The sequence below is a fragment of the Rhyacophila brunnea genome, unplaced genomic scaffold (assembly GCF_057557595.1).
Source record: "Rhyacophila brunnea isolate RB1 unplaced genomic scaffold, BYU_Rbru_1.0 scaffold_24, whole genome shotgun sequence".
In the NCBI taxonomy this organism is placed as follows: Eukaryota; Metazoa; Arthropoda; class Insecta; order Trichoptera; family Rhyacophilidae; genus Rhyacophila; species Rhyacophila brunnea.
This window is the reverse complement of record NW_028232904.1, coordinates 8,708,957-8,849,066: the sequence shown is the minus strand read 5'-3', so window position 1 is coordinate 8,849,066 and position 140,110 is coordinate 8,708,957. Positions and strand designations below refer to the sequence as shown.

The following is a 140,110-nucleotide window of genomic DNA, read 5'->3' as shown; positions in this document are numbered from 1 at the left end:
TAAATATATGTATATTATATGAAAATATCAATATTATTTAGGCGTGTTAAGCTTGCCCACGCACCGATACATCCAATAATAATTATTATCATAACCGCGATGAAAGTGATGCATCGCATGATTTCATGCAGTACCATTTTTCGATAGAATATGCTCGAATGGGTTACGGGGGGCGCGGGAAGTGGGGCTCGCCGCTCAGAGCTTAGTCTGATACTGGCGCTTACACAGTAATTCTAATACGAAAATACTATTTTCGTGTTGCGAATGTTGTCGGGACAAAGACTCTGAGCTAGTAGCAACGCGCGGCGCGAGTCGCGACAGATGTCGAGAGCAACTAAAAAGTGATTGACCTTCTTTCAAGGAAAAAAGACAAAAGAATCAATTTTATAATCAAATAAAAACACTAATATTTAATTTTAATAATTTTGATATTAATAGTAAAATAATTTAATCACCCCCAGATATAATATCCACGAGCCGCCACTGATTCTATGTTCAAAGTTTCACCATTATATCTCTAAAAACAAAAAAGTTCAATGAAAAAATGTTACTTTTTTTGTCACACAAAATCTTTGCGCGCCTGTTTCTCAGCATTATGATTTTGTGGACTGACTCCCTTGACATCTACGGCGACGATTTACCTTTTAAAATAAATAATATCCTGAGCACAATATGCGGCTCAGCACTCATTAAATGTCAGATTTGTATTGTACTTGAATCAATTTAAAAAAAGGTTTTCATAATTTCAACGAAAACACAATTTACGAGGTGATATTTGCAGTTTTAATTTTACATAAATGTCGAAAAATGCATATTTTGCAGTTCTATAATTTTGCAATGGAAACGACGATATGTAAGTATATTTAAGTGTTTATACACAAAAACACACCACTTATAACGATGGATTCAGCTAAGCCCTCATGAGAGAACAATACCTCGTATACCACAAAATATGAGATGATAAAAACTCAGTCACTTAACACAACCGCTGACACATGTTAGCTCAGGGGTAGTCAACCTTTTTATACCTATCACTGCCCACTTTTGTATCTCTGTTAGTAGTAAAATTTTCTAACCGCCCACCGGTTCCACAGTAATGGTGATTTATAAAGTAGGTAAGTAACTTTACTTTATAAAATTTATAAAGCATATCGTCGTTGCGCCTTCAAAACCGGCTACGTGTATAAATTTCACAAAATTGATATATTCCGCCAAAAATTTTCAAATAATTCACCGCACCGTTCCCCAAAACCGGCTATGTGTACGTCAACTTCATTTATTAATAGAAGCATTTGAATATAAATGGCTATGTGGTGTAAATAATTTTTGCGCCTCAAAATCGGCTGTGTATTTTTCAAAACTTTACAGGTGAGGCTGAAAACAATGCAAATTACAATGCCTGTCGCCTACATCAAAATATTTTTTTAAGCAATTTCAGAATACCCTTTATTATATTCATCATATTTTTTTCTTGGTATAGAGCAGGGGTGGCCACTTCTCATTCAATAGGGCGTCCAGTTCGCCGACGATGCGCCTGGCATTGGGCGAATTGAGGTTATTGTAGCCCGCAACGTGCATCCACACGATTGATGTCCTCACCGCCCATGAAGTAGATTTGTAAAAATGTATGGGATTCGTTTGGCATTGGCAGCAATGAGCCTACTTTGTGGTACACTTGGCCTTTGATTTTGAACGTTGAATGGAATTGTTGACCATTGCCGCAGTATTGTGGACTATTTCTGTTGCTCCGAACGAAGTCATTTGGAAGCATGAATTGAATGTGCGAATGGACTTCAGGAACAGGTTTGAATCTGGAACCGTGCCGATGAGCAAGCCATTCAATGGTTCTGGTGGTGTCTCAATTTCTGGTAGTTGCACTTTTCCTGATGCGCAACACATCCCGGTTGACTCATGTTTGAATTTGAGCGCATGACAATGGGGACATTCATTGTCCATAGTACCAATTAGCACTTTCGGATGAGCGGAATATTCAATATCCGGTTCGTACTCGAATGCGAGACGAAGGAACGAAGCGAATGTAAATGCTCAATGTACTTGTTGGCGTTGTCGGTCATTTGCTCTGCGTGTATTAACTACGAACTGGCGCGCTTGGCTCCGTTCCAATTGTCGTTGTTGATTTCGTTCAGCTCGTGCCTCTTGTGATTGAGATGCACGCAATTGCGACATGCTCACACGCATATTTTCGCTATCTTTAAAGATTTATTATCTCTCTAGATTTGTTCGTCTGTTTTTTCTGCTCTACTATTTCGCATGTTTGTTGCTTTATTCGTTCGACGGCCCAAATGGGCCCCCTTGCGTCGAGCTGGCATTGTTCACTGTAACACACGCACACAAATAAATAAATTAAAATAAATCGTGCAAAATTTTGCGTTGTGATATGCCGAATGAAATGTCAAAATGACGCGACGCTTCTCGTGAATTCTTCTCGGACGTAGCGGCATCTGTCATTCAACAACATAAATAATTTCGTTCTGTTTGAAATATGAACGACGGTTAAATTTGTTCATGCAAAAATACTAAAATCGCGATTAAAAAATGGGAGGGTGAAAATTTGGGGTTATAAGTATTTTTTGATGCCAAATAAAAAAAAATGTCAAAAAAACAAAAGAAAAATTTTCTGGATGGTGATCCCTAATCACCTAACGGTATGAAATATACTTTACGACCTATTCTCATACCTAACAAATATACATTAAAAAATTCATAAAAATCGGTCGAACCGTTTCGGAGGAGTGCGACCACAAACACCGTGACACGAGATTTTTATGTATATAGAGATTATATCTTTTACTTCTAAAAAATATAAGTAGATACACATTAACTGTAATGTCGACATAGTTACACAATTTACCTGTATATCGAATATTAGAAATTTTGTAGTACTCAAGTAACTAAAAATTACTTGAATAATCATATCACATCAAATTGTATCGCACAGCTATGTATTTTAAAATGTAAATATCCCTGGAGGAAAATAGTTCCGCAGGCGACTTTTTTACTATTCGAGTAAATTTGTGGGTTGTGTTTTTCTCACTTAACTGCTCGACCCGCTACTCCGTGCCCCCCTCAGGCTAGAGCCCTGTCAGACCCCTCTTGTGGGAGCGATGCCTGCTGGTGTATAATGCAATGATAACTGATACAAGTGGGTATTGCTTCGTCATTTTTACATAAAGTAATAAACCCAACATGATTCCCAACCATAGCAGAAGCTCCATCAGTCGTTACCGATACTAGTTTATGAATAGGAAATCGAGTAGGATTAATATACAACTTAAATGCATTAAATATATCTTCTTTTTTGGACCCAATCGAATAAAAACGCATAGTTGCGCAATATCCGTGTAATCTACCGACTCGTCAAATTGTAAGGATAGGAATTTACATTTGTAGCGCGGGACCCCCGAATACTTTCTCCCTCGCACAGCGGCCGTCGCCTACAGTCAACGCGGGCGCCCCCACCACAGCGCGTTCCCACTATCGAGTCGTTCCCCACCGAAGTGCACCGGCCTTATCAGCTGGACGCAGTGTTGCCAACCGTACTATAATTATAGTATTTGTACTATAATTTTGGTCCGCGTACTATGTACGATATAAAATAGGTATAGTACGCCCAAAATACTATAATTTTGAAAATCGTACTATAATTTAATATAAAAGTACTATAATTTTGCATTTGCCATTTCGCAATCGAGTGGACTTCGAAAATTTGGAAATCTGCGGCCCGCGGCGAAATATTTTTCCTAAAAAAAACGAAGCCGACTATGAAAAATAGGGAACATGCGGCCCGCGGCGAAATATTTCTCCTAATAAAAATGAGCCGACTATGAAAAATTGGGAAAATTTTCATTTTCAACAGATGACAACGCGTACTATATTTTATCCCCAAATACTATAATTTTGGAGGCTCTGTACTATAATTCCACTTTCAAAATATGGCAACACTGTTTGACACATTGTTTTGACAGATCTGTTTCTGCACGAACATTGAATAATATTGGACGTAAACAACCATTGTAAAAATGGAGTTGACAGAGATCAGCCAGAGTGTATCGATATTCAAAATATCCGATGGTTTCTGCTGCGACTGGTCAGAGGATGACACATTCTACGTGATAACTGACGACGGCCTCGACGTATTCCATTTTAAACCGGATCCCAAGAGCATATTTCCGGAGTTTGGATTCGACAAATCGTTCATTTCTCCGCTGGTTTACTATCCCACAGAGCACGCGGGCTTCGACCTGACCGCGCTGCAGTCATTATCGAAGGACGAGACCTCGACGATATTCTACAACCCTAATTTACTGCCGCAATGGAAAATCATTTCGCCGATGCCGATCGGTTTTTTAAAAGCCGTGTGGTCCCCAGCCGGCTTAGCGGGAACCAAAAACTGTCTCCTCGCTCTATTAACAAATAGTGGAAGTGTTACATTATGGGAGTATCAATCCCCTCACTGGGTTATCAAAGTGGATATATCAAATCATATAATTAATCATTTGAAAGGTTCTAATTGTCTCAGTGAAATGGTTAAAAATAAAAATTACTTTGACGAATTTATGAAACGATGTAAACAGTTGACTTCGACTTCGACGGCGTGGAGTCCTTCGTATTATCAAGATGGAATTTTTATCTCTTTTCTGGCTACCTCTCAAAGAAGTGGCGATGTTTATATACACAGATTAAGTTCTAGTGTTACACCGAACGCGAATCAGACAGCAAATCTGGAGCAGGTTCTACATAGTACTTTAAACAATATTGTATCAACACACTGGATGAAATTAAATGAAAACAATATGCTCTTGATTATCGGCGATTCCGACGGTTTACTTGAATGCTTTCAGTTGAAACTTGACGGAGATTTACAGTTAAGTTTTGTTAAGCAACTGATGATATTACCTGACAGAGACCAGGTGAAGATTTCTAGTATAACTACAGGTAAATGGAACAACGCCACAAACTATATAATTGTAACTAAACGTAGTTATTTAATTATTATTCTTTTATCACTAAATTTAGGAATTGAACGTACGATTGTAAAAAATTTAGGAAACCTTTCTATTACCGGTATTAATAAGTTATTGGAGGATCAGTTTATCGTTTCGTCTTATACCGGAGAATTGAATTTATGTCAATTTGTAATGTTAGACGGTGATGATTTTCACGTTAAGTGTAAAAAAATTACAACGAAAATTGATAAAAGCTGTAATACTCTGTACGGAACGTGTCTGTCTCGAAACGCAGCCATCTGCGTCCTCTGTCTGACTCCGTGCGTAAACACCGATCGTCTCTTCGGAAAGTCTACGTCTAGCGTTGTTATCTATGGACAGCACGAAATCAATTTCCTGGACACGGTGATTAAAAATCAGAGTAAAGTATTGACGGAACAGTGGGATTTTATGGATTTATCGCGGATATCGATTCTTAAAAAGACGTATCATCCGAAAATTTCACTTAACCTTACGAAAGACACGCCGATATATAACGCGAAGATATGTCTGTGGACGCATATTATGCTCATGACGATTTCGGCCGATTATACTCCGGAAATTAAAAAACAATGGTTTCTGTACATCCTCATTTCGCATGTGAAATTATACGTCGGGAAATTAATTTCAAAATACGAAGAGTCAAGAATTCTAGACAATTTCGATAGTACAACTTTGTCGTTGCAAGTTCGTTTTTTGAAATATCACGCGAAAGAATCCAAAGACGACTATGGTATTGATAATGTTTTAAAAAAAGTTACAAAGCATACCAAGCTGGTTTTGAGCGATGTGGTGAACGAATGTGAATGGTGTGAGGAACGGCTGGATAACGTCGAATGCTTGGCTGGTCACCCGAGGCAGTACTGCTGCGTGACACTGCAAGACTTGAGCAACGACAGCTGTCTCGTTTGCCCGCTGTGTAAGAGCAACGGACATTCGCGGCTTCCAATCGACGAACAGATCTGTTCGTTTTGCGATTCCCAGTTTGTGCCGACGTTTAAACAATTCGATGCTGCTGATAATGAAGTCAACTTTCCGGATCATAAGTTCTCTGCTATTTTATGATAAAAGCATCTCAGTGACTGTATCGAGTTGTATGAAATTGTAACTGATCACTTAAAAGACGATTCTGACAATGCGAATCTTGCGCCTGTCTCAAATTCACGTTTTTTATATCAATATGCGACTGCTGGATAAATACAGTTATGCAGTAGTCCCAAGCAGCCTACAGGGTCATCCTAAAACCTGCAGCAAACTGGCAGCAAAGAACCAGGGATCAGGTAGATTGGAAAGGGCTAAGAGACGCCTACCTTTAACAGTGGATCAACCCCGACTGATGATAAAGATGCAGACATGGCGAACGACGATTTCAATAAACTATTCCAGGATTTTAAGAGACACCATTTTCTCTCAAAGGTGAAGTTGTGACTTTTTGGGAGGATACATGCATGGCTGTCTGCCTCTGTTCTTACAGAATCTTTATACTATCATGGAGCTGTAGGACTATACATAATGGGGACATGGTCCAAAAGACGTGAAATGATTGATGGGGTTTCTTCAAAGTGCCGTTTTGTGTTGGATATTGATGATTTACTCAATTTACTGGGAAATATTGAATTGTCTAAAAGTAAAAATGTAAACGAAATAACCCATGGCATTTTTTCGTAATATCGATGGTCTCTAATATTGACACCTCATATTATGTTATCGATTTTACAACTTTTGTTTTAAATGACATTAAAAACTATCTTATTATTGTTTTAAATATAATTTTGAAATTAAAAATGAACAAATGAAACAAAATGAAGATTTCTTGTATTTTAGCAAACCTTGTGAATTGTTTTTGAAATGATTATGACATATTGTGGTTGCAATGGTAAATGTGCCGCAGATGCCGTCATGAGATTTTATAACTTTCTTTTTAGACCAAACCAAACCTAACCTACCCCAACCTAATATTACCTAATATAATCTTAGTTTGTGATAATGATGCATCAAAATGTATGAAAATTTCAAATTTTAAATTAACAATTATTGGATCGAAAAGCCTATGCGCCAACAGAAAAAGGTATTTATTATAATTGACTATATGGGATAAACTGTTTTCGTAAAAAAAATGGTAAAAGCTCATGACGGCATCTGCGACACAATTACCAAAACAATTTTACACGGAGACAGTTATACGATAAATGTATTCAATTTTTTACTAAAATAAGATTTACGCATTTTACACGTTTGACCAATGATATTTTATTATAAATGAAATAAAAACATTGCTAATTTATTATTACTAATGGTGTTTGCTGTATTATCTTCCTTTCCTTGTCCACGCCATTGACTTACTAATGGACACAGCATGTGAAAAATAAAAAATTAATTACTATGTCCTACTAAGTTGTACCTATTTAAATTTTTTTTACAAAAAATGGATGTTAGCCACTTGTTCAATTTATTAAGTCCATGTTCTGGGACTAAACACAGGCCACTGTGTGGGTGTCCCGTGGGGATAGGCAGATTGAGCGTTGCTTGGATGCGGCAGTTATCCGGAGGGCGGCAAATCGAGGAGAATCATTAGGTATAGGTATATAGAAATAGCTACCTAAACTTAGTAATAAAGGAAATTTCTTTCCATTAAAAAATCAGCTCACTGGTTGGAAACAAAGTGTATTAATTACTATAAAAGGTTTAACAGGATTGGATTTTTTTTTGTCGGGTTCGCGATTAGTTAACTTCCGTTGTTCTTGGTGATCAACAATGACATGTGCATTGCGAATTACATTTGAATTATAGGTAGATACATACTTACCTAATTTAAAATTTATCAAAATATTTTTACCAGTCACTCGCGAGTTTTGGAAGTTGTTACATGTATTTTAAAATGTACCTATCTGAATCCGTGGACTCGCAATATTTGTCTATTGAAGCAGAGATGGCATTTAAATTAGATTAAGTAGTAGATATAGGTAGGTCTTGTTAGTAATGTATCCATACAACACATTTCTTAGATATTGGTGTCATGAAAGGATGATAAAAATACGGAATAAAAAATGGGGCGGTATTTTGGTGCTGCCTAGGGGCGGCATTTTGTTTTGGGACGTCACTGTCTAAACACATATCGAAACCTTCACTTGGGCACTCCTAAACAACCCTGCTGGGTTTACTTACTGATCAAAATTTCATTCATTTTTAAAAGGATGTATATAGTTGAAATAATTACAAGATAAAAAGAACTTTTTATATACGTTTTTAAATTTTCTGTTGAATCATATAAACTTGACTTAAATCATATAAACTTGACTTGACTACTTAGCTTAAACGATCAAAAAAATTTGTACTTGATAGAAATAATACTGAAATGTCATATTGATTTCCATAGTAACGCACGTATATATTAATAATATTAACTAGCTGAGCCAGCTGGCTCTCTCCAGTCTGTCTCGCTAGGTCTTGCAGACAGCTTTTCGTCATAATGACTTGGTGATGGATTTTAATATAATTGTAAAGTATGTATGGACGGCGCCATAGTTTTCCCTTCGGGATGGATTTTCATTCACGTCAGACAGTTGAACATTTAGCTGATTTGTCAGTTTTACGATTTGCATGTCGTCACTGCCAATACAAGTTTGGAGTTATATGCGTAGTTTATTCTGGAGTCTGGCCTTCTCAATATCGTCTGACACCATTTCAGGCTGCTAGGCCTAGCAGAACAGCTGGCAATCGCCGATTGCTACCACTGTCATTTTAATACAATATATGTGTAGGTATGTGCATTTAAATATGATAAATAATTATACATCTCAATCATGATTATCATAAATAGCGATCCAATATAACGTGAATATTAATCTCTTTCGGGTCCCATTTACGTAATAGAAAAAAGTTAGCAGCATAAAAAATAAATTTAAACATTATTTTGTTTCATTGTCTATAAAAAATAAATGCTTGGAGCCATAGAATAATATTTTAAAAATCATATTTTGATTTAAAAATTAACCTTGAACAATATAGTTTCCCGGTGCGGGACATTCATATCGAGACAAATGTTGATAAATAATAAAGCAATACATATTATATCTGAGTCTATTCTAGACCAATTCTGATAGGAATAGGAATTAATAAGACCTAAAGATATGGAATCAGCTTAAAGAGGCCTTCATCCAGCAGTTGATTGATACAGGTTGATGACGATATAAATGGGTAGGTATATAAAGCCATAAATTACAAAAAAATATAGCAGTTTACATGACCAAGAAGAGTAGAATTATGTTGGGATAACCTTCATCCAGCAGTGGATTGATCTTGGTTGATGATGATAATGACGATATTATGAATGGGTAAATATAATATCAGCAATTTTGATAAATATAGCAATTCATATGACCGACAGAAATGCAAACAACTTAAAGAGGCCTTCATCCACTAGTGGATTGATTCGGGCTCATGGGCAATATAAATAGATATAATTTAATATCACCGATTTTGATAAATACAGCAATTCAAATGACTAAAAGGAATAGAAACAGGTTAGGGAGGCCTTTATCCAGTAGTGGATTGGTTCAGGTCGATAATGATAAGGATGATAGAAATAGGTATAATATCACAAATTCGTTTAACCACTAGTAGTATAATCAGGTTGCGGAACCCTTCATCCAGCAGTGGATTGATTCTGGTTGATGTTGATGACAATATGAATATGTAGATAAATATAATATCACCGATTTTGAAAAATACAGCAATTCAAATGACAGAAAGGAGTAGAATCAGGCAAGGGAGGCCTTTATCCAGCAGTGGATTGATGATGATGATGACGATATGAATATGTAGATAAATAACATTAGCATTTTTAATAAATATAGAAATTCAAGACTGTCAAGAATACAATCAACGTAGAGAGGCCTTCTTTCAGCAGTGGATTTATTGAGGCTCATGATATTAATGGCATTATATATAGATAGGTAGATAATAATATAATATCACTGATTTTGATAAATATAGCGATTCATGTGTAAGTAAGGAGTAGATTAAGGCTGAGGAGGCCTTCTTCCAGCAGTGGATAGGTCAAGATTGATGATGATAGGGATGGTAAAAAGAGGTAGATATTATACAATATCACACATTTTGATAACTATAACAATTCGTATTAATTTCTTTCATTGTTTGCAATGGCAACTTTGTTAGTTTAATATGACTTTATTGTGATATATGGAAATTAGAAGCATAGGTAATTATTCAATAAAAAAAAGAGTGCGTGAACAGCCACAAAGTATTTTAAAAAATCAAATTTGGAATATCACGTTTCTATGATACTATAGCAGTGGCGGACGCGCCTGTCAGAATATAATTTACGTAGTGAATTGTACCAAGATTATGGTTTTCTCACCGGAAAAAAGTGCGCCAATGCCTATATTACGATATTTGAATAAAAATAATCGATTCCGTTTGTCAATAAAGGATTAGCGACAAAGACGTCATTCTGTTGTGCGTTAAAAGAAATATGGCGAATCGTATACGGTATATGAGAAAATATCAGATATAAACATCACGTTTCTGGAAAATCATCGGATATTTCTCAAATTTGGTCAATTCAATCGGTAGCGCACATTTCGAAGTCAAGATGTAAAAATAACAATAAAATGTCGCTTAAATGAGCTGTTGGTGCGTTTTCCAAAATCTCTTAGGATAATAATGAATATAGATAATTTAGTTGCTAGGACCCACTTAGCAACCAATAATAGTATAACTTTTCATACAAAACAGAATTAACTGAAAATGAAATCAATTCTACTTAAAGCATTGGCATCGTGTTCTGATATGTTCTAAAAGTTTCAAATGTCTAGCTAGTCGGGATGTTAGTTAAAAATCGATTGCAAGATTTGTACCGGGCAAATAAGAATACGAGCTAAGAAAAACGTTGTAAAATGACCTCTCCCTACAACACTACGTTCATATCTTTATAGTATTGTCATATTCTGCCAAAATATCTGCAGCTGTCTGGATTCTGTATAGTTTCAATACTTACAGTAGAACCTCGATATAACGGAAAAAATATCCGGTTAAATGTAAAAATTGTTAAAAATCTTCTGTTAATGTTATACATATCCAAGTGTCACGGCTTGTAAACAATGTTCTGCGCATGATAATCTAATAACATTTATTTTGTTAACTATTCCTCAGATAACGAAATTTAACTATATTACACGCATTAGCATAGAGCAGGGGTAGCCGCCAACCTTTTGCATACCATAATTTTTTCACAGACGAGTTCAGATGCGCCAAACTCAAGCACCTTTTCTAACTTCTTACGTTCACGGTTGGAAAATAAGGATAGGGGTAGGATCTGCTTTGCTTAGGGGAGGAAAAGGAATATTAACTATTATAACGCAATTAAATTAATTAATGCCAGTTAAAAAAACACGTTTATTGGAGCACCAATCTATAATAGTCAGAAATGATCTCTTGGACGAGCGATCGATGTCGTGGACCCCGCTGATGGTGCTACAGCTGCCGGAGAGTCTCGTTTGGTGAAGATAACTCGGGACTACAGTTGGATGTGATGAGAGAGAGAGAGAGCTCTGAGCAGGGTAGAGCACTGAGAGCTTTGAGTGTTTAGATTTCGCTAATCTTTCAATGTTTGGTGTTAAATTTGTTACTGAGAGCAGCAGAGAATTCTTCAAATTTGAATCAGTTATTCGCGACCTTGTTTTGCTTTTAATCAATTTCATGGATGATAATGCTTGTTCATATCCATCGCTACCATCTGAACTGAGTCATACCGCATCTCACCCACACTCTCTCTCTCTCATACACACACACTGTTCACATCCTACAATTATTGTAAACTGTCAAAAAAATGAGACGAACTGATGAGTAAGAACTCTGTATGACTTGAACTGAGAGCACAGGTGATGAGAATATGAAGATGGATTCAGTTATGGCGCCTACTTCAGAAGAATAAGTTGGCACAAAGATGCAATGCGCCACTTGTAGTCATCCAATGTGCCACGTTTGGCGCTTGCACCACGGTATGGCCACCACTGGCAGAGAAAATTGATTATAAAAAAACAACAAACTTCAAAAGTGCGAAACTTGATTCTTTTTTCAAAGCAGGATTACCGAAAGCAAGCGCATCAATATCAAACATTAACGTCTCTCCACAACGAGTATGTCTGGATATATCATCTAAAGACGAATAAACAGGATTTTGTTTGTGTTTTTATATAATGGACTTTCGGCTTAACACAATCACTGCTAACCCTTTAAATAACACATTAATTATATCTAAAGGCCAACGACTCCAAACGCGCCAGTCGCGGTGTTAGCACTTAATTGACACCCCCTCACCCGCATTAGTCTGTTATGTCGAGGTTCTAATGTATTATTAACTCTATATTATTGCAATAAAGGTGATTTGATATAACTGATTTAAGTTTTGTAACAGGCAGGTTTTCATTTTTTCCTATTCCAAATGACAAGTCTTTCTTTCAAGGGGGCAATTAAATAAAACATAAAAATTGACAAAAATATAACATTTTTATATAAAATACTTTTGTTTACAATATTGTACAATAAACATACACATTTTTATAATACATATACAGTATAATTAGCAAGTGTATACACAAGATATAAAAATATATCGTGGGTTACTGCCAAAAGTTGGTAAGTCGATAATTTAGGTATTTAGAGTTAACAGCGGATTGTGAGTCTATATATGTATGCTAGAGCCATCCGATATAATATAGAATAAGCACATAAAGAACAAAGAAATTTGCATTATACCTGATTTTATAGAGCATATCAAACATCAAATTGCAATTACTCCATAACATGATTTCAAAACTTACCTTCTTTTGGCAGTAACCACAATATATATTTAAATAATTAATTTATTTAATTTAACTGGCATTCACATGGTAAAACTCCATTATAATGCTGAGAAAAATTCTGCCAAAAGATTTTTTTTGGTGATAAGCTTATACCTATCCTCGGAATGGTCTACGTTACTGATAACTCACGCCAAAGATCTATTTGGCAAAATTTTACGCATTACATACGTCGTTGAATAATATTTCAATTGACTAACTACGCAACGTAATAAATAAATAATATTAATTTAGTTTTACAAAAATTAAGTAGGCTTTTATGTAAGTAAGGAAATTAGCCATTCGTAACAGCTATTACACATAATACATTAAACGATCATAACTCGATTCACAACATTTATAATATTGTTATATACTAAAAGACACTTTTATTTTACATTGATTGGTCAGAGATGTTTACCGGTTTGTCTATGGTACAGCAAATTGCATGGTACACTGTTATAACACAATTGCAACTGTCTTATACTAGAATCAGTTAACACTAGGGATTCCAATACTGAATTAAAATATCAATACCGGTATTTCCTATTGAATACCGGTATTCGTAAAATAATCATAAAAAACAGAAGTATCTACCAATAAATTATAATATATACGTAAAAATCTCTTTAAAACCTTTTCAGCGCTGACGGCACTGCTGTTGTGTCCTCATTAGTTGGCCATTATATATAATTAGCATGTTATTTAAATGTTGTAATTAAATAGTAAATTAATTCTCCGCAGTGAAGAGGTTAAAATATTAATATTTGATAGCATGTGACATTTATTGGTCACCAAGGACAATGAAGGGTCACGGAAGTAAACCAGACATTGCGTAACCCGAAAAAAAATTACAGTCTACCTGTAAAGGTTTTACCCAACTCTACAACTGAAATGTTATTGCCTATGCTCATTTTCAGAGCATAGACAATAATGAGACGGAAACGGCACAGTTGTCAAACAGAGCTTCAAAAAATGTAGACTTCACGAGAACCTAGACCTTACCTTAAAATATCAAATTTAAAAGTATCATTATAAACCTGTACGTGTAAATTCTTAGATTAATATACTTTCGTGTTATCCGGCCGTCTAATATCACCAGTGTAATTGTGCTTCATACAAAATATAAAACAATATAAATACCCACATGTGTTTCCTTCTCGTTACTGTCAATGCTCTACAAATGAGCATAGACAATAACATGTCAGTTGTATAGTTGGGTAAAACCTTTTATGTTAATTAATACATTTTGTTTCCACTTTCCAGTATCTTCCGAATATATCGGTATTGTTTGATTTTTAAAACCGGTATTTCGGTATCGTAAAATACTGGATACTGGTATTGCAATCCTTAGTTTAACACAGTTGCAATCGCCTTACATTGATCCAGGGGTTATGGAACATTTTTTGTCATACCATAAAATATATATTCGTTTACAACGATATTACCCCATCAAACTGATACTATGTTCATGACGTTAAAATTTACCGTTATAAAGAGCAGCACGCAGCGTTGAGAAAAAAAATGATTTAGGCGCTACTGGCGCACCTTTCCAAACGGCAGTGTTCAGATAGCTTTTTTTTCTCGCAACATTACGCACAATGCTCATAGCACGCTACTCTGTACATTTAATATAGATTAATCTTTCATTATTATAATTGGTTAATTATCTAATTTTTTAATATCGTCTCCCAGACAGGGCATATGGCTGGCACGATAGGTGGACACGATTAACACAGCGTAACAATATAACTTTAAATACAATAGATGAATAAATAGTTGTTAACTCAACGGAAACATTATTCTAAGGCACCTTCTGTTAAAATTAAAATCAGTCTGCGATAAAGTAAAGTGTTTTTTCCTTCCCTTCGCATCCAATATGATAAAAAAATAATATTTACATGTTAATTTATAAGTCGGAGATGAAACCACTGAGAAACATCAGATGATTTTAAACAACATGGCGATTGTTAGTAATTCACTCAACACATTGGTTCATAGATCCCATGTATACAATAAAGACATTACAGGGATCCCAACACTATGCCTGTGAGCACTTATAAGTGCGCAATCAGACTGATTTGTATATTATATATTAAAAAAATAAATACCGTCAAGCTTGGTTATTACGAGGAAGATGGGACCAACTGAATTTGCTCGTTATAAGCATAACTCGTTATATAACATTTTTCGCATCACATTCTATTTAAGCATAGAACATAAAAAATCTGAAAACTATCCTAAAAAACCCCGAAATAAGCATGCATTCATAAACTACAAAAGAAGTTGTTTATTGTAATGGAGTGCTGAGCCGCCGGCGCTGGTAGGTACCTACTGACTTCGCAAAGCTTGGATTTTTTACATGCAATTTTAACCATATGCGTGGATACTTTTTCAATGTTGTCGGCGAAAACACCAATTAGTTTACCAGTTAGGTCTAGTTAACTGCCCGGTCGGATTTTATTGGTTAGGGTCGAAATGTTGTTTTTAAACGATCGACACATTAACAGTTTTGCTCGGTATACCCAAGAAGTAGTTCATTATAAAACTGAATAAATGTATCGAGAAAATCATAAACTAAAATGTCAACGAATGTTTCCTCATTACATCCGAGATGTCGATATTTCCGTGATCGTAATAACCAAGTTCGACTGTATTTTATATTAAAAAAATAAATATACAATTTTTATAAAAGACAGAGAAAGAAAAAGGAAGCCACTCACGCCAACAGCGGCATTACATCAATAAGGCCAGTGATGTCAGACGTTATAGTTATGACACAAATCAAAATACTTCAACCATGAGATTAACCCTAACGGCTGTGCCTATCACGATTTTTTTACTTCCAAGCCCTCTATCAACTTTTCTGATATATACAATAATGATTATTTAACCTTATCTTGATTTGTAGCATCCTAAAGCATCCTTTTTTTATTGATGTTCAAAAAAAAAAAAATGATTTCCACAGATACTTTCGTTTGAAATTCAATTTAGTATTCTATATACAAAAATAAAGTCTTAGTTAATGGGTTAACCGTAATTTTTTAGTAAATTGTGTTTAATCTCATGCGTTATAATTTTGTTCTGTTAATAGATGTCTCTAGTATATATCTGCATATTGCATTACATCTTAATAATATAATATTTTATTGTAATATAAAAAATCATTGGGCTCTGTGTATAATTTGTTACAAAAATAAGTACATTTTAAGTTAGGAAACATAAGACAGTAGTTTTATCACAATAATTGTTTATTATAAGTATGTTTACGCATCCATTTTTTACTTTGCAAACCTTCGCTATGCTCCTCTCCCATACCACTGGCAAAAGTAAGTGAGCCAGCACATATAAACGGAATGTTACTCACTGCACTGACTGACAGAGTCAACACAGCATTGTCTATAATGCTTCAAATACATTATCACCACGTTATGTGCTGTCACAGTAAGCTGCCGTTACGGAAAAAAGTGTGTAATGTCGTTTTTCTTGGTGTTTAAAATGTTCAGACTGATACTCCCATCCCGTAGCACATTTTGAACCTTTAAACGAACGTTGTCAGTTAGCAAAATCTGCCGAAATCACCATAACCACAATGAGGTCACCTCACGCGTACCGCACTGCATCGACACCCGCATGACTCAATGAAAGTTTTTTTATCAATTTCTATATGCCTACACATTTTCGACTCATGTCAAAATCCCATGTTTTTTGTTTTTAGTGGTTGGCTATCTATGGTCTGCAGGTTGGGTTCTGTTCAAATTAATATCTATGGATGGAAGTCATTTTAACGTACGCACACGTCTCACACGATGGCCACGTGGCTTAAGCGTCGGCCTATAGCGTCGTGGATCCCAGGTTCGAATCCTGGGTCTGGCAAGTACACATATTGTTTCCAATTTGTGTATGAATCAGAGTATGGACCTAATAGGTTGAGCAAGTGGCTGACATCTATTTCTCGTAAAAACAAAATCTGTTAATACAAACCTCCACTCTGTGGAGGCCCATATGATCGGCCCTATTAGGATCGGACATGGTCGAAAGAAGACACGTAGAAACTGTTAAAATTAATTGATACTATTTGATAATTGAACATTGATAATTGATACCATGAATAATAAATAATTCAAAATACTAATACTTGTAATAGTTGGCACTCTCCATCATTAAATTTACAGAGATAGTGACCGTTCAAAATATTCTGCAAAATGACGAAACCAAAGACTAAATTTGTCAGTGTGACAACATGACAGTACGCGACGTGTATCGTAATGTATTTGAAGCATAACAAGCATGTCCCACGCGTCGATTGTCATTCGTAATTTTCACTTGTTTGTACATTACTTAGAACATGATTATATTCAAACAGTTTTGTATCAATGGCAATCAAATTATTTGCGCAATAGGTTGTTGTTTGACAGAAGGTTTGAAAGGTAAGATAATGGCATGCGGCTGTCTAAAAAAAACCTGCAACAAGAAAATCTTATAATTTTTGACACTGGTAATTCAATTGTTCATAGTATTTGTACATACTTTTGATGAATGATCAAGTTATGTATGATATCTGCTGGTAAAAGCATCAAATTTACACTGCACACTCACATAGATAATTTAGAAATTTACAATTAAAATTTGAATAACGGGGTTAATTTTACAATTTAGATTTGAATAACAGGATTAATTTAAAAAGTTTACAATTTAATTCTAAATAACAGGGTTAATAATTAAGAATGTTAACAGTTTAAATTTCAATGTAACCTAACATAGGTTGCAATACAAACCAACCATTATTGGAAAGCAAATAGATGCTTTTCAAATGTGGTACTGGAATATCGATGCATTAAGTAGACGAAGCATTGAGTTTACATAAGCTTGACATGTCTCTCTTTTTCCTTGCACACAGAGACGACGATAGTTTCATAAACATCCTAGTATCTGATAAAATTGAAAGTGGAGAGGCTGCCGCCTAATGGACTTACAGCCGAGTGTGCCCCAGTATTTGTAAAATACATATTCATGTTATTTTATAAAACATTTTTATCGTAATACCCTGAGTTTGGGAAAAAACCGTAGGTGATTTAAAAAAGCACATTCAATTTTCAGTAAAATAATTTCAAAAGGCAGTTATTATTATTGTTTTTAATATTAATTAATTGATTAATAATTAACATTAACACGTTCAAGGCATATTTTTGTAGTGACTGGTACATATATCGTCGGTATAGGATTGGTTTGTCGAATATCCGTTTTTGTCAAAATCAACCTTTAATGCAGAATGATTTTACGTTTTTATTAGGATGTATTCTTATTTGTCTGGTGGTTGTTTGTCCGGTATAAATCTTACAATCGATTTTTAACTAACTTCCCGACTAGCTAGACATTTAAAACTTTTAGAATATATCAGAACACGATGCCAATGCATTTTTTTAATACTCTTAGCCATTTTTAAGTAGAATTAAATTCATTTTCAGTTAATTCTGTTTTGTAATAAGATTAAGAAATCCGTAATCCAATCCACTATTATTGGTTGCTAGGGTCCTAACAACTAAATTATTAATATATACGTGCGTTACTATGGAAATCAATATGAGTGTCAAAATGACATTTCAGTATTATTTCTATCAAATACAATTTAAGCTAGTCAAGTTAAGTTTATATGATTCAACAGAAAATTTAAAAACGTTGTATATAAAAAGTTCTTTTTATCCTGTAATTATTTTGTATCTAAATGGACCAGAACCATCCTTTTCTTTGAATTACATTGTAATGAATACAGCATTCATATGCTGTAAAAACAACAATTTAAATACCTCCATGTATTTAAATATAGGATAATGAAATTTGTTCTTCGCCTCCTGAACATTTGGTCTATTCGACAAACCAATCCTACAGCGACGACATGCTTCTGTTACGTAAGTTGACATAGTCCATCTTGGAATGAATTCACAATAATTATGCATGTAACTTTTACATTCATTTACCTACAATTAACACTCCCGTTACTGTAATGCCACCTTAGGTTACCTAGCGCATTTAAATATTTCAGTTAACCCATCGCGCCCTATCGGCGCCGGTGTTACAGGATGCAGGACATGATGAAAATCAAAAAAAATTAATTATATTTTGAATTTTTTTAAAGTTGAAATTACTTAATAATAGATGTAGTATCATTTAATGATGTTAGTTATATACAGTCCAATATATTTTTTAAGAGATATTTAATTTATAAAATCTATTTTTATTTAAATTTGTCAAAATAATGATCAGTTCACTAGGTATGAGGTGTTTGAGACAGTAATAAACATAAAATGGCCCTCCATCTTCTAAATATCTTGAAGAGTATTATATTTAGCTCCAGTTTTAGTATACCTTCCTTTTATTATTTACTTCTATTATGGACTTTTTATCTATGTCATTTTGTATAAAAAAAAGGTTAAAAAAACCCAAAAAAATTATATTTGACATGTTTTTTTCATTCCACTTATACACAAAGTGTACTTAAAATGTAAATATTTAATAGAAAAATTCAAAACCTATAAATATTTAAAAGATTTATTTGAATTGAATGAATAATACATGAGTTATATCAATTTTATTAATCGGTGTGCCTTTTTAAGTGATCCTGAAAAAATAATTCTGTCTGCAATGGGTTAATAATGAACTTCGTCATCTTCATATTTCACTAGTCCTAGAAACATCATTATTACATATTATAAAAATGTTATTATTTTCAAAATCAATAGCATTATGCATACAAAAATACATATAATTGATAGATATTAGATGACATTTACCTGTCATAAATTATAAATGCAAATTGCATACAGACAGTCGCATTCCATTACGAACAAAAGAGGTATATCTAAAAGTAAATGAGACAAAAGAGACATACCCACTCAATTGTGAGAAAGAGATATGAAATCAAGATAGTATTATAACTTGTAGGTTGTAAAAAGTATAGAAATACTCGTGTAATTACAATTAAGTTTTGATCATTTTATAGGTAAAACCAGGGTATTTTTGTCATGTAACGTGGTGCAACAGCGTTCCGGCACTTTTTTTCATGGTATTTTTAATGTTTCAAAAGAAATTAGACGAAACAATGTTCGCGCTTACATAGTACAAATTAATTTTCCTGAATCATCTCACATGAAAAGACATATCCTGAAAAACTATCGCGTTTGACATATGCATTGAATTCTATTACCATTTCTTCAAGTGAATGTGAACGCGAATTTTCGCAAATGAATCCAATTATTACCCCAATAAGAGCTTCGTTGAAGACCAAAACAATTTCGGCACTTTTGGCCATCAAACTCGTTGGACCACCTTTGACACTTTTCGATCCTTCAAAATGCCGATTGGTGTAGAATAGAAGAAGAGAGCCGAATGTCTTCTACTTACTCAGTAGAAGACATTCGACCATAGACTGTATCACTAAAAAAAGGAATCGAGACGATTTGCCAGACGAGAATTGGACTGAACTTTGGAAATCACCATGGCCCCGACAAAGGGGGGATTGAAAGGGCTCTAGCCTGAGGGCAGACCAGATATGTAAGTAAGATAAACACACATCACAAATTTGTATTAATCGTAAAAAAATCGCCTGCGGCACTAATTTCCTTCAGGCTTATTGACATTTTAAAATATTTAGTTGTGTATGTAATTGCATTTTTCGGTTGATGTTGATACACTGAATACCTTAAATTTTACCTCGAACACCATTTGAAGAACGCTACTACAGAGCGTAACACTACTTTTAACCTTAGTGATAGGTAGGGGGCCCGCTTCAGGATATGGGGACCATGGAAATCACTATATACTTTTATTCAAATATACGATGTGAGTGAATTGAGTTCCGGGACCTTTTATTTTTTAAAAAAAGCCCTGGATATGACATATAGCAAATAATGATGATGATGACTTACTGTAATATTATCAATGTCGTATGGTAACCCTAAGTGACATCACCGGAACGGACGGAATTTAATAGCAATCGTAAAGAGAAGGTTAAAGTCATTTAAATTAAACTGAAAAGATAAGGTTTATTAGGTTACTCTGTATTTGTGACGTTGTTTCAATATCGATCTCCATCTTTAATAAATAGACCTCAGGCTCAACGGAATTTTCGAAAAATTATTCTACGTAACGTTTTATAAACATGGAAAAACATCTTAAAAATAAACAATTACCTACATATTAAAAATATAAAAATTAGCCTCTCTAAAATAAATGGCTCAGGCATTCGACTGAGTCTCTGATACTTTCACGTGTCTTATGTCAGAAGGGTGTATCTACAAAAACACAGCTTTTAGATTGTATTAAATGGACTATGTACCGCACAAACTACACTATAGGGCACACACTGTAAAAGTGATACGTCTTTTAAAGAAATAGTTTCTTTATTTACGTTAAAAAAAACCAAACATATGTTTCAAGCAACTATTGCCAAGTTTTCATGCAGTCGCGGTCGGCCAACTCAAAATAAGATAATAATCAAATGAAACCAACTAGTAAGGTTTTTCTTCTTCTTTTTTTTTGACCATGTCCGATCCTGATAGGATCATAATGCGCCTCCACAGAGTGGAGGTTTGTATTAACAGATTTTTTTATGAGAAACTGATGTTAGCTACTTGCTCAAGCGATTAGGTCCATACTCTTGAATCCAAACATAAACCAGAATTCGAACCTTTGATCCTTGACATTATAAGCCGACACATAAGCCGCTCAACCACTGCGGTTTATAATTCGTGGGTCCCGTAACGCTATCCAAATGACATTTACAATAATTAAGCACATTCAGAAATTATTCTTATACTATAATTTGTGAAAGAATACTTAACTGGTGAGTGTCATTCGGGTGAATATCTCACGGCAGTGTTTCAAATTTGCGTTTTCAGAGATACACCTTTTCGACATTATAAATCTGGCGTTAAAACATTTGATTTATTAAAATAAATACATAATAAAATAAATAATTAAAATGATTTACAGCATCACTTCGGCATATAAAAGAAATTGATAATCATATAACGCCCGTTATTACGCGTTCACTAAAAACACAATTCGCACTTTCGTACGCACACACACAACATTGGTTCATAATAATAACAAAAACGATAACACAGTTTTCACGTAACTTTACGAACGTAGAAATTTGGTTGTTTTTTCTTATCGACGAAAGAAAATATTTCGGATTCTTCATTTTGTATATAAATATACAATTCATCATTTGCATAAAAAATGATTACTGGTGTCTAACTGGGCGTCAGGCCACTGTGTCGCGTCGGTCTAATCCGATTTTGATTTGATCTGTTTTTCATAGCACTGCAAAAAAACAATAAAAGATATGAATTAGTTTCACAATAACATAATCAGTGAATTAGGGATTGTCCGTAATCCGTGAAATGCCGAGTCGGGAAAGGCGGGGGTGCTTTTACTCGACTAAGAGGCCATCCATGGACTGAAACCGTATGCGGTTTATATCCGTGTGCCATACTATATTTATGATTTTTGTTCATGAATGTATATTTTCACTAAATTTGTAAGTGTAAGTGTATGGTATAAACAGATACGATCAGATGCTTATAATATACTTTGTGGAAATATATTTCCATGACCAGAAAAGATAAGCTTAGTATAGCACACGGTTCGAAACCGCATACGTTTACAGTCCATGGATGGCCTATAAATAAAATACTTTGTAGCCACGATCTAAACTTGGAACTCAAATGAGAATAGTTGGATGCTATGTTGGATGAATGGAGGCGTGGATACCCATAGAAACAACACTTGAAGCTTTCGAAATGTGGGGGTAGGCTGTAAATATCGCACACTGAACTTTGTCAGTCAAACGTATTTGTTTTCATTGAACTAAGACTACAATGTGTGGATAGTGTTTGTTTGTTTTTAAAATTCAATTAAATCCTGCCTAATCCAAGCCATGGTAGATAAGTCAAAAAATATTCGTTTATCTATAAAATATCTAAAATTATAGCTACCTAAACATCATTTTAGATATTTTTTATTGATTATGATATGGTTTAGAAAGGGCTTAATGAATTTTAAGATTGAATAAAAAAGTGTGCACAATTTTGTCTTATCGCCCAAAGTATACCTACCAAAATTATTATGGTTTGGTTGGGCAGGGTTTAATAATTAAATTTTAAAAACTATCCAGCACCGTCTGCAAATTATATTCTTAGTTCAATGAAAACAAAGAAGTATGACTGACAAAGTTTAGTGTGCACTGTTTATGTCAAATAATAAATCAAAGTTACAAATGACAAAGATGAAAAAGACCAATGAAATAAAAACAAGCACGGACAGGGAAAGAATGACCGAACTCATCACGTAAATGACATCAAGCAATTTTCAGTGTTTTTAAAGGTTTTAACAATATAGTGAACGATACAGTTTATTTCAATTGTGCCTGAAAGGCACGCGTTTTCCTCAAAATAGAGAACAAAAGTGATGAATCCTCTACATCTGAAAATATACTCATTCGATTTGAATATAGAAATAATGTAAATTTGTAAAAAACAATATAGCATACCTGTTGAGCGATTTTGATGAGTGCCTCGCTCATTGATTTGCCGGTTTGGTTGACCATGCTGCGGAAGACTCCTTCCTCATTCTGCAGCAGGATGTGCGGGTGATCGAACTCCACCATCGTGCCGGCGTCCATTACCAGCACCTTCATGATAAAACAGAGATATTATCTTTTATATTCATTGATATGGCCAAAACACAACAAATTAATGATAATTATTTAGAATATTTAAATAAATAAGCACAAAAATCGCATATGTCATATTAACATATTATGTGTATTACCAAAATGATTAATATTAAATGAATAATTAATTGCACTTCCGATTTCAAATGAGGAACACCCCCAAATTTATCAATTCCCGTGGTGTACAGATGTCAATTTACGTAATTTGAAGCTTTTTGTAATAAAAATATCTACGATAACGATCAGGAATGATGTTAGAATTACTACTAGTAAATTTTTGTTTTATTCCAAAGACGAAAAGTAGTTGCATCTAAAAGAAGAGCCGATACATTATTTAACAGCATCGCTGCCTCCGGCTCCGATCGGAGCCACGTCACCACTCATAGTCGGTGCCGCCGTATCCGATCGGAGCCGCCTGTATAGTAATCACGAAATTGTCATTATTTCACTGGTACTACCATTGAGTGATTTTTTTAATTTGTTTTTTAAAGACATTTTTCGGCACTGTGTTTTATAAGGTCCTACCTACATAACACTTATCATTATCACTTATCGCATGTTCAGCAGTGGCAGCATTAGGTTATTTAAATATTTTTCAGTATGATTTTATAAAGACAAAAACTTTTTTAGTGAAGCATGCCACTGTTCAAAGAAAATATTAATTGGTCTTCATATTAGTGTTACATAAGTGGTTGCTTTGAAATTTGATACTTTTCATAACATGGTGAACACCAAATCTCATAAAATCAATTAGGGGCCTGATAAATTTCTTTATCTCAGGCCATAAAAAATCCATAAAATAAATTGCGTAACATAATAATATTTTCGAGCATTTTACAAGGGCCTTCATTCACAAAACCACTTGAATGTTTTCAATGTCTTAAGTACTGTGAAAAATTTTATAATTTACGACTTGTTATAACATAACTTATTTATAACAAATACAGTTCAAGTTCAAGAGCGCCGGCTCAGACCGTTTCATCTACCTTGACCTAATTTTTACGTTTTCGTGGAATTGGCACATGGGGTTAATTCTATATTTTATACTAGGCAGCGAAACTGTTAAATATGTATTGTCGCCATAACAGATACTTCACATAAAAGTCATCTACATGCGACTAGAGCGACTTTCTGTTATCGCTGATTTCTTGTTGTCAAACAATATGTTGCTTACCTTATTGGAATCCATGACAGTGTGAAGTCTGTGCGCTATCGTCAGTACTGTGCAGTCGGCAAATTTATTTCTGATTGTCGTTTGAATCAGGGCATCGGTCCTATAAAAATAAAAAATGGCAATAATCAATATCTATGTTTTTTGAGGTAAAAATATATTATGAAATTGAATTTTGAAAATATCTTACTGAGGATCCACATTGGCCGTGGCCTCGTCCAGAACGAGGACTCGGTTTCTTCTGACGATGGCCCTTGCAAGGCAGACCAGCTGCCGTTGTCCAACGCTGAAGTTGGTGCCTCCCTCTGACATCTTGGAGTTTAGACCGCCAGCCAGGTCTGTTACAGCTTCCTTCAATTCCACCTGTAACATCAAATTATTGTTCGGTCAATTTTTTAAATTAGTAAGGTTTAGGTTAGTATAGATCAGTCTTTCTCAAAGTGGGCGATAACATCCCCTTGTGGGCGCTGGAGGCTTTCAGGGGGGCAGTAGAAGGCTCAAAGAAAATAAGAGGGCGTTAAGGAAATCTAGAGGGGCGACGGCAAACAAATTCTACCTATAAAAATCCGACGGAATCTAGACACAACACCACTTGAGATGTGATTTACTACTCGAATGCTTCGAGTCCCGTATAGACGGTTAAATTAGAGTCGTTTACGCATGTAATAATGTGGATGCAACTTTATATTTCATGTACGTAGTCCATGGTTAAGTTAACTAAATAAAATTATTAGTGATTTCGGATATTCAAAAAGAGAAATCGGCTGCAAGTTACTGAACGCGGTGACGACTTACGGCTTTAATTTTATAAGTGAATTCGAGCGCCTAATAATAACAAACTCGTCGAAATGCATCAGATTCATCCTTCATCCATTAGATAACTTTTAAATTCAAAGCCTTCATTCAATGTTAATAAAAATATTTCTAAATACGATTAAGTATGAGTTTTATTTCCTCTCATTGAAACATTCTTTGATCTCAGAACTAGGATGTGGGTCACACTCTATCTATCCTATCCATATAATACATAAGACGATACATGAGTGAAACGGCAAATAATTTTCAACTATAGGCGAAACGAAATTTTGGACTCGATGGCATTCGGAGAGCGAACGTCGAGGTGTAAATACGTCAATTTGTTTCGTGATGGCGACGGGGGTATGAATTCTTAAATCGTGTAAAGATGACTAAAAACGTTACCCATTTACTTTAAAAAGAAAACATGTCAATGAATATATTATTATTGTTACTAATAGAACATTAAATGGACGCATGTTGGATTTATATGACAAATTATATTTCGTTCGGCATGCGTCATTTGTACCCGCGACCCGCAATCCGCGCATCGCCTAGCCACAATCTTTTTAGACCATGCCTCAACTGAGATATAGCCTTAAAGCATGTTTAAAAATTATATTTGCAATACTTAACTGTTTTTAAGATACGCAACAGATGGTAATGTAAAAAGGTATACATACCTACATAAGTTAAAAAATATGGGGGCACTAGATTTTTTTTAAATCTCAAAGTGGGCGGTGGTTGAAATAAGTTTGAGAACCTGTGGTATAGATCGGAGTGAAGAATAAAGATTCTAGATCCGTGGATGGAGCTAGGAATAGATTTCAAAGAAAAATCTCTATCTGTGCAGATCAGTGGCGAAATAGTACACACTAAACGTTGCCAGTGATACTTGCATATTTGTTTTCATTGAACTAAGAATACAATGTGCAGATAATGCTGATTAGTTTTTAAAATTCAATTAAGCCCAGCCTGAATTAAATCGTAATAGTTTGGGTATGCTATGGGAGATCCAACAAAATTAGTGCATACTTTTTCAGTCATACTTATTTGTTTTCGTTGAATTAAGAATATATATTACAAATTGTGTTGGTTATGTCCTACCCAAACCAAACCATAATCGATAATATAGAATTCTTACCTCTTCCAATGCTTTCCAAAGCACATCATCGCTGTACTCATCGAATGGATCGAGGTTCTTTCTCATGGTACCGGAGAACAGTACCGGTTCCTGTGGGATGATTGACAGTTTACTGCGTAGCTCGTGGAGGCCTATCTTGCCCGTGTCCACACCGTCAATATCGATGGTGCCTTCCACGTACGCCAACCTGAACAGTGCGCTGATAATGGAACTCTTGCCAGCGCCAGTTCTGCCGACGATTCCCAGCTTGTCGGAGGGCTGCAGGGCGAAGCTCAATCCTCGGATGGCAGGCGAGGCGTCGGGGGAATATCTTAGCCAGACGTTGCGGAGGATTACGGCACCGGCTTCCGGCCATGACGGGCGCGGGGATTTTCCCTTTTCGCTCTTCAATGGCGGCTCTTTCTCGATGTCGTTGTACTCCATTACTCTGTAAGGTATTAAGAAAGAAACACAATTAGGCATTACCAAAGGAATCAATTAGTGTATGATAACTTTTTGGGTTAATGAGGCATGGATTATGATGAATGATGAAGGAGTGAGTCAAGAGCGGTTGTTGCCTGGATTAATATATGGCATCAGTTTTGTTGTAAAATATCTATTTTGTCTGTTTTAAGCCTCAATTACATTGAGCTTCTTTACGAGCTGTGTGTTGGCGAATTTATAATCTGCCTGTAAAGTCGCCCAGTGTAATCATCGAACAAGCTAACATGTTCGATGATTACACTGGGCGACTTTACAGGCAGATTGTAAATTCGCCAACAAACAGCTCGTAAAGAAGCTCAATGTAATTGACGCTTTAGTGAAATATCTTTTATAAAAAGGTAAAATATTTTATGTTCAGTAAATTGTAACAATACTGAAGATGAAACAAATGTCATGGGTCCCGGGTTTGAACCCCGGGTCTTCAAACCGACATGTTTTTTTTAATGTGTTTGGACCTAATAGGCCGAGCAAGTGGCTTACATCAAGTTCTCATAAAAAAACAGATTATAAAAGTGTACATAAAACATTTCACCGTAGCACAGTTCGCCGTGAGCTTTCTGTCGGAAAGAGATGACCCTATACTATAAGGTTTCCAATTTTATTAGATTTAATATGGATATTAATTCAATTTTCATAGCCGATTTTGGCAAAATTCATGAATTCAAAAATGATAACCTAACCTAACCTAACAAATAATCCAGTAAATCGGCTATTTTCAAAATTTGTTTGTTGCTGGCTTCCTGTAAAGTGTAGACCGACAAGAACTGTGTTTTATTTAACATAAGAGGTTGGACGATCTTTAATATACGGCCATATATTTCCGATACAACATTTCACGGTGAAGTGTGATATGGCGAACTGCATACGTACAAGTTTCCGGACACAAAAAAAACAATACAACCAATAGGAACTTCTTAGGCTCCACATGGTAAAAACGGACTTTTTTCTGTTACCAACCACAGCCTACCTTCCTTCAACAGGCACCCTTCGCCACTGCCTGACACTTGACAATGTAGTCATCGAAACAGTTCATGAGTTTGCCTACCGTAGATCACAGGTCAGTCAACATAAGTGACGAAATTACATGGAGAATCGTAAGCAGTGGTTCACAATGGATTACTCTAAATGCAGTTGTATGTTAACCTCTCAACGCTGGTCATCTGGTTCTCTAACTCCGTGCTCTGCCGCATTCCCCACTGGAACATTCCCGTCAGACCCATGGCCTGCGTTATCGCCAAGCCGACATTTCCACCCAGATTACCTGGACAAACAAAACCAATATGTATCGAATGAGTACAGAAAATTTATTTCTGATAAAACCTTCATAAATTCACTCGGTTCTTTGCACAAAAAAATGATGTGCGTAAATTAAAAACATTTTTTTGCATAGATCAATTTACTTATGAAATTATTATGCCACATAAGAAAGTACCTATCCAACAAGTAATTAAGTGACAACATTCGTCCTGTGAGAAATGAGTCATAAAAGTACAGTATAACCTCGTTTTTACGTGCCCGGAATTCACGTTTTCCCGGCAATTGCGTGTAATTTTTTCAGTCACAATGTATTTCAGTACATTTAATACCCGCATTTACGTTTTTCTTTCCCACGATTTACGTCGGAAATATTCAAAATAAGCGAGTTACACGCGTTTGACAATGATTGGGTCGTGACATTCGAACGGCATAAGGTGTTTGGAGGGAAAACTCCGTGTCTTTAGAACGGCGCACGGTGATTGGTCGGCGAGCGACGCTGTGATTAGCCCGAGTTCAGCGCATAACAAGGTGATTGGTCCATTGGTCGCCATCTATTCTTTTGGCATCGTGTTTGTGTTTTGAATACACTCCCTCTGTCATTATTCTGTCATCAGTCTTACAAGTTACAAGTTCGCGGTTTATTTATTTCATATTGCTTTCGGTTCGATTATTATTCATTTTTACGTCCTCATTCTTTCAAACACATAATGTCTAACCAATGGAAAGCTTTGTCAGTGCAAGAGAAAAGGAACATTCTCGAAAAAGTGAATAAACACGTTGGCTCACGCGTTTCATTGGCCCGAAATTTAGGAATACCCATTACTACTTTGGCTACATTTTAATAAAATGTTCTTTTTTTCAATAACCCCCTTTTACATTTTCCCTCCAATTAGGTTTTTTTTTTCAGTCCCTTAAAAACGTAAAATAGGGGTTATATTGTATTACAAAATTTGAAGAGTGTAATAAATTGTCCATTTCTATCTGTAATATAGATAATATAGTAACTTTGTAAAAACTTAGTTAATATTGTCAATTTGAATTAGAATGACAGTTAGCTGTCCTGCTTTGACACGTCCCTCCCGCAAAAGCCAATAAGAACCTAATGTCAACATTATTTGTCAATACGAAGTAATATTATTTGTGGTGTTCTTGAGGTGTGTTGTGATAGTTAGAGCAATTAGAAAAAATGAATTGCTAAAGGTCGTGAATTTATAGTTATAACTACGTGATTCACTAATTCTTCTTCGGTCATATCTGCCCCTTAGTTGGAGCATATGGACACCACGCGGCGTCTCCAAGAATCCCTGTCGCTAGCCAGTCTCATTATCATTCCAGGTCATACCAGTATCCCGTAGCTCCGCCGTGTATACTCTGTAGATGGTATTTAGGGGCCTTCCGGTTGGCAAGCCTGTAGCACGAGGCCGAGCCAGGTCCAACGTCGCCTCTTCACTCTCAGAGTGATGAGAAGCTGCATTGTGTGTTTTCTTATCTTCTCGTTACTCTTAAAGTCATACCACTCTGCAAACCCAGCGTCTGTCGCAAACGTCTGTTTTCGGAGCTCAGTATATGGATGCTCTGAGCATTCATAAGGTGCCATGATTCGCTACCGTAAAGTATGGTTGTTACATAGGTCAAAAGAAAGGGACAGCATGTCCGATTTAACCAACTGACAGATAGACTGTAATGAAAGTGACTATACATTTATCAATATAAGGTGTCCATTTAGTGGGCGCCACATGCTAAAATTTATAAGGTCAGTTCCAAATTCAAACAGCAGATGATTCATGTTGGTATATCTACAGTGAATATTCATGACTCACCAGAATCCATGACGAGGAAACTCAGTGTAACAAGGCCGAGGTAGACGACGCAGATGACATCCAGCCACAGTCCAAAAGCTCTTGACGTGGCAATGAAGATGTACCACGCAGAGCTGTGTAGATCCTGGTGAGAGTCAAACTCTTTCTCCAGTGTTTTCTGCGCGGAGAAGGCTCGAATTGTCGTCATGCCCTGGAGAGACGCACTCAGGTGGGAGAATACAGGACTTCGGGCTGCAAATAAAAACAGGTTTTAACGAAGGTTTGAAATTTTGGTGCTGCCGCGAATAGAGGTCAATATGCACCAAAATCGTACCACTGACAAGCAAGAAATTAGTGACACAGTAGCAATGGGCTGACTGATGGAGACATCTATTAGCTACACAAAGCCTCCTATTTGTTCTAATTTAAAAACAGTATTTGTCATACCCACAAAACAGATTAATAAAAGAGAAATGCGAAAGCCAGTTGCTATGGACCAAGCCTTTGAAGCTGATGACGGTCAGGTCATAAAACGCAAGAAACTGACGAGGAAGTATCTTTCCACAGATATTTAAAGCTAATTGCTTGGATACGGCACTATGTGAAATGTGTGGAATGTCAAAAAGTTGAATTTAATAGCGCCTGTACACGTGCATGAATTTACTAGCGGATGTACTAGCACCATTAGCGGCTTTAAGCCTGAAAACGGAGTAGGTCAATTTTGAATATATTATTTTAATTTGCCTTTTCGTTGTATACTTAAAAGACGTATTCCAAATTAGCTTTTTATACATTATAGAAGAAGTGCTAGAAATTGTTATAGGTAGGTTACTTACCCTTAAAAAAGTTTCCATTTTTCACGTTGTCAACTCATCGTTAACCGAAATTGCACCCAACACGTTATAATTTTTTGTAAATTAGGTCAAAAACCAAACGTTGTGTGTACATTTATACACCTAATAACTGTTGTACTTAATACTATTTAAGTACATACGATTAAAACAATCAAACATATTTTAATAAAAACTCCATTATAATACCTAGTGTTATGGAATGGCGGGATAATTTATATATAAACACTTTTTATATTTCCACTGATCTTATTAGAAGGTAACTTTATGATTAATATAGGTAGCAGATTACATTTTAATCGGTAACTTGTATACAATGGTTTAAATACAGAAAATGCAGTCGATGGGTTTTACTCAAAGGTTGGATTTAAACTGAACTACAATTAATAACATATGAAACTTTCAGACAACAATGGTCAGTTTGAAATAATAAGCGATAACAAATAAGAATAAAAAGGTTTACCGCTTAAATGAGACCTTGTACCACAGAACAAAACTCTTGAAATATTTGTTTAGATGTTTTATATCATTCTGTTTCATTTTACATATTGAAAATAGTATAGCCATCTCGTTTTCAGCAATGACCAAAATTTAGTGTATGCAAGCGATAAAACAATATGAAAAAAAAGGCGTGTTTTGTGCTTTCTTTCTGTCTCACATATGAAAAATGAGAGAGAAAGAAATATTATTAAAAAATATGAATCTCGGCATTCATGAAACTGACCGAGCAGCGAATGACTGCGAGAGTTGAGATACGTGTGTGTTTATGGTGGTTAGATACATGTGCATATACATTAGTGTGCGTCACGTTACAATCGCTCGCCAAAACGGGAAAAGGCGTAAGATAATAATATATAGGAGATAATTGACATTGTATAATGTATATAGATTGTAAGATATTTATTTTTGGGAGGTCATTGACTATTTGACCTCTAAGGCCAGCCGCTACTGACTAGCACCAATAGTATATAAATTCAACCATCGTGATAATAGCTTTACTGTTTACACGTAAAAGTGCTGACTGTCGCCAACCTCATTTGCCGAGTGTAAACAAGACGCGTTGTTGTCATTTTGAATTGCTCACGCCCCGCCGAGCGCTGTCCAATCAGGCCGTACACCTAAGCTCAGTCTTTATAGTAGAAGGTTTTTCTAAACATCTTCATTCAACTTGAAAATTAAACAACTTTACTGAAGATTAACATCACCTTACATTGTACTACGTAAACGATCGGAGGCTGTTGGTAAGGATTTCCGTTGCCGAACACATAACCCTATCAACAAGTATATTATGCAACTTACTAATTCCTTCTAGCCGCTTGACACTCCTGGATGTGGCGAGATAGTAAATCCGGAGCAAATAGAAGATGAATCCAACGCCGATGGTGGGTATCATCAGCCAGTAGTTGACCACGGCCACTACGATCACAATACCAATCAGAGACAAGCCAATCTGAAATGAATAAATAACATAATTTATTTTTCATCTCAAACTTTGATAAAATAACATAAATGAATTGTAACCTCACCGGGAATCAAATCTGAAGGTCCCGAATGAGAAGCCAGTGCTTTATGTATTGGACTATGATGGCCGCTATTAATTGTACAGTCAATGGTACTTCTTGAGAATTTTCAGTTTTCATTTTACAGGGTATTACAGGGTGGAGGTTGTATTGAATTGTGTTATATTAAATATAATAATTTAAAAAATTTAAGAATGTAATGTTATTTGAACAAACATTTTTTTTTTACCATGTTCGATCCTAAGAAGATCATATGGGCCTCCACAGGGTGGAGGTTGTATTAACAGTTTACGAGGAATGGATATTAGCCACTTGTTCAACCTATTGAGTTCATATTCTGGTGCAAACACACATTGAAATTGTAATTTTTACCGGATATGAGATTCCGTGTCCGGAAATTTGTACTTATGCAGTTCGCCGTATCATACTTCACCGTGAAATGTTGTATCGGAATTATATGGTCGTATATTAAAGAATGACCAACCTCTTTGGGTCGTATAGTACTGAGATAAAATTCATGTCTAAATAAAACACGGTTCTTGTCGGTTTACAGGAAGCCAGCGGCAAACAAATTTAGCCAATATATTGGATTATTTGTTAGGTTAGGTTAGGTAAAATTGAAACATTACTGTCTGCAATGCTCCACGAACAACAGGTAATTTTTTCATCTCATTGCTTATGGAGATAACCATATAGTATACAGTCATCTCTTTTCGATAAGAAAAAGCTCACGGCGAACTGTGCTACAGTGAAATATAATATGTACTGTTACCAAACGAAGAAAAACCCTGGTGCGCGACAATTTTCAAATTCCAAATCAACAATTTAACAACAAAAATATCCGGCTCCCCTGAAGAAAGTTTATAACCTCTGACAAGGCTAAGTAAATTATAACACCCTCGATGGGCAAAAACAACTTGTGCCCGCCGGCGAAACGACAAAAAAATCACCGTTAGGTTTCGACTCGGCCGCACGGCTTCCCCTCACCCCACAGCCGTGGCGGTCCGTCCCCCGTCTCCTTACCAACCAACAGGCTTTTTGGAAAAAATATTCAGTTGGCAACTAACCCCTAAATATACCGGAGGCGGGGAAATCGTTCCTAAAGGCACGCGCCGCTTTTGCGGGCAGCGGTGTGATTGTCAAGATAAGCCGGATAATACGTTCCCTAAATTGTAATCAGTATATCCCTTTTACCGATAATGTGTTAATATTAATTCTCATAATTATCCTGGAACACGCATCGCGTCTCCGACAAAGTGCTCCGACGTCAATCTCGCCATTGTGTTAACACGTCCACGTGAAATAAAATGCAAAGTGAAGTGTGATCCAGTTGAATGCCGTGGGCCCGCTAGCCATCGACATGCATTGCGTAACCTCCGTCAATTTAACGTTACTTTATCTCAGTCATGCTGAACCCTTGTGTTCCAAACTTGTATAATTTAATGTAATTAAACGTCTCCGCTCGGGGAAACTGTCAAATCAAAAGTTTCTGTGTTATTATTTATCCTGTTTGTCATGATGTCACACATAAACTCCAACCTGAAGTGGTACCAGATCTGGACATCTACCTAGATACACGTGAGTTCCTTTTCCCCGGTATCAGTACGTACAATTTATGTACATATAACCATGGGATTACCCCATGACATTATAAGCCGACATGGTAAAGGTTCAGCTATCCAGGGCATATGTATATATACATTATGTTTAATTTGGCACACTAAAATCTCCATTTTCCTTTCGGGCATGGAATTTTTTTAGGTCCATACTCTGATATCACACACAAGTGAAAAAGAATGTGTATTTTCCAGACTCAGGATTAGAACCTAGGATCCACGATATTATGAGCTGATGCCTTAGCCGCCTAGGCCATCGGCCGTGGATAAGAAACATGCATATTAGAAAAAAATCATGTGACTGAAGCGTTTTACAAATTTCCAAGTGTCACCAGCTAATAATGCTTTAAAACCTGCTGGATAGAGCTCATTAAGTTGGATGTACATGGATGCAAAAAACTAGTGACTGTGAAGAGTGGAATGATCTAGGAGAGCCCATCATCTAGCAGTAGATCGAACCTGGCTGATGATACGCAACATTGGTCCATTAGTTTATGAGTATAACTGAATACATAAATGGACAGGCAGTGAGACATTCTAATTTTATTATTATAAATAGTGAAACAAATTAACCTTGAACATGCACAGATGTGACAGTTTCTAGTGTGATGCAATTAGGCAGGGCAAACGTGATTATTGTTACGGTTGCTATTAATCAACTGCACTTACATGTAGCCTATTGCAGTGCTACTTTTTCAGCACGCCGATTATGTTTTGCCTTCTGTTAAATCTATCGAATGCCACGCTAATGTGATATGTTTATAATATAGTATAGTAAGAGACGATTTACGTGGCTGGGACATGTATTCCGGATGCCACCAAAGAGTGCGGTACTTCGTACCCTTGTGGCACAGCCTCAAGGCTTCTGTCGTCGTGGCCGGCCCTCCCTCACCCTGCAGCAATGCTACAAAAGCGACCTACGTGCTGCAGGTCTGACATGGCGGGAGGCGCAGGAGTTGGCGATGGACCGAGGGAAGTGGCGCCAACTTGTGCTTGCCCTATGCCTCAATGTTGGGACATGACAGGGTGGAAGAAGAAGAAGAAGATATAATATTCATTAGTTTAAATTTAAATAATAGGATACCTGTAAGACGTCGATAGCTGCACTGGGCAGCATTTCATCAACTGACCCCATGTCCTTGGAGAAACGGTTGAGGATCCTGCCTGAAGGGTTGGTGTGGAAGAAGCGCATGGCGCCTCTCGTCACCGAGTGGAACATGGAGTTGTGCAGGTTGGTGGAGGCGCGCATCGCCAGAGAGAAGAACATGAAAGATCTCGCCAGGGTCACAATCACCAGCAGTATCACGATGCCTGAAGAAGGTAACAATCAAATATTATCCATAGGGTACACCACGGAGAGGCTTTTCTAAGCTTTAACTGTATTGACGTATTGAAACATGACAGTTATAAACCACCGTTTATCAGTGGCGAAGAGTGGAGGTAGACAGTAGATATCTGGCATAAATAGTGCACAATAAACTTTGTCAGTCATACTTATTTGTTTTCATTGAACTAAGAATACAAATTGCAGATGGTACTGGTTTATTTTTAATATACAATTAAACCCTGCCTAAAGCAAACCATAATAGACGACAGATAAAAAATGTTCTTCAATCTATAAAATATCTAAAATTATGTATGATTTAACGGCAATTATAGAAGAATATTTTTCATCTATTATGGTTTGGTTAGGCAGGGTTTAATCGAATTTTAAAAACCATCTGCAATTTGTATTCTTAGCTCAATGAAAACAAATAAGTATGACTGACAGTGTGCAATATTTTAGTCTGATCTCCACAGCCTATCACTAGCATTATGGTTTGGTTTAGGCAGGGTTTAACCAGTTTCAGACAACTAACCAGTATAGATGTAAATGAAGTCAGCTCGGGACAGGTTGAATCCGTCGTTGGAGACGAGGATATCGCTGAGACTCGTAGAAGCTTTTTCTCCGGACAGCACTATAGAAGCATTCACTTTCTCTTCTTCCATGTTTACCCTGGAAATATAGTAAAGAAGTCGATGGTTAGGTCAGCAGTTTTTAGGACAATTTTAGTTTTTTAATTTTATTTTAGACTATTTATTTATTATATATTTAATTTTATTTTTTTTAATTTTAGTTTAGCCTAGATAATATCATATTCAATTATTTATATGACTTTACGGCAGTCATTGATAGATAGCTCCATCTAGCTAGCAATTCTTTCAGGGTCATGTCCAGGTTTACGAGGCTTAGGTGATGTTAGGCTTTTAAACTTTGTGGCTGCGACAGGAGACAACATGCAACAGGTAATATAATATTACCAAATGAAGACATCAGGGTGCTGCCGACTATAGAATTTTAGTTTTAGCCAGTTAAAATATATAATATGTAGTGAAACTGTGTGATGTATTTCAACGTGCTTGCAGTAACTTATTGTTTATAAAAGGGCACGTAGGTTTATACCCGGTGACACACTTTCTCCCTCCATCATAATGCTCCATCTTTGTCCAGCGAGCTAACTGTCTTTGTTTGTTAAATGTTAAAGAAACTGATTTTCTTTTCCTGTGACAGTCGGGCATCCCTTTGAGGCATCCCCGAGAGAAACATTCATCGGAAAGCCTTTTGACTATTTTGATAGTTTATATACCCATAGCCTACCTCTCACTCCAGTAGGCACTCTTTGTTACTGGTTAAGAGCGTACTGCAGTGAAACGGCAAATAATTTTCAACAGTAGGTGCGACGAAATTTCTCACTCCTCGCTAATCGGAGACTGAAAGTCGAGGTGTGCGCATGTCGATTTGTTTTGTCATGGCGTCGGATGAAGATATTCTTAAATCGTGTAAAGATGACTAAAAAACTATACGTATGTACTTAAAAAAGAAAACATGTCAATGAATATACTATTATTACATTGATATACTACTAGATGAGCAATTCCCATACAAGTGTCATTTTAAAAATGTACCACAAAAGATATAACGAATATCATCTTATAATATTTCCTTGTAGGTATAATGCGTTAAGACCGTTAACATGGATTCCCGAATTTCACCCTTATTGCCCTGGCTGTAAAACTAAATTTGCATTCTTGGAATAGTGAACCTAAGGGTGGCTGCAACGCAAAACAGACAGAGCAAGTCGTCATGCGCTGACTATTAGTTAGAGTAAGATGCAAGCTAGACCGGGCTTACTCAGTAAGTTTTAACAAAGGCCGACTCGCTGAAAATCGGGCGTCATTTTAAGAAGCATATGATTCATCCAGTAGTATATCAATGTATTATTACTAGTAACATAACGATAAACATAACATTAAATGGAGGCATGTTGGATTTCTATGACAAATTATATTTCATTCGTCGTCGCATAGTTACGATCTTTTTAGACCATGCCTCAGCTGAGGTATAGCCTTCAGAGAATAGGCAGAATTTAAAATTCATTAGAACATATCGAATGTTACTGAAATGAAAAGACTAATATAATTCAACTTTAGCAAGTCAAGAGGTAAGAAATTAAGATTACCAATAACTGGTCCAATAGTCGGATCCCGAAGCCAAGAACTGACACAGTCCAGCCAGGAAGAACATGATGAATAGCAGAGTGAAGGAGCCGGCCGCTCGGGCGTAGTCTCCGTACACCTTCCCTCCCACTGCACCCTTGCTCCGTTGCTCAGCCTGGTCATCGTCATCTTCCAGTCCTATTGTTTCTTCCACAGAATTTGCCTGAAGTAGATATCAGAGTAGATCTTTAGTTATTGTACACCCGTCAAACCAGAAAGTGAACTACTTACCATTTAGTTTTTGGAGCTGCCATTAGAAGCAGAACATAATAAACTTGTATAAGGTATTTTCGGTTATGATGTTAAAACAATTAAAAAAATTGATGATGGGCGTGAATCAAACATCCATCGAATTCAAGTCAATGTACTTTACCAATTTAGCCACCTACACCTAAATTTATTACGATTAAATTAACAAATAGTCACACAACTTAATACATTTTTCTAATACTTATGTTTCCAACCTATATCCAATAGGACTTTCTAATAGGATGCCCACGATGGATGAGTGGCTTACGAGTCGGCTTATGTTGTGGATCCCAGGTTCGAATCCTGGATTTGACAAATACGCATATTGTTTTTCAATTTGTGTTTGGAGTCAGAGAATAGATCTAATAGGTTGAGTAAGTGGCTGACATCCATTTCTCGTAAAAACAAAAAAATCTGTAAATACCTAAAGTCTATGGAGGCCCATATTATGATCCTATTAACACTTTACGGTCCGGGAACACCACATTGGCGTCCTTAGCAAGCCGAACGTTACGGTCCGGTGACGCCGACGTGGCGTTTTAACTTACGCATATCTTTACTGTGAAAAATAAATATTAAATTTAATATTTGGTTGCAAGATCTATCGACAGATGGTTGAATGACATGTGCAAGAAGTAAAATCACGATGGAAAAAAAAATATTTCGGTGTTTTTACAGAGATGGCGGACGTAATACCATTCAGTATTTTTTTGTACCTATACCATTTTTTTAATTAGTTACAAGCCCGTTTCTAGGCGGGTGAATCACGAGACATAAACAAAAAAAGGTAATAAACACTCAATGTTATATTCCAGTGTCATCACTTCAACTTCGAAATTTAATTGTCGACCCTTTTCAGTGTCAGTCAACCATTTATGAACCTGCATTCTTTTTTAAAAAAAATGAACGCGATTTTTAGCTATGAAATTGCGTGCTATTTGATATTTTGTCTTTAATGGTTTACTACCCATGAAACGTCCACCATGCTTCATCATCCATGATAGAAATTTTAACTTGAAAATGAGAACAGTTATAAATGTGAACTTGTATCGCGTTATTTTCGTTCGCTTTTTTCGGGAGGTTATTGCTTGTGTAACTGCATAAATAATAGCTATTATTATTTATATTTGTTGCACTAATTTCATTGAAAAAATAATTAATCTAAGTATATTTTAGCTAGGATATATATTTTTTATTAGTTTTATCTCCAAAAAAACTTTTTAAAATGGAGGACCAATCGTTTTTAGAGGAAAACTATGCGGATTGTATGTCAGATATTCCCAGTGACTGTGAAGATATCTAAGATTTTAGTGATATTGAAACAGACTCATTTGCTCCTTTGATAACACGCCCACGTACAACAGATTTCGCGAGTGATTCTGAGGATTCAGAAACTGAGGCCGACAATGATGGAACGATGATGATCCGCCGAGAGAGAACAACCCATTTGAAGGATTATCAAGAGTAACATTTGACACTGATAATTTAAGTCCTAAAGCTAAATCTAAAAAATGTGTGGACATAACCATGTCGGAGTTGAAAAAGTGGTTCGGTTTGGTGATAATAATGGGCATTGTCAGAAAAGCGACTCATTCTTATTGGCCGACAAATCCACTTATTCCACGTAAGCGGTTTTTCAAATATTGCGTTATTTACATTTCACTAATAATGAAAAATGAAATTTCACGATTTTTTGTTGAACATAAAGTTTGGATCGAGGATATACAGACATCTGAATCAATTGATGTTGCGGAAACGCATGCACCTTCTACATCTTCTGATACAGATTCAACCCATAAAACCAGTTCACCTACTTCATTACAAAGACTCTCTGGCAGTGTAAAACAACATCAAATATTTCCGGGGATTTCCGCAACTAATAAACGTTTAAGAAGAAAGTGTAAAGTGTGTTCCTCACATAAACTTCGAAAAGAACCTATTTACATGTCCAAAGAGTGTAAAGTACCTCTACATCTACATATTGGTAATTGCTTTTTTTCGTATCATTTAAAAAAGTGTATTAGTTGTTAGTTCATTTACATTCATAGTTTTATAAACTATTTCAAATAATTTAGTTTTAGTGTTTAATTTGTTTTAAATCTACTCGTACACTATATTATTATGTGCCAATAATTATTTCATGCCTAGCCAGTTATCTAAAGGTATCCATAAGATTGAGTGTTGATTCAAATATTTTTGTGGAATATGGATGTTTGTTTTACAATTTATTGCTCTTAGATTTTGTTATATGATTTTTTTACGCACGCCTCTGCACTGTTATTGGATTGTCTCGATTCCTACAAAAATACCAAATTGTAATAAGCGGTGGGAATGTATATGCGTGCATTTTATTTAATTAAATTTACGCGAAAATATGCACGCCACTGCACTGCCTCTATCGCTAGGCCTCAGCCATAAAACTCGTAAAACCAATAAATCACTAAATAAGTATTCGTTCGGGAATGAATGTGCATTTATTTTTAAACACTCACAGTTTGTGTGAAGTCTTTGTTATTTTATTATATTTGATAATCAGAGATATGAGTAGTAGCGCTAAAAATGAATTGATACGTATTCTATAGCGGTGTAAAACATTTTGTATTTGAATATTTTATTACATTTTTTAATTAAAAATAATATATTGTGATTGCTTTATATCAATAGGCTGTTTCCTTTACATTATATTTAACAAATTGAACTAATCTAATAACATATAATAAACAATTTACGAAAATTTACAAATTATATACTTTACCTTTATGGAACGCGGGCCAGAGGTTGACAAGTGTTAAATAAATGACACAATTTGATGCATTGATATATTTTAAGTATTTTCTGAAAATTTTATTGAAATATATCAATAGGTTCAAAAGTTATAGCATTTTTAACTTCGTGATCGAAATTTGTTGATTTTCATTTAAAAATACCGGATATTGGTGTAGGTACGTCGCAAAAATTCGCGGACCGTATAGTGTTAAGATCGAACGTGGTCAATAGAATATATATAGATGTTGCCAAATTATATATGTTCAATAAAGAATGTTACATTCTCAAATCTTGTTGATTATTCGTTGAATAAAAAAGTAGTTTATTTAATTTAATTAGTATACGCAAGTATAAAGATGCCATAAATAAATTTGGCACCATCTATAAGCCGTGTTAGCCTGGTTACTTTTCCTTGGCATAAATATTAGGTAGAACTATATCGCAAGTCATTTGGTGGGATAAGAGCACTCACATGGGCGGTGAAAAATGTGAGGTTCGAGTCCCATTTGGTCTACCTTTTGTCTAAGTATGTTTTCTGAGGCGCTTCAAAATTATGTATACAAATATAGCTTACAGAGTTGATACTGAGATGCCTGACGAGGTCTTTACTGCTGTTCATGTTGCCATCTTCAGGCTCTGATAGCAGTTCTGGTTGAGGAGTCTCCTCCGACTTGAGCAGCTCCGCAAAGTCCAACCCCGACGCTTGTAGCGATTCAAACGTGCCCTCTGCCGCGATTACGCCGTTCTTCAGGATTATTATCTGGAAGAAAAGTCATCATACATTAAGGCGATACTTCAGTGAAACGGCAAATAATTTTCAACTATAGGCGCGATGAAATTTTGAGTTCGCTGGCAGTCTGAGAGCGAATGTCGAAGTGTCAATACGTCAATTTGTTTCGTGATGGCGACGGGGGTATTAATTCTTAAATCGTGTAAATATGACTAAAAACGTTACCCATTTACTTTAAAGAAACATGTCAATGAATATATTATTATTGTTACTAATAGAACAATAAATGGATGCATGTTGGATTTATATGATAAATTATATTTCGGTCGGCATGCGTCATTTGCACCCGCGACCCGCAATCCGAGCATCGCCTAGCCACGATCTTTTTAGACCATGACTCAACTGAGGTATAGCCTTAATTACTGGCAAAACTTCTCAAAAGTCTCAGAATCATGCCATGGAGCAATTGCAATTTGAAAGTTTGACATGCTCTCTAAAATCAGGCATAATGTTAATTTCTTTGTGCTTTTTATATGCATGTTCTATATATCAGATGACCTTGATTTTTTTCTAGCAAACATATTTATACATAGACACATAATCCATTGTTAACACTAAATACCTAAACTATCGACTTACCAACTTCTGGCAGTACCCCAATATAATATGTTCATTTACATTTATTCACTTTCAGATATAAATCAGAAGCAGATGCCGCATGTTTCCGTTCTGATGGTGTAGCTTCAAGAATAGAGTTGATTGTAAAATATCAACTCTATTCTAAGTTTTGAAAATACTGGGTATGACCCGTCGATAGGCATCTGCGGTAGGGTTTTTGTTTACTTTTTAACACTACGGGTCATGCCGCCCAATAACAAAAACAATCATAAAAACACCCAAGTTTTGAGACAAATCAATTAAACCCTACCTAAACCAAACCGTAAGGTTTAGGTATGCTATGGGCGATCCGATAAAAATAGTACACACTTTTTCAGTCATACTTATTTGTTTTCGTTGAAATTAAGAATACATATTATAGGTGGTGTTGGTTAGTTTTTTTTAAATCCATTAAGCCCTGTCTAAACTAAACCATCCTATTCCAACTTATATCCAATAGGACTTTCTAATAGGACCCCACGATGGCCGAGCGGCTTACACGTCGGCTTATAATGTCGTGGGTCCCAGGTTCGAATCCTGGGTCTGGCAAATACACATATTGCTTTTCAATTTGTGTATGAGTCAGAGTACGGACCTAATAGGTTTAGCAAGTGGCTGACATCAATTTCTCGTAAAAACAAAATCTGTTAATACAAACCTCCACTCTGTGGAGGCCCATATGATCTTATTAGGATCGGACATGGTCGGATGTACCTAATCATGTGTAGTTGATTTTTTAAAAACAGTATTTCGATTTTGTTATGGTCATGGTTGCATAATGATAAAATAATAAACAAATAAGTCCGTAGACGCAACAAAAGTGCTCAAATGCACCTGCACCAACGAGCACAGGGTTGGAAATCCCTTCTCTACACAGACTTTGACTGTGGTTATGTTCACCCACTAGCCGCTGATCTTATTAGGATCAAACATGGTCGGAAAATAAAAGAAAAGAAAAACTAAACCATAATCGATAACAAATATTCTTCATATCTTACTATAGCTTAGATTAGGCAGGGTTTAATTGAATTTAAAAAACTAACAAATACTATCTACAAATTGTAGCCTTACTTCAATGAAAACAAATATGTTTGACTGATAAAGTTTGCGCACTATTTATGTCGGATCTTAATAGCCTACCTCCACCCTTCGCCGCTGCCCAAGATGTGTACCTCTAAGTAAATTTTATCTCTTTTCATTTTGACAGAAACACCCAGGCTTTGAAAAAATTACATAGATGTATTGAGACCTCAGTGCCTATGAGGTTCGTTGTTTGATGCTGTCAACATTCTTGACATTCTGTCTGTCACTGATCAGATAGAAATCTGGATCGAGAGAGAACCTAGAGACATAAAATACTTACATGATCCACTTCATTAAGATACTGCAACTGATGAGTGACCAAGAGTCTCGTTTTTCCTCTCAAATATCCAGCTATGCAGGTGTCGAACAGCTGTCTGCCTACGTGGGCGTCAACCGCCGACAGTGGGTCATCCAAGAGATAAATCTCTGATCGCCGATAGACGGCACGGGCCAAATTTATTCTGGCTCGCTGACCTGGAAGGAAGATAGTCATTACAAATAACGGGTAACATTCACCGAAGTTAGTTAAATGACAGCGTATTTTAAATGATCATAGTTTTCTGAGTTGGCGTGATGATAGGTATGTATCAATCAGTGATTGTACATTCAGCAGATAGAGAAAGGGAAATGAAGTTACATCTAATTTATTGTGTGTAATATCTGCAGTAAGGGAAGAGCAGTATACTTTATCTGAAGAAAACGAATCTATTATTGTGACCATGCATTGAATTACAAATACCTGGAATCATTAAAATTTAAATACGGTACAATATACATGAAATTATCACCGACCAGACAAGTGGGGTAGTTTTGAGACTGGACCCCCCCAGGAATGAAAAAAATACAAATTACTTAATGGAATACTAATTCTGCTACTTCTTCTTTGCCTGATGACTTGGCTGTCAATTGTATGGCACGCAAGGCCTGTGTCAGTGGATGTCACATATTGGTGTAACCATCTGAGGCATCTAATGTTTGCTCTAATATTCTGATTCGGCATGTCTAAAATACAATACAGCGCAGACGACACAAACAAACACTAACAATCCTAATAATTATGAACCGTTACGCCACGCATTCGATAATCACTCGTGGATGCAAGCAGTCCCAATAACTAGTAGGTGAGCATTCGTAGTTATAGCTGAAGGCCGTGTGTTTATTGCAAGACTCTCAAAGTGTTGAGTATTTGGGTATGGGGAATGTACTGTGAAGTGAAGCTATAAGTAGTAGACGGAGTAAATGTCATTTTGTTTATCTCGCCCTCTCCCGCCGCCTTAAAAACCAATAATAAATTATTATGGATATCTGTTCAAGCCCCCCATACCATTACCATGTACCTTCCACTGATTGCCATATACTTGCAGTAGGTAACCAAATTGTATAGCGATCACTTTTGATAGAGATATGTGGTGGTTCTAATGGTGATTATTTCACTTAAGGCTATACCTCAATTGAGGCATGGTCTAAAAAGATCGTGGCTAGGCGATGCGCGGATTGCGGGTGCAAATGACGCATGCCGACCGAAATATAATTTGTCATATAAATCCAACATGTGTCCATTTAATGATCTGTTTATTGTTCTATTAGTAACAATAATAATATATTCATTGACATGTTTTCTTTTTAAAGTAAATGGGTAGCGTTTTTAGTCATCTTTACACGATTTAAGAATTAATACCCCCGTCGCCATCACGAGACAAATTGACGTATTCACACCTCGACGTTCGTTCTCCGAATGCCAGCGAGTCCAAATTTTCTTCGCGCCGTATAGTTGAAAATTATTTGCCGTTTCACTGAAGTATCGGCTTAATACATTCTTATCAGAACGTGTCCAAACAGAAAACATATAAGCTAATCGACTCTACCTCCACTGAGGCTGACTCCCCTCTCTCCAACGACGGTCTTGTCTCCTCTGGGGAAGAGAGTGAAATCTCTCTCAAGGGCGCATTTCTTCACAACCATGTTGTAACGGGTGCGTTCCATTGGCGCTCCAAACAGGATGTTCTGACGGACAGTGCCTGGAATGAGAAATAATCATGAGCGGTTGACAACTGACTTACATAATATTATCTTTTTTCCATAATATACCGAAATGACAAATATGATTGGGTAGAGTCATTTAATTGTGCGTCACCCAGTTTGAGAAACACTTATTTATTCGTATATTAAGCAGAAATATGTCAATAAACACACCGGAAGATGGAATCTTACCGACAAACAACCAAGGCTCCTGTGACGAGTAGGCAATATCTCCGTTCACTTCCACCGATCCGCTGTCCAGGGGGAGCTCCTTGAGGATAACGTTCAGCAGAGAACTCTTACCGGAACCAACTGGGCCTATCACCGCCACAAGACTGTCGAGAGAAAAAGTAATAGATAGTATGTAGTGCCTTCAATAGCCAAAAGCGAAGTTGCCATGTTATTTATTATTCCGCTTAACTCAACTATATCATTAATAATTACATAGTTTTACATGACGTCGACATCTATGCATTCCTTTTTTATTTTGACCAATTGTCGAATGAGTAGTGACCGTTTCCACCATCGTCCTTCGCTATATATACGACTAACTATACAATACGTTAAAAGAGTCCATTGTCTATCTAGGTTGCAATTTCATAAATCGCAATAGTCATTGTTGAAATAGGTTATAATTGAGAAGTCTGCTGACAACTGCCCATCGCAACTTTGATTTGTTTTGATAACATAAACACCGAAATGTGTGATTGCTACAGTAATTATAATTTTTTTTCAATATCGCCATATTTAATCAGTAATAGTTTTATGAAGAAACATGTGAATTTGTCCACGTGAGAAATTGCTCGCAAACAAAAGTGGACTAGTACGATTCAAGTAGTTAACAAGCAAAACGAACCTTCCCGGTGACACCTTCATGGTTAAATCACTCAGGGTGTTCTCTGTCTGTTCCGAAGTCCACTTAGCGGTGACTTTGTTCAAGAAAATCCCACTCTCTCTTGATATCTTCAAAGCGGCTGCGTTCCTGGTGACATCGTCCATAGCCTCACGGCTCTCCTCTTCGTCCAAGTTTCGGTACTTCCCGTTCCTCGAGATGTCAACATGATCATTGTCCACGCCGTCTATGTAAGGAATCCCCTTATTGGTCGCGTCCAATGGATCATCGTCTAGGAAGCGCTCAGTTTTATCCTTTGGTTTGCCGTTTTGCATGTCTTTAGAGATTCTGGCTAGGTCTTCCGGTGTCGGTAGAGGTTTGATGGTCTCCTCATACAGCATGAACTTCTGGAGACGTTGTATTGAAATGCCGGCTTCTGCCATTTGGGATATTCCTGAAATGAAATATATTTTTTAATAAAATTTATTAAAAACCATAACCTTACTTTTTGTACAAGGTGGTTCTGTCATTACGTAGAGATATGTTTTAAAAGGAGTTTGCAGTTGGCACCATAATGTTTCTATGTTCGTTCATTTATTTGTTAATTTTTTTATGGCCAGTATTTACCTTTTCTATGCCTCACGGTATTACTATGGCAGTATCTAACAGGCCGCAGATTTTTAACAAAACACGCTGAATGTAGAGCGGAACTCTTACTAAAATCGCTGTAATACCGATAATTTGTGACTTAGTATTTCATAATTATTCAAACAGATGTCACTGTGTGTTTAATTTTTTAGATTATGCAAATCAATCGACAGTGGATAGTAATTTGAGTTTATAGTCGGACGAGATAACTCGCGAAATTTGTATGTGCCTCCTGTCGATCACGGCCTCGATAGAGCGAGAAAACTCGCTGAAGGCATAAAACCGGTGAAGATATTTTATGTAGCAATTTAGTTTTCTGTGAGGTTTTTGGATGTAAATTTCATAATTGTGTTGTCTGCACAGAGCTCTGATAACTCATTGGTCCTTTTCTAGTATTGGGCAGTCATTGATGACATGCCAAATCGATTGAGAGGCCATCACATGGAAAACAGTCATTATCCCGTAGTTTGAATCTTTTTAGTTTTTTTAGCTCTAAGTCTAAGTGATCTGTGGCTTGTTAATACATGTGTGAGTTTATTCAGAGGTCGGCACCATGCCCAGAATTCAAACCTATTTATGAAATGAGAGGTGAAATAGAGTATTTTAAATAAAATTGTCCTATATGGTATGTCACAATTATACACGTCGGTCCTTTTCTAACGCATGTTACAGTATTGCATAAGTCAATGAAGGAATAAGACAGAGATACGTATCGATGAAGAAATTTTCAAAGTCGAGTGTGAACACATGACGCATAACAGATAAGACGGGGTAACAAAAAAAGTATTCAAACCACAAAATTTATTCGTGTCTATCAATATAATATATTAAACTGCAAAATTCTTAAAGTAAAAAAATTAATTTGTCTGAACAAAAATTTATGTCAACAGCACTGGATCCGAGAGTATAGGTGTGGAAAACGTAACTTTTTCTGTCAAAAAAGCGAAATCATCTTTTTTAAAACATATTCGCAAGTATTTGATATTGAATATACGTATTTGTTGTACCATAAAACTTATGTAGTTGCACTAAAAGCCGGCTGACAAGAACATGTTCAACTCGAGATTTGACATAAATGAAAAATATTTGTCAAAATAATTGCTTATACTTAAGATTTAATATATAATTTTATTAAAATTGTAATTCTGACTTCCAACATTTGGCACAGAGGTGCGGAAGAAGTTTCCCAAGCTGGTCCAACTGGTAAGAAATAACTTCACATCGATTCGATATCTATTCATCATACAATCAACTCAAAATAAATTTTGAAGTGAATTAAAGATGTATAGCGAACAGTATATTATACTTGATACTCCTATATTAAAATTTGATACAACCTGTTCTATAATAATCGCTGTGCTTGATCGTACTTTGGTATATAGAGATTGTACACAATCTATTTTTGAATCAAAATCTTTGTCCACCTTGTCTTTTAAGGCGGTGCAATTAATCAACTACAAAAACTGTCAGACGTACACACGGCAATAGACCATATTTTGCTACCATCTTTAAGTAAAGGTTCACAGATCCCTGTAAAGTGAACAACCTTCTACAATACTGACACACTTTGCATTTACCTCAGGAACATCATTGTATGTTTTCTTCAACAAATAATGCACAAGAATTAAGAATGTAGTAATCTTTATTGAAAGTACAACATTGCGGGTGGGTTCATTTCCCACCCAGTATAAGTATTTTGTAAAAATCGTATGTTTCTAATTCTAACTCAAATTACGAAATTTTCAATCTAGAAAAGAACATAGGTAAGTAACAATGCCGTTAATACTTTTCGTTTTTATACTGCGTACTCTTGACTAAAAAAGCTGCAGCAGTAGCTCATTGAACATTAAATTTGATGAAACAACTTTACGAGCTCAAATAGTTACGCTAATCTAGAAATTGTCCACAGAATTTTCAGTAAACAAAATCATTCCGCTTGCAAGTGTTTAGTGGAGAGGGAAAACTGAAGTTGACAGTATTAGATGATTAGTGAGGTATCGAAACACAAACTTCTTTTAGATTCAATTAAAATTGTCATTATTCACATTTATAGCATCACGTTAATATGATTGTAATTACTTATTCTGTGTGATTCCTTTATAATGTTTTATTTCTGAGGAACATTATAGTATTTAATTATAATAGATAGGTATACTAAAATAATTATAACAAGTATACGAAATACCGTATTTAAACATCATAAAATAGTTACCAAACAAAATAAATATGTATTTATTAGTTAGCACATTTTTTTTGTATATCGTCGCCATGCATATTCATTTTTTATGAGTAAGACATAAAATTTAAGTTAGGCTAAGAACAAAAGAAGTATTGTGTATTGAAATAGGCCAAATAGGGTAACCCCCCAGTGCAAAAATATATTGTTTGTGAGCAGTTCTGTTAAAAGTTAATTTCAGTTTATTTATACCGCATGTTACATAATCGGTATGCACTAATCCAGTGTTTCCAAACGTGGGGTGTACGCCCCACCGGGGGGCAATTTGAATGTTTTGCGGGGCAATGTGCAAATCATTAAATATTTGGTACATTTTTTTTTGTTAAAAATGCATTTTCGAAAATATTTTTTTTATATTGCAACCATGACTTCTCGCGAAAATTACTGTTGCCATTCCCATCATAATATTTAGTTGAATGCGGTGCTTTAGCGCGGTTAATCATATGTTACCGAAAAAAATCGTTTTTTTCACAAACTGTGGAGATTTAAGATTAAAATTGACCAAATTAGTCCTCACATAAAAACTCTTTGCAGCTCACATCAAGCATAAGGATCGCACTATTTTTTTTCCGAGTTGTACATCTAATATAATATTTATTATACATAGGTAGGTACTTACTTACGAAAGTAAAATTGTAAATAGTATTTATTACCTATGTGCATTTTTTTATTTTAAGCAATTCATTTTTTTCAGAATTTATTAGTTAACTATGAAATTTTGATAGGGGGAGCATGGAGATTTTTCGTATTTCTGCATTGAACGCGAAAACAATATAATATGTTTAAAATGTACATTAACAGTTCTTTTAGGCTTTTAGGGAGTGCGTCCTAATAAATCATTACACAAAAAGGCACCCAGAATACGATCAAATTTACGCATAGGCACAACAAACATTCCAGTACAATTTGAAACTTTAGGTTAGGTTAAATTGTATTGGTCTTAGTTAAGTGCATCTTTAAGAATTAATGACAGTGAATGAAATAGGTGTGGGGTTAAAGTGGTTAGACTCTTGTTAGATTGTTCGAAAAATTGGGATCGCAATTATGTAAGATATTATTGTGTCATGTTGTTTAATTTCGTGTGGTCACCAGAGTAATTATTATGTCCTGTATAGATTGCTCTGTTTGAAAGACGGAGCGTTAAAAATACTCTCTTCTATATTTTAGAAGTCGAAATCTTGGGCATGATGCCGACCCTTGGTTTATGTGATATTTTTATATTGTGTGTTATCGATCCTGTGGCAAAAGTTGTATATACACTGTTTCATAACTCTGTTCTGTTTACATTTATTTATTTGGTATAAGTCTGTTTACTGGAAGCCAGGCGGGAACAGCGGCAATCGACAAAAAAATATTATTAGAAATCGATTACGATATAACGAATTCGCACTTGCCTGGGTCGCGATGAACGAGGGTTACCTATAACTATAATTAGTAATCTTTGAAGAGTAACCCATATCTTCCATTAAAATCATTCTTATGTCACTGTTTGTTGAGCATTTGGCGGTAGATGATGTGGATGAGATTGAAGGTGGTTGTGTGGATATTTGGAGGAGAGTTTTTGATCGATACAACAATACAATAATATTTTAATAAAGATGACAGTCTGAGATTATAATCGCGGGTAATGATGTACTGGTGAGATCGATGTGATCATGAGAATGATTATATTAATGAACTAAGAGACTTGATTCAAATGGAGTGATGGTTAACTATGTCGAGTGAAGGAGTCGTGACAATCAGTGTTGCCATATTTTTCTATGCTGATTATAGTACAAAGGCGTAAAAATTATAGTATTTCTGTAAAAAATATAGTACAGGAACATTTTTAGGCTCGAATCCTTTAAAATTATACTATTTTGGCATATTTGGCGTAAAGTTATAGTATTTTACATTTTTTGCAGAATCAAAATTATAGTATTGTACTATAATTAAAGTACGGTTGGCAACACTGGTGACATTAGTAGTGCGTCCCGTGACGGATGCATTGTCCTTCCAATTAATACAAATGCAGTACATATATATTATTACAAGAGATATTGTCGTAATAACCAAGTCATAACAGACCCTACTGATCTAGTTATGATTGAGGAAATGCTGATAATTATTATCGCTCTACTGTTTTGTTTTGACAACAAAACATACATATTAAACTGTGTCATTCATTTAATGCTGAGTGATATGATTACTAAAAGCATAACAAATGCTTGTAATTAAATTATATACTTATTATTTTATATGACAAATTAAATCGAAGTGTCGAAGATATAGTTTTGGCTTACCTTGTGGGAAGAAGACAGTCATGGTCTGCCTCAGTAGATTGTAGTACGAGGTGACCACAAACACACGTTGCGCCGTGATGTACTCTCCCAGTAGAACGTAGGATAACAGAGACAGGAAGAGTGAAACGCGTGTGACGAACATTATGAACGATATCAGCACACCTCGAATGTAGGAAGTCGCTCGGATTTCCTTGATCTCGCGTCTGGAAAACAAAATGGAAGAAAATTATATTAAATTGTATTATTAAAGTAAATACGGTGAATACCCCAGTCCCTGCGATTTAAGGACAGCATTGTTGTCTTTGCAAAAGACCCAAAAGACCTCCTGCAGAGCTATGCTAACTGTTAACACGGTAACACTTTTCCGTTATGTTTATTGGTCCAAATTAACACAGAGGTAATTCCATACACAAGGCGGTTATCTACCATAATTATTGGTGATTCGTAACATGGCAAAAATTTAAGTTGGTAGGCCTGTCGTATGAAATACGTCTCTTATTTTCAATGCTCGGTGAAATTCGGATATTAATGGTTGCTCCACCTGAACCCCAAAATTTTGTATAGAAACGTCAAAAAAGAATTGAACATATCAACATAACCTACAGTTTTATTTGTCATATCATTGGCAGTATGTATTAAAAAAAATATGTTAATACTCGCCACTCATCGAAAGTGTGATAGACCACAAAAGAAACGATAGCGGTCGCCGATAAAATGGCAATAGGCCGGAAAAACAAGTGGGATCGACAAACTTAGTTTAGCAGATGTACGTGACAGTGAAGAACTAGTTATCGAAAAGAGTGCAGTGGATCTACCCGCCTGATGATGATATTAATTGATTAAACCTGGTAACTGGATGTTTTATGCAAGCTGTCAATTCCAATAAGAAAAAGTGACCCACCTTCTGGCCATGTCCACAAGGGAGGCGAACGGGTCTTCCCATGTGTACATCTTGATGACCTGGATCCCGCTGATAATCTCGTTCATGAGCCGTACCCTCTCGTCAGTTCTCAAGGCAGTCTTCATGCGGAGTATCGATGTGCGCTTGCCAAGCCATGCTGGAAAGTGTAAATGATAATTATTTAAGTAGTGCTGTGCTGTGAGGTAAATACAGTCGAACTTGGTTAGTACGAGGAAGATGACTGAATCTGCTCGTTATAAGCATTACTTGTTATATTGTAACAGCGAAACCCCGATTCTACGTTTTTCAAGGGACCCAAAAAATAAACGATAAATGCGGGACTTATTTATTTATTAGACCATTTTTATATGACTAATACACACCTTGCATGGGTATGAAGAGCAGCATGAAGGCCACCCCGACCACGGCTGACACTCCGATTTCCTGCCACATGAGGTAAGTGGTGATGATGGTGCCGACCGGTCCGATCCACAGGTAGTGCAGGAAGATGATTGCCACGTCGAAGCGATTCACGTCGTTTGAAAGGAGATTCACCACTTGGCCGACTGTCGTTTCGCCCAGCGCTGTTTTTGACAGTTTGAGGGACTGTAAATGTGAAAATGATACGCTATTTTATTTATTTTTAAAATTGTTTAAGTTAAATAATTTTATGAGTCGATATCTGAAATAAATGCCAACTCAAGTGCCCAATTTTTGAAACAAGCAGTATCATAAAATATGATAACTTACTTGAAAAGTAAGCATGATGTTTCTGATGAAGCATGATGTCTGAAAATGCCACAAAAACATTGGGTGAAAATTTATGATTGCGTAATAGTTTGCATTACATTTTAGTCTATGGACTCCATGAGAGCCAATGATGGTTCTAGTTAACATGTAAACAGAACTTATAGAACACAAAATGAGAGATGAATTGCAACCTTTTCTATGCCTCACGAAATGACTATGGCAGTACCTGACGGGCCGCAGATTTTTAACGACACACGTTGAATGTAGAGCATGGGTGGCCAACCTTTTCAGCAGCCGGGCCAGATTCTAAAAATGAGATTTCCTACCGGGCCGCACAACCGATTTTTTTATTATACAAAACAAAAAAGAAATATATATTATATTAAGGGGGATCATATATGCCAACAGAGAACCTAGTGAAAAAATACGAAGCTTGCAATTTGAGAATTATTTTTGATAATTTACAATTTCAACTGTATTAATTAATAATGTATCTGAAAACATTAAAAAGATTTTTTTTAAATCAAAGATATATCGATATCGAGTGAGGTTGTTCCTACACGCAAACAGTTTTCCAAACATCAGTGATTCTTGTTCTCACTCGGAATTTGATATGCTTCATCCGACTAAAAAGCTGTTCACAGGTGTAAGTCTAGTGTTTCCAAATAATAGCGAAGTCATGTTTGTAAAATGCAGGATATTTCTCCTTGTCTAAATATGTTTTGGAAAACTCTTCCAAACCAACCTGATGGAATGTTCATCGCAACATATTTCACAATGTTCCATTTGTAAATTTCCCGGTAATAAATTCACGGATTCTACGGAGAATGGCGTGCAAATGCAGCAAAAAGCACACGGTGCTTTTTAAAATCTTGAGCCAATATCGAATCTCAATTTGCGAAATTAGTACATCTAGCGGCAGCATTTGATATTATTTTTAATTTTCTCATTGCTCCACGGGCCACAAGTTGACACCCAGTGAGCCGCATGCCACCCATGATGTAGAGCGAAACTCTTACTAAAATCGCAGTAATATCGATAATTTGTGGCTTAGTGTTTCATAATTAATTAAAAAAGATGTCACTGTGTGTTTAATTTTTTATATTATGCAAATCTATCGACAGTGGCTAGTAATTTCAGTGTAAAGTCGGACGAGATAACTCATGAAATTTTTATGTGTGGTCTGTCGATCACTGCCTCATAGAGTGAGAAAACTCGCATGAAGGCATGATGTTCTGTCATAATCATGACAGGCGCTACGTATAAGTAATAAAAATAATTATGGCACCTTTCTATAAATGAGAGAGCAGCACGCGACCCTAAACTTCATGCCCATATGCAGAATCCCCATCATGTACGGGTGGATGATGAAGACGTTGACGGCGGAACAGATGATCACACCGGCAGCGCACCCGTACGCCTCATTCGCCGTTACCGCCGTGTTGCCGGGCGTGTAGAACGCGATCATACGCCCGAGGAATATTGGCTGAATCATCCTGGAATACGGAAACATACACTTATAAATTATATCATGACAATCTTATATAGATTTATATTTCCGACATACATATTGGTTTATTATTCCATCCAAAAGACGTAATGAAATTACAACATGAAAAACAATGACGCATTTAAATATTATGAAATTATTGGATCTGTAATTGAGCCCAGGTAAATCGGTTTAAATTACGCGGCATACACCTATGCATGCACTCACCAAACATTACTTAGATATTCTAACAATAGGTGGCAGTAGACGGTCTAACGATGCACGGGGTATGCTGTTTATCCGTACACCATAATATCTATACCGTACGCAACATAGTGAGTATATAAACACAATTCGTGCTTGCGGACGGTCACGTCTTTTCCATTTGTTATTGCGATAAATTTGTTTTTGCTCTTCAGAGTTAAAATCTGAATCTATTTGTTCAAAAAAGGCGTGTCATTAATGAAACTAATTATTACGTTAAAAAGGAATAGTGATCAAAGTTATGAAACTTTTAACGGAAGGATTATCAAGAAAATATAAATATACTTAGGTGTATGTGGGTAAATGCTGTTAAAAATTGTGCTATACAATATTTTCAGCCTTTGAACAAAATAATTTATTTTCCAAGTTTTGGGAAATGGGAAATAAAATACAACAGAATGCAAAGAAAATGGCAGACATTTTGTTTTGTTTGCCTTTTGTGAAGCCATCAAAGTGCTGATTGGTTAAAAAATATATTGGAAATGGACCTTCTGATGAAGACATCACTTCAAATGACTCACTTAAAAACTTAGGGTAAAGGATGTTACCATCAAAATCAGAGTCGTACGATTATTTTATGTTATACGGAAAAACAGCGTTAAATTTGTTACCGTATATTTTATTATAAACATGGTGGTTTATCTAATAAGGTTTTTTTTTGTTTAATAAAACGTGTTCTCAATTACCCAAACTATCTTTATTCATCAGAATTAAATATTTCCACAACAATCAACTGAAATGTTCAACTGACAGTATGTCAGAACACCGTTTTCAGGATAACGCTACTTTTCCGGATATGGCCTCAATTGTAACTAATTTTGGACAAATATAAAATATGAATGTCAAATGAGAATGGTCTCTATTATATAGATACGCGCAGTGACTATTTTTAATATATTATTAATATGGAAATGGAATATTATCAAAAACATACATAGGTATGACTCAAACAAAGGGAGATGTGCAAAAAACAGTTTTAACTAAAAAACAGATGAATGCCATATTGGCGCTGGTAAAGATAAATGTATCAATATTATTTCACGCAATAAAATTAAAATATTTATATTACCAAGTGCTACGTAAAGCACTAAATAAATAGTAAGAGGTCAAATGCATAGTCATTCATTAATATTGATACATCTCCTCTCCGGCAGGGTGAATTGACAGTACCATGTTGCCCACATAATAGGCACCCGTTCGAAACCTTTAAAACACAATATTTGGCAGCACTGCCGTAAGTGTATTTGGACTCATTCAGTATTATCAAATTGAACAGATTATGACAAATTATTTATCTCCGTGGCCGGACGTCGTCAAAGTCCGTGAACTACGAGGGATATTCAAAATAAGTCTTACCAGAGAAAGTCCACTAGAAAAATTGTAACAATGAATTTGAGTCTACGGAGAAACAGGGACAGGTCATTATGATAAAGGGAGAAAGCACGTCGCACTTTGAAACGTGTTATAAAATATTACTGTTTAAACCAGGGGTCCCCAACCCAAATCGTTTGGTGGGTCAAAAAAAATATTACTGAGTTTAGTGAGCCACACATATAAAAAAATAAAACAAATAAATTGTTCAAAATATTTTATTACCTTATAATTAAGGTGACGCATCAGTGAAACGGCAAATAATTTTCAACTGTAGGCGCGACGAAATTTTGGACTCGCTCGCATTCAGTGAGAGAACGTCGAGCTAGAAACACGTCACTTTGCTTCGTGATGGCGACGGGCCAATTAATTCTTAAATCGTGTAAAGATGACTAAAAACGTTACCCATTTACTTTAAAAAGAAAACATGTCAATGAATATATTATTATTGTTACTAATAGAACAATAAACAGAACATATAATGGACGTATGTTGGATTTATATGACAAATAATATTTCGTTTGACAGGCGTCATTTGCACCCGCGACCCGCAATCCGCGCATCGCCTAGCAACGATCTTTTTGGACCGTGCCTCAACTGATGTACGGCCTTAATGCGACACTTGTTTTTGTGTATTGTTTGATATCTTTTTCATATCGACTGGTAATTTAGCTGACGCGCATCGTATTTGATTGGTCATGTTTTCATGGAGCAACCTGCTGAGACACTTCATTTTTACTAGATTTAATTTTGAAAAGAATGATTTGCAGCGATATGTAGTCCCAAATGCTGCTGTAATGCAGATCGCCAGTCGTTTTAATTTTGGAAATATATCTTCGATGATATATTTCTGATAAAACTCAAGCTTATTCCCTTCGAACATGCACTTTAACTACAGTTAATTGCAGTTCTATTAGCTTCATTTGTGAATTTGGAGGCGCTGATTCCACGTCCACGTTAAATGGAGTTAAGAATAATTTGAACATTTCCTCATACTTTTGCATACAAATATGGTACATATTGAATTGTTTAATTAATTTTGTGATTTCATTAGAATATTTTGAAAAATCTTTACGGTCACTATTAAAGTCATTTAACAATGGGAAATGAATTGAATTATTTTACTGTAATTGATTTTCATAAAGCTTGCGTTTTGTTACGAAGGATTTTATATCTTGATAACATTCTGTATTTAGCTTATTTTCACCTTGTAGCTTATGACTTAATTCATTTAATTTCATTGTTATATCTATCAGAAAACATAAATCTATAAGCCATTGATTATCGTAAAATTCTTCTTTCTTCTTTCGACCATGTCCGATCCTAATAGGATCGTAAGGGCCTCCACATAGTAGAGGTTTGTATTGACAGATTTTGTTTTTTTACGAGAAATGGATGTCAGCCACTTGCTCAACCTATTAGGTCCATAACCTGACACACACAAATTGAAAAACAATATGTGTACTTGCCAGACCCAGGATTCGAACCTGGGACCCACGGCGTTATAGTCCAACGCTTAAGCCGCGCGGCCACCGTGGGCGTAAAATTCACATATTATTATTGCCACTTTGATCATAAAAATTCGAATTTCTTCCCTCAATTTCCAAAATCTTAATAAGCAGTTTCCACGACTCAGCCATCGAATTTTGGTATAAAGAATGAGATCACCGTATTCAGATTCGAGTTCGCGACGATGCTTCAAAGATTTCTTGATTGGTCAATGCTCAGATTATAACCGTCTCACTCCAATGATGCCAACCGTACTATAATTATAGTACAATACTATAATTTTAATTCCGCGAAAAATGTTAAATACTATAATTTTACGCCAAATATACCATAGACGAGACGACGATATGTCTGAGAAGAATTGTGCAGTTTTTTGGACATATTGTCAGGCGTGGACCAGACAACCTGGAGAGACTGGTAGTTTTGGGTAGCCTCCAGGGAAGGCGAAGCAGAGGAAGAGCGTCTGCGCGATGGAGCGACCAAGTGAAAAAGCTGACTGGGGGCACCATCCATTCTGCCCTGAGAGAAGCGGAAGATCGAGAAGGATGGAAAGTCTTGGTCGCTCAAAGGATGGCGAAATTTAAATGTGGTCACGATCCTCAGCCATGAGTGCACGACCAAGAAGATACCATAATACTATAATTTTAAAGGATTCAAGACGAAAAATGTTCCTTTACTAAATATTTTTCAGAAATACTATAACTTTTACGCCTTTGTACTATAATCAGCATAGAAAAAGATGGCAACACTGTCTCACTCTCACTATTGTATCGCTCGCCGACTGTGTGGAGCCAGCATAAGCATAAAAACAAGTACTCGCACGCAGCACAACAAGAAAGTTCTAATTTCACAAAATATAATATAATTAATGTGGTAAATTTACGAGAACTATTTTTTTTTATTGTATGAATACCAAAATGCAAAATATAGAAAGCTTAGGCCGCAAAAAGTATTCTTTTGGGCCGCGGGTTGGGCATGTCTGGTTTAAACTGTTGTTTTCATCTGGTGACAATAATTATACATTAACACACAAACTCCGATGATACAATTTATAATGAAAATATATCATGCTTTTAAGACGTAGTATTACGGTATTCAGATAAGTTGCAGAACATCTTCGAAGAAGTGTCACAATTCCAATGGATGACAATAACTGAGAACGAAATAAAATGAGAAGATGCAGAGAATAGCATTTCAACTAAATAAAACACACACGTAACATTCTCAGGCTTAGACGAAGATGTGGACACTATTCAACCATGCCGAGTGGATTTGGCTTTAATTATTTTATGGTAACACTATAATATGTATGAACATAATGAATTAGTGACAACTAAATAGGGGATTCCACTAAATCAAGCACTTTGGATAATAGACATTACTTGGGTCCGTCATCGGGAGGAACGTATCCTCTGGTAGAATAGTTTGCACTGCTCCAATTTGCACTGTTTTCGGGCAGGCTGTAATTTCCGACAGTCGAGAGATGCGACGCGACGCTGGCGACATGTCTGTCCGGGTGATTGACTTGGTCGAAGTATCTGATCAGGTGGCCTAAGAAAAGTGGCTGAGTCACTCTAGAACGGAGAAATTGTATAGAGACTGGCAACGATTATAACACAATCGCTGTATTTTTGTATTGATATATTGCGGAAGCCCTTGCGTTGTACGTTCGCTCGTTATTTCGGCACGTTTGTGATTGTATTCAAGCGCAGTATACATAGTGTACACCAGTCATTACGATGGCGTGATAAATACGGAAAAATTAGATACTGTTAGGACTGACGAGTCATGCAAGGCAAACAACGTACTGATCGACCTTGTACAAGATAGAGGGATAGTGATCCACATATGGTTGTAGTGCCAGGAAGAAGATGAAGATAAGTAGGTGAGATTCTTATCTTTAAACCCTAATATTATTTCAAACATAATATCGCCTGTATACGTGCATGGATTTACTTGCAGCAATAGTGTGTATTTTAAACTATCGCGATAATAACTGTTTATACGTAAAAGTGCTGACTGTCTCGCCAATCTCATTCTTCAGGAGTAAGCGAGATGTGATGTTGCAGGTACTATTTGACAGTTTGTGAAAATCGGTTAACCTCCAAATGAGTCTCTGCAAGGTGTAATAAGTTTTTTTACCGTCAGGTTCTCCACTATCGTTCTACTGCGTGTCCGGAAATTAGTATGTGTGCAGTTCGCTGTATGTTGTATCAGAAATATATGGTCGTATTTTAAAGACTGTCCAACCTCTTTGGGTCGTATAGAACTGAGATAAAATTCACATCTAAATAAAACACGGTTCTTGTCGGTTTACAGGAAGCCACCAGCAAACAAATTTTGAAAATAGCTGATATACTGGAATATTTGTTAGGTTAGGTTAGGTTTTCATTCTTGAATTCATTAAATTGTCGCGGTTCCCGTCTGACCTCCTGTAAACCGACTTGTACCGAAAACACTTACAAATTATATAATAAAAACTACCGAAATACAAGGGAAAGACAGTAAAAAATAGTAATGTAAATAAATTAGAAATACAGAATGCGTAATTTTTTCATCTCAGTGCTATAGAGATGACCGTATAGTAGACGGTCAATAGGAAAGCTGATGGCGAACTGTGCTACAGTGAAATGTTATACATACAATTTACAAGTAACTGTTCTACTGCGCAGGGGAAGATATCAAACAAATCCCAACTGTCGCGTGAAAATCTTTCGAAATTTTTTGATTCACGCATGCAATCTTCCAACTAGCATGATAATACATGTTTACACGTGCATTTTCTTGTTATGGCCGCGATAATATGTACTGTCAGCAGTAAATCCATGCACGTGTAAACGGGGTATAATACTGGTACATATTCCGAAGACCTTATCAGCGAAATTGTTAAAGAATTGTGAGAATTCATGGGTATCCTGTTGCCAGGTATTTTCTGCCATTAGCTAATGGGCCATCCATAGACTGTTTCCGCATACGGCTGTAAGCATCATGACATAATTATGATACATATGATTTGGGTTCATGGAGATTTTCTACATAAGCATCTGGCCGTGGCCGTACACCGAATGCCCCTCTACCATAAGTTGAATAAACTAATTGCCAAATTTGACAGATTGCAACTGACAGCCCGCGTTTGTTGTCAATTGTCATACTTGTTTTCTTCCGTGTTTCATTATGACTGAGTGAATTATTTTGATTATTGTCTAATGGTATTATCTATTTTACAATTGATCCTATAATTGGTGCTTCATTTTATTCAATCATGACTGCTTTATTTATACTAAACTTTGCTTTCGTAGATGAAACTAATTTACAACGCCGCAAATTTCGTAAAAGCGATGATGCTTTTGAATTCAAGAGTTTCGTTAGTAAATACACATCAGACGCAGATTAATGAAAATCTAAATATTATATAATTTATATTTTTTAATAACTCAATTCATATGATTGTGCTGGAATCGATTTATGCATAATACATACACAACCAGTTGTTCAGTGAGGCAGATATTCCTGAATGACTTCCTTTCCTGAGGAGGATTCCTGGCTTTCCCTATGACCAAAAGCTTCAGTTTGTGTGTATTTGTTTGCATTGGAGCACGGCATAATTGTGATTCGGTCCTTGGGAACTTTCCTCCCTGGTACATTACTTTCTTCGCGATGAACATACATTTTACGAAGGAGAAGTTTCCAAAATAAACCTGTCTCATCTGCATAGTATAGTTGTACGCGGCGGACTACTGAATTTGATTATAGAATAGCGACGTATTATAGAGCTTGATTTTGTGTTTTCAACTAGTAAAAATAACGGCGGAGTATAGTAGTTGTCGGATAATCGAGTGGCAGATTACTGAGAGTGTACTGTAATATGTAGCGATTTTAACATCTTTCATTGGCATTATATCACTACTAAGGGCATGGCCCACACATCCTGAAGCGGGCCCCCCTACATATCGCTAAAGATAAAGGCAGTGTGATGTTCTACAGTAGCGTTTTCCAAATGGAGTACCTACACTGTACGCGATAAAATGAATGTGTATATTTGGTGTTTTTTTGTATATTTTAATACATACATCCATTTGAATTATGGAGTTGTCGAGTATCGATACACAATTATTAAAAATTGTATCGTACAATCACATAATTTTAAATAAGTGAAATAATTGAAGAAAAATAGCTTTTAAATATTTTTTTACTATTAGAGAGAATTTGTGATGCCACGCCGGACCCTTCCTGAGCCCGGGCCCCCAGGCTAGAGCCCTGTCAGCCCCCCCCTTTGTGGGGGCTATGACTAGGGGTATCTAGCGGCAAAATGCGAAAATTACGTCATGTATCGTTTTTGTTGGACTATTAAGCGTCCATTTACGCCCACGGTGGCCGCGCGGCTTAAGCGTTGGACTATAACGCCGTGGATCCCAGGTTCGAATCCTGGGTCTGGCAAGTACACATATTGTTTTTCAATTAGTGTGTGCCAGGGTATGAACCTAATAGGTTGAGCAAGTGGCTGACATCCATTTCTCGTAAAAAAAAATCTGTTAATACAAACCTCTACTCTGTGGAGGCCCATATGATCTTATTAGGATCGGACATGGTCAAAAAAAAAAAAATTAAGCGTCCAAAGACATAAAACTTGAAAAAAAGTAACCATATAGAAAAATATTCTTCTGTTTTTGGTATAAGAAATACTTCATCCAAATATATGAGTGAAGCATACAAATGATTTGAGTGAAGCATAATTGAACATGAGGCCACTTTAGTATTCAGACTCGCACGCAGGGTAAGGTGACTCGATGAACACTCGAATAGTTTGTGAATGGTCATAAACGGAAACAACGTAAGGTGAGACGGTAATAAGCGGCATTCGATGGCCCATAAATATGTGTACATATGTAACTTTTTTACATATATCGCTTAATGTTTTATTAATTCCAGTATTTGTGTAATTGTAATTAATATCTCTAGATGTCGACATAATGTAATATGAAATAACAATAACTGAACAGATGCCGACCTTGTGTGAACGATTTGCCGAGCCATTATCTGTTATGCTTTATCTCTCTCTCAATAAAACTAAACAAATTGTATATTACATATTTGCAGTTCTTAAGTACCCCGTAAAAAAATGTTAAGTACACATACTACATAAGTAAGCGTCGCGTAAAAAGGTGATAAGTCGACATAATGCTTTATTTGTTCAATACAATAATAGGGTCGTAACTGCCATTGCCAATTTTAGCAAACTTGTAAGATGTAATATGGTGATTCTCAAAATCTTGTGACATTAAGACTTTTAGTTATATATAGGATCAGGCGCATTACTCCTCAAATCGACATCACCCTAAACATTAGTAGAAGAATTAATGGTAGGGGAGAGCAGGTAGGATTCGTACACTTTTTACTCTAAGCCGTATAAAAACAAAACTGTAAGATATTTTAAAATAACTTCAATGCTTCTATATATCCAATATATTTGGCTTTAATAATAGTGAAGTGTAGTTTAGATACAAATCAGCATGGCGAAGCTACGGTAACTTTTATGAAAAATGGAAAACGTACGAAACTACCCCATACGTGGGGTAGCTTCGTACATAGTGTGGGGCACATTCGTACATAATGGGGAACCTTCGTACAGTCAAAGAAAATGCTATTTATTCAATGTAATATAATCATGTATTGAGATCAAAGCTAACACAGAATCAGTTTTCATGTAATAATAATTAAGTTATTGTTTTTAAAGTGCTTATAACTACTTAGTCATAAAAACATAACACTTTTATTTATTTTTTGTTAATAAAGGAATGAATAAATCAACATTATAAAATTTACCATTAGAGTAATAGGTCTTAATCTTATGTATTTAATAGTTGTACTATCCAACATTATACATAGATAGGTCTTTTTCGAAGCTAAATATTATCCGGGCTGTTTTTGCTGTAAAAGCAGATTTTGATAGTGGGAAAACACATACCACATCTGATATGTAAACTGTTCCTTCATCTTTGGTAGTGGAAAAGACAAATTTCCAGGTATGAGGCTTCTTCCTCAAAAATGAAACTTTGTATTCAACGGGACTATATTTTTTAAGCACCTGTCCAAGGTAATATAAAACGGTCTTTGTTTTCTTGATCCTTCAGACGTCTCTTCGATGGGAGAACAAGAAATTTCTCTTAAACTCATATTAGCCTCATCCTCACAATCAGTTTCATCCTGACTATCAGTCTTTACAGTTTTATTTTGCCTCTTTGGTTTAGTTGTCCCTGAAGTTTTCTTCTGTCTTTTTGTTTTGGTTCTTGTATCTGACAGTAAATGTAATGCTCGCTTCATCTCCTTAGCCCTTTGTTTCCTCTCTTGCTCTTGCTTCTTCAACTTTTTTGCTTTTTCTATTTCTTCTAGTCTATTTTTTCAGGGGTATCTGTATATATTCTCGATTTTCCTGGTAGTTTTCCTTTCTTTGACTTTTTTAACGCATTTCTGTCCACTCTGGGATAGGGCCGGATAATTTCTGGAGTTATTAATCCTACAGTTGATGAAGATGCAGGCGCAGTTGTAGGTGATAGCAAGGAGGGTGATTCTGGCGCTGAACTCCATGGGAGATCTTGTTGAGTAATCTCTGTTTCTGCAGGTAGAGTTTCTGGCACATTGGCATCTTGGCCCGCTGTAGAAGTTGATTGTCCACCTTACGTGGATTCTAACGGCTGCATCTTGCATCATTGCATCTTCATCAACGTCTCCTGTTCTTGTCCCCTTTTTCACATATATTCGCGGCATGGTTCTGTAACAATAATATGTTTGGTGAACAATCTTTCTACTGCCACGCAGTCAGGAATGGGGAGCATTCGTACAGTACGAATCTACCCCACTCATAACTGCACGAAGGTACCCCAAGCCGAGAAATCAACAAATTAATTGAAAATAAAAATAACCGCTATAGTTAGCCTAAAATTACTATTTACATATTAAACGAAGTTATCACTTCATAAACTATACTAAGTCACTTATAACATTGGTGCAAAACTTATAACAGTTAAGCGTGTTCAAAAGTGAATACAAAATATACTTACGTAGAGCGAAAACACATATCGGAGTGCTCCGTCGAAGCTGTTGGCCGCACTGATGCCCTGCCCCGCGGTTACACTATGCGTATGAGCGGGAGTCACACACACAAACGCGAGCACGCCAATGAATTGGATAGTGAAGATATCGCCACTGTACGAATGCTCCCTGTGTACGAATCCTACCTGCTCTCCCCTATGTTTATAATTATGGATCATAATTATATTAGTATGTTTACTGGACTTCAAGCCATATTCTGCAACGTGAGGTTTGTACGCAGTATTTTCGAATTAGAATATTGGTAAAGCGGTTTAATACCTGACGACACACTCGAGGAAGAACAGGACAAGGCCATACATGGCGCATTGCCAGCCATAGCATCTGATGATGACCCTCAGTAGACTCGGAGACTTTTTCTTGGCCTCATCATCCCATAGTCTCTGGAAATTGTCGCCTAGTATACCTGGAACATAATATAAAGCACAATTTTAGTATAGCGAAATGTCCTCGATTTAACGCCAACAGGTGATATTAGTGCAGTGTTGTTATTATTATAATTGATGTGTCTGATTACAACAACCGATAAATCCACAATAGTATTTACAGTAATTACGTGTCAAGCGTAACTTTTCTGTTGCAAATTAAAGCAATATGGCCATTTTTATTGGCTAATAAATTGCAATGTATGAAAAATGGAGATTAAATGGCAATGGGCTGGACATGTCGCTCGGCAAGTGTCGTCATACAATGGTACTAGAGGGTCACTAAACGCTCTGTTATGTTCAAAGACTATAACAAATTTTATTTTGTTGTAATTTACTCGAACTTGCTAATAATTTTTTTAAATTAACTATTTTTTTTTATTCAACGAATAATTCACAAGATTTAAGAATGTAACATTCTAATTATTGAATATACATAATTTTGAAAACACTTCTGAGAAAATATATTATAACCAATATAAAACATCTTTTTCAATTTTAATTTATTTTTAACATATTGTGGACATTACAAATTATAAGTTTAAGACGTTCACAACATGACAAATAGAAACAAAGAAGTATACTTAAAACAGTAAGTGTTACATAAAAAAAGAAATAGATAGTATGTTATTAAACAGTAGAAATATGTACATACAAAAATATTAATTAGATAGGTACAAGGAAGTACACCGGATGAGTTAAGCAGACCCTATTTTAAGAATTTATAAAACAACGTCCACCTATACTCATCCTCACATAGGTGGAATATATCAACACCCGAAGCAATTTCGTTGAACATAGTTCTCTTTTAAAATAATTTTGAAATAAATAATAATTTGTTCAATAATTAGAATGTTACATTCTTAAATCTTGTGAATTATTTATTGAATAAACAAAATAGTTAATTAAAAGAATTATTAGCAAGTTCGAGTAAGTTAAAACCAAAAATCTTGGAGTGATCCGTGACGTCGGTTAGTAATTAAAGTAATACATACTTTGATTTAAAATAAAAATTTAATTTTCACGGTCAGTAAGTGACTACACTATTTGAAACAAAAATGATATGTATGACTGACAAAGCTTAGTGTGCACTATTTATGTCAGATCTTAACAGCCTACGGACACCCTTCGCCACTGCACACCACTGATTATGGCATACCATTAACGCTGGTTAAAGAGCCACTTACGATTATCAACATTTCTTTTTACTTACTTGATTTGTGGTCATCTAGTGGTTCGTAAAGATCTGATATTTCCAGGTCTCTTTTGTAGCCTTTTCCAAAGACTTCTGATGTCCATCTGAAATCAAAAATGCCCATATCACAAAAACGTTGAAAAAAGCCTTTTCCATATAGACCAGTGGTTTCCGAACTTCATGTTACTACGCCTCCCTTTTAAAAAAATCTAATCTTGGCGCCTCCCCCCCCTTTAAAAATGAAAAAAAAATATAAAAATAAACAAGGTATTAACAATTATATTCATTTTTAAATTAATTTGTTTTTCGTGCGACGAATGTGCTTGTTTATTAGCACAATCAATTTCAATACTAGTCAATCCAAATTCATCATCGTTCATTGACAAATGGATTCTATCATGTGCCCCACATACTGAAGCAGGCCCCCAGGGCAGGATCTTTCAACCACATATTTAAAATATTAATAGCTTCGAAACAAAGCAGTGCCGCAGGCGACTTTTTTACTATTAATAAAGTAATGTGAAAAATGCATTAGCCAACTAACCAAGAACTCAGTAAATAGATTTTTGTTTGCTTCAATATATCTTGCGTAGAAATCATTTAAAGTGGAGACATGGTGAACTTATTTTTTGTTGTAATTTTGATTTCCAAGGCTCCAATTTTTTATGAATACCTTCACTTTGTTTTTTTAAATCAGTGAATGCACTAGTGGTCCTTGATTCACTCATTTTTTTTTTTAAATTTCAACCAAATAGACAAATTTAACAACAAAATATATCTTTCCTAAACAAATTTGCCTCAAATTTCAACATTATGATTTGACACTTTTATTTCATTTTTTCACGAGATAGCCAACGCGCTTCACAATAGTATAGAAGTGAGGTATTATAAAATTAGTCTCCATATTTACAGGTTTGCAAACAACCTTTTATCGGACTGTTTTTTGTGTAGTTTGTAACTAGCGGCCGTTTTATAAACTATGCATTTGCAAACTGCAAATTCGTGGCTACATTAATTGTGTAAATTTTCGCGCCTCCCTTTGCAACACGCCGCGCCTCCCAGTTTGGAAATCACTGATATAGACAGTGCCAAAATCAGTGGCATAGCTGCTTAATCGCAAGAGTACGCGAAGAATTGGGGCCCAGCCGGACAAGGTGTCCTTAATGTCAGTCCGATAGTTGATGTATTTTCTATTTTATAGCAAGTGTGCCCTTTATATACTTCACAAAAATATAGATTAAAAAATAAATCACATTGACTGCTTAAACTAACTTAAAGCTAACTCCATTTGGGCAAATTGTTCAGGATGGAGAAAAAACATAATAATTTAACCATCAAACGGAATGTAACAATTCCAAAAACACTTGCAAAAATACTTGCCAATCCAAAAATTGGAAAGAATTTTTTTCAAATAAGCTGCACTATGAATTAATACACTATTTTGGCTTCCTTTTTATATATAAAGAGCGGAGTTGTTCCATTTACGATATTGGAAATTTGGCACCTGCAGTTGAGTGTTTTGTGTGAAGTATGATAATGCATTTATTTATAGGTTTAGGAGTTTGAAATTTTGTGTGAGCATGAAAACATGCTTAATAACAAAATGCCATGAAAATCTCATTTTTGGTCAAAAGTGCATTTGGTTAGTTTGCAGATGCAGTCAATATGGAAATCTGAAACATTTTTTCAAAAAGCTAAAAAAAAGTTCTCGACATTGATTTTGGACAGATTTTATTTTGTGCGAAAAAGCCGATTGGAATCGAAGCCGAATATTTTTTTTGCAAAATTTTTTATTTTTAGAAACCTTTGCATGATTCTGCATAGGGCCCCAATATTTCTAACTACGCCACTGGTCTAAATACATTAAAATAAAACTGACAAACATTACAAACACTACTGATTGGATAGGCTGGTGGAAATTTCGCATTGCAGATTCATTTGCAGCAAACTCATCATTCGGAAGCCGGTAAGCATTTGAACAAAATCCATCAATTTCATAAATTATTATTAAACAGACATTGAGAGTTAATTTCGTCGTAATTAGGTATGGTACATGTACAATATTGGTAAAGCATATTGGCCGGAATACGATATACATGCTGTTACAAGTCCAGTCCGGTACATATATTTTTATCATTTTTTTTTCTAATGGGTAAGTACGTTTCCGAATCATGTATGTTCAATAAAGACTGTTACATTCTTAAACTCTTGCGAATTTTTCGTTGGCCAATTTAACTATGCATTTGGATAATTTTAATCCTCATCCTAGGAGTTGAACTCGGGCTTCCGTATTCGTACAAAAATGCCACTATACCATCTATCCAGAGCGTTGGAGCGGAGCTCAGAGCTGGAGAACAGAGTACTGGAACAATGGAATTTTACCGAGAGCAGAAGCGGAGCCGGAGCACCGAAAATTTGTAGTGTTCCACCCTAGGGGCGGCAGGTTATATGAAAGTATGGTGAAGCAGGCGAGTATGGTGAAAAAGTATGGTGAGGAAGGCTGGTAATCAATTTGCGGCAAAATTTTCACGTTAACATTATATTATATGGGTACGTCATAATGACCAAAGTAAATCCTCCGTGATGTCCTGCATTTTTTTTATCGCGTCGCTATTTCTCGTAAGTTGTCAGCTATTGGCCTGCTTCATTCAGTTGTATGAGAAAGCCGATTCATTGCCCCTCTTTTTATTAAATTTAATACCTCTATGGTTCCACCGCTCCGGATTTTTTTTTATTATTAAACTTTCGTTCTTAAATCCATTGAAAATAGTATATTTTGACACTTTGCAACACTGGAATTATTTGAAATATGGCAACACTGTCGAGTGATAAATAACATCACTTTTTTGACAGAAGAGGCAAATAATGAAAGACGATTTGCTACCGGGAATTTTGTTTAATAGAATTAATAATGAAAATGACGATTATTTTAAAACTACATATTTTTTTAACATTTGTATACATATAATATGTATTAAAACTTTCTATCCGGACCGGAGCCGGAGCAAGTATTAGGTCCAGGAGCGGAGCAACTCAAAAAAGGGTCGGCTCACCGCCATCTTTAGATTAATCAGTCAGCAATGGTCCTCCCAACGTTCTGTACCTATCCACCCTGGTCTGTGTTGAGGGTAAATATTTAATTAAGAATAATTTGATTCTTACGAAAATGTGATGGAGGCGAGGGGGTTGCATGTGGCCCTGGGGTTGGCAAGACGACCCTCTTGTTTCTTGCCACCGTCCATTACGGGGAAATCTAAAACAAAATAAATAAACATATAAAAACCAGGTATTAAAACCCTTTAAATGCTAAACAACGACATATCGTTGTTCAGAATAACAACTAGAAATGCTAACAACGATCGTTGTGTGATGTCTAATTATTACGTTTTTTAAATTTGTCCTGTTGGTTAGATGGTTTATTAATTATTATAAATTAAAGTTTTTTATACATAGGTACAGATAGACTTGGGTTTCGAGAATTCTCGAGAAATTTTTGAGATTTTCCATCCCGAATGTCGAGAATTGAAATTTTTAACATTTCGGGAAATCCCGGATCTCGAGAATCTTTTCTCGGGATTCGGGATTTCTTTATTATCAAAATTAATTGAAAAAACATTTTTTTTTAAATTGAAATAAATTAACAAAATTTGAGTTCGAGTGTGTCACACAGTGTATGAAAAAAGTGGACAGAAAACACAAAGCGTTCAAAGACTGATCGGGGCATTTAACACAATTCGACTCAAAATGAGTGCAATTTTTCAACATCAAGGAATGTTGAGTCTCAAAAGCGTACGCGATTGTCAGACGCAGCCATTGACAGTCTGTGTTTTTTGAAATTTTATTTTAATAGGTTAATGTTTTGAATTACTTTTGTTTTCCTACTTCTATTTGTTTGTCTTCTTACTTAGATAAAAAAAATCATATTTTTTTGGAATTTGTCTGTTAAATATTAAAATATTTGTCGATATCTCGAGAATTCAAAATTTCATCATTTCGGGAAATCCCGAATGTCGAGATTGAGATTTACTCGGGAAATACCCAACTCTAGGTATAGACAGCGACTATCTATATTGTACGATTGAAAAAGAGCTTTATCCAGATGGACAGATGATTAATATACATACACCCTGCGTAAATAATTAGTTATTTTTCCATAGTGACCATATTTCTTTACAAAGTCATAGTCAGTTACGACCTTTTAACCTCACGCACGCGATTGATTTTCATATAAACGAGACAACACAGTAGTTTATAATTTGAACGGACCCACTACCCTTGACATATATTTTCGACGTCCATATAATGCCAAATATCGACCCAACAATTTCCCCATTCTAAGCTTTCGCTATCGAAATAGATTATAGAAAATTAGCTGAGTAAATTTTATGAATTTCCTTATGCCAATATAGTTGCAAATTAATATCTAACTATTACAAATAATAATAAATAGTTTATATGCAGATGTAATGTTGGGCAGATAATATTAGATTATTTTTTTAATTTGACCGGGATACTTCGAGTAAAAAAAATGGTAAATAATTACAAGATAAAAAGAACTTTTTATATACAACGTTTTTAAATTTTCTGTTGAATCATAGAAACTTGACTTGACTAGCTTAAACGATCAAAAAAAATTGTATTTGATAGAAATAATACTGAAATGTCATTTTGACACTCATATTGATTTCCATAGTAACGCACGTATATATTAATAATTTCCTAGCAACCACTAATAGTGGATTGGATTACGGATTTCTTCCGAAATAACTTTTCATACAAAACAGAATTAACTGAAAATGAATTTAATTCTACTTAAAAATGGCTATAAGCTACCTATAAGTATTAAAAAAATGCATTGGCATCGTGTTCTGATATATTCTAAAAGGTTCAAATGTCTAGCTAGTCGGGAAGTTAGTTAAAAATCGATTGCAAGATTTGTGCTGGACAAACAACCACCGGGCAAACAAGAATACGACCTAATAACTAAAACGTTGTAAAATAACTAAAGCAAGGTCCGTCGATTTTTGGCGGAGTTTTTAAATTTGTTTTCTGATTGTATTAGTTGTATGTAAGTACAAGAAATACAATATATTTATTTATTTAAGAAAACAAAACATTGTGGACATAAACGAATCTAAATTCAAGACGTTCACAACATCAGATTTACTACATTACAACAAATATTACCCTCACAAGAGAGAAGAAAATATATTTAAATAATTACAAGATAAAAAGAACTTTTTATATACCACATTTTCAAATTTTCTGTTGAATCATATAAACTTGACAATTCTATGTATTAATAAAAACTTTTTATTATACTTGATATAAATACTGAATAAATATTATAGAATACAGAAATGTCATTTTGACATTTCATATTGATTTCCATAGTAACGCACGTATATATTAATAATTTAGTTGCTAGGACCCCCTTAGCAACCAATAATAGTGAGTAGTAAATATTACTTTTAACGATTTTTTTCCGAAACATACAAAACAGAATTAACTGAAAATGAATTCAATTCTGCTTAAGTATTAAAAGAATGCATTGTCGTCGTGTTCTGATATATTCTAAAAGTTTCAAATGTCTAACTAGTCGGGAAGTTAGTTTAAAAAATTTGTCAAACAAGAAAAACATTGTACTGCACAAGAAAAAATCTGTACCGGACAAACAAGAATACGAGCTAATAAAAACGTGGTAAAAAACATATACTTAGGTGCAATTTTATACAGAAAAATAAAATTTCGAAAACAAACACAGCACATTACTTTGGGGAGCGCATTGACTAGTCTTGTACCCCTCGCCAATGGTGCCTGATAGGCTTGACACGAGGAAACAGTTCCGGCCCTGAATGGAGGTAATTGACAGGCGCATGTCAATTCAAATTCATTAGGACATCAGAATGGAAACAAATCCCTCGCGATAATAGGCAAAAGTGTTTCAACTGACTGACCTACGAGATTCAAGAAAGTGAAAAGTAAACATGCCTTGTAGAAAGGAAAATAATCATTTAACGAACTTAGAAAGGAAAATAGTTACATGTCTTAAAATAAAGACATCCAAAAAATTTCTTCTGGACGCGTTCTAAAATAAGCTCATAGGAAACCTCATAAGAACACCAGATAATCGACCCATATTCAAGAATGTTACGCACTAATGAGACGTAGAGTGAACAGAAGACATTTGGATTCTTGAATGGTCTGGATTGTCGCATGATGAATCCTATAAGCTTACTCGCACGTAGAGCTGTAGAAGTTATATGGGAGTGAAAAGATAATGAAGAATCAAAAATTATCCCAAGATCTTTCGCCTCAGACTGACGCTTTAATGTACTTTTTGACATAATATAATAATTATATTCGGGGTTCTTGAGCTAGAAAAGGTAATACAGAAACATTTGTCAGTATTAAATTCTAATTTATTCTTTATTGACCAACTTTCAAGTGAACAGAGAGTTCGCTGTAATATACAACAGTCCAACTCATTGCGAATTGGTGCATATAATTTTAAAGCATCTGCAAAAAGTAAAAATTCAATTACATCCATGGCTTCCACTATATCATTGAAATATGAGACAATAATCTGTTTACTTGGACCGAAACGAAAAAAAAATAACGATTCGAAGCCCTGGTATACATAATATACGGTGCCAAACGTGTTTTTAGAATAGCATAATAAAATTATAGCCCTGGGCGCCAAAACTTCTCAGTCCGCCCCTGCATATGGATAGCTGCTTAGAATTTTACAGAGCAACAATGTAGACATGTAATTATTGTACTATGGATATGTCATTATAATAATAATAAATACTTTTTAACAATGGCAAACACAACAGATGGACATTTAAATAATTGTTTCGTGAGAGTTTTATTCAATTCAGTAACTCAGATAATAACATTGACATTGGCAAGTCAAGGCAGTAGAGTTTTTTTTTCAACAGAGGCGAATTCGGGATTTAATGGGCCGAAGAGAAAATTCTAAATACGGCACTGGTAATTGTATACGATAGTTACGTACACAAAATGCTAGGTTCAGTAAATATGATGAGAGAAAGATGGATATCTTCTTGATGAGAGTCGTGGAAGAATCTTTCGGACGGTTTAAGAAAGTGTCGTTTGTAGTTCGAGGTATAATTAGGAGGTGTTTTAAAGGTTTTTTTCGATAAACATAATTTGGAATAACGTCAGTAACATACCTGTTGGAAAAAAAAAATAAAAAATATATGATGCCGCTATGTTGAAGCTATGTCTTTGACCATTCAAATGTGATAAACATTCTACGAAAAGTGTTTAATTTATAATAATTATTGACCTAAGAATAAGGTAGTTATTAAAAATGTACCTAAATTTTCGGTTAGGTACATGTTCAAACACGCGCGTTAACATCATTTTACCCCCTACTTCATTTATCGTTTATGGCTACGGCCGTATGTTGTAGCTTAGCCACTGGGGAATGACAATAGAAATTGCGTATTTCAAAAAAATACTACCCTATTCTTAGGTCAATAATTAATATAAAGCAAACATTATTCGTAGAATGTTTATCACATTTGAATGGCTAAAGACATAGCTTATAATCAGTATCTTTAAATGTGTAAATCTTGGCCATTTTTTGAATAATAAAATGCCTAATTCTTGTCAAATTTGGGATCACAGTAATCAATATAATTTTTTATTGTAAATATTTCACAATAATAATGTCGACATAAATTTTACTAATGGTTTTATAAATGCTTTTAAAAATTAATGAATATAAAAAATCTTAACACCACTCCACTTCACATGGACGTACTGAAATATGACTATATTCTAAAACATTAGAGCGAGAGGTTTAAAAGAATACTATTTTATGTAATAAAAATACTTTATGCAGTCATCAAATGTTTAAAATAAATATAAAGGATAATAAGGCTTCAAAATGATGTAAGTAGATTATCTACAACGTTTAAGGAATGTCCAGGATCATGCTTCGAAAATAGCATAAAAGCTCCATTTTGACGTACGCTGAGCATGTCCTCCTTAAAGCTTGTGAATTATTCGTTGAACAAAAAAGTAGTTTAGGTAGGTATTTAGTTTAGTTTTAAATTGAGTAACTCGCGCTTGTTTTTAATGCCTATTCAAAAATGAACTACGCCACCTAGCACCTAAATGAAACGCGTTATATGGACGCAGCACACAAGGGTGTACAGTAACGTTTATCCGTTGAGACAGGGAGTCACGCCACCGACTTGCATCATAGCTGGTAGTTATGATTAGGGAATCCAATCCCTAGCCAAAATTTTGATACCGGGATTTCGGAATTACAATTTGACGATCCCGGGATTAGCGTTTTTTTCGATAGTTAATATTTTTTTTATATTTATACAAATAGTATTGATAAAATCGGTAAAAAAGGTCTAGTAATTTACACTATTTAATATTGTGTACGTTCAATCTTGGCAATACATAGCTTTAATGGAATAAATAATATTGTAATAAAGATAACAATGTGAAAGTAAAATAGTTTTTTTTTTATTAGTTTAAGAAAAGATAACATTCATAAAATTCGGCGTAGAAACACGGCAGTCCTTGCCTGCACGTCCGTGGCACTGGCGGTTAGACGCCGTTCGCGTGCCAGAACGTCAGTGGCGTCTAGATGGTATTAAATGAACGAATTAAATATTTTTCTGATGTTCCTACGATTGCGTATGACAACAATAAATGATTATTTATTATCCGTGAGCATCCGGCGATTCCCCCTGTGACATGTGCAGGTACACAACTTCACTAACATAATTTTGTACACATACTAATTGATTGTGATTGATAAAAAAATCAATCCCGAAGGTTTCGGGATTATGTTTACTAATCCCGGGATTCATAGGTAGGTATCGAAAATTGTCCGGGATCCCGGGATTGGATTCCCTAGTTATGATGTATGCCTATTTTGGCGTCGAGTCAAATTCCAGTGTGCATTGCGCCTTAGCCTTGAAGATGCAATATGTATCAAAGTACCTAACTTAATGCCCAGTGCATAATAACGAATTCCACATGACTAAATACTTTGAAATAACTACTCGTGAGATATGCACTCTCCGAGGATAGTGTTATGTATGTTTTAATAGCCGAATAAACAGAAGAGCTGCATTTTGCAATATAAACACAATAAACACGCTTAACGTGTTACGGACACGGTGAAGCGACGCGTTGGCGTAAAGCGACAAACTATCTTTGTATAGATCAGAGCTTCCTAATTTTTTTGGATGAACGCCCCCTTTTATAGCATGTATTTTATTAGCACGAGCAAGGCCTGAACAAAAACGATGCATGAGTGCGAGTGAGAAAGTATTCGGCACCCTTACAATCTCTGCGACACGTGCTAGAGTAAGATAAAAGGTCTACATATGTGTGAGCTAGTTTCCAAAAGTATCGCCATCAAATCGGGGCGAAACGCTTCACATAGCGTCGATAACCTGCGAGCTCGTGTTGCTAAAATTGCTATTTTTTGTGTTAAACATAAAGTTAGTGGTAAATATTTTTAGTTAATTAAGTAGAAAAGATGGTTCTGTGTGTTGTCTTAAAATGTGGTAGCCGTACTGATAAGCAAGAAGATGGTATTACGTTTCATAGGTAAGTTGATACATGTTTAATTTATTTGCATATTATTATATATTTTAATATCAGTGACCTAGTGTTTCTTTAAAATAACTTAAATTATGGATATCTTTATCTAATGGTTGCATTTTGACCGCTTAAAAATACTATATAACGTAATAAAATAGAAAATTATATTTTAATTATGAGCGTCTAGTGCGAGCACTTTGGGCGAGCACTAGCGAAATGGTCTATGGTCTCGAACATTTGTAGACGAATGCGTTCGATCGCCCACAAACCAAACGCAAGGCACGCGGCTTCATTTAGCAATGCAACGGGTGGCGTCTAGATGTATCTATAGTCTATGAGCACGAGTAAAAAGAGTATACGAGTCTAGATTTCGAAATAGCGGACTTAAAAATGAAAATTAGTCATTTGAAACGTGTCATAAATATGAACGATATATACCAGTGGCGAAGGGTGGAGGTAGGCTGTTAAGATCCGACATAAATACTGCACACTAAACTTTGTCAGTCAAACGTGTTTGTTTTCATTGAACTAAGACTACGATGTGTAGATAGTGTTAGTTAGTTTTTAAAATACATACAATTAAACTCTGCCTAATCCAAGCTATAGTAGATAATAGTAAAAAATATATAGATGGAAAAATATTTTTTATCGATTATGGTTTGGTATAGTGAATTAGAAGCGAATTAAAAAAAAAACTACATGTGAGCCGCCTAGGGTTGGGCTTCCAATTAACCGGACTAAACATACTAACCGGTTAATGGTTAATTTAGTAAGAAAATAAAATGCACGAACAAAATAGGTAAAATTTGAATGTATTTTAAAATAATGTTGGAGGCTTTCACGGTTTTTTTTATCGTAGTAGATTTTTGGGATTCCACCGTGTGTCCTTCTTCCTTATTTTAAAATGATAGAATACAAGGTTCAACATAGATTATAAATGTAGATACAGTCGAGCTTGGTTATTACGAGGAAGATGGGACCGACTGAATTTGCTCGTTATAAGCGCTACTCGTTATATCAGAGAATAGGTATTTTTAAATGAGCGGTCACATAACACAAAAAGTCGCTATTAAAACAAAAATACACAATTAGAATTTTTGCCCGAAACAAGCATGGCATTCATAAACCACAAAAGAAGTTGTTTATTGTAATGAACGCTGACTACTGACTTAACAAACCTTGGATTTTTTTACATGCAATTTCAACCATATGCGTGGAAACTTTTTCAATATTGTCGGCGAAAACACCAATTAGGCAGGTACTTAGACACTTAACTAATGTCATAAACGTAATCCTATCCTGGCGGCATCGGTCTAGTTAACTGCCCGGTCGGATTTATCGACACATTAACAGTTTTAAGAAAAAAATTGACGATATTTTTGCTCGGTATACCCGATAAGTAGCTCGTTATAAAAGTGAATAAACGTAGTGAGAAAATCATAAACCAAAATGTCAACGAATGTTTCCTCATTACTAGGGCCCGGATTTATATGCTAGTGCATGTTTTGTTAGGGTGTATGCACAGCTATGAGAGTTGAACAGAAATCCATTTTGAAAGGTGCAAAATCCAAAAATAAAATTTTATTGTGCATATAAATACATATTTGAGATGTTATTTCATAAATAAATGCATATTTTAGGGTTTTTGCGTTATAATTTCAGTTTTTTTAAATTATTTTATCGAAATATAACTAAATTAGGTTGGTAGATAGTTTAGACGCACTTGCATTTTTAATGGCAACCCCGAGCTGTGGATTTGTCAGAAAAAGTGAAGTCAACTCGTGCATCTTTATTTAAATTTTGCGCTATCACCTCTGTGGACTTTGAGAGGTAGTTTTACGCATATAAACAAAATACTGACAGATAAGCGCAAAAATTTAATGCCAAAGCATAATATTGAAAAAAATATTGTACCTTTTTTCCGGACAAAAAAACACCAAATACCTAGTATTTATGAATAGTTAAGTGTGTCGTTTTTGTTTTTTAAAGTTGTGTTTATTTTACATTGCATTCTTTATTCAATTACATGTAAACAAACTATTTTGAAAATTGTAATTGATTAATTTTATATTGATCATTTGTGTTTTTTTGTTATTGTATTATATTCATTAGATTATTAATTTGTTATTCAATTTTTTATCAGTAATATTGGATGAAGTGGGTATTTACATTTTTTCCAGTTTTTAACTTTGATTTTTGAATTATTAACTGCATATTTCTTTGGTTTTAGTGCATATTTTAATGATTTTAAGTGCATATGTGCATGCATATAATCATGTTTTTTTTTGCATATACATCCGCTCCCTACTCATTACATCCGAGATCTAGCTATTTCTGCGATCGTAATAACCAAGTTCCACTGTAATGTATTAAAAAATGTTTAGATATATGCTTCGCTCTGAACGTGCCGTAAGATTATCTAGCGACAATAAAGAATAGCATGCATCGAAGAACAAAATAATGGATATTACTAGATGACTTCCAGAAGACATTAGTTTGCAATGAAATGAACTAATAAAATATAAACTGTCGTTCATATTATCAAGGTATATTTATATTATTTTACAGTAAAGTTCGCAAGTGAGTTTATGACTTAATCGAATCATTACTGTTTATGATTATTCTGACTATCCATAGCATATCAAACGTAATCATAATCGATATCTTTAAAAATTGGTACCCCACATACCAGTGGCTAGAGTTGGGTATTTCCCGAGAAAATCTCAATCCCGAGATTCGGGATTTCCCGAAATGATGAAATTTTGAATTCTCGAAATTCAGAATTTCCAGAAAATAATTCTCGAGAATTCCCGAGATATCAGGAAATTTTAAAAAAAACCTGTAAAAATCCTAAAATCAGTGTAAAAACAGACAAATTCCAAAAATATGACTTTTTTTATTTATTTAAGGCGGCCAATCGGAGACCGACCGTCAAGGTGACTGCTCGTCGATTTGTTTCGTGATGGCGACGGGGGTATTAATTCTTAAATCGTGAAAAGATGACTAAAAACGTTACCCACTTACTTTAAAAAGAAAACATGTCAATGAATATATTATTATTGTTACTAATAGAACATACGTTAAAGTGCCCACCACCACCCGTCATATATGCACAACCGTGGATATGCACGGCCGCTTTCTATGACGCTTTAAACGTGTCTGAAAGAAGTGATTTTAAGTGCTCATTCCGTCCCGAGACGGAGCCGCACGGGACTGATGCTGCAACCATGCACCGTAGTGCTTAAAGAAGAAAGTTAAGAAAGAAAATGTTTGTTTTTGGACTGGCTCTGCTGTCCGCTGACGTTAAGCGCTTTGTGTACCCGCATACTGAGTGTCACGAATTGAAATGGATGAGTCTACAGAAGAGTCGGGACTATCCCGCTCCCCATACGACGCTGCAAATTTCTCAAATGCCGCAAAGTTGGCATCGCTTGCTACCAGATCTCCATGACCAATTGGGCCCGTGTGAGGACGGACCCTGGTAAACAGCTCCGCTCGTTCGAATTCCATAAGCGGGCAATCCCAGAGGATGTGTTCAACATCTTGGTGGTCATGCCCGCAGGTACAACCCGGCCCATCTACTATCAATATATTATACATACACACAGCACATATATTATACATATACATTATACAGATAAATATTTTTCTTAAGAAAGTAGGCTTTAAATAATCGCCTAGTATGGAGTCTTCGCCACTGATAGATACTGATACAGCCAAAAATATCGCATTACAAAAAAATGCTTTTTAGTATGAAACACGTACGAACAATAATTGTTCGTATTTTTCTAATGTCTATTTTCTTCTATCGCCCCCTTATCTGTATTCATCGTCCCCCAATTGCTTATCAGGCTACTACCGCCCCCTGGATCGCTCCAGCTACATGACGATAACGACCACTTTGAGAAACACTGATCTAGACGCATCTCTCGCACGACCACGACAGAAGAAGACTATTATGTATAGCATAGATGGCGAACCTATGGCACGCGAATGTTTTACAAATAAATATATATTATATTAAAATAATTACAAGATAAAAAGAACTTTTTATATACTTACAACGTTTTTAAATTTTCTGTTGAATCATATAAACTTGACTTGACTAGCTTAACGATCAAAAAAATTGTACTTGATAGAAATAATACTGAAATGTCATTTTGACATGTCATATTGATTTCCATAGTAACGCACGTATATATTAATAATTTAGTTGCTAGGACCCCAGACCCCTAGCGACCAATAATGGTGTCGAAATAACTTTTCATAATTAACTGAAAATGAATTCAATTCTACTTAAAGATGGCTAAAAGTATTAAAAAAATGCATTGGCATCGTGTTATTCTAAAGTTTCAAATGTCTAGCTAGTCGGGAAATTAGTTAAAAATCGATCGCAAGATTTGTACCGGATAAAGAACCACCGGACAAATAAGAATACGAGCTAAGAAAAACGTTGTAAAATAATGAGGATTATAGCCAAGCGTATTTTCTTCGGTTTTTAATAATAGTTTTACCAATCGATGCGCAAACGAAACGACGAAATTCATGCTTAAATGACAGATCACATTGTATAAAAAATAGCAGTCAGATAATTAATTACTCTTCAAGAATAAGCATTACGTTTAATTAAAATTGCTTTGGTTTTATGCGTCAGACATTATATTATCTTACTAACCTCATCAGGCGGCGGGGGAAACCGCGTCGCGAAGCTCTGATTTTGATCGATTTACAATCATTTTACAATGCTTGAGACACTGTAGCGAGAGCATGCTTATCTGATCGGAGCAATTCTGGCGTCAATTTGTGCTTAAAGAACCAAACTAACTCACGAGCTCAATTACAATTTTTGAACTTTTTTAATACAATTCTTATAACTATATTTTCCCTATGAAAAACTGCTCGGCACGTCAGACAGTCAAAAAATAATATTTGGGATATTTTGGCACGCGTACGTAAAAAGCTCAGAGTAATAATATAAAGAGAGTGGCTATTGTTAGGCAAAATGAAGCCGTGTTTATTATATTGTAAGCAATTATATTATTATTAACTTAAAACTATGAAACGTTATACCATCATGTTACTTCTCAGTACGGCTACCAAATTTAAACACAGCATAGTTAAACATATTTTCTACTAAATTACCAATAGGTAGGTACCTACTTTATATTTAACACAACAACAATAAATTTTAGCAACACGTGCTCGCAGTTTTTTAATTAATGTAATCAGTAAAACCCATATTTACCGGCGACGTATCCAAAAAATATTTAATTCAGCCGTAGACATTCTATCTTACTCTAAACGCATCCTGCGGAGATATAAAATAAGCGTGCCAACCGCTTTCTCATTCGCACTTATAGTTCGTTTTTGTTCAGCATTGGTAAAAGGGTTAGCCAACCCTGCTGTAAGAATTGACACATATTAATTATTCTGAACTGCTTGTTTACCTTCAGAATAATATAAAAATTAACTATGTACCTATATCGTAGTTCGTAGTGTATTTAAATACAAAAATGTAGAGTTCTTAAAACATCACACTGAAAAGAAACTAATCATACAATAAACATAAAATTTTATATGCCTATAATAAAACAATTACTGTGTTTTTAAAAATTTTAGCAAGGCAAATGTGATAAGAGGAAATCCCTTATCAGGAAAAAAGTGCATCGACGAGGTAGGTGTTTTTATTTCAAACTTCAAACAACTCGAGCTAATAGATTGCAAACATATTAATTTAATATTATTTCGAATATTAGAGGATTAGGCCCGTTTCAGACGGGACACCGGTGTCGCGCTCATATATAATAAGGAGGCCTTTGTATTATGTTTATGAACGCCCCAGAGCTAATGAGTCAACGCGTGTCCGGTTTAACTTTTCCGTCGGCCGCTACATTCTCAAGCCGTCGATACACTTGTTTTTATTACCGCAGCCAGTTTTATGTTCTAATTTATAACGCGAAATTATGCATTGACTCATTAGCTCTGGGGCGTTCATAAACATTATCCAAAGGCCTCTTTATTCGAATACAAAGACCTCCTATATTATATACGAGCGCGACACCGGTGTCCCGTCTGAAACGGGCCTTAGTGTCCTATTGAGAAATTAATGACATTGCACGTAAATCAGCGATTTCCAAACTGGAAGGCGCTGATGGTTGCAAAGGGAGGCGCGAAAAGTTCATCACAATTAATTTAGCCACAGGTTTGCAGTTCGCAAATGCATAGTTTATAAAACGGCCGCTAATTATAAACTACATAAAAAAGAGTCCTATAAAAGGTTGTTTGCAAATCTGTCTGAAAATGTGGAGACTAATTTTGTAATACCTCACTTCAATACAATTGTAAAGCGCGCTGGCTATCTCGTGAAATGAAAATAATGATGTTGAAATTTGAGGCAAATTTGTTTAGGATCGATAATTTTGTTGTTAAACTCGTCTATTTGGTTTACATTTAAAGGACATTGCAAGGACCACTAATGCATTCACTGATTTAAAAAGACATAGTGAAGACATTCATAAAAAATTGGAACTTTGGAAAAAATAAGTTCAGCATGTTTCCACTTTTAAATGATTTCTGCGCCAGATATGTTGAAGCAAACAAAAATCTATTTACTGAGTTCTTGGTTAGTTTGCTAATGCACTTTTTACAAATATGTGGTTGTGCTTTGCAATTTGACGTGATACCTATATGATGGTTGATATACTTAAATGACAACTCACGTGTTTTATTTTATTAAACACTACATTAGAGCACCACACTGCCCTTAACCTCAGCGATAGGTAGGTGGGCCCGCCAAAGATCCTGGCCTGGAGACCCGTTTCAGGATGTGGGGCCCATGATAGAATCCATCATGAACGATGATGAATTTGGATTGACTACTTGATTGTGTTAATAAACAAGCACATTCATCGCATGAAAAACAAATTAATTTAAAAATTAATATAATATAAGTAGAAAAACCTTGATTATTTTTGTAATTTTTTATTTTTTATTTTTACTTTAGTACATTGTTGACTATTTAAACAGGTGTCTGTATTATTTAATGAAATACAGGGGGGGGAGGCGCCAAGGTTAGATTTATTTTTAAAGGGAGGCGTAGTAACATAATGTTTGTAAACCAGTGACGTAAATAATCAGGTACAGAGTATAGGTACGTTTTATCACTTTGCACTTTTTACTACACTGATTCGCCTCTTTGCCTAATTACCTCGCATAAAATGAGATCAAACGATAGTCACTTGCATTAAGTAAATAAATAGATAATGTAATTATGTTAAACCTTCTTCCTGGTAAAATCGAGCTTCAATATTGGGACCATACCTAAATAAGATGTCATATCTAATATATAAAAATTAATATTTGTTTGTTTGTTCGTATTGTATGCACTGCCATACCGTTCATCCGATTGCGATAAAACTTTGTTAACTTATTGCTTGCACTTCCGTGAAGAGTATATGCTATATCTTATATATAAAAATGAATGTCTGTCTGTCTGTATGCCTGTTTGTCTGTCTGTCTTTCTGTATGTCCCCTATGCGTTCCTATACCATTCATCCGATTGCGATGGAATTTTGGTAAATGATTGTATGCACACCCGCAAAGGTTTCTGAATTAGAAAAACCATCTTCTTCTACTTCTCCTTCATTATATCTTTTTTTATTCGTATGGTTCCTATACCATTCATCCGATTGCGATGAAACCTTCGTCAGTTGTTGTGGTAACACCCGCAAAGGTTTCTGAATAAGTAAAACTATCTTCTTCTTCTTCTTCTTCATCATTCTATCTTCTTTTATTTGTATGGTCCCTATACCATTCATCCGATCATATAAAAATGAATGTCTGTATGCCTGTTTGTCTGTCTGTCCCGTATGCGTTCCTATACCATTCATCCGATTGCGATGGAATTTCGGTAAATGATTGTATGCACACCCGCAAAGGTTTCTGAATTAGAAAAACCATCTTCTTCTACTTCTCTTTCATTATATCTTCTTTTATTCGCACGGTTCCTATACCATTCATCCGATTGCGATGAAACCTTCGTCAGTTGTTGTGGTAACACCCGCAAAGGTTTCTGAATAAGTACAACCATCTTCTTCTTCATCTTCTTCATCATCATTCTATCTTATTTTATTTGTATGGTCCCTATACCATTCATCCGATTGCGATGAATCTTTCGTTAGTGGTTGTGCCAATACCTGCGAAGGTTTCTGAATTAGTACAACCATCTTCTTCTTCTTCTTCATTATATCTTATGGTTCCTATACTTTATACATTATTCTTTATACTTTATACATTATTCGTATGGTTCCTATACCATTCATCCGATTGCGATGAAACCTTCGTCAGTTATTGTGGTAACACCCGCAAAGGTTTCTCAATAAGTACAACCATCTTCTTCTTCTTTATCATTCTATCTTCTTTTATTCGTACGGTTCCTATACCATTCATCCGATTGCGATGAAACCTTCGTCAGTTGTTGTGGTAACACACACAAAGGTTTATGAATAAGAACAACCATCTTCTTCTTCTTCTTCATCATCATTATATCTTCTTTTATTTGTATGGTCCCTATACCATTCATCCGATTATCTTTCGTTAGTGGTTGTGCCAATACCTGCGAAGGTTTCTGAATTAGTACAACCATATTCTTCTGCTTCTTCATTATATCTTATGGTTCCTATACTTTATACATTATTCTTTATACTTTATACATTATTCGTATGGTTCCTATACCATTCATCCGATTGCGATGAAACCTTCGCCAGTTGTTGTGTTAACACCCGCAAAGGTTTCTCAATAAGTACAACCATCTTCTTTTTCTTCATTATATCTTCTTTTATTCGTATGGTTCCTATACCATTCATCCGATTGCGATGAAACCTTCGTCAGTTGTTGTGACACCCGCAAAGGTTTCTGAATAAGTACGACTATCTTCTTCTTCTTCTTCATCATTTTATCTTCTTTTATTTGTATGGTCCCTATACCATTCATCCGATTGCGATGACACTTTCGTTAGTGGTTGTGCCAACACCTGCGAAGGTTTCTGAATTAGTAAAACCATCTTCTTCTTCTTCTTCATTATATCTTATGGTTCCTATACTTTATACATTATTCGTATGGTTCCTATACCATTCATCCGATTGCGATGAAACCTTCTTCAGTTGTTGTGGTAACACCCACAAAGGTTTCTGAATAAGTACAACCATCTTCTTCTTCTTCTTCTTCTTCATCATCATTCTATCTTCTTTTATTTGTATGGTCCCTATACCATTCATCCGATTGCGATGAAACTTTCGTTAGTGGTTGTGCCAACACCTGCGAAGGTTTCTGAATTAGTACAACCATCTTCTTCTTCTTCTTCTTCTTCATTATATCTTCTTTTATTCGTATGGTTCCTATACTATTCATCCGATTGCGATGAAACCTTCGTCAGTTGTTGTGGTAACACCCGCAAAGGTTTCTGAATTAGTACAACCATCTTCTTCTTTTATTTTATATTCTTCTATTCGTATGCGATTCTATTCCATTCATCCGATTGCAATAAAACTTTCGTCAATAATTGTGCCAAAACCCGCAAAGGTTTCTGAATTAGAATAACCATCTCCTTCTTCTATTTTATCTTCTTCTATTCGCAATGAAACTTTGGTGAGTTGTCGTGCGCATGCCCACGAAGATTTCTGAATTAGAAAATCATCTTCTTCTTCTATTCGTATGCGTTCCTATAACATTCATCCGATTGCGATGAAACTTTTGTCAGTTGTTGTGCGCACACCTGCGAAGGTTTCTAAATTAGTATTATATAAAATACAACGTTTATTGTTTGTTTGTTCCATGCAATTTTGATTTTTTTTACTACATACATTAATAGCGTTTGCATATTTTGGATTCGATTTTAATTTAGTGGTCTTTTGTTTGACCTTTACTCCTATTAGAATTATTTTCATATTGCCATATTGTATAACACAAATATTTTAATGTTAAAAAAATAATTACCTCTTATTGTTTTTTTTAAATATCTAAGATAAATATAACCACGAATCGACCCTGTGCGGAGTTTAAGTTATACACGTTTATATTTTTATAAAAATCGATGTCTTTTAAAATAAATATAAAAAATATTAAAACTATGAATCAGTCAAAAATCTCTTGGGTACAGTATAGAAAACTTAATAAACTAAATTTTAATAATTAATATGACCATAAAATATATGTAATAATAATTACAAGATAAAAAGAACTTTTTATATACAACGTTTTTAAATTTTCTGTTGAATCATATTATAAACTTGTAAATAAAATTGTGTCATATTGATTTCCATAGTAACGCACGTATATATTAATAATTTAGTTGCTAGGACCCCAGACACCTAGCAAACAACAATGATGTCGAAATAACTTTTCATACAAAACAGAATTAACTGAAAATGAATTCAATTCTACTTAAAGATGGCTAGAAGTATTAAAAAATGTATTGGTATCATGTTCTGATACATTCTAAAAGTTTCGGATGTCTAGCTAGTCGCGAAGTTAATTAAAAATCGATTGCAAGATTTGTACCGGACAAAGAACCACCGGACAAATAAGAATACGAGCTAAGAAAAACGTTGTAAAATAATACTATGGGGTCCTTTGACAAATTCACATTTTTTTTACAATTTTTATTTACTTCTTTTTTATAATTCGTTTACAATATCTTTGACTTAAAATAAAAAATAGTTTTCTTTTTAATGTTTTCAGATACCTACATATTTATTAATGAATACTGTTGAAATTGTAAATTATCAAAAAAATGTCTCAAATTGTAAGCTTCGTATTTTTCCGCTGGGTGCCTCTGGTAGGTAAAGACATCGCCTTAAAATGTGTGGTTTTTACATGCATCAACATTTTTTTTCCATTTTTGCACTTTTTCCGATTAGCGAAAGCAAAGGTATTGACTTCGTTATTGGTAGAATAAGTAAATTATTTACTTGCAATTTTATTTTCACAAAATCCAGCGTTTTTCCTGCCAAATAGCTTTGTTTTAATACCCCACCCCGTCCGGTATGTTTTTGTCAACGACAGTTTGAAACACTGGTGATTGTATACTTTCAGGCAGTGTTGCCAATCGTACTATAATTATAGTACTTGTACTATAATTTTGTTCCGCGTACTATGTACGATATAAAACAGGTATAGTACGCCCAAAATACTATAATATTGAATATCGGAAAAAATATGTAAAACGTACTAATATTTCCGTTGGATAAATTGGTGCGAAGTACTATAATTTCGCAATACAAGAAGATTTGGAGAACTTTGCTCGAAAAACATAAAAAAAAATCTTGAATTCTTCGGTTAGCATTTTTGGTAGTAGTTTCTCAAAATCTCCGTTATTTTTTTCTGAGAAAGAAAAAACCTATACATTTTCAACAGATGACAACGCGTACTATATTTTTTCCTCAAATACTATAATTTTGGAGGCTCTGTACTATAATTCCACTTTGAAAAGATGGTAACACTGCTCTCAGGGGCATTTAAAAGTACGTAGATAATAATATAATATATCCAACTAACCAGTAAATGACGCGTTCCGCATATACCTATCATGCGTTCACACTGACGCAAAACTAACCTATCTGGTTATCAGACATAAATAAAATATATTCCACTGACGCACAGGGAAGGAAATTCGTTGAATTTTTATAATAATAATGATTACTAGATTAGTAACATGTAGGTAAATAATACTTATAGATTTGCCAGATTTGAATACACCTGTATACACATGCGGTCTAAGATTTTGCTTACAGTGGATTCAAACGTCAATTGCCACATTGGATATAAATATGAGGGGAGTTCCATAAGTTCGCGGAATGGTGGTGAAAGTAGCAAGCATTGGCGTTAAAATTATTATTTTTTATTGCTAGGTAATCCTTTTTAGGTATACTTGTGCAATTTCAAGTTGATTGTTCCCAGGGAACTCAGAAATAATGGGAACTGAAATACACAATGGGTAAGGCGATAGCAGGTAACCGACTCGAGTAAGGAAGAATCCGGGTTAAGCTTACACACGTGTCTAGAATCCGGTTTACATTGAATACTGAAAACTGCTCTCGGTTTATGCATGTACGCTCATTTAATGTTGGTCTATTACACACACTATTGCACGTGCATAGTGCGTGCTTCGTTTTCGTAGGACACTCACAAATTCAAAAACCTGCTTCACCATGCGGCGTATTGAATATAGCCTATCGGTATTCTATTTATTATCTGTTCTGTGATTGTTCCCTTAAATCGCTTCCAATATTCAAAAGAACAAATGCAAATCTATGATAATTTCAAAAATGTCAAATATTAATATAAATAATAACATATTAAGGCTATACTTCAGCTGGGGCACGGTCTAAAACGATCGTGACTACGATACGCGAAGATTGTGCAAACGACGCGTGCAGAACAAAACATAATTTGTCATAAAAATTCAACATGCGTCCATTTAATGTTATGTTAATTTTTCTATCACTAATAATAATAATATATTCATTGACATGTTTTCTTTTTCAAGTAAATGGGTAACGTTTTGTTGTCATCTTTACATGATTTAAGAATTAATTCCCCCAACGCCATTACAAAACAAATTGACGTGTCCATAGCTCGACTTTCGCTCTCCGATCGGCAGCGAATCCGAAATTTCGTCGCACCTATAGTTGAAAATTATTTGCCGTTTCACTGAATTATGCTCTTAACAAAATTGTTACGGAAGATGAAGCGTGGGTTCATCATTATGACTCTGAGTTAAAACAGGAGTCCATGCAGTGGCATAAAAAGGATGGTTCAGCCCCCAAGCAGTTTAAGGTCGTACCATCGGCTGGGAAGGTAAGCCGGCTCTCACATCAAAACTCGTCTCGCGTGCAGAACAAACCATCCGAGAACTGAGATCCAGTGTTGCTTCTGAAGACCGCGCACATCTACTTAGCGAGTCGCGCGTAGTCTTCGAAACGTATACATATCGAATGTAGATAGGAAAAAGGGCGTAACCCCCAGTTTTTTAAAAATAGGTTTAATTGGATAATAGCGTTGTACACGACTAAATACACGCTATGTCTAACGGATGTAAGCTGCAAATGCTGAATTATTATCTAAATTTAGCTGACAATTTTTAAACAAAGAAGGAAGTAAAGTGGGAAAAACGACTTAACCAGAATTTTTGTTGGTTTTTATTTAATTAACTCAATAATATTAATATCAGATTTGTAGTATAAAAGTATAAAAACAAAATTACATATTAATAATCACAGTTATGTCTACTTTGTATTTTAACTTTGACCGAAAACCATAACAAAAACGTTTTTGTGCCTTCTGTAAAATGTGATTTGTGTGGATTACGTCCTGTTTCCGTAAGCCGGCATAGGAGTGACCAATTCGTAGGTGTTTGTATGTGACTTCAACTCTTCGACTAGGAGCCCGAGAAGGATGCAACTTGTCGATTGCAACAACAGATGTTTTTTTCAAACGGAACAGTTGCATTCGACCAATCTGCGGAGCTCCATTTGGCAACGTGTGTTTTGTTGTTTGTGTTGAATAAGAATGACGTCACATAGACGTATTCGACACGTTTTAGACGAGACGAGTTTTGACGTGAGAGCCGGCTAACGGCAACAGTGTTTTGGGATTCACAAGGAATCTTAATAATAGATAGGTATAAACAAAAAGGCACCAACATCACGGGACAGTACTACGCTATTATTAAAAGAAAAACTATTAAACTAAAAAGGAGGGGTAAAAAAAACAAAAGGCGTGTTCTTACTTCATGACAACGCACCTGTTCACAAGGCTCAAATTGCAATGGCTGCTATGAAAAAAATGCGGATTCCAGGAATTGCCTCATCCACCTTACATTCCTCATCTGGCACCTAGTGATTATTACCTGTTTCCAAATTTGAATAAAGACTTACGTGGAAAACACTTTGATGATAATAAGTCCCTGCAGGTAGCCGTAAACGAGCATTTTGAAGGCAAAACGGAAAATTATTTAAGTATATGGAGGTTTCGAAAAAATATTCGATTATATCGAAGAAGTGCATTCATTAAGATTATATTGAAAAATTCCGCGAACTTATGGAACTCCCTCGTAATATAACATATCATAAAAGATTTTTGGGTCATTACTGAGTGTTCCAGTGGCAAAGAGACTATTCTAGGCGATTATTTAAAATCTACCTTCTAAAGAAAAATATTTTTAAATTGCATATTGACGTATATTTTATATAAACACTTGATTATTAAATTTTATATTCTATAAAAATAATTTTATTTACCAACGACAGTTGTACCAAATTGTTGTTGGAATGTATAAAGTATCTATACTTGTTACAAACCAATCTGCAAAGGTTTAAAAAATATACAACAGCGCGCCATCTGTCTTGACGTAAATAAATGTCGGATTAAGGAATTGTGATATTTTTTCGTATGGACTTTACCAAAATTTTCCGTAGAGGTACGTGCATCTAAGTATGTTTTCTCTCACCTTACCTATTTTAATACGCCTTCTGTGTCCCGCTCTTACACATGTATATACGTTTCCTCTCATGCGTTACAGACAGACAGATAAATCAAAGCAAATATTATATAACGTCAACTCCTGATAATAAAGCAATGAAAAAATATCATAATATAGCCCAGCGATTTCCAAACTGGGAGGCGCGGAGTATTGCAAAGGGAGGCGCGAAAAGTTTTACACAAATGTAGCCACAGGATTGCAGCTTGCAAATGCATAGTTTATAAAGAGCCCAAATTGAATCCAATAGTTTAAAAAAAGTCCCTATTTGATGATTGCTATAGGTACTTAAATGATAACTCCCGTGTATAATTTAGGAAACACTACTTTAGCGCACCACACTGCCCTTTACCTCAGCGATAGGTAGGTGGGCCCGCCAAATATCTTGGCCTGGGGGCCCGCATCAGGATCTGGGGCCCATGATAGAATCCATTTCCTCTAAACCTCGTTCAATTTTTTCGCTTAATTATTAGAAATAATATAATATTTTGTCAAGAAAAGCAATGCAAGTTGTAAGTAAAGTACGTACTGCTATACCATTCGTAACATCATATTTTTATGCGAAATAGGATTTTCTGCATTAGCTGCAATGAAATCCAAAAATCGACCCCGTTTAGTGGAAAAGAGCACTCTGTGCTAAGAAACAAGCACATCCATCGCATGAAAAACAAATTAATTTAAAAATTAATATAATAAAAGTACATAGTAAAATCTTGTTTATTTTTATACTAAATTAAGTTTTTTTGTATTAAGTAGTATATTTTTGGCAATTTAAAAAGATGTCTGTATTATTTAATGAAACAAAGGGGGGGAGGCGCCAAGATTAGATTTTTTTTAAGGGAGGCGTAGTAACATAAAGTTTGGAAACCACTGATATAACCCGTGATGAAACGTCAGTTATTAATTTAGTATTAATATGGCATAACGTTTCAATGTATATTACCATCAATAAATTAGTCTCAATAAAACAGCGCCATTGTCTACTATAGAACAGAGATTCTCAATATATTTGCAGATAAATAGTAGGTAATCAGATGTTACCATATACTTACCCATGTGATAAAACTATTTATTTTTTCGTTTGATGAATAAAATTGCATTACATATTATTTACCTTCATGTCTGTCATTCTGTATTAAGAGAGTTACCAGCGACAGACAGGTCAACCAGGGAACTCAGAAATAATGGGAACTGAAATACCTAACGGGTAAGGAGAAGCAGGCAACCGATCTCGAGTAAGGTAGAATAAGAGATACATTTATACAGTGACGTCCCTGGACAAAATGCCGCCCCTAGGCAGTGCCAAAATGCCGCCACATTTTTTTATACAGTACGTTTTATCATCCTGTCATGACTCCAATATCTAAGAAATGTGTTGTATGTATACATTACTAACAAGATATTATAAATACCACTAAATCTAATTTAAATGCCATCTCTAGTTCAATAGACATCGCGAACCCGACAAAAAAATAAAGTCCTGTTACAACTTTTATAGTACCTACCTAATTATTACATTTTGCTTCCAACAAGTGAGCTGAATTTTTTAATGGAAAGATATTTCGTAAAAGTAATCGATTGCCAAAGTAGCTTGATTTGGAAGAACGCTGATGAGTAGGTATTAAAATTGACCAATAGTTAAAATTTGTCGCAATTAGTATGTCACGCCGTAGCATATTGGTTAAATGCGACGGATGGGGCGTAAACCCGGGTGATACGGGGTTCGATTCCCCGTCTCGGTGGCTTACTTTTTTCAAAAAAGATTTTTTTCTATTGGTTATACTATCGTCACTGTTCTGGCAGAAGACACTAATTCGAAAAAAGACATATTGAGTTAGTTATACCAAAATGTTCCTTATTTCAATCTTTACCGTCTGGAAACCTTCTTAATAAATAAACAGTCTTAATTTTAAAGTCATCCTTTTTGCGATTACTTAATAAAGTCACACGATAGACCATTTCAAACATTTTAAAAACTTCAAAGTGAAATTACTCAAAACTAGTATTCTCCAGTTAGTGTGTTCTGCCAGAACAGAGACGATATACTCTCTCAGAACGTGTTTGTCAAAATTATGTATTTTTAATAATTAGAATGATACATTCTTAAAATCTTGTGAATTATTCGTTGAATAAAAGATATAGTTAATTATAAATAAATTCGTACGAGGGTGGGTCAATAAGTCCTTAGAAAAGCCGACAGGTGGCGCGACTAGTACTGTAAGCGGTTTGTTTTCATGCAGCGGCACTACCGATTCAGTATGCTGCGAAGTTTCAATCAGATTGGTCGGGTTGTTGTGTGTTTCTCGTACATTTAAAAAAAAAAATTGCTTGTGGAAAATGGAAAAATGGAAAATGGAGAAAATTGAGTTTAGAGCTGTTATTAAACATTTTAATATAAAAGGGTTAACAGCAAAGGAAATAAAAAATGAGTTGGATTTAGTTCACGGCATATCTGCTCCTTCACTTGCAACTATTTATAACTGGTTAAATGAATTTAAACGTGGTCGTACATCAACAAAGGATGAACCACGCTCAAGACGTCCTGTAGAGGTGACTACACCAGAAATGATCAATAAAATCCACGATATGGTGTTAAGTGACCGAAGATTAAAGTTGAGTGAGATAATTGAGGTTACAGGGATCTCAAAAGGTAGCGTCATTTCTATTTTACATGACAAATTGGGCATGAAAAATATTTCTGCAAGATGGGTGCCGCGTTTGCTCATAGTCGACAATAAACGCAATAGGGTGGTGGCCTCTAAAGCCCTGTTGTCGCTCATGCAACGCAATCCGGATGAATTTTTTCGTCGCTTTTTGACTGTAGATGAAACATGGATACACCACTATACTCCCGAGACGAAAGAACAGTCAAAGCAGTGGATTGCGAAGGCAAACCATGTCCAAAGAAGGCGAAAACCGTAAAATCAGCTGGTAAGGTTATGGCTACTGTATTTTGGGATGCACGTGAAATTATTTTCGTTGACTATTTGGAAAAAGGAAAAACAATAACAGGGGATTATTATGCATCTTTATTGGACCAGCTAAAAAACAAAATTGAAGAAAAACGGCCTCATTTAAACAGGAAAAAAATCCTCTTTCATCAGGACAATGCCCGTGTTCACACATGTTTACGATCAATGGCTAAAATTGAAGAATTGAAGTTCGAATTGGTCAACCACCCACCGTATTCGCCAGATTTAGCCCCCAGTGACTTTTTCCTTTTCCCAAACTTAAAAAAATGGCTAAGTGGACAACGTTTTTTTTTCAAATGAAGAAGTCATCGATCGGACAAATGCTTATTTTGAGGACCTTCCGAAAACTTATTTTTCTGACGGTTTAAAAAAAATTGAGAAACGTCTAACCAAGTGTATTGAGCTCCAAGGAGATTATGTTGAGAAATAAAAAAAAAATACAAAAATAAAAACTGTTTTAATGCTTTTTTCTAAGGAATTATTGACCCACCCTCGTAGTATATTCTTGGGTTTTCACCGTGTCTCCTTCTTCCTTCTTTACTCGACGTTTCGGGCTCGTTGCAGAGGCCATTATCAAGAGATATGTTTTATGATGAAATGTAGTGTATGTATGCGACATACGACACTACATTTCATCATAAAACATATCTCTTGATAATGGCCTCTGCAACGAGCCCGAAACGTCGAGTAAAGAAGGAAGGAGACACGGTGAAAACCCAAGAATATACTACGATACAAAACAACCGTGAAAGCCTCAAACATTATATTAATAAATTGTATTATTTTCGTTCCTGGGGGGGGAAGGTCCGGACTCGAAAACTTCCCCTTGTGTAGGCGACGCGCCTGCTACCTCAACTCTACCAATGAAAACATCATCATCAGCCTTAATCTACCCACTGCTGGATGGAGGCCTCTTCAAGCTGCTTCCACTTCTCTCGGTCCTGTGCGTTGCGTTGCCACGTACTTCCGCAGAACTTATCATTCCATCGATCCAGCGACCGCTAGGTCTATCTTGCGGACGTTTTGTACCTCTTCGATACCACTGGATGACAAAATTTGTCTTAACGATTGTCTCTTCTTCGAGTTATGTGTCCAGCCCATTTCTATTTGAAGCTTTTAATGAACTCTATTACATCGCAAACCCTTGTCTGCTTCCTTATCCACTCATTCCTATTTTTGTCCTTTCGCGTTATGCCAGCATGCACCTCTCCATACCACGTTATGCTACTCTATTTCTGGATCTCTCTTTTGCTTAAGGTCCATGTTTCGCACGCATGTAAAGCTAGGTTGGAGTGCTTTTGGCCCAATGACATTATTAATGGACAACTCACTCAATACAGTAGCTAGCAAGTAAATTCGCACATGTATAGGTGACGTCACGCAATTTCCATTATGCGATACCACGCATCGGGAATTTATTGCAATATCACCTTTATTGTAATGGCGTTAGAACAGTGTTTCTAGAGCGAACCCGTTCGAACCGAACCATTCGGCAGACACGACAAAAAGCATCGGGAATTTATAGCAATATCACCTTTATTGTAATGGCGTTAGAACAGATTATGCCATTCGGCAGACCCGACATAAAAGTGAGTGTCATTTTTGTTTCCAGATGCTTCGTCCGTATTAATGTCATTGTTTTGGCCACCTGAATAATGTCTTCAAAAGTGACCTTCCACTGTGCCTAAAGCGAAAAGTGTTCAACCAGTGTGTGCTTCCCGTATTGATAACATACTTGGTAAAATAACGAAAAATCTTATATTTTATAACACTGGTCAAAATAAATGATTCAGAATTAGAATGGTTAGTCATTATGACGTCTAATCAACATGAATAAACCACAATTGCATTGCATGACGCCTTTTAGTGATATTCTTTATGTAGGTAGGTATCTTACCATCATCATGTGACATTGACTTCTCCCAGAATGGTTTTAAATATTATGTAGTTCAGTGGTGGCTAACATAATATGGCACGCGTTTGAAGAGAGAAAAAATACCTATTAAAATAATAAATGACATCGCATTGTATAAAAAATAGCAGGCAAATACTCTTCAAGAATAAGCTTTACGTTTAATGTAAATATATAATTGCATCGGTCTGTCCTTACGATTAATGCGTCATATATAATATTATCGCACTAACTTGATCAGGCGGCGGGGGAAGCTCTGATTTTGATGGTTTTATAATGTATCAGACCACTGTAGCGAGAGAATGCCTCACCTGATCGGAGCGATTCTGGTGTCAATTTATACGTAAAGAACCAAAATAAGTAATACAATAACAAATTTCATTTCAACCCACAAAAGTTGCTGCATCAAATAACAAAAACTTGGTGGAGCAAGTAGTAGTAATTCTGGCAGACTTCAAATTGCAGTTTCAAAATTGGTGGACCGAAATGTATGGCGTAATTGAAAAAATTAATAAAGCTATATGTGTGCTATGTTCTGTAAGTGGTATCTTGAACATCGTCATCTTTGAAGTTATACTTCTTTAGGCGCGTTTGTAAAATCAGATGTGAGTGTATCTTATTTTTTCACACAAAAATAAACTCACTCAATTGGATTCGAACCACCGATTGTTCGCTTATCAGCCGAACGTACTATCATTACGCCACAGTATGATACTCCAATCGTGACGATTATACAGTATAATATGATAGTTAAGAATTGTTCCGTTGTCTAGGCAGCGAATTTATTATACAGTATAATATTATAGTTTAGAATTGTTTCGTTGTCTAGGCAGCGAATTTATTATACAGTATAATATTATAGTTTAGAATTGTTTCGTTGCCTAGGCAGGCTAGGAATTAATTATTGTCGGACATATGCAATTCCTTACGTAAACAAACTATTAAACGTCATAGTGGCAGTTGTTACTTCAAAAATAAAAACAACTATAAATAATTATATAATTTAGTAATATAAGTTAAAGTGTATAAAAATAAACCAAGGGCGTTCCAATGAGCGATCCTTTTTCTTGAGTGTGTAATTTAACAAGATAATTAAGAGCTAGTCGAAGAATCTAGGTTATCAAAAATTTTGTTTTTGTTTTGTTACGCCAAAGAAGTATAACTTCTAACGCGCAAACATAAGTACACACACCGATTTTTTTAATAGAAATTTTACAAACAATTTTTTCCCATAACTGCTCGGCACGTCAGACAGTTGAAAAATAATATTTGGGAAATTTTAGCAGGCGTACGTCAAAAAGGTTCGCCAACCCTGTCAAATGACATTGAATTCTCCCAGAATGGTTTTAAATAATTATTATGTAGGTAGGCCGTACGCTTACAATACTAGTATAAGAACTTCAAAGAGATTGATAAATATTATGTCACCATCATCTCAGTCATTCTCAATTCACTGCTGGATGAACCGTGATGATGGATCGTGCAGTGTTGCCGACTTTCAAGTCGTCGGCTTAATTCTAACATATCGTAAATCAGTTTAACCTAAGTGTTCAGGAGGCAGTTAAAACTAAATATTTCAACTTACGGAATCAAATACATATACTTTTTTTTTTGTAGGATAATCTTTCACTATTCTGAATTATACTTTAAACAAAATATTTAATAATTTTTAAATTATAATGTATCTACAGGACTTACATGTTATTAGAACTATCAAGCGTATGAGTTACGTGTTATTATCGAGTCAAACGCAGCTAACAAACTTGCAAACTTATGACTCTTGACTATGACTTATGACGTATAACTCGCTTGAAAACTTATGACTTATGACATACGTGATGTTCGACTGGCTGTCGAGACACATAAACACAGATCATATAGACCATAGATAATATACGACACTACTGAGATACGTTATGTTAGTTTACAATGTTTACATGATTCTATCTCCCTTCCACTTGCATATTTGGATATAAAACGAATGAAATAGATGCGTTATCATACTTGTAAATCGAAATCACCAAAACATGAAATCTGAAGAAAAATGACTTACGATATGTTAGTATTAAGCCGACGAAGTACGAAAACCCCCAAAAAAAATAAATAATCGGTGTGTGTACTTAGAAGTTAGAAGTTTGGCGTAACAAAACAAAAAACTTATCTTTGCCATAAAGCGGTTATAATCGATTCAGAAGTGCCCATGATGAATTAATAAAAAATCAAATTTTATTGGCGTGTTATTATGATTATATTCATTTCGGTCTCAAGGGTATTTCATCGATATAGATACCGTCAGCAATAATATTATGTATGCGAATAAATAATATTATTGCAGAATGTAACTACTTTGGAAGAAAAAATCTCAAAACCTGTAACCTATAACCTATTTTCGTTAACAATAATAATTTATTACAAATCAAAAGTAAAACATAGCCTATGCCCTATTTAATGGTTTAACTGAAATGTGATATTGGCTTTTGTGATAAAACATATTAATTATTATTGTCTTCAATTATTATAAGCCGCTAATAAATAAATTGACATGGGATATGCGACAAATATTATCCTAAACTGTAAAAATATGTATTTTTGTGTATGAAGTGTCTAAATATTGTAAATTTGCAACATACCATTGTTTGAATTATTTACCAACTCAACATTCACAAAATTTCTTTATTTATTGATATATAATTTTACTTATTAATTTTAATAATAAATTGTGTTGCATCGGCGCGCGCAGCTTCCGTCACATCGGCGTCACGTCACGCCAAAAATACACTCTGATCTGTTTTCCCAAACGCGCCAAAAGAAGTATAACTTCAAAAATCGCTGGTCTAAAGCAGGGTTTCGAACCGGAACTGAACCGAAAACCGGAACCGAACCGAAAAAAAATCAATATTTTTTTTCGGTTCGGTACATGTAAGATTGTTGTTTTTCATTATGAAATATTATGTGTGTCAAATTCGAGGCGCAAAGAAATCATTCACGATCATGTGACGCATCTCGACGTAATTCTCATAATTTATAATATATTAAAAAAAATATATGGCTACGGCCGTGCGGTGCAGCATAACCATTGGGTTCGGAGCGTGGCGCCGGGCTATCATACACGTACCATAAAATGTTCTAAATTATTGTAGAAAATATTTATTTAATCTCAAGAGTAATGATAATGATATATAGAGACTGTCTATTTTTCGGCAAAATGAAGTCGTGTTTCTAGCGTATAACGCACAGTAGAACAACGATTTTATTAGTCATCTGTTATCAGTACAAAAACTCACAGCAATAAAGTATTCGGCGAACTGTATACGTACAATTTATCAGACACGGCCATTGCCCACTGAAGAAGGTAGCCAATACATTACACGACTAGTCCTAATTTTCGCCCCTCCTGTTGTCTATAGATGACCTGTCATTGTTCTCAGAAATGCTCAGGTCGGTCCAACCAGCTGTTGGACCCATCGGCCCGTCCGACCTGGTTGCTACTAAGGCCAATTACCTTGCTTTCAAAAAATTTGCGGCGTCTTACTACGGGCGTGAAGATCTCTTCACATAAATTTTTGCTGCCTGTATGATTAGCTTCGTTCTTTAATTTAAAAAAACAAGTAGGTTCATTTTCTTTTTAGTAATTTCCATGTGCTTTTTCTCTCCCTGGCACTTTGCATTAGAGTAAACTCAGTCAGAGCTCACTTTGAGCGTAGCAACCTAAGTCTTGGGCATCTTCTTCCAGGACACTCCCAGGCCAATTCTTAGATGCTTCACATCACCAATTGACGGGTCCCGTGATACTCTCGATTAAGACCGAGGGTGGTACGGGGCGGGTTTGGTGGAGGGACTTTAACTTCAATGTCTGTAGACTCCTCATACTGACGCGTCTGTCGTGTTCACTTGTCGGAGTATTTCTTACAAATTATTTTAACGTATCTTGGAGACCTTGGAGTTAATCTGATTTAGTGGTTATGTGTTATTAATAATTGGAAGTGACGATCAAAGTAAGTAAACTTCTTCTGTGTATAATAATATAATAATACACTAGGACGTTTGTCAATGTGACAGTCGATTCTAAACGACAATAACTAATAACTTAGTTATACTCTTCAGTCATTATAGAATACCAAACTCTGCTTGCAAGTACGTTATCAATAAATAGTATGGCAGTGGACCACTCGTTGCTTGTGCAAAAAGTTATGTTCAGGCTTTATTAATCTAAAGATGGCGGTGACACGGCCCATTTGAATAGGTTATATATCAGGGTTTACGAACCTTTTTACATACGCGTGCCAAAATTTCCCAAATATAATTTTTTGACGTGTGACGTGACGAACAATTCTAGTAAAAATGATCAAAAACTATAATTGAACGTAGTTATGCAGAATGTAGCCAGTCCACAATAATGTCAAGCTGAGATAATGACACTTTAGTAACAACATGATTATTAAAAATATATGTAAAATTGTAAACAGTATTTTATTTCAAGAATATTTTTTTTGCGGCTTGGCTATATTCAGCAGAATGTAGAGAAAACCTTCTCGCACCTGATATATATCATATCTCATTTTTTTTATTTTTTGTGGACTGGCTACTTTCTGCATAACAATGTCCAATTGAGTTCTTGAGTATTCTTGCCGTATTACTTAGTTTGGTTCTTTACACACAAATTGACACCAGAATTCCTCCGATCAAATGAGACATTCTCTCGCTACAGCATGGAGAATGCAGTAGATTGTAAATATGTAAATCGATCAAAATCAGAGGTTAACGGCGTGGCTTCCCCCGCCGCCTAGTGAGGTCAGTGCGATAATATTATTTGTGACGCATAAAATCTAAGGACCGACCAATGCAATTTACATCAAACGTAATGCTTATGCTTGAAGACTATCTGCCCGGTATTTTTTTGTTATTAAATATTTGTAGAAATATTATTATAAACCAAAGAAAATACGTATGGCTATGTCGTCATTGTTTTTTTTAATATTATATAGGTAATACGACTGTCAAACTTTTTTTATAAAAAAATATATTTTTTTAAATTATATCCAATTTGTTATTCTTCATCTTCAACATAAAATATTCGCGTGCCATGCAAAATCAGGGGCCCTATGTTAGAACTTGCGAGTGCAAGCTTCCCGGTCGACATGACGTCATATGACATGATTGTGACGTACTACCGGAGTGATAATAGCACTCGAGAAAATCACGCTACTCAGACAGCGGCGCTATTCATTGTCACCATACACATATAGGTGTTTCATCGTAATAATTATCTACGGTGAGCACTGCGCGCGGGCGGCATGCCTGCTGCACCACGATTTCCTAACTATCGACTCGTGTGGCACCAGACGACATGACGTAATTGTGACGTCAGCCAATACACGCTCGAAGCATGCCGCCCGCGCGCAGAGCCCACCGTAGATATTATTACGATGAAACACCTATATGTGTATGGTGACAATGAATAGCGCCGCTGTCTGAGTAGCGTGATTTTCTCGAGTGCTATTATCACTCCGGTAGTACGTCACAATGATGTCATATGACGTCATGTCGACCGGGCAGCTGGCACTCGCAAGTTCTAACATGAGCGTGTATTGGCTGACGTCACAATTACGTCATGTCGTCTGGTGCCACACGAGTCGATAGTTAGGAAATCGGGGCGCTCGTGTGTTACTAGTGGCACGCGTGTCATAGGTTCGCAATCACTGTTATATACATGCCTGTTTACAGGCACATATTGTTATGTCTGGACTAGTTATTATGAAATTTTGTGGGCTATGTCATATTAATAGGTACTATAATATGACGACAATCCAACGTGCCAGGTCATGGCCATAGACAAACAGTAAAAAATGGCGTTTATTAAAGAGAATAAAAGAATAATAATCCTATTATTCCACATAGCAGCCGAGTTAGTTTGTTTGAGAAGCTCTCAAAATACAACAAATGGCCCGCTAACAAATTCTCCGAATTGAAGCACTGACAAAAGAATTAAAACAAAACAACGAATGCGGCGGGCATTTGAAACTGGGTTTATCTTGCCAGATCCAGCATTTTAATAGGCGTTAAATCTAGCGTTGCTCGCACAGAGCAGAATATTAATAATTAGAATTCCGATAGGCAATATTCAATACACTACATTGCTGCAGGTTTTGAATGCATTGAGTGTCAATTGGCGTCAATGCATAAACCGAGAGCAGTTTGTCAGTATTCGACGTACGGCGTGTTCTTGACACGTGTTTACGTTTATCCCGGGTTATTCCTTACTCCAGATCGGTTACCTGCTACTCCTTACCCTTAGGTATTTCAGTTACCATTATTTCTGAGTTCCCAGGTTGCTCGGTACGGTCCATGAATAAACAAACAGAACAGCGATAAATCTCTATACTTATATATAAAAAATCTCGTGTCACGATGTTTGTGGTCGAACTCCTCCGAAATGCCTCGACCGATTTTTATGATTTTTTTATGTATATTTGTTAGATATGAGAATAGGTCAACAAGTATATTTCATACCGCTAGGTGATTAGGGTATCTCTATCCAGAAAATTTTTCTTTTATTTTTTTGACAATTTTTTTTTGTATTTTTTTTATTATTTGGCATAAAAAAATACCTATAACCCCAAATTTTTACCCTCCTTCCCCACCCTCCCATTTTTTAATCGCGATTTTATTATTTTTGTATGAACAAATTCAACCGTCGTTCGTATTTCAAACAGAACGAAATTATTTATGTTGTTGAATGACAGATGGCGCTACGTCCGAGAAGAATTCAAGAGAAGCGTCGCGTCATTTTGACATTTTATTCGGCATATCACAACGCAGTGCGTGCAAAATTTTGTACGATTTATTTGTATTACAGTGCACAATGCCAGCAAGACGCAAGGGGGGCCATTTGGGCCGTCGAGCGAATAAAGCAACACACATGCAAAATAGTAGAGCAGAAAGAACAGACGAACAAATCCAACAAGATAACAAAAACATGCGTGTAAGCATGTCGCAATTGCGTGCATCCCAATCATAAGAGGCACGAGCTGAACGAAATCAACAACGACAATTGGAACGGAGACAAACGCGCCGGTTCGTAGTTAACACACGCAGAGCAAATGACCGACAACGCCAACAAGTACATCGAACATTTACATCCGCTTCGTTCCTTCGTTTCGCATTCGAGAACGAGCCAGATATTGAATATTCCGCTCATCCGAAAGTGCTGATTGGTGCTATGGACAAAGAATGTCCCCATTGTCATGCGCTCAAATTCAAACATGAGTCAGCCGGGATGTGTTGCGCATCAGGAAAAGTGCAACTACCAGAAATTGAGATACCACCAGAACCATTGAACGGCTTGCTCATCGGCACGGTTCCAGATTCAAACATGTTCCTGAAGTCTATTCTCACATTCAATTCATGCTTCCAAATGACTTCGTTCGGAGCAACAGAAATAGTTCACAATACTCGGCAAATGGTCAACCATTCCATTCTACGTTCAAAATCAAAGGCCAAGTATACCACAAAGTAGACTCATTGCTGCCAATCCCAAACGAACCACATAATTTTTCACAAATCTACTTCATGGGCGGTGAGGACATCAATCATGTGGATGCACGTTGCGGCTACAATAACCTCAATTCGCCTAATGCCAGGCGCATCGTCGGCGAACTGGACGCCCTGTTGAATGAGCAAAATGAATTATTGAAATTCTTCAAAGCACACATGCACGAATTGCAATGTATCAATCCATTGCAATGCATCAATCCTGATAAAACACCAGCTGGAGAGCACGTGCGTCGATTCAATGCGCCTGTTGTTGACGAAATTGCTGGAATCATGGTTGGCGACCGCACATCGACGCGAGAAATCGTGATTCGAAGAAGAAACAATAATCTGGAGTTCTTCGCTGACACACACCGTTCATACGACGCTCTCCAATATCCGCTAATTTTCTGGAAGGGACAAGACGGATATTGCGTAAACATTAAACAACGAGATCCTGTCACAGGTAATTCATTCATTATGAACATCATTACTCATTTTGAATTGAGAAAATGAATGGTTGATGTTTTTTTGTTTTTATCGGCGGTCATCGTCTACAGCGCTCTATTCCTCTTTCTATCATAGATCCCATCCCCACACACTTACGATGCATTCGTTATTTTTTATTTAACAACCAAAATATTCACTAGAAATAATTTATATGGCAGAACAACGTTTGCCGGGTCAGCTAGTAAAACTATAAAAAATCAGAACAGAGGTAATATTATAGATATAACATTTAATATCAAAATTGTCCTATTTCTATTATGTTTTATAGATTTTTTAATAACACAGATTTTCAATTCATTGTCTGATCCTAATAAGATCATATGGGCCCTCCACATGGCGGAGCTTTTGAATTAACAGATTTTTGTTTTTACGAGAAATTACTGTCAGCCACTTGCCCAATTAGGTCCATACTCTGACTCAAACACAAATTGAAAAACATTATGTGGCTTTGCCAGACCCAAGATTCCAACTCGGGACCCACGAATAAATCGCTCGGCCATCGTGGACGCCGTAAAAATATATAGTTTGTGCATCCATAATCGCTGAAAATCCTCAATTAAACGGGACTCAACTCAGTGTTGCCAGCAAGCTATAGCCTATCTTAATCAATCTAATATGTAAACAATGCTTGGGTGACTACAACAGAACAATGAGTTTAATAACTCTGTGTAGATAACAAACGGAAATTTAGCTATATGAATATGTATTAATCATAGATAGGTATTAAATAAAAAGAGGGATAAGGAATCGGCTTTCTCATACAACTGAATGAAGCAGGCCAACAATTAATAGCCGACAACTTACGAGAAATAGCGATAATATAATTTTATTTTCCATAGTCCATGCATTTAAACAATTTTTATTTTGTATAAATTATTATATAAACATGGTTTAATTTTTAATTGAAATTCTCATTTCTTACAAATCATAATACATAAGTACATACTTACAGCATAATAAATATCAATTTAGTATTTGGAAAATAGTTTTCATGGATTTATAATATTTACAATCGAATAGAATGGAAGAATGTATGCGAATTACAATAATGAAGGTACATATTATAACATATAATCAAAACCTTCTATATATCCATTAATTTGATCGAAGTGGCAGGTTTCAACTCTAAAGGAGACCCCCTTTTAAATTACCCCAAGAATCGGTTGCATCGTGCTGTTAGGTTAGGTTAGGTAGTAAATAAATTTCTTCATAAAAAATTCATTACATATATTACGCCTCGGGGACTATGAAACCATTTTAAAATTTTGAAAAAAAATCTAGCATTTTTCCGCATATTTTAACAACGATAGTTGGCAACGCTGACTGGAAACAAAATCGATCGCTCAGGCTTTTTTTTTCAAATGCCTTCCTACACATAAACAAAGCGAAAATAATATGAACAAAAAAAAACTGAAATAACCTAGCAACGGCCTCATGGTTTCAAACGATTTAAAACAAATTCAACACAATATCCCAACATCGTTAAAAAATATTTATCGATGCAGTTTGACCAGATTCCAGATCCCTTTGATGTGTAAACGAGTAAACGTATTAGAAAATGGTATAGCAGGAAAGACATTATAATATTATGCGTCGCTCACATCGGAGAACTATTTATCCGTGCAGTGATCGCGTGGAAACAGTGACAAAATTTAAAATGCTTACGTTATAAGTATGTCCGAGTTAAGGCGCCTTTTCACGCTGCCGTCTATATATTATGTAGATGGCATATTTACTTCGTTGTTGCGCTATATTATTGAGGGCATGAGTTATAGTGGGGAAGAGTGATTTGTGGGAGGAGGTAGGCTATGGAGACTCCAACATGCGTTCTGTAAAGAATTCAAAATTTCATTCCTAAAATTAGACATTTTTTGATAAGGTATAGGTATCTCGTATAGGTAACGCCCACGGTGGCCGCGCGGCTTAAGCGTTGGACTATAACGTCGTGGGTCCCAGGTTCGAATCCTGGGTCTGGCAAGTACACATATTGTTTTTCAATTTGTGTGTGTCAGGGTATGGACCTAATAGGTTGAGCAAGCGGCTGACATCCATTTCTCGTAAAAAACAAAATCTGTCAATACAAACCTCTACTCTGTGGAGGCCCATATGATCCGATTAGGATCGGATATTGTCGAAAGAAAAGAAAGAAAGAAGAAGATAGGTATCTTATTTATTTATTTAAGAAAACAAAACATTGTAGACATAACAAATAAAAATTCAGGACGTTCACGACATGAGACTTGAATTGAAAAAAAGCTGATTCTAATCAAAAGTTAAATAAAAATACATACTTGTCCATTATAATACAACAAAATTAATATTATACCGTGTAGAATAGAATAGACCCACTGAAGCGCTTTCTAAATTGCGTTACTTTTTCGCAATCGACTTTTGTATTTTAAATTAAAGTATTAATATGTATGGGTCGTGGGTCCCAGGTTCGAATTCTGGGTATGACAAGTACACGTCATATTGTTTTTCAATTTGTGTATGAGTCAGAGTATGGACCTAATAGGTTGAGCAAGTGGCTGACATAAAATCTGTTAATACAAACCTCCACTCTATGGAGGCCCATATGATCTTATTAGGATCGGACATGGCCGAAAAAAAATATTAGCCCAATTACTAACCGATGTCAGAATCTCTCAAAATTTTTGATATAACGTACTTGCACTTGACTATATTTTAATATATCGGTTGATTCATACGATATTTGTAGAAGAAGATGGCTTCTTCAACATCTCTGATTGTCAAGCAGCTTTCCTAAAATTAACCAAGAACAGGTAAGACAGCTTACAATTAATTTAAAATAGGTAATTTTGCGATGTTTCGAGTTGAACATTTTTATGGTCCGAATTATAATTAATAATGCAATGATAATATTATGCAAATCTGCATGTTTTTTAAAGACCGATGATGTAAGCTCAATATGAAATCAGCGCAAGCTTAGAAAAATCACCTGCGTGGCATTTAAAAATAATTTTGCAAAACAATACGAATGTCTTTACTATTTGTGTTAATATATAGTCGATATTAGTATCTATAAAAAAATTGATGACATTCATAATAAAGCAAATTGCGTAGGTTGCATAATGAAAAATATTATAATTAAAATATCAATAATGATGAATATTTATATGAATACACTCCCCCCATCATTATCTACTGTATCCTAGAACAATCATGTGATTATATAAATATGTCAATATGCAATTAAAAATATTTTTCTTTAAGGCACTTCAGCTGGGGCACGGTCTAAATCAGCGATTTCCAAACTGGGAGGCGCGGAGTGTTGCAAATTGAGGCGCGAACAGTTCAACACAATTAATGTAGCTATAGGTTTGCAGTTTGCAAATGCATAGTTTATAAAATACAATAATAAATAATATGTAAAATAATACACATAAAAAAACAGTCCTATAAAATGTTGTTTGCAAACCTGTCTGAAAATATAGAGACTAATTTTATAATACCTCACTAATTCTATACTATTGTGAAGCGCGCTGGCTATCTCGTTGAAAAATGAAATAAAAGGGTCAAATCATAATGTTGAAATTTGAGGCAATTTTGTTTAGTAACGGTAATTTTGTTGTTAAACTTGTCTATTTGGTTGAAATTTTAAAAAAATGAATGAATGAATAAATCAATGCAAGGACCACTAATGCATTTACTGATTTAAAAAGACAAAGTGAAGGCATTAATAAAAAACTGGAGCTTTGGAAAGTAGTACATTTTTGGCTATTTAAAAAGGTGTCTGTATTATTTAACGAAATAAAGGGGGGGAGGCGCCAAGATTAGATTTTTTCAAAAGGGAGGCCCAGTAACATAAAGTTTGGAAACCACTGATCCACTGTATCCTAGAATAATCAAGTGATTATATAAATATGTCAATATGTAATTAAAAATATTTTTCTTTAAGCTTTAGATAATCGCTTAGTATGGAGTCTTTGTCACTGCCACATACCCAGTCGTGTGAGTTATATTTGTAGCTGGCTTATATGGTGAATTGTTTAGATACGATACACTTTTGTTCATTTACATATTACAACAAATCGCAATATTTTGTGAAATTGGGAAGAACTCAATTACTCGGATGCGATGTTTGTCCAAGATTATGCTGATATCAGTGATAGCAACAATTATACAGATAAGGTTAACATAATATTAACTGAAACGATAATGGGAACGCTAAAGCAAATAGATACCTATTTTTGTGCCTAGTCACGATATTATTCAGTTAGCTGGTAGAGGTAGAGCATTGTGCTGGGGTACGGAAGGTCATGGTTTCCAATTCGAATAGAGTCAACAATAAATAATTATTTTTATTGACCCGAAAGGGATTATAAACCTTTTCAGTTGAGCGAATATATATTTCATAGTTGTCACTTATGAATATATATAATATATTTTGACCATCTCCGATCCTAATAGGATCCACAGAGTGGAGGTTTGTATTGACAGATTTATTTTTACGAGAAATGGATGTCAGCCACTTGCTCAACCTATTAGGTCCATACTCTGGCTCATACACAAATTTAAAAACAATATGTATACCCAGGATTAGAACCTGGGACCATGGCCCCCACGAGGGGGGGGGGGGCTGACAGGGCTCTAGCCTAGGGGCCCGGGCTCAGGGGGGGGCCGGCGTGACAGGTCGATCAGATAAATGAGATAAATACACATCTTAAATTTGCTCTAATAGCAAAAAAAAGTCACTAGTTTACTTCAGAGTTATTATCATTTTAAAATAGGTATATGGTTATTGGCACGTGTTGAATAATACTCGACAACTCCATAATTTGATGTGTTAAAAAATCGCTACTTACACTGAATTTTATTTGACCTCGAACACCATTTGAAAAACAATACTGGAGAGCGTAAAACTGCCTTTAACCATAGCGATAGATAGGGGGGTCGCCCAAGATCCAGGCCTGGGGGCCCGCTTCATGGTGTGGGGGCCATGCCTGGGACCCACGACGCAATAGGCAAACGCTTAAGTCGCGCGGCCATCGTGGTTATGAATATTTGTAGATTTAAAATCAAATTCAATTTTTTTTTACATACGTATAGTGAACATTAGGTACATTTTGTTATCAGTGTATGTTTGCCTTTGGTAGTGTACACAGCGCCTGAAGATGCCGAAAGGCGAAACCCGGGTCGCAAAAAACGACTCAAATGGAATAGTACAAAACTTAAATCCATTAGAATTTAAATTCAAATTCCATCAAGTACCTTCGGTCGATAGTATTAATATTACAACTAACTTATTGTAATTGTTACAATAAGTGCTAATAGGTACTTGGATACTTTCCTACCCAAGATAGCGACCGAAAGTCTTGTGTATAGAATAGAGGTATCCGGACAAAACAGAACAGTCACAAAACAGAACATGACAAAACAGAAAATGGCGAAACAGAACATGACAAAACAGAACAGCCAGGGGAAAAATGAAACATTAATTTTTGTGGAATCTATTTAGGTTAGGTTATGTTAGGTTAGGTCATTATTTCGTTGTACTTAGTCACCCAATCATTTGGAACATATTATATTGATTAATATGAGATATCTTAAGCTTGCCGGCAACACTGTATATAATTTGATTTATTATGGCGTATTGAAAATCTGTGCTATTAAAAATCTATCAACATAATAGAGATAGGACAATTTCAATATTAAATTTATATTTTTCCTGAAAGGTCATAGTTATATCTACCGTTGTTCTGTTTTGTCACTGTTCTCTTTTGTCATGTTCTGTTTTGTCACTGTTCTGTTTTGTCATGGAACCAGAATAGATGCGCGGACATGGTCGAAAAAAATGTATCTCAGTTCTGTGTGTGGATGGCCGTCAGACAATCCTTGTAAAAATGGAATATATCCACGTTGCGGTATGTCTGCTCGGATACGATCAAAGAAAAACTATTGTGGTTTAAAATCATTATTTTTTTTTATTAATCTCTTGTTTATAACGAACGTAATCGGCCATGTTATCATTGGATAACTACCAAATCATCTGCAGTGGTTTGCTGTATATCCATTATTAAAAAAAAACTGGGTCATGGGATATGTTTTTTGATAAAAATAGCTCTGAATTCCTGCCAATGGTATATGAACCGCGCCCATTTCTATGAATTTAATATAGCGAACAGTAGTGGTCATCTAAATTTGTATGAAAACATCGAGAGTCTAATTCGGTGAGTAAATATTAAATACTGAACGTGTATCACACGTGTACACCAGGGATTTAAAATGCTGAAATCGCGAGAATTCGAAATTAGTTTCTCTATTAAATTTGTTATAATATTAAAAAACGTACACTCTCGATTCTACCCCCTACGACAAAGTTGTGGGTATACAATATTCAGCAGTGGCGAAGGGTGGAGGTAGGCTGGATCCGTCATAAATAGTGCACACTAAGCTTTGTCAGTCAAACGTATTTGTTTTCATTGAAAAAACACTACAATTTACAGATGGTGTCGGTTAGTTTTAAAAATTTAATTAAACCCTGCTAAACCAAGCTATAATAGATAATAGTCAAAAAAAAAACTCGTCTGTCTATAAAATATCTACAATTATGCAGTTAAAACATACATATCTTTGGATATTTTATAGATATAATAATATTATTTATCTATTATAGTTTGGTTTAGGCAGGGCTTATAGAATTTAAAATAATAAACCAACAATATGTGAAATAATATGTATTCTTAATCTAACGAAAACAAATAAATATGAATAAAAGAGTGCGAGAGCTTAGGCAAGGTTTAATTGTTTATTTAGAGCCTCGCGAGTATTATTTTTCCAATATTCGATGCATGGCAGAGTTTTTTCGCGAATATCATCTGTAAGGGATCTTGGCATTACGTTTGACAGTAAACTATCATTTAGTGGCCATATGGCTATCATTTGTATAAAGACGCTCCGGGTGGGCTCCGTCTACATACTTTCCGGGTCTTTTCAGATGTTACCGTATTAAAATTCCTTTATAATTGCTTAGTTAGAAGACGGCTTGAGAGTGGGTCGATTTTTTGCGTCCCACATCAGTTGAAATACGACCTTATGGTGGAGCGAGTTCAAAATAAATTTTGAGACTCTTTACTCGAGGTTGTATGGATATTGAGAACGTCACTATTGGTAGTATTGACCTATGTGTCCCTGATAACTACATTAGAAATCGGGAGCATCAGTTGTTTGTTCTCCCAAAGTGCAGAACTAACCTGCTATTGGTGATGCCAATTGGGAGGGCAATAAGTCTGTTCACCCAAATCGATATTGATATATTTCACCTTCGTGAGGATGAGTATAGGTGGCGTTGTTTTATAAATTCTTAAAATAGGGTCCACCTAGCTCATTCAATGCACTTCTATAGTTCCATGTAGGTACCTATTGATTTGTCGTAGGCGCAACACGTTTTACGTCTTGGGTCTTGGCCCTTGGACTCTTGGGTCCTTCACAACCATCCTTACGCAAGTCGGTATATATTTTTGAAGTTATACTTCTTTTGGGGCGTTTGGTACAGAATGAAATTAAGAGTTACGAATGTGCGCGACAGTATGAAGTTAGCTGCGAATCAGTAAGCTGTATACAAACGCAAGTTTGATAGTAGAATTATTCCGTTGCCTAGACAACGAATTTATTATTGTCGACTATTTGCAATTCCTTCGTGAACAAACGATTAAACGTCAGAGTGACAGTTGTTACTTTAAAAATAAAAACAACGAGAAATAATTATATAATTTAGTAATATAAGTTAATTTGTTAAAGTATACAGAAATAAACCAACGGCGCTCCAATAAGCTCAAGAAAAATCTTGAGTGTGTAATTTAACAAGATAATTAAGAGCCAGTCGAAGAATCTAGGTTATCACAAGTTTTGTTTTTGTTTTGTTACGCTAAATAAGTATAACTTCTAACGAGCGTACATAAGTACACGCACCGATTTTTTTAAATTGTTCTTTATTCCATTCATTAAGGTGATACATCAGTGAAACGGCAAATTATTTTCAACTATAGGCGCGACGAAATTTTGGACTCGCTGCCATTCGGAGAGAACGTCGAGCTGGAAACACGTCAATTTGTTTCGTGATGGCGACGGGGGTATTAATTCTTAAATCGTGTAAAGATGACTAAAAAGTTACCCATTTACTTTAAAAAGAAAACATGTCAATGAATATATTATTATTGTTACTAATAGAACATTAAATGGACGCGTGTTGGATTTATATGACAAATTATATTTCGTTTGACATGCGTCATTTGCACCCGCGACCCGCAATCCGCACATCGCCTAGCCATATTTTTAGACCGTGCCTCAACTGAGGTATAGCCTTAATACAGTAGAAAATACATTTTAATACAAATAAAAATGCTCGAAAATGAATCACTCGGCAAAAAACAACGGTTCGAAGCCCTGAAATAAATTCGGCGGGTAAATATCTAATAAGGATTTGTGACATTGCACGCATCAAACGGGCAGACAAAATGAAAAAAACAATAGGTACTTTGGAGAAACTCTTCAACGTCAAAGAATCTACTGATGATCTGTCAGCTATGCGGACGATAGAATGCAGAGATATTGTATGATTGATATTTATGATATACTAGCTGAGCCAGCTGGCTCTCGCCAGTCTGTCTCGCTAGGTCTTGCAGACAGCTTGGCATCCTAATGACATGGTGTTGGATTTGAATACAATTATTGTGAAGAATGCATAGATGACGCCATAGTTTTCCCTTGTCACTGCCAATACAAATTTGAGGTCATCCGCGTTGTTTAGTCCGGAGTCTGGCCTTCAGAATGTTGCCTGATACCACCTCAGGCTGCTAGGTCTAGCAAAACAGCTGGCAATCACCGATTGCTACCACTGACATTTTGATATAATATGTGTATAGGTAATATGAATGTTTCGTTAAATCACGTGCATTTAAATATGATAAATTATACATCTGAACCGCTCGAATACAAAGCAATATGTGATTATCATGAAAATAGCGATCCAATATAACGTGAATATTAATCTCCCGCGGGGCCCATTTAGAATAGAAGAAGGTACATAAGCAATGTAAAAAATAAATTTTAACATTATTTTGTTTCAATGTTGGTGCGGGACATTCATATCGAAAGAAATGTTGATAAATAATGAAGCAATGTATACATCTGAGAGGAATAAATCAATTCTGATTAGAATAGTAATTTATAAGACCCAAAGGTATGGAATCAGCTTAGAGGCCTTCATCCAGCAGTGGATTAATCCAGATGATGATGATAATGACGATATTATGAATGGGTAAATATAATATCAGCAATTTTGATAAATATAGCAATTCATATGACCGACAAAAATACAAATAACTTAGAGAGGCCTTCATCCACCAGTGGATTGATTCAGGCTCATGATGATAATGGCATTATAAATATATATATAATATAAAATCACCGATTTTGATAAATACAGCCATTCAAATGACAGAAAGGAGTAGAATCAGGCTAAAGATGCCTTTATCCAGCAGTGGATGGGTTCAGGTCGATGATGATAAGGACGATAGAAATAGGTATAATATCAGAAATTCGTTAAACCGATAGTAGTAGAATCAGGTTGCGGAACCCTTCATCCAGCAGTGGATTGATCCTGGTTGATGATGATGATGATGACGATATGAATATGTAGATAAATATAATATAACCGATTTTGATAAATATAGCAATTCAATTGACAGAAAGGAGTAGAATTAGGCTAGGGAGGCCTTTACCCAGCAGTGGATTGGTTCAGGTCGATGATGATAAGGACGGTAGACATAGGTATAATATCACAAATTCGTTAAACCGATAGTAGTAGAATAGAGGTTGCGGAACCCTTCATCCAACAGTGGATTGATCCTGGTTGATGATGATGATGATGATGACGATATGAATATGTATATAAATATAATATCAGCGATTTTGATTAATACAGCAATTCATATGACGGAAAGGAGTAGAATTATAGGCCATCCATGGACTGAAGCCGAATGCGGTTTCAAACCGTGTGCCATACTAAGCTTATCTTTTCTGGTCTTGGAAATTTATTTCCACAAATTATATTATAAGCATCTGATCATATCCGTTTATACCATACACTTACACTTACAAATTTAGTGAAAATATATTTTCATGAACAAAAATCATAAGTTTAGTATGGCACACGGATCTAAACCGCATTCGGTTTCAGTCCATGGATGGCCTCTTAGGCTAGGGAGCCCTTTATCCAGCAGTGGATTGGTTCAGGTCGATGATGATAAAGACGATAGAAATAGGTATAATATCACAAATTCGTTAAACCGATAGTAGTAGAATAGAGGTTGCGAAACCCTTCATCCAGCAGTGGATTGATCCTGGTTGATGATGATGATGATGATGACGATATGAATATGTATATTGGTTCAAAAAAATAATATTTATAGCCATACTTAAAAAAAAAGAACACTATATGTGTATACATTTTTATGATGACGTTACATTTATTTTGAGGTTATGGGTACCTATTTAATTTTTGAGACGATGTTATGACTTAATTCGCATTTAATATCTCTCGGGAACATGATTAAATCAAATAAAGTATGTGTATCAGTCGATCCGATGTTTGTCAAAAATGAATTTTAATTTTAAATTATATTATCCAGGCTTTAAATAATTTTCATTGGTTCAAAAAAATATTATTTATAGCCATACTTTAAAAAACAAAAAAAGAACACTATATTGTGTGTATACATTATTTTATGATGACGTTACATTTATTTTGAGGTTATGGGTACTTATTTAATTTTTGAGTCGATATTGTGAAATAATTCGCATTTAATATCTCTCGGAAACATGATTAAATTAAATAAAGTATGTGTATCACTCGATCCGATTAGGAATTGTCTGTCAAAATGCATTTTAATATAAATATCGCACTCAAAAGTATATTAGTACTACATTGTTGCAAACGTGTAAACGTGACAGCCGTAAAATATTATTTAAAAAGAATCAAATTTGGAACACCAGTGGCGGACGTGCCTGTCAGATTTTTATTTACGTAGTAAATTGTACCAAAATTATGGTTTTTTCACCGGAAAAAAGTGCGCCAATGTCTACATTACGATATTTGAATAAAAATAATCGAATCTGTTTGTCAAATAAAGGATTAGAAGGTCTTAAGCGACGTAGACGTCATTCTGCGAAGCGTAAACAGTAAATATGGCGATTGCATACGGTGTGTAAGAAAATATCGGATATAAACGTCACGTACATGTAAAATCATGGAAAATTTCTGAAATGTGTTCAATTCAATCGGTAGATGAATCGGTAGCGCACATTTCGAAGTGAAGATATAAAAATCACAATAAAATGTCGCTTAAATGAGCTATTGGTGTATTTTCCAAAATCTCTTAGGATAATAATATATAGGAGACTAGCTGAGCCAGCTGGCTCTCGCCAGTCTGTCTCGCTAGGTCTTGCAGACAGCTTGGCGTCCTAATGAAATGATATTGGATTTTAATAAAATTGTGAAGTATGCAGAGACGGCGCCGTTTGGCATGTCGCTGATTTGTTACTTTTACAATTTGCAAGTCGTTACTGTCGATATAAATTTAGCGTCATATGTATAGTCTATTATGGATTTTGGCCTTCAGGATGTCATCTGATACCATCCCAGGCTGCTAGACCTAGCATAATACCTGACAATTTGATTGCGATTGAATATAATGTAATAGAAGAAGGTTAGCCATATAAAAAATAAATTTAAACTATTAAGTTGTTTTGTTTCATTGTCTAAAAAAATGCTTGCAGCCATAGAATAATATTTAAAAAAATTAAAATTTGAATTAAAATTTTAGCGATAATATGTTTCACGCTGCGGGACGTTCATATCGAAACAAATGTTGATAAAAGAAGAAACATATAGATCTGAGAGGAAGTAATTATTAGGTTGGAAAAGAATTCGTCCAGCAGTGTATTGATATAAACTGATTATGATAATGGCATTATAAATAGGTAGATTATGTATATTATATAGCGATTATTCATAGGACCAAAAAGAGTAGAATCGGCTTAGAGAAGCCTTCATCCAGCAGTGGATTGACCTGGTCTAATGATGATAACGATGAAATGAATATATTATATTGAAATATTTGATAAATGCAGCAATGTATATATGAAACAGGAATGGAATTAGTTTTGAGAGGCCTTCATCGAGCAGTGGATTGATCCTGGTTCATGATAATAATGACGATATAAATGGGTAGGTAAATTTTAATATCACCAATTTTAATAGATATAGCAGTTCATATGACCAATAGGATTATTGATAAAACCTTCATCCAGTAGTGGAATGCGAATAAGCATAGTGATACATATTAATTCTTCTATATAACCACGCGAATGGAAATAATGGATAATACGACGTAGACGACTCATAGTGTGATTAGGGTATGAAATTATCATAATTCACTATTTTATTTGCTTATACGCACGCATGCATTTTACTTATATTATGTAATAAAATATTTACAATATAAAATGAAATAATATTATATACGTTGTGTAATAATTACCTATAGTAAATGTCATTTTTAATAATTTACCTCCCTAAAAATAATTATGTTTACGTTGTCTTTGAATATAAAAGTTCGAATAAAAATATTTTAGTCTATGTTTGTTATTGTGAATTATTGTGAAGCTGATAAAATAAATGACAGTCGGATAAATGTCGAAAAATGCAATTAATAAGATTCTGCGGTACAGTTCTGTTATGAGGTATTCAGCGGAAAACACATTTTGAAAATAGCCGATATGTTAGGTTTGGTTAGGTTAACCTAACAAATAATCCAGTATCTCAGCTATTTTCAAAATGTGTTTTTCGCTGTATTCCTCATAACCGAACTGTACCAGTATGGACATAATAGGTTAACCGAGTGGCTAACATCCATTTATCGTAAACATAAAAAAATCTGTAGTAAATGTGCCGCAGAGGTGGACATGAGATTTTACAACTTTCTTTTTAGACCAAACCAAACCTAACCTGGAGAGTGAAAATAGTTAGTTTTATCACCACATTTCATAATTGGGGAAAGAGAATAATTGACCTCAATACTTATAATAAATAAATTTACTTCAGTGGGTCCAATTTCAAACAGTTTGAAAAATGTAACACTGATCGGTTCTATCAACCATAATTGAAAAACGTGAGCAGAATAGTGCATAATATTATTATTTTAAATAACTTAATAATTTGAAAGTCAAGACAACGTACCTATCACAAAATATGTTATATATTAAATCCATTACAATTTAAATTCAAATACCATCGTTATACATTAATATATACATATCTACGTACTCACCGTAATTACTATATTACCAGATAAATAGAATTAGGTTGGAGAGAACTTCATCTAACAGTAGATTGATCGAGGATGATGGTGATAATAATAATGAATTGAATAGGTACCTAGGTAAATATTATCACAAATTTGATAACATAATTTGTGAACGAAAGGAATGGAATTACTTTGCTTGAACAGTTTGATGAAGGTTTGGATTGATTCAGGTTTTTGAAACCCACAATGACTGAGTGGCTAACATGTCGGCTTATAATGTCGTGGACCTGACAAATACATATATTGTTTTTCACGGTCTAAAAATATAATATCAGTTATGAATGTGACCGTAAATAATATACGTCAAGTGTTGCATTAAAATAATGTCATAATGACCAGAAAACCAGAATGATGTTTTAAACCAGGAGCATATGCACTTACCTGGCGTATAACTTCATCAACAGTAGATACACGATAGGTATTTGCTTCACAACTTAAATTAGAATGGTGACGGTGACACATCATAAACATACAGCAGCTGTCAGATTGATGTGACATGGTATACTTCGCCGGTAATATGAATCTAATATTATAATAACAACTTCAAACGATTGAATGTATTATTAGGATAAGTATAGTGTTTTAATATAATATAGGTACACATGTATTAGGTAGTTTTATTTAACCTCTACTGAAAGGGTAATATTATGTTAATTAAGATCGCACCAAATCGCTTGATTGAGAATAATATCCGGATTAAAAATTCACTAAAACATAAACAATTCGCCAAATCACTTGATTGAGAGTAGTATCCGTTTCTAAAAGTCACCAAAACCTAAATAAACATCTTTTGTTTCTAATACAAAGGCATTATTTATCATATTGTCATTACGATTGACGGAGTAGCCGCCATTTTGAAATATAATATTTTCAGTGTTGCAAACACATCGAAAAAATAAATTCCCTAATTAATATGTGTTGTAAAAAAAGTCACGTGCCGATCGAAAATCTATTGTAAAACAGTCAAAATAACCCTAAAAAACCCTAAAACGCAACGAAATTTATCAAATTCCATACTTTTATACTTGAATAAAGAACGTTTCTCTACTGAATTTTTCATTTAAACCTATTGGACATGACGAATAAGTCACACAATCGCTCGCAAAAACGGGCACAGCTGTAGGATAATAATATATAGGAGATGATAATGAAGAAATTAAAAAAATCAGCGGTTTACAAACTTGCCGGAGTCTCCCGTTGAATACACCGTCGCTTATACTTAATGCCTATTTCATGTGTAGGCAGTGTTGCCAACCGTACTATAATTATAGTATTTGTACTATAATTTTGGTTCACGTACTATGTACGATATAAAACAGGTATAGTACGCCCAAAATACTATAATTTTGAATATCGGAAAAAATAGGTAAACAGAACTAAAATTTCGATATTTTCGTTCTATAAATTGGTGCAAAGTACTATAATTACGCAATATAAGAAGATTTGGAGAACTTGGAACAACAATTGATCGAAAAACGTAAAAAAAGTCCCTTGACTTTGGTTTAAAATGATATTTCTTGAATTCTTCGGTAAGCATTGTGGGTCGGAAGAGGTACCTAAATAAAAAGGGGTCTCGGAATTTCTCGAATTCTCCGTTATTTTTTCTGAGAAACAAAAAACCTATACATTTTCAACAGATGACAACTTGTACTATATTTTTTCCCCAAATACTATAATTTTGGAGGCTCTGTACTATAATTCCACTTTGAAAAGATGGCAACACTGTGTGTAGGTACATTCAATTCAATCAATAAAATGCAATACACTCAACTGTGTTGACACCGACCTCGCACTCCCGCTCGAAACATTCCACAGTGCTTGTCATCTGTCAAATGTATAAAGCATCGTGGTAATCAAAATGTCATCATTATCTACTTATTCGGTGTCAATCATAGTATAGTATACATCAGTGATTCCCAACTAGGCCGTGAGCTCTGTCGCATTTATCGAGAAAGATTGCTAAAAACTACCAACCTGCGCATCTATTCTATACACAAGACTGCTATCGGCGTCTTAAGCGTCAATTACATTGAGCTACTTTACGAGCTGTTTGTTGGCAAATTTAAAAGCGGGCGATTCAGCTACTGCGATTGTGATGATACACAAAACTTTCCATTCGCTGAGAAGCCACAAGTATATTAGTCTATGGCCACAAGCCAGTGACTATTTTGACAGAACGTAGTTCGTTTTTTTGTAGCGTGTAAAATTGACAGGCTTTCAACTTTTCTCGGTAGAGTGTTTACACGTTTACGTTAGCTTGTTCGATGATTACGCTGGGCGACTACAGGCAGATTGTAAATTCGCCAACAAACAGCTCGTAAAGTAGCTCAATGTAATTGACGCATAACGAGGTTAGTTTATCATATATATGTATTATTGAGGTATTATAATAATTGTTACAATAAGTGCTATGTTTTAACAGCTCCACTGTTGGCTATGTTTAGCGTTTAGTTAGAGCGAGATAAACAGTTTTGATAGTTTAGACGGCTTTAGGTTTCTAAGCAGATGAAATGGCAATGGGCTGGACATGTCGCTGGGCGAGTGGATAACCGCTGGACAAATGCCGTCATACAGTGGTACCCAAAGGGCACTAAACGCCCAAATGGCACTAAACGCCCACAGGGACGCCCTGAAACCTGCTGGATAGATGAACTCATAAAGTTCGGTGAACGTACCTACGTGGCAGCAAAGAACTATGGGCCGAGAAGAGTGGAGGGGAGGCCTTCATCCAGCAGTGGATCGACCCATGCTGAAGATAATGATGGTTTCTGTCGGATTTTAACAGCCTACTTCCATCCTTCGCCACATCGGTACGTCAAATTTGGTCGTCACGTAAACGAATATACAATGGCGATTGGAGATTACCAAATCGACTCCTGACCACTATACCGGCCAGTTTATGACAGGCCACAGTGGATTCGCTTTCAAGCTCTACGAGCTTGGACTTGTTACCCCGCCAACATGTACATGTGGCGGAGAACTACATGATGCAAACCACATCCTCTGGCAATGCCCGAGAATGTGCTCCGAGAGAGAAGAGATGCTTAAGTATGTCCAACCAGCTATTGGGCCCATCGGCCCGTTGGGTATCTGCTCCTGAGATATTCCCAGGTGTAAACAACTGCACACTAGACGTAAGACCCCGTGATCGCTCGATTAATACCGAGTGTGGTGTGGGGCTGTTGGTTTGGAGGGGTCAATGTTTGTGTTGTCACATAATGTCAAACAAGAACTTCTCGTCTACGTGTTAAAACTGTGAACTAACAAGCCCCTCCTGTTTAGTTAATCGCACTTCCGTTTTCAAATGAAGAACGCCACTAAATTTATCATTTCATTTTACGCTTCCGTCGTGTATGGATCTATAAATTTACGTAATTTGATGTTTTTTTATAATAAAAATATGTCTAAACCGATCAGTGACATTCAAATTATTATCAGTAAACTTTTGGTGTATTTCGAAGAAGAAAATGAGTCGCATCGAAAAAGAGAGCCGATACGTTATTTAAATACGCATTGCCGCCATGACAGATACGTCACTGAAGCAACGTTCCCTCTAATTGTTCTATTGTGTGTGCGGATCATCAACGCATCCGAGCAGTGGCGTAACTAGGTTTGGTGTCACCCGATGCGGTAAATTTACACCCCCCCCCCCCCGCAAACACACACATACAATTTTTCATTAAAACTTATATTTTTTAGGTATTTATTAATTTCATTGATTTTATATGATAATAACACTAACAACGATATTTCATCAAAGTAAATTCATCCCATATCGATATTTGACGTACAAAATTAGAATTTTTGCACAGATATATCGGTATCTACTTTTATCAACAATTATATTCGCCTTCCGAGAAATGAGTCGAAGAATAATTATGCATTCTAACAAAATTACTAAAATGTTGCAAAGGAAACTTTCTTTTACAGTAATTTTTGTGTGAGGACTGTGCGGGGGATGAAAACATGTGTGCGGACACACTTTGGTAGGTGTGCGCGCGCACACCTTACAGGGAACATTGCACTGAAGAGTCTACTATATGCGACTACAGCGACTTCCGGTTATCAACGAGGTCTTGTTGTCAGACAGTAAACGAAATACGCATTTAATAGTGGTTGTATTTGAGTTCATTCAGTAGGGCTTTACTTGTTGTCTTCAATGACCAAAACTTCCGTCAAAGCATATTCTATAATATTTATTATTAATCTGTTGTGTAAAAACATTTAATTTTACCTTTTGGCGATTGTCTTGTACTCATTTGGGAAACGCTGGCATACATATGTATTATGTTATTATGTATTCAGTTTATACTATGTAACAGCTCAATCATTACAAAGAGTGTTTGATTTAAAAACAGGTGACGGACATAAACATAACACCCCCATTAATTGATTAGAAATTCTACCCATTTTAATATGCACCTTGTGTATTGACAGAGTTAGAATATTAAAGTGTACAATGTATGTACCTATAATATGCTGATTAGGTTTTAGAGTTTGCAACTTGAAACAGACCAGCGCCATCTTTAGATTAATGAAGCCTGAGCATATCTTTTTGCACAAGCAACGAGTGGTCCACTGTTCAGCTGTCAAAATCAGATCCCAGATTGCTTGACATATTGATTCGCCCTTTCTCGTTTCAAATTGAATTATAAAAAATTCTCAAATCAAATATATTAACTATCAGTATTATTTATAAATAATATACATTCCTGTTATTCATCAGCTGTCAAAGTCAGACTAGTCCTTCACACAAAAACCGGTGGTAATATCGATTTCCAAAAAATATGTAGCATTGATACCTATATGCATTACATTTGTAGAATGTGTGTTAATGCTAGTGTATTATTTATCATATAACTCATCTATACAAATCAAACCATTCCCTGTGTGAATACCACAGATGCGTCAGTATGAGCCATGGTCCCCACAAGGGAGGAGGGCCTAAAAGAGCTCTAGCCCGGGGGCCCGGACTCAGGAGGGGCCCAGCGTGGCGAGTCGACCAGATACGTGAGATAAACACACATAACAAATTTCTCAAATACATAGTAAAAAAAGTTTAAGTTTATTATTTAAAATTATGTGCTTGTACGATACAATTTTTCATTGTGTATCAACACTCGACAACTCCACAAATCAAATGGATGTACTAAAATATACAAAAAAAAACACTAAATATACACATTAATTTTGCCGCGTAGAGCATCACAGTGCATTTATTCTTAGCGATATGTAGGGGGGGGCCGCCAAAGATCCTAGCTTGGGGGCCCACTTTAGGATGTGGGGGCCATGGTATGAGCACTCTATAGAACAATGACAGGTCATCCATAGACAACAACGGGAGGGGCGGAAAAAGTAGGACCAGTCGTTGTGAATGTATCGGCTTTCTACTCTACTTGGGTCGGCAATGAACAGATCCATTATTTCATGAAAAAATCATCTTCAGCGATGTTTTTGCTATTTTGGTTAAATGACTCCGTAAATAAGCACAATTATCGCATTTGGAGTAATGAAAACCCACATTCTATTCTTAAAACACATTTACATCCACAAAAATTAACAGTTTGATGTAGTTTATTGTCTAGATGTGTAATTGGACCTATTTTTCTAAAAACGAAAATGGCAATAATGAAGAACGCCAGTGGCGCACCCAGGATTTAATATTGGTGGGGGGCAAGGAGGATAATGTAAATTAGTCCCATAGGATCTTTTCTTCTTCACAGCCTAATTTCTCGTTTATCGGCCTTTTGTCTATTGCACTCGGTGTACCTACACCATGGTCCCCACACATTATAATATATTTGGCGGCCCCCCTACCTACCGCCAAGATTAAAGGCAGTGTGAAACACTACATTAACGTTTTTCAAATTATGTTTTAGTTCAAATGAAGGGTACTCATACAGTGAATTATTGGCGATTTTGAATACATCTACTTTAATAATGGAGCTGTCGAGTATCGACACATAATAATCAAAAAATATGTTGCACAATTATATAATTGAAAATGTTCATGGCCATGAAGTATAATAGCGCCGACTTTTTTTTGCTATTAAAGCTAATTTATGTGTGTTTATCTCACTTATCTGGTCAACCCGACACGCCGGGCCCCCCACAGCCCGGGCCCCCAGGCTAGAGTCCTGTCAGCCCTCCCCAGCCATGACCTACACCACTCCGGAATTCGGGTGGACACCGAGAATTTTTTGACAGTTCCATTAGGGATTGGGTTTCTAAAAAAACCTGACATTAGTGTTTCGAAATTTTTGTGTTAGAAATTAAAATCTAAGAATTTTTTCTAAAAACGGTGCTGGAGAATTACAAATTATTTTTTTGCCGTGTTTTTATTTGTCTAAGCCCAAATGTATGGTTTATCGGCTTTCAATTTCAATGTTTAAAATCATTCTGATAATTTTGGGGGGTGCCAGGGCCCCTTGCCCCCCCCCCCCCCCTGGGTGCGCCACTGAAGAACGCTACAGAAACATGATAACTGGTTTTGGTTCTTGTTGGTTTACATTTAAGATTATTATTTTAACATGTATAAATTTAATTAAATATACTCAATTGTGATACGTCACGGCTCCTAAGCCTTCATTCTTTTCATTGCTGTCGTTTTTACAATTTAACACACTACACACAACCATTTTTACTGAATATTACCTAGCTCAGGTGAACCTTCCACGTTGATTTACAAACGCAAAATGTGCGTTAATGTGACGCACGTTGAAGTTCTACCATAACTTGATTACCAGCCTGCCTCACCATACTTTCATATAGCCTGCCGTCCCTAGGTTTACACTTACAGGAAGCCAGCAGCAAACAAATATTGAAAATAACCGATATACTGGATTATTTGTTATGTTAGGTTAGGTTTTCATTCTTGAATTAATGAATTTTTCCAAAATCAGCTATGAAAATTGTATTAATATTCATATTGAATCTAATAAAATTGGAGACTGTATAGTATACGGTCATCTCTTTCCGATAAGAAAACGCAAGGCGAACTGTGCTACGGTGAAATGTTTTACATAAAATTTACATGTAACCATAAAAATCACGAGATATTATTTTTATTTTTAAAATCAATCAATATTAAATTTATATTATGTGATTGAATCCCATAGAAATTAATTTTTTAAATTATCTTATTGACCATTTACTTACGTACAATTTACATGTAACCGCTAACTTGATATCCCTTTATGTGCGGAGTATCTACTAACTAATTGATATAGGATATAGCCGATTGCTGATGCATTGATTATCACATTATCAGTAAGGATGTTGTTTACTAAATAGTCGGTAATTTACTACAAATACGTATTTAAAAAAACACAACTTTTCAGGAGAGGCAAATAACAACTTTGTTCTCTCATTTTTTAATTTAGAAATATTTTTTTTTTTGTAATATCCATTTAGTATAGATACACACATTTTCATGAAAAAAATATTGTTTCTTTAATCTATCGCACTATATTTTCGACCGATCAGTCATTTTGTCGAAGATAAGAGAATGCGTTGCAACTTTACTGTGAATATTACTGCAGTAAACACGTATCTTGACTTACGAGAAAGAACTTCAGTATAATCATCTGTCGGAATTCATTATTCTGTATACTTACAAACACGTAACTCAAGATACGAGTTTATAATATTTATAAAAGCCTTTTATTGTGATACGAGTTTTTTGTCATTGCTTAAATCTATTATTTATAAAGAATGTTTTGAGATACGTGTTAGTGGAATATGTGCATATTCAAATTCTGAATTCATTATATCAAACAAAACTCAAAACTGACAAAAATTGAGATACGTGTTTATAGAAAATTAACAACGACATTTACCAGTTGCTATGCGACAAATATACAATATAATTTTGACATTTGAAATATTTAATGAAGATCTTTCAACGAGTTTACCTGCGATTTTATCTTATTCATATAGCCTATCTTCTTAATGTAGTTATTTGTTATTAAAAGTATTTTTTCTGTTATATTTTCGTTTTTATTTTATTTTCCATAAAAATTGATAAAAAAAACAATCCCGAAAGTATCGAAAATAGCTCGGGATCCCGGAATTCCGGGATTCGGGATCCCGGGATTGGAATCCCTAATTGTGCTAATAAACAAGCACATTCATCGCATGAAAAACAAATTAATTTAAAAATAAGTAGTAAAACCATGTTTGTTTTTATATTTTTTTTTAATTTTTGTTTTACGTATTACATTTTTTTTAAATATTAATAACCATGTCCTTGCTTTTTCGTACAAGGTGGTTGGGTGGGTTAGTTGCATTGATGTAGGGCTAATAATTAGGTTCCTCCATTTATATCTTTAATTTTGTTTATGGCCAGGATTGAATATTTTGTGTAGTGTTCTTAAGTTGTTCTATTGCTTAGTACTTCGTGAGACTTTGGAGGTCAATTTCATGATTATGCTGTCTACACCGAGTCCTGAGAGTTTATCGCTCCCTTTCTAGTATAGGGCAGTCGTTGATGACATGCCACATAGTTTGAGATGTGTTGCCGTCACATGGACAACAGTCATCATCCCTCAATTTAAATCTTTTTAGATAAGCTCTCACCGCTCCGTGGCCTGTTAGTATTATTACACTGTTGACTATTTAATAAGGTGTCTGCACAGAAAAGAAAACTATTTCTGAGTTCTCTGGGTGCCTGTATTATTTAATGAATTAAAGGGGGGAGGCGCCAAGACTAGATTTTTTTTTAAAGGAAGGCGTAGTAACATTAAGTTTGGAAACCACTGCTCTACAATATCTTCATTGACTGGACTATTAAGCGATGTCCCCGCATTGATGCACGAGGCATAACATGCTAACCTACCTATGCATACCTACTAACAGTTGAAATGGAGAAGAAACAAGTCATAACGCGTAAAATCAGCGTGACTAGTTTCCGCCAAACAAAACAGCTGATAACAATAGGTAACAATAATTATCCAATATCATCATGACTCGCAATACGTAGACAAACAAAATACATAGTACATAATAATATTTACAACTTATAGACCAGGCTCCCAGAGACTTTTCGTTTACATAATAGGTATTATGCCAGGCGATTTAGTGGTTTTTTTACAACGTTTTTATTGGCTCGTATTCTTGTTTGTCCAGTACAAATCTTGCAATCGATTTTTAACTTTAATGTTAACCATTTTATTAAAACTAATGTCATGTTTTATAGATATTTTATAGAAAAAACCAAATTAAGTGATTATATACTTACACATACTACTAAATTAGGCGATCTAATCCAAGAATGATCCCAAGAATCGATAATTTTGAACACATTGTACTAACGACGTATTTTTCCAAAGGGGACGAACCGTCCTGCGACCGTGCTGATGGCATGGTTAAAATTTATCCCATTTCCAATCGATCCGTGCTCCGGTATTAGAACAATTTTTGGTTGGTTTTTATTATTTTTTTTACCTCTAAAATAATTACAAGATAAAAAGAACTTTTTATATATAACGTTTTTAAATTTTCTGTTGAATTATTATGCTCAATATCCTCAAACTTGTAGGTACTCGATATGAAGTAAATAAAAAGCAAACAAACAAATAATTTAGAATACTGAAATGTCATTTTGACATTTCATTTTGATTTCCATAGTAACAGTAACTAACGCACGTATATATTATTAATTTAGTTCCTAAGACCACCCCATTAGAAACCAATAATAGTCTTTTACTTTTTACGGATTTTTCTGAAATAACTTTCCATACAAAACAGAATTAACTGAAAATGAATTCAATTCTGCTTAAAGATGGCTAAAAGAATGCATTGGCATCGTGTTCTGATATATTCTAAAAGTTTAGAATGTCTAGCTAGTCGGGAAGTTAGTTAATAATCGATTGCAAGATTTGTACCGGACAAACAACCACCGGACAAAAATAAGAATACGAGCTAATAAAAACGTTGTCATAATAAAAGTGTTAGTTAAACAATTAAAATATTCAATAATATTCTTACATGATACCTACTTTTTTTTGCTTTTGTTTTATACTTTATTACTTATTAGATTAGTCTTATTATATTACTTATTAGGTTTTGACGATTTATACCTACGCTTATCGAGTGTATTATTAATTATTACTGATAAGATAAGGAAGGGTTTTTTTACAAACACTTCAACTATTCATAATTTGTTTGTTATATTTTTTATTGTGATCCTTGACTTAATAGGTAGGTGATAGAGTTTTAATCTACTTTGTCGTATTAATTTGCTATATAAGTAGAGTTAACTGTATTCGTTGTCAGTGTGTATACCTTTTGGTGAGTGCACATAGTGCCTGAAGATGCCGAAAGGCGAAACCCGGGTCGCAAAAAACGACTCAAATGGAATAGTAGAAAGCTTGAGTACCTATATAGGTAATATTATAGAAGTGTCTCGAAGCATTGCGATTTTTTGTGTTTCGACAGTATGGTCAACGTATGCATGATATGATTTCATAATAAAGTGCGATTGTGGTTTAGGTTCAGCCGAGTTTTGGTTTAAGTTTAGCGGTTTATAATTCGTGCGTATTTCGATCCCACGATTGTCAGGGGTGTGCCAAACGTTTATGGGGTATCGCAGCACCCGGGGGTCACACTTTTCGGGGGTTGCAGAAAGAGGACTAAGGGCGACAAAAATGTCGGTTACATGCCCAGAGTAGGTTACATGTAAATATATGTACCTATTACGTTTCACCGCAGCAGTCTTACAGGAAAGAGATGGCCGTATAGCACTTACATCAAACAATTACGCGTCATTGGAGCATTTCAAATTTTATTAAATTCGATATTCTGGATTACAAAGCCAGTTCAATAAACCGATAGTTCCACATATCGACGGCCTAATGTTAATATCCCGTAAATGATTTTTTACAAATTGTGCAGGAAGCTAAAAAAACTAAATATTTTATATCCCGTATCTGTTAGGTAATAGCACATACATGTAGTAACTACATAGCATGCAAATAACCCGTAACGTAAAAAGTGGTGAAGCAAAGCACATAACGCCTAATATAATGATAGCATCCAATAAAATGTGATATTATAAAGATAAACATCCAAATTTGTTACATTATTTATTGTTTTAACTTTTAAATAATTCGAAAGTGACATTTTGAAGTTGAATTCAACACACGTCATGCAACACGCTTGACAGCTAAGAGCAGTGTTTCCCGACGTGGGGCGTACCCCCCCACCGGGGGGAAATTTGAACGTTTTGGGGGCCAATGTGCAAATCATTAATATTTGGTTTATTTTTTTGTTAAAAAACGCATTTTCAAAAAGAATTGGACTCACTGCAATAAACAATATAATAATATCTTCAAATAGAATGCCATGGTTACGAAAAATATGTAATAACAAAATACATTTATGCATTGTTTTGTTAGTGAGTTACTTATAGGTCTGTTACCGAAAGTTGAGGCGACCATATTACTCACACAAACGCATTGTTTACAAACAGGTGTTTCAAATTTTTAAATCGACTTTTAAAAAAAGAGTTTCATTGTTTTGATTTAGGAAAAAAAATCGAACTAATCAAAATAGGAACAGCCTGTAAATTAATACTGTATTCTTCAAAAATACACCAATACACACAAACTATTGTATCTGTGATCGCCTGAACTTTCGGTAACAGACCTATAATTAATAGTTTCGGGTATTCATATTTTTCTATGCTTAAATCATGGCAACCCTACCGTAGAACGATTTTAAAATAATTATGACCAATATAATTAAAAAACATAACCTAAAAATACTACATTTTATTTTAAGAAATATGTTAATAATATAAGTTTGAGGATTTCGTTTAATAAAAAAAACATGCAGGTATTATGGCACCAGTTGAATAAGTGAAGAATGCAATGAACTTTTGTTTACAACAGTAAATTATGTCGGCTTTTAATGTCAAAAAACCGAATGTCAAAGTGACAATTTCTGTCATTCTTTGATGCATATTGTAAATTGTCATCGTTGGCTGACTATTTCAGTACGTTTGTCGACAATAGAGCCGGAATCAAAGCTGGGATTGATAAAAAAAAATGACGCAAAGTCCCGTTTTGAGTTTTGACTGATGGGCGAATGCCAATTTTTTAAAGTGTCAATATAGCGAGAATTATCACATAATTACATAACACTATAGCAGGATCATCAATTAAAGTTGTATTCGTTATGCTGGTTAACATTGTTACAGTGAAACCTGTAACGAATTGCAATCAGGGAATATATTTTAAGAACTTTGACCAACTAAAAAAACGTGTGTGACTAACATCAGATTTGCACAAAGTTAGCGCGCTATCTAAGTGTATGAATATTTTATGAAATCGCTACTAAAATAAGACATGTCTTACCTTTAAATCGGTCCTTTATAAATAGAAAACACACTGATATTCTTTACAGAATAACACGTTATTATTAAAACTATTTACTATTAGTAACACAGAAACATCGCGCACAACCACCCGCGACACAGAATTCACTTGCAAGTGGTTAAATTCGTAAAACATTAAAAAATCGCGAAGTTTTTTTTACAGCGGTGCTGCCATAAGTAGGTACAAAGTATTTCCCGAACTTTAAAAGTAAATATTTTCTTAATAATTCATGCCAATGGCATACAAGTACTCAACGACAATTAATAATACAAAACAACGTTTTTAATTAGTTTACGTTCATCTATAAGTATAGTATACCCACGGTGGCCGCGCGGCTTAAGCGTTGAACTTTCACGCCGTGGGTCCCAGGTACGAATCCTGGGTCTGGCAAGTACACATATTGTTTTTCAATTTGTGTCTGTTTAGGGTATGGACCTAATAGGTTGAGCAAGTGGCTGACATCCATTTCTCGTAAAAAACAAAATCTGTTAATACAAACCTCTACTCTGTGGAGGCCTATATGATCCTATTAGGATCGGAAATGGTCGAAACGAAAAAAAAAGAAGTATGCATGGTATCTATATACACGGTCAATCCAGTGTAAGGACAATAGTACTGTTATTCATCATGTGGATAACTCACCGGGAAGATGACTTACAGAGAGATTTATAACAATAAATTTGAACTAGGCATATTATACGGCAGTCAAATACTCAAATTAAAAAAAATACATGATATACCTACCAAAATGGCCTTAAAATACTCATCTGCTTTAAAGTTTTCAACTGGTGTTTCACCTCGTTTACACATCCATGTATTTACAACTGATAGTACCTACATAAATTATCACAGCCATAGCAAGAAAATGTAGGTACGTCTAAATGCGTAATATAGTGCAAGTTGCAAGATTTCACCATGGATCAAAAAAGTTCAGCAGCTTCTGAATTTTCACGCGATAGTTAAAACTTTTGCGAATCTGTCGGAAAAAATACGAACTACCTACACCACTCAGAGCATTTTAATGTTTACCAATTTTCACAACCTTTCAAATAGAGCCATACAATGACAACATTGCGTCTTGCTTACACTTGAAGAATGAGATTGGGGAGACAGTCAGCACTTTTGCGTGTAAACAGTTATTATCGCGACAGTTTAATTTAAAACGTATACACTATTGGTGCCAGTAAATCTATGCACATGTACAGCAGTACAACAATAATGCTTGAATTAAAAAATACTAGGTAGCTAAAATAATAATAATATAAATGTTGTGATATGTTTACCTTATAAATATTTATATTCATTGAGGTGAGCAAATAATGTTGTAATTAAATATTAATTAACTGGTACCTACGCACTGAATGAGTTTTAATCACCTTTAGCAGGTTCTCATTGTATTTGACCCCAATAAAAGAGCGAACCAGCATATGACTTTTACTTTGTATCTAAGCACACTCACGTGAGAATATGTTATAGACGATTTCACCTTTTCAGATTCACCACCGGTACCTGGGTAGCTACCACTAGTATACAAAGAATTAGAAAATTATAACAAAAATGGGTACAAGTCGGTTATGTGGAATACAGCGGCAAACACATTTTGAAAATAGCCGATATACTGGATTATTTGTTAGGTTAACCTAACCAAACCTAAACTAACAAATAATTCAGTATATAGGGTATTTTCCTAATGTGTTTGCCGACTAGAACCCAAAAATGTTTTATTATAAAATACCTTTAATTGGAGTCAAGTTAATAGCTTGGTAACATTAAAAAATGAGAAAAAGAAACAGCAATAGTATGTATCCATACGCTAGAGCGAGTAGCAATTAGAAACGCACGTCAATTCTTAACAAAATGTCAGCCATGCTTTAAACAGCTGACTTGTATTTACCGTTTTATACAATTATTATTGAATGTTATCTCGTTATCTGTAATGTGTATATAACTAGAATTTTAATAAGTACTTATTCAATTCATTTTGTTTTATTATTTTTTAACCGCTTTACGAAACATATCATTAATGCGGTTATTTCCTTCTTATCTGGTGTTTTATCTCACATTTTATTTTAATTGCACGGATTTTCCAAGGCACCTAAATATAAGATTGGAGCAAAGAATTAAATTCCCCATATTAATAAATTTATACATACCTACTCAATAATATATAAACAAATTATTTAATTAACAAATACCCAACAATTGTTAATCAGTTTATTAGGTAGATGTATCATCAGTTGCGTCATGTGTGGGCAGGAATGTCATGCGTTGCTTATGAGCAGCAAATCATATAGAGCGCTGACTCACTTTTGAATGAGAATGAGAATTCTGCCATTCTTGCTAATATTGACCTGTGTCCCACTGACACATCCCTGTTACAGGCGGGCTTCTCCCGGTGTGAAAGAATCATTTATTAATTATAAGCCGAAATGTAACCCTAACCTCTAGAAACGGCTTCATAAAACACTTAATCTGATTCCTTGCTCAATTACTTAAATGTCTTATTTATAGGTAAAGGCCTTCGTCCGGTATGTGAAAATCACATACTGGGCGGAGGTGCAATAAAGATAAACCTTAAAGTGTAAATGATGACGGACGAAAGCGATAATTTTAAGACTAAATAAAAAAAAATATGTACTAGTACTTAATAAGAATTCAAATAATATAATTCGGCCGCGCATTGCGCAATGCTGAACTCGTCGCGCGCCGGCGCTGAAGTCTACCTCGTGATTCGCCAAATCAAAAGATCATCCGATTGGATTTGGCCAATTCACGGGAGTTCTTTCATGAGTCGGCGTGAGTTCGGAATAATTTTGAAAGGGAACCCCCGGTAGCGAAGCAGTTAGCATCGAACTTGATAACTGAAAAGCTCTGAGCCACTCACTTGAAAAATTTAATTTAAAACGATTGTAACTTTGTAAAAACTATATACGCAAATAAACGTCAATAATATAACACCAAGGGATATCATTATTATACCACTCATTATCCCGAGAAGACTAATTTTAACACTACTCCGGACGCACATAACCGAGCTAGCCGAACTAAAGACGAAGTTTGTCTACCGAGAAAAGCTACGAACGGCTCCACGTGCTTCTGGAGGTGTTACCCCTGATAACCATCTTAAAAATCGAGAGCATCAGTTGTTTGTTTTACCAAGGTGCAGAACTAACATGCCATTGGTAAGGCAATACCTCTGTTCAATCAAATCGGTTTGGATGTTGATATATTTAACCTACGTGAAGATGAGTGTTATAAGTCAGCGTTGTTTTATAAATACTTAAAATACAGTCCATGAGGCTCATTTTTGTATTTACACTTAAAAGTACTTATTTCTCTTTTTATATCGTGGACTTGTCAATTTTGATGTATTGTTTTAATAATATATTTTTGTAGTACTTATTATTCCACTTTTAATAATTTTATAATCAAGGGTATCAAATTCGATTGGATGTAATCTGCTAGTCAAAAATTATGAATAAAGAACACATAGACACTCGACGAATCCCTGATGTTGTACCATTTCTTCATTTCCGATTTGATCCAAAGCGAGCTGTGCAAGTTTGAGGACTTTCAATGCAATCGGAGATCCAGATTTCGTTTTTATATTCACATACTTTGGCACACAAAAAATTTCGTTTTATTAAATAAAAACAAAAATACAATGCAGTTCCACCATGAATTGACAGTTAACAAAATAAAAGAAATTAATAATATATCTTTATTTTTAAATGTCATCTTGTTTTCTTATTGTGCTATCCCCTAGCGGAAGTCGGCCACCATCAAGGCGATCTTAGATTTGTCATCTGCTACCCGGAACAGTTCAGTGGAGCTGCACTCGTACCAATCACGGAGGTTCTTAGCCACGAAATACGACGCCGTCCTCTGCTACGCTTACCATTGATCTTTCCTTGAATGACAAGTTGGGGAATGCTGTACTTTTGTCTTCTCATAATGTGGCTGAGGTACTGTAGTTTCCCGGTTTTGATACTACGTAGAACTTCTCGGTCCTTCCCCATTCGATTGAGAACTTCAACATTCGTCACCCGGTCAGTCCCAGGAATTTTTAGGATGCGTCTATACAGCCACATCTCAAAAGCTTCAAGTCTCTGTGGCATCTCTTGGTTTAGCGTCCATGCTTCCGTACCATAGAAAAGTTGAGAATACATAACAACGTACCATACGCAGACTCAGACCCAGTTCACTAAGATAAGTAAAATAAATAAAATTTGATTTGATTGATCTTCGGCACAAATACATGTCTTCTTCTTCAGACATTCTTGGTGTGTCCCTGCTGACATCCATTGCATATTTTGAACTAAAAACGAACACAGGTAGCCCACGAATTTCGTACGTAATTGGTTCCTGAAAATGTGTACGAATGTACAAAAGTAGAGCAATGTAGAAAAATACATCAAAAAGTGTATTTTAAAAATATACATTTATCAATGGGTATGGGTATAAGAAAGCTAACGAGTTAACGCCACTATCGATCTACTGCGCAGGCGCAGATCGATAAATTCTCAACTGTCGCATGAAAATTCAAAAGCTTCCGAACTTTTATGATTCATGCATGCAATCTTGCAACAGCAGGATAATACATGTTTACACGTACACTTTATTGTTATGGCCGCAATAATACTTACTGTCAGCAGTAAATTCATGAACGTGTAAACGGGGCATAACACAAGATTAAACTTGTTTACGTATTTGAGAAGGTGACGGGGAACGGAGGAGAGAGAAGCGACTTCATGGAAGCACACAGCTTTTGTATTATCAACAAAAATTAAAATTGGTACTGTTCGGTTATCAGGAATACAGCGGAAAACACATTTTGAAAATACCCGATATACTGGATTATATGTTAGTTTGGGTTAGTTTAGGTTTAGTTAGGTTAACCTAACAAATAATCCAGTTTATCGGCTATTTTCAATATGTGTTTTCCGCTGTATTCCTGATAACCGAAGAGTACCTTGAAATTTTTAGAAATGTAAGAAATAGCAAATTGTTCGAAAGTCGAAGGCCGCTTGTACTGTCACAAATCCTGCATCCGTATACTGAAGTGTGTTAATAAAAAAATAGCCAAATTTTGTTTATAAATTTATTTAATTTCAATACATAACAAAAGTACTTTAATATTATATAAACACAAACAACGAAACATTATTAATTATCATCGATACATAACTATCACAAGAAAATTTTATCAAATATCGTAATTAATCATTATTAGTAGTAATTTACAAAGACATCATTATTAATAAGATTATTATATACATAGTTTATTTTATAATACAAAACAGAAGTAAATTTTGATATAGTGTATTTATCTCATGAAGGTGCATACCTACCCTGCCAACAGATGTGCATGCAGTCTCTTGTATGAATTATAAGTAACAAAGAGTAACGTTTGGAAGTAGATACAATAGTCACTCATACTTAAATAGTATGATATCACTATTACTGATGAATCTACACATGTGGCGAGGGGTGGAGGTGGGCTCTTAAGATCCTATATAAATAGTGCACAATAAACTATGTCAGTCACACTTTTTAATTGTTTTCATTGAACTAAGAATACAATTTGCAGATGGTGTTGATTAGTTATTAAATTTAAATTAAACCTCGCTTAAACGAAGACATAATAGTTTTGGTATGTTATGGGTAATCCAATATAAATAGTGCACGCTTTTTCAGTCATGCTTATTTGTTTTCGTTGAATTAAGAATACATACTACAGATGGTGTTGGTTAGTTTTTTAAAATTCACCAAACCTAGATAAATTTTTTTTATCTATCTATAAAATATCTAAAATTTGGCCATTAAATCTACATTATGGCTTGGTTTACGCAGGGTTTAATTTAATTTTAAAAACTAACCAACACTATCTGCAATTTGTAGTCTTCGTTTAATGAAAATAAATACGTATTATTGAGAGTTTAGTGTGCACTATTTATGTCGGATTTTAACAGCCCAACTTTACCCTTCACAACTGATCGGTACACACTAATGATAAAGTAGAATTACATAAATAGGTGGTGTTAATTAGTTAGTTTTTAAAATTCATTTAATTGTAGTACAATTTACCGATCTGCTTCGATAATTTCCCAGTAGATGTCATGTCATATTTTATACAAAATAAACGTAATAAATATAAGTACGGTTTTTTAGATGACCTTTTACATATTACGTATCGATACTTCTCTGTTCGTCTGTTACGGATATATTGTAATATATAACATATTTTTATTAAGGTAGGCTTTAAGGAATTTACGCTACTATTATAGGTAAATCATTCTACAGTGGAATCGTAGGCGATTCATAGGTGTATTTGCTGTAATGTATCTATCTATGTCAACAAACAGTACTACTACAAAAGTGCAAGTCGCTTTTACTGTACCCATAATGCCACTGTGGAATGATTTAAGGCTATACTTCAGCTGGGGCACGGTCTAAAACGACCGTGACTACGCGAAGCGCAGTTTGTGCAAACGACGTGTGACGAACAAAACATAATTTGTCATAAAAATTCAAGATGCGTCCATTTAATGTTATGTTTATTGTTATTTAAGTAATAATAAGAATATATTCATTGACATCTTATGTTTTTCGAGTAAATAGTTAACATTTTTTTGTCATCTTTACATGATTTAAGAATTAATTCCTCCAACGCCATCACAAAATAAATTGTCGTACTCACCGACTGGCAACGCATGCAAAATTACGTCCCACCTATTACTAAAAATTATTTGCCGTTTCACTAAAGTATGCTCTTAATTATACTAACTATCCTGAGGGTGTCTTCATGAGATAAATACATTATAATTAGGTTATCACCATGTTTGCTATTTTCTTCTTCTCGTCTTGACGTCTCGGAGACCATCATCAAAAGATAAAATACTTTGGAGACCGCGCGCAAACAGATTTTGAGTTCATGGTAAAAATGTATGTAACAACTCACCAGTAAGGTGTTGCAATATTTAAAAAAATCAACTAAAGGAAGGAACATAAGAAAATTGGACTGGAAAAAAATTATTATTTTATACACTGTTGACTAACCACTGTGACCATATCGTCGCCCCAAAAGCAAAAGGGCACATGTGCAATTTTGACGGTTTTGAGTTATGAATGCAGTTTTCTTCGTAATTTTTTTCTCTACATTATGGGCAAAATGGTATTTGTGAAGCAAAACCCATGAATTCACAATTGAGAAAAGAAAATAAAGGTTACTTTTGTATTTGTAAACTGATCTTCATTTAATGTATAGGAAAAAGATAACATGTACACGATTTTAGGAACTATGTGCAATGTTAACACAAAATACGTTATACAAAAATAATATAGGAAAAAGGTAACAAGTGTAATTATTTAAGGTGAGTAATGCGCCGGCTACACGGCAGCGACTTGCCTGCGCGGTCTTGCCTGTGCAAAAAAGACGGAACACTCTCGCGTGGCCACACGGCACAGGTAAGACTCCGCAAACCTCATTACGTTTACAACAGAAGTCGTCGTCGTGAAAACACTGTTTTTCGGAATCGCAACAATGTCGTGTCAAGTGATGATTTGCTTTTCTCATAATCGTTTTTCTACTGTTTACTGGTTAATAAAAGAGAAATAAATTCTCCAGATCCAAATGGACCAAACAATGGCTATTGAGAAGAAACATACACTCGCATATAAATCAGCATTTTTTGTTTAATTTAATATAATATATACTAGTGGCAGTGACGTCCCGTGGGGGTAAGCACATTGAGCGTCGCTTGGGGGCGGCAGTTACTCTTAGGGCGGCAAATCGAAGAGAATCAATAAATATATATAGGAATAGGTACCTACCTAAACTTAGTAATAACGGAAATATCTTTCCATTAAAAAAATCAATTCACTGGTTGGAAACAAATGTACCTACCTATTAATTATGATAAACGGTTTAACACGGCTGTATTTTTTTCGTCCGGTTCGCGATTGTCTATTTTACTTCCGTTGTCTTTGGAAATCACTCCTTGATAGCCAGCAATGACAAGTGCAGATTTGCGAATTATATTTGAATTATAGGTAGGTACCTACATACTAAGGTAGGCACCTAATTAATGTATCCAAATATTTTTGCCAGTCATTCGCAAGTTTTGAAAGTTGTCAGGTGTATTTTTAAATATATCTGAAACCGTGGACTCGCAATATCGTCTATTGAAGTAGAGATGAAATTTAAATTAAGTTTTGGCAGCGACTTGCCTGCGCGGTTTTGCAATAAAAACGGAACACTCTCGCGTGGCCAAGTAAACTGCGCAAACTTCATTACGTCAGAAGTCGTCGTCGTGAAAAAACTGTTTTTCGGAATCGCAGCAATGTTGTCAAGTGACGATTTGTTTTTGTCTCAAGCGTTTTTCTATTGTTTATTAATTAAAAAAAAGAGAAATAAATCCTACAGATCCAAGTGGACCAAACAATGGCTATTGAGAAGAAATATACACTCGCATATAAATTTACTTAACGATTTAAGAGAAGATCCAGCTGACTGGCGGAATTATTTAAGAATGGACGAAAATGCATACACTGAGTTACTACATATGGTTACGCCTCTAATTGACCGACAAAGCACAGTGATGCGTGAATGTATATCGCCTCATGAACGATTGACGTGTACTTTGAGGTTTTTAGCTACGGGAAGACCATATAGGGATTTGAGATTTTCGGCAGCAATTTCTCATCAAGCCTTGTCATCAATTATTCCGGACACGTGCAGAGCAATATACAAGGTTTTACACAAAGAATATATGAAGGTCAGTTTGGTTGAATTATCTTTATTTAAAATAAAAATATGTTGTTTATAATTATTAAGACATTGGGTTATAATGTTGAACAAATTCTGAGACGCTTTGCTGTGATGAATTATCAATTAAATTTTGTCTCTGAAGATTAATATTGCTCATGGAAATTGGTTGAGGGTTGGTGTTTGGATAAAGTGACATTGAATGGGCAGATGAATATAGTGCAGTATTTTGATCACTAGTTATCAGATTACGTGTATTGATATAAGATCTTCTACTGAGATTTCCCAACTCGGCTTTTTCCAAAAAAATGCGCTGGTCGTTTGGCAAGCTTCGCAATTTGTGGGCAACATTGCGGCCAAAACTATCGTGTTTATCTTCGGGTCTTGTTTCGATTATACGTTTCCCGACGGAATTTATCATCTTGCGCAGGCAACACCGTGGTGAAGCATGAGCGTGTGGCCGGCAAAACTGTACACCGCGCAAACCAAGAAGTGCAGCTGCGTAAAATTAGACTTGCTTGAAATTTCAGACGAAAAATAATAAAAATGTCAATAAATTAACGAGATGAAATTTTGATATAAGTAGGTATAGGAATTTGGCAAAGGCGCCGAAACTATTTTTAAACATTCGATTGTTAAAATATCGTAAAATTAAAATTATAAATAAAAGTAATTGTATATAAACAAAAAAATATTGATTTATTTACAAACGTCGACTACAGAACCTTAGCTTCGGTGATAAGATCTTGGTAATTTTGTGTTACATAGGTAGGTACCTACTTCATAATTTGGGTATCACAGTGTTTGGTTGATCACTATGTTTTGTTTTGTATTATAATATTATCAATCAAGTAAATATTTTACGAACTATAAGAGCTTGTCAATAAAATAATATAAAAATACATTGTTTTAAAATTAAAAATCATAAAATTTATTTATTTTCCTACAATGCATAGACTTAGTAGAGAAACTATTAAAATAAATAATCGATATATTAATTTTCGAATATACAGCGGTGGATAATATTATTGCTTTATTAATAAATCAAAATAATTAATAAAAACTGCAAATCGTAAGATTTACATAAAAAATCTAAATAAAAAGAAATATGTATTTCAATGATTTTTCTCGGCAAATTTTTAAAAGTATCTTTCTTAAGCCAATAAACCCCACCATGAATAACTAAATACCACCGCATTAGAAATATTCAACAATTATTGGAATAAGAACAGTGACGTCCCATGGAGGTAGGCAGATAGAGCGTTGCTTGGGGGCAACAGTTTCTCGAAGGGCGGCAAATCGAGGAGAATCATTTCGTATATATAGAAATAGCTACATAAACTTTGTAATAACGAAAATATCTTTCCATTAATAAATTCAGCTCACTGGCTGGAAACAAAATGTATTATTATTGACTGTATTTTTTGTCGAGTTCGCGATGTCTAGTTTACTTCCGCTGCCCTTCGACGTCCATGGTGACAAAAAACGACACCGTGCACGGATGGCACAAAATACTGTAGAAAAAATGGGGCGAGATTTTGGCGCTGCCCAGGGTCGGCATTTTGTCTAGGGACGTCACCGACTAGTGGCGAAGGGTGGAGGTACGCTGTTAAGATCCGTCATAAATGGTGCACACTAAACTTTGTCAGTCATACGTATTTGTTTTCATTGACATAAGACTGCAATTTACAGATGGTGTTGTTTAGTTTTTAAAATTCAATTAAACCCTGCGAAAACCAAGCCATAATAGATTATAGTCAAAAAATACTAGTCTATCTATAAAATATCTAAAATTTTGCAATTAAATCATACGTAAATATGAATATTTTATAGATATAATATTTTTTTTTATCTATTGTGATTTTGTTTAGGCAGAGTTTAATGAATTTAAAAAACGTACCAACAATAATATGTGTAATATTAGGTATTCTTAATCCAATGAAAACAAATAAGTATGAATGAAAAAAGACCGTAACCGTTGACGAACTTAGGGTGGCTCGTTAAACTCGGTTTGCGCAGTTAAAATTTCAAGCAAGTTGAATTTTACGCAGGCCGTACTTTTTGGTTTGCGCGGTGTACAGTTTTGCCGTCCACACGCTAGGGTTTGCCTGCGCAAACCGGTTTGCACAGGCAATACTGTAGTGAAGCATGAGCGTGTGGCCGGCCTTTAAGGGCCTTTGTAAAAAAAAAATAATTTCATTGCAGAAAAAGGGCACAATTTGT

General features: G+C 35.3%; 2 protein-coding genes across 2 annotated transcripts; one reads left to right on the top strand and one right to left on the bottom strand.

Annotated features, from left to right (window-relative positions):
- Positions 1-3,982: 3,982 nt before the first annotated feature.
- On the top strand, positions 3,983-7,289 carry LOC147068996 (uncharacterized). The gene has a single exon (XM_085951168.1). It carries the CDS (start codon positions 4,041-4,043, stop codon positions 6,069-6,071), a length of 2,031 nt encoding a protein of 676 aa, XP_085807294.1. The 5' UTR covers positions 3,983-4,040; the 3' UTR covers positions 6,072-7,289.
- Positions 7,290-22,027: 14,738 nt separating this feature from the next.
- Positions 22,028-129,239, bottom strand: LOC147068995 (putative multidrug resistance-associated protein lethal(2)03659). The gene is made up of 24 exons (XM_085951224.1): positions 129,100-129,239; positions 69,452-69,542; positions 66,308-66,393; positions 64,931-65,075; positions 54,218-54,425; positions 52,563-52,785; positions 52,180-52,336; positions 51,279-51,481; positions 46,137-46,566; positions 45,473-45,615; positions 45,127-45,279; positions 43,542-43,735; positions 41,366-41,551; positions 37,740-37,939; positions 36,099-36,235; positions 35,324-35,550; positions 32,403-32,553; positions 30,274-30,504; positions 28,340-28,457; positions 26,714-27,140; positions 24,965-25,137; positions 24,778-24,877; positions 23,421-23,561; positions 22,028-22,192 (listed from the first exon to the last, which is right to left on the bottom strand). Exons 2-24 carry the CDS (start codon positions 69,529-69,531, stop codon positions 22,157-22,159), a joined length of 4,149 nt encoding a protein of 1,382 aa, XP_085807350.1. The 5' UTR covers positions 69,532-69,542; positions 129,100-129,239; the 3' UTR covers positions 22,028-22,156.
- Positions 129,240-140,110: the final 10,871 nt, after the last annotated feature.

Excerpts from the sequence above, each read along its gene's own strand:
- LOC147068995 (XM_085951224.1), bottom strand. The coding sequence starts at position 69,531 with ATGGACGGTGGCAAGAAACAAGAGGGTCGTCTTGCCAACCCCAGGGCC. Across the intron at positions 54,426-64,930 it reads TTCCTCGAGTGTGTCGTCAG|GATGATTCAGCCAATATTCC; the intron begins GTATTAAACCGC and ends TCCGTATTCCAG. Across the intron at positions 43,736-45,126 it reads GGGAGTCAGCCTCAGTGGAG|GTCAGCGAGCCAGAATAAAT; the intron begins GTAGAGTCGATT and ends TCTTCCTTCCAG.
- LOC147068996 (XM_085951168.1), top strand. The coding sequence starts at position 4,041 with ATGGAGTTGACAGAGATCAGCCAGAGTGTATCGATATTCAAAATATCC.